Source organism: Andrographis paniculata, unplaced genomic scaffold (assembly GCF_009805555.1).
Source record: "Andrographis paniculata isolate CXL003 unplaced genomic scaffold, ASM980555v1 Contig54END, whole genome shotgun sequence".
Lineage (NCBI taxonomy): Eukaryota > Viridiplantae > Streptophyta > Magnoliopsida > Lamiales > Acanthaceae > Andrographis > Andrographis paniculata.
The window spans coordinates 1824845-1944856 of NW_026137589.1; the positions used below are offsets into that span (position 1 = coordinate 1824845).

A 120012-nucleotide genomic window follows, 5' to 3' on the forward strand; every position below is an offset into this window, starting at 1 on the left:
ATTTATAATTTTTTTTAAAAAAAAGTCACCAAAAATATTTTTTCATGAATGCTCACTCACTAAAACTCTCTTTTGTCAGGTTAATCATTTATTATTGTCCGATTCATTCATTTTTTTACATTTCTCAACTAAACTTTCTATTTTACCAAATAAGAGAATTAATTATCGTTCTCTGCTCAATTTTTTTCTCTCCAATTCTATTCTCATTTCTCTATAATTTCATTCTATGTACCAAACGCCCTTAAAAGTAATGATATTTGTGTAATATAGTGTAAGTTGGAAGAGTATTTATTATGTTAAGTAGATAGTACAATTACTAAATTATAAAATGATACCTTTGTTTTAGGACGGATAAAAATAAAAAAAATGACAACCTTTCAATGGCACATGATTATATAGTGTAAGTTTATACTCCGTCCATCCCACTTTATTATAAATTTTTTATTTTTATAATAAATTAAAAAATAATATTTATTTAGTATATAAAATAATTTTGATATTTTTGTCATGTGTATTGTATATACATTAATTGTACGTTAATTGTATATTTGCAATTTACATGAACGAAAAAGGTATTTTGATTTGGTATTTATGTATTTTTAAGTAGAAAAACTAAAAATGATAAAAAAATACGTTCAGTTAAAATTATGTATTATATAAATTATATTTTATAATAATATTAATCGGAAAGCGTGTTGAAGATTTTAATATTATGACTTTATTTGGTTAAAGTCGACATGGTTCTTAGTATATGATATCATATTTATTATATTTTTTCGTAAAAAATTAACATACCATTTAAATTATAATTTTTTATATTATCAATACAATTCATCACACTTCATTTTAAAATACTAAACAAACACACCCTTTGTAATTTTAATTTTATATACTTTGTATAAAAATCATTATTTAACATAATAATTTTTATTAAAAAAATAGTATTAAATATTGCTGGACATGAGTCCAAAAGCTTTGAACATTGGCCACAAATAAGAGGCTTCATGACCCGTGACCTGAGCCTCATCATATTCCGAGGAGGATCGGATCCTTTCGACTTGTGTTTTATTAAAATTATTTTGTTTCTTTTTTAGGTTTAAATTAATTTAGAAAAAAAAAAATTATCCAAATGTTAGAAGTGGAAAATTAAACACATAACCAAACATAAACAAGTGAAGACTTTCACCATCAAACCATCATTTGATTTTGATTATTATTATTTTATTAGTTACTCATTCCGTCCAATATAATTTGTATATATTTTTTATTTCTGTTTATCCCAGATAATTTATCATTTTTAAAAAAATATGATTATACACTTTAATCACATTTTAAATTTTATATTTATAATTTTTTTAATTTTAATTTATAATTATTTTTATTATACAATAATTATTTGTATTAATACACTTCTTAATTACTTAGTAATTATATTTTATATAAATTATCGTATCTACAGTAATGCACCTAAATTATCTAGGATGGGGGAATAATATACATATAAAATATTATAATTTCAAAAATTAATTTTAATTAATTGGGACAGGTCAGACACGGCCCAATAATTTTTGGATCTGTTGTTCGAGGCCCAAACATGTTTTTTGTGTCAAGTTTAGATCAAATTTTTGGGTCGTGCCTATTTTTATCAGCTCTAGTTAGGCCTTTACCAGAGGCAAGTGAATTTTCAACATTTTGCACAATCTCGTCAGGGCAATTAAGTCAGCAATCTATGTGGAATGCACTGACACTGCCATGAGAATATTCAAGTTCGTATGTGGCTAATCTTAAATGGATAAGGACCGTCCAGACGTGGGATAAGGCGGGGCAGGCCGTAGAGATGCAACCGCCAACCTTTATCAGCAGGCAGCTAGAGTGCACCGCTGACCCAAATCAACAAGAGACTAAGCCTCCAATAGACGTTGATGTCCTTGAATGTTGTATTAGGAGGACATTTTCAAGAAAAAGGGTTTAAAAAAGAAGTCTAGTACTATTTTGTGTGCAGAAAATTTAATGTTAGAGAAAAGAAAAATGCTTCTAGAAAATAGAAGCTTTGGCCAAAGGTTTGGTAGAGAAAGGGACGGATGCAACATCCAACAAATGGAATAAGGATGAAAAGTCTAACAAATCCTTCTGCTTGAAATACCCTGCAGGGGAAAAGGCTATGGAAGCTTCAAATAAAAAGGACTTTGCAAGGGTGGAGACTTTAGCGGCTAATGCAACTCCAGACGAAGGCAGAATCCCCTGGAGGCTTCAGGCAAAAGGGATTATGCGGGGGCAGAGCCTTGGCAGCTTCAGATGAAGAGGACCCTACAAGAGCAAAAATTTTGGTGGCTTCAAACGAAAATTATTCTATAGTGGCAGAGGCTTTGGTGTCTACTGTAGCTCCAGAAGATGAGGACCCCACATGAGCAAAGGCCTTGGCGGCTTCAAATGAAGAAGACTTTGCAAGGGCAAAGACTCTAGTGGCTTCAGACGAAGGGACTCTACAGGGGAAGAGGCTCTAACAGCTTCCAACGAAATGGGCTCTACTGAGCCAAAGGCACTGGCTGCATAATTAAAGAAGGGAAAAACTTATTTGAGTCCGACCTTGAGGTCGACCAAAGGGTTTACTCCCTTCATTAATACTATGTCGGCTAAAGGGCCTATGAGAGATAGGCTTGGCGAACAACCGTTGAAATCTTCAGTTCATGATCGTCTAGGACCGAAGGCGCCCATAAAAACAACCGTCTTTACAAAAATTATATTTGATAAAGGCTCAGGCTCGAATGCACAAGAAACATGACAAAGGACGGTCAAGAATGACCTAATGGCAGGTTCACCATCTCAAAACAAAACCGTCTTTATGACTTTCAATATTATATTGATTTATAGAAATATTACACCATTTACAAATAACTACAAAATCATTTACTTACCAAGCCACACAAGCATATACCCCAACCACCGGCCTACTCTTTAATGTTGAGGATAGGTGATAGAATTTCATTACGTATGTAGTAGCCACATCTAGTTACGAAAGCATTTTCAAAAATTGGGGGAGGAAATATCAGTTTTGTTTTTACGATTCAATTATATTATATTTTTTCCCGGTGTATCCGGGTAGAGAAAATAAATAGTAATAATAATATATAGGATAAGAGTTAAATTTTGGAGAAAAAATAAAACAACAAAACTCTATAAATTTTGATATTTTTTATTAAAAGATTTTTTTAAAAGCTACAAGGGAAAATTAACAAAATTACTTAATTTTTACTGTTTTTTGCATTAAATATATAAAAATTGAAGGTCAAATTAATAAAAACTACATAAAAGTGTGAATTTTTTGTACTGAAAATATATTTTGGGGCTCTACATAGTTTCATCCATGGTCACATTAACGTCATTGCATAAGAAAGAAACAACCTTTCCCGATCCAATACTTTCTACACTTTTGTTGCTCGCATTGGACTTATCTTTTCCATCGGGTGATGTTTGTCTGCCCAAGGTTTGATTTGCTCATTAGAACTTCATAGAACTATATTAAAACTTGTTTGCTCGAGGTTTTATTTGCTCATTAGAACTCCATAGAACTATATTAAAACTTAATCTCATTTAGAGCACGTAGACAGTTTGGTATTTTATCAAGCCCAACAAAAAAAAATGAAGAATAAAAAAATCTTCCCCAAACCAATTCCTCCATCTTATTCCAACAAACATGCATCGAGAAGGAGAAATGGTGCGTCAAACTAGTAAGATCATCTCCAATGCAGTATCACTAATTAAATATTGTGTTACTAATCAAACGCATCAATTGAAATGAGATGAAGAAAGTACATGACTACATTCTCTAGAAATACATAGCATCTTCTGCATGAACATGTGAATTTTTATTTTTTATTTTTTAATGATTTGTATACATATTTACATAAATCTGCCACTTTTCCACGTAGCCATGCAAGAAAGCTCACAAAATTCTACTTTCAAGTTGTAAATAGGGATGCCAATGGGTCCGTATGGACTCGAGACCTAACCTAAACATGATCCATTAATTTGGGGTCATAATGAATATGATCATGTATTATATACCATACTCAAGTTAACATTGGACACATAGTCTAAAAGTGGATACAATTTGGACTTGAACTCGAATTCAACGAGAATATATCAATAATATTTAAAAGATAATAATGCCTAATAGTATAATTATATTTAAAGTATTTTATTGAGTTTGATTATTTATTAATTAATTTTAATTTTATTTTAATAATTTTAAATTAAATACATAAAATTTGATGCACAAGAGATCCAAATAAAAGTTTAAACTAGAATTTTAAAACTAATAAATATTTTTTAAATTTGTCGAATACGTCAAATATACTTGAAATCGGATTTCAGGGTTGATTGAATCCAACACATAACCAATTCATTGTCATCTATAGTTGTAAGAATATTCACAAAGTATAAATAATTTTCACACATTCACATGGGATGAGGATGTGAACATGTATTTAGTAGTTTAGAGCATATGCAATGGCCTTTGAATGGACGGTCTTCCTCTTGATTAAAGACTTTTACTGACCAGTCATATAAGAAAAAAACAAATGCAATGATTTAATTTGAAACGTGAATATATGAAAACACGATGTGTCAAATTTAGTGCAGACGAAGACTTTCTTAAGCCGTGAGTTAGAAAAGCAACTATTGTATTTTATTTTATTTTATTTTTTTGTATCTTTTTATATTTGAAATACTTGAGTCAATAAAATAAATAGTAGAACTATGACCACATAAAGGAATTGAGGCTTCTTTTTAGGCGAAAACTATTGCAGATGCTTTAAACTATCTACAAAACAGATGAAATAAATTTTAGTGTATTTACTTGTACAATTTTCCATCTGATTTTACTATTTCAATTTTTTTTAAAAAAAAAATATATCAAATCAAATACTCAATTTTTATTTATTATATTACACTAAAATTAAATTTTATATTCAAAATATCACATCAATATATATTTATATCATATCAAACAACTATTTCACTTCAAAATGTTACTATTTTAAACCAAAACAAAAAACTAAAATCTTCCAAATAGATTGATTTGTAGAAGTGCAACGCAAAGTCAATTTACCGTGGTGCTTTAAATTAAAATGAATGGGCATAACAGAAAAAAATATAGTATAATTTTTCTTACAATCTATGTCCAACACAAATAAATTTATACAATTTACAAAACAGCTTGGATAGGGCGTTGAATTCTTACTTTTAGTACCCGTGATGATCCTTAAGTTTAATAATACTACTACCGTTTCACTTTCTTGTCCACCTTTATATTTTCGTTTATCCCACTTAGTTTGTCGCTTTCTTTTTTTGAGAAAGAATTATATACGTTAATCTCATTTTAAATATTTTAATTTATAATTTTTTTTTAAAATTTTAATTAGACTAATTAGTAATCTTGATTTTGATTTATAATTATTTTCATTATACGATAATTATTTTTATTAATATATTCTTAATTATATACTAATTATACTCCTTTTAAATTCCCGTGTCTACAGTAAAATGAACATGATATTCGGGACGGATGAAGTATTTAATCATGTTAATTATATTATTTATTATATAATTTAAAATAATTAAGTTTTAACCTATTAAACACAAGTGCTAAAATTATAATTTCAACACCTAATCCTCTTTTTTTACAAAAACAACTTGGATAAGGTGCGGAATTCTTAGTTTCAGCACCTATGTTGATCCTTAAGTTTAAATATTACTACTTTCGTCTCATTTATCATATCCATCTTTTAATTTTCGTCCGTTCCACTTATTTTTATTTTTATTTTTTTAGAAAAGAATGTGTTTGTTTTGTGAAAAGTAATTTGAAAAGATATTTTTTTATGTGAGATATAAAGAATTGTATAGAGAATATAAAAATAATGAATATTATTAAGATATTAGCATTTTTGGGAAAATCTGGGAGAAAAAAATAAAAAAGAACAAACCCATAAACTTTAATTCATTTTAAAAATTTTAATTTATAATTTTTTTAATTTTAATTAGACTAAATTTAAAATATAATTGTAAACAAAGTCGTTCTTTGGCTATGTTTCTTTTGATGAGATATGTTTAACTTGATGGGACGTGAAGATATTTGATTTGAGTCTGAATTAAATTTAAAATATGAGAAGAAATATATATATTTTTTTGGTGTGGTAATATTGATAACATTTTATATTTAAATAATTTTTATTTAAGAAAGTTAATTTTGTAATAAATTTCAAAATAGTGTTTTTTTGAGTTGATTGATAAATATAGTATTTTTTTATCATCTAAATGTATGATTAAATATTTGAGCATTAGTTTTAATAAAAATAGGCAATAATGATCATTTTTTGTTTTTTATAGATAATATATTTTATTTACTAAAAAATTGTAAAATAGATAAACAAAAAATAAAAGTAAATATAAATTTAAATAGGATGAGTAGTTATAGATAATAATAATAATAATAATAATAATAATAAGTGTGTTAAGATTTGATAATTTCAAAATTAGATACTTTCTATGTTTGATAACAAAAGTATTACTCCTCCGTTCTAAATTAATGGTCCTTTGGAATTTTATAATAAATAAAAAAAATTAATAGCAGGATAGATTCTTTAACTCATAACTCTATTTTTGTAGTATTATCACAAATTTCTCAAATTTTACAGAAGGTGATATACTAATAAGTCATTTCCAATCATACCCTCTATTTCAAATCCTACACTAATTCATTTTCAACCATAGTCCTCATTTTTACAGGATCAAATAATATTAAATCTATATTTTATTATATATTTATAATTTTTTAAATTTATAAATAACATTAAATATTTTATTATTTTTATATATTTAAATTTGAAAATATTTTAATATTATACTAATAAATTAAACTAAAATTTTTTATTATTTGATCCTAAAAATAATTAATATTTTTAAATTGAATAAATTAAAATCTTAATATTAAATAATATTTATGTAAAATATAAATAAAAATATATAATATTATGTGATTAAATATAATAAATACAATAAAAAATTAATACTAATTAAAAATATAAATATAAAAAGTAATTTATTATATAAATAATAAAATAAAAACAAAAATACAATTAAAAAATAATTCTTCATTAATTTTTAAATTAAAAAAAAATCACCTCTCATGCGAGAGGCACCCTTGACAGAAATTTTGCCTCGCCCTCTAAGTACGATCTCCAATTCATTACATTTTATTTTATATATATTTTATATTATTTTTTTATAAATAATATTGAATATTTTATTATTTTTATGTATTTAATTTTAAAAATATATTAAATATTATTAATAAATTATTATTATTATTATTTTATCTTAAAAAATAATAAATATTTTAAAATTAAATAAATTAAAATTTTAATATTATTAAATAATATTTATGCAAAATAAAAATAAAAATATTGTTGAACACGTCATGCCTACATATCATATATGTATACAAATATATTGTAACTATGTATATCAATTATGGATGCATTAATTTCTCCAAAATTATATGGCATGGGATCGCGATGTTAAAATGCATCTGGTATCAATGGGCTTGAAAAATACCATTGCCTGGGATAAAAACTCCCCGAGTCAAGATCGTGTAAAGGATCTTTTTGTGCCATCATATCGATGAGGCACTAAAAATGCAGTATGTCACGCTGGATTCCCCACTTGAATTGTAGGAGAGATTGAAAGAAAGATACGATCATTTGAGGCTGACATTGTTGCCAAGGGCACAAAGCAAATAGCAAAGCCTACGGCTTCAGGACTTTAAAACAGTCCAATAATATAATTCTGCAATGTTTAAAATAACATCATAGCTGCGCCAATGTGGCGAAAATATATCTGAATCTGATATGATGGAGAATACTTTCTCGACTTTTCATGCCTCTAACATGGTTTTGCAGTAGCAGTATCGCAAAAGAGGCTTCCAGAAATATTCTGAGCTGATCATCTGTCTTTTGCTGGCCGAACAAAATAACGAATTACTGTTGAAAAATCACGAATCTCGGCTGACAGGTGCAAATCCATTTCCACAGGCAAATGCAATACAACCGGCAAATCCGGTGCGTGGTCGTGGGCAAGTAAGAAATCAGCGAATTGATCGCGATCGAAATCGGAATTGTGGACGGGGCTGGGCAAACGCATACAATCACAATAATTATCAAAATAGGCCCCGATATGTGCCAAATCGACGTTATAATGACAGAAGGCCGTACAAACCTCAACAGAGGATCAACACCGGAAGAAACTGAAACAATGACGAGTAATGCACCCCGGTGTGGAATCAAAGGTCATTGGGCCCATGTTTGTCGCACAGCCAGTCACTTGGCTGAACTGTATCGGGCCTCAAAAGAAAGACAAAGAAGAATTGCCTCCGAAACAAATAACGCTGCCCATGATGACACATTTGACGATGTGATGAATGAAAATATCACGCATCTGGATGCCGATAATCTGTTTGACATAGCTGATGATGTTAAATGATAAAATATTGTTGCATCTCTTTTGTTATTTTGATCCTTTATGCCCCCTTTTTTGTATTACCCCTATAATATAAGTCTATTTTGATTATGTTACTAATACATATTTTTTATTATTTTTACCTTCTTGCAAAGATATGGATGCCAAATATTTTGGAGCCGATGACAACATCTGTCTTATCGACAATGCTACGACTCACAGCATTCTGAAAAACAAATGTTATTTTTCCTACCTGAATATGAAAAAGACCGTTATTGTTACAATCAGTGGTGCATCGAAAATGTTTGAAGGCTTAGGAAAAGCTATTGTATATCTCCCAAAATGGACAAAAATGGAAATTGAAAATGCCTTGTTCTCGAGCAAAGCTCGAAGGAATTTGTTGAACTTCAGTGATATTCGGAAAAATGGGTATCATATTGAAACATTAAATGAGGTAGAAAATGAGTATCTCCTGATTACTCAGATTGTGAATGGAAGAAAATTGTGAAAGAAAAATTGTCATCATTTTCTTTTGGCTTATATTACTAAAAAATCAGTGTCATTGAAACATATCACCTAGTAGACCAAATGGCTACTAGCGAATTTAAAACTTGGCACGATTGACTTGGGCATCCTGACAATGTAATGCTGAGGCGAATTGATAAAAATTCAAATGGTCACTCATTGAAAAAAAAAAATATTTTGAGTTCGAATGAATTTTCTTGTGCTGCCTGTTCCCAAGGGAAGTTAATAATCAGGTTATCTCCAACAAATGTTGGATTTGAATCCTCAGCTTTTCTGGAAAGAATTCAGGGTGATATTTGTGGACCAATAGATCCACCGTATGGACCCTTCAAGTACTTTATGGTACTAATTGACGCGTCAACGCGATGGTCACACGTATGTCTGTTATCTATTCGCAATCTAGCTTTCGCTAGACTACTTGCACAAATAATTAAATTGCGAGTACAATTTCCAAATCATCTGATAAAGAAAATACGTCTAGATAATGCTGGAGAGTATTCATCACATACATTTGATGATTATTGCATGTCAATTGGGATTACTGTGGAACATCATGTTCCCTATGTACATACGCAAAATGGTCTCGCTGAATCCCTTATCAAAATATTGCAATTAATTGCTAGATCATTGTTAATGAGGTCTAAACTTCCCGTATCATGTTGGGGACATGATATATTGAATGCAGCAGCCCTCGTGAAAATAAGGCCGACAAGTTATCACTTGTTATTCCCCTACTCAATTGGTTTCTGAAAAAATACCAAATATCTTACCTGCGAATATTTGGGTGTGTTGTTTATGTTCCAATTGCGCCACCTCAACGCAAGAAGGTTGGGTATATATGTCGGGTATGAATCACCCTCGATCGCAAAATATCTTGAACCAACAACGGGTGATTTATTCACTGCGAGGTTTCCAGACTGTCATTTTGACGAATCACATTTTCCGACATGAGGGGGAGACAGTAATCAACTGAAAAAAGAAATTTTTTGGAAAATACCACTTGAATTTGATCCTCGTACGAAACATAATGAACTTGAAGTTCAAAGAATTGTGCATTTACAGAAAATTGCAAATAAATTGCATTATGCTTTTAATGATGCTACCAGAGTTACGAAATCATATATTGCATCAGCAAATAGACCAGCTAAAATAAATATCCCAGAAAGGAAAATGTCGAGTGCTAATGAGCATACTGCCTGCGTAAAACGTGCAGACGTTGGGTTCCAAGGATAAGAATCCACGAAAGAGAAAAATTGTAAATACTGGTGATAATATAAACAATGATCAGATAACTGAAAAGGTCAGTACAACCCCTGAAGAGGTTGATACTAAAAATTCTGATGAAAGTGATGATGAAGTTATCGAAACTTCCGTTAACTATACCACCAGTGGAAAATATTGGAACAGAAAGAAAACAAATATTGATAATGCATTTGCATATTTTGTAGCACTCAATATAATGAAATATGACGAGGATGAACCAAAATCAGTGGATGAATATCGGCAAAGAGATGATTGGGCAAAATGGAAAAACGCAATTAAGTCTGAATTGGACTCATTGAAAGAACGGCAAGTATTCGGCCATTTAGTCCAAACACCTGAAAATGTGAAACCTGTTGGTTACAGATGGGTGTTTGTGAGAAAAAAAATGAAAATAATGATATCACAATATATAAAGCAAGACTTGTAGCCTAGGGTTTTTCCCAGAGACCGGGTATTGATTTTGAAAAAACATATTCGCCGGTCATGGATGGAATAACATTCAGGTATCTGGTGAGCTTGGCAGTACACAATAATCTTGATATGCGATCAATGGATGTGGTTACTGCCTATCTTTACCGCTCTTTAGACAATGACGTCTACATGAAAATCCCAGAAGAGATCAACATACCTGAATCATTCAAATCAAAGCCAAAAGAATCATATTCCATCGAATTGCAAAAATCTTTGTATGGGCTCAAGCAATCGGGCCAACTGTGGTACAATCGTCTCAGCGAAAGCTTAACCAAAGAATGTTATATAAATGACCCTATATGTCCATGTGTTTTTATAAAGAAAAATGTGTCTGAATTTGTAATCATCGTTGTATATCTCGATGATCTCAATTTGATTGGAACTCCTGATGAAATCCAAAAAGCTGTTGAATATCTGAAAAATGAGTTTGAGATCAAAGATTTGTCTTGGTCTGCAAATTGAGCATTTAGAAAGTGGAACATTTATCCACCAATCAAATTATACCAAAATGGTACTAAAAAAGTTTCTAATGGATAAATCACATTCGCTAAGTACCCCAATGATTTTCAGGGCATTCGATTCAATAAATGATCCATTTAGACCAAAAGAGGAAAATGAAGAAACACTTGACCCAGAAGTGCCATATATGAGTGCTATAGGCGCATTGACGTATCTTGCTAACAGCACCCGACCTGATATTTCATTTTCTGTAAACTTATTGGCAAGATTCAGCTCATCGCCTACTCGACGACATTGGAATGGGATTAAACACATTTTTCACTATCTCCAAGGAACAATTGACCTCGGGTTATTCTACTCGAAAGATTCTCGACATGAATTAATTGGTTTTGCCAATGCAGAATATTTATCTGATCCTCATAAAGCCAACTCTTAAACTGGCTATATATTCACTTGTGGCGAAACAGTGATATCTTGGAGATCAATGAAACAAACTTTAACTGTCACTTCTTTAAATCATGCTGAAATATTGGCAATACATAAAGCTAGTTAAGAATGTGTTTGGTTGAGGTCAATGACTCAACATATTCTGAAAAATTGTGAGTTAATACCTTACAATAAAATTCCCCCAACTACATTGTATGAAGATAATACGGCTTGTATAGCCCAATTGAAAGGGGGTTATATTAAAGGAGATAGAACGAAACATATTTCACAAAAAAAAAAAAAATTTACTCATGATCTACAACAAAATGGTGAAATCAATGTGCAACAAATTTGATCAGATAATAATTTGGCGGATATATTAACAAAGGCGTTACCGACTGCAACATTTGAAAAATTGGTAAAGAAAATTGGGATGTGTTGGTTAAGGGATTTCAAATAATGCTCAGATCAGGGGGAGCGAATTGATACAAGAATGTTGTACTCTTTTTCCTTCACTAGGACTTTTTGTCCCACAAGATTTTTTTTAGTAAGGTTTTAACGAGGCATATTCTTTGTATAAAAGCATCCAAAGGGAGTGTTAAACACGTCATGCCTACCTATCATATATATATATATATATATACAAATATATTGTAATTACGTGTATCAATTATGGATGCATTTATGTAGGCAAATCGTCGTAACTATGTGTACAAGTTTTAGATTGAAATTACTTCACGATGAAGAATCCTCTGCCTATAAATACTAGGTGAAAGAATGAATGAGCATATACATACATCAATTCACTCTACACACCTTGCCAACATTTAATCATTCAATATCATCATTACTTATTATATATAATATACATATATACAAACGCACACACAAACATACCTATATACACATACATATATTATTATTATTATTATTATTATTATTATTATATATGTAAGCTATACATATACATATACATATATATATCTATATTAACCTATTATATATAATATAATACAAACATATAAAATAATAGTTAACGGTAGAAATAATTAATATTTTTATTGGTTAATCCTATAATAATATTACAAATAAATATATAATATTATTTGATTAAATATATAAATACAATATGAAAAATAATATTAATTATAAAATTAAAATATAAATATAAAAAAAATAATTTAATTTATAAATAATAAAATAAAAATCGTCAAAAATAAAATAGAAAAATAAAAAAAAATTATAAAATAATTTTTAATTAATTTTTAAATTAAAAAAAATAAGAAAAAAGTCCTATTGTGCCAAAGAGATTTAGCCTCACCCTCTCGCAGCAGAGGATGAATTTTTCTTTTTTAATTTAGAAATTAATTATAAATTACTTTTAAATTGTATTTTTGTTTATCTATTTTTTTTAATTTATTTTATTATTTATACGATATATTATTTTTTATATTTATATTTTTATTTTATAATTAATATTAATTTTTTTATATTGTATTTAATCAAATAATATTATATATTTTTACTTATATATTATTAAATATTACTTAATAATATTAAAATTTTAATTTATTTAATTTTAAAAATATATTTTATTTTTATGATTAAATAGTAAAAATTAATTTAATTTATTAATATAACATCTGTCTAATATATATATATATATATTTAGACTTAAGAAAGTGTGTTGGCATAGATTGACTATTGATTTTTTTTAAAAAAAATATATATTATGAGTGACTCCCACGAATTAAAAATTAAAAATAAAATGATTTTCATCATTCTAATCGACGATCGAGACTGTATTTTATTTTATTTTATGAGGATGAGTTCCACAAATTAAAAATTAGAAATCAAATGACTTTCATCATTATTAATGTGTTATTTTTAATATTAGAAAGATATATGTATGTATATATATATATATGAGAAGATGATAAATCAAATTTTTGATAATAACATTTAAATTAGCCGATACAAATATATATTGTTTAATATAATATATGCAAGTAGATTATATATTATTTTTTACTTCTTTCATCGGGATTTTTATATTATATTATCCGAACATGAAGACTAAGAAATAAAGATAGTAAAATTGTGGGTGGATAATTTTTTATAATAAATGAATTATGCATAACTTAATGGATAAAAAATACGGCATAATTATCCCGAATGAAAAAATTATTTTATAATTTAATTATATTAAAATGATAATGACAAGTTAATAAAATTTAACTTTATTCAGACATCTTAAATTTCTTATCGACACAATTTTCAATTAAATCATAATTTAAAAAATTGCTTATAAAAATATGAATAGAGACTAATATTATTATATATATATCGTTTTTGTAATATTTATATTTAATCGATACAAATATATCCATTTTCAATATTAGAATACTAAAAATTGATCATGTAAAATAATTTAATTTCCAAAAATGGTTCTCATATTAAAAATAATTTAATTGTTGTATAACAACAATTAATTTTAACAATTCAATAAAATTTATATCTATAGCACCGACTCCCCTCTAGTTTATAATATTTTTCAAATTAAATATATAAAAATAATAAAATATTTAATATTATTTATAAATTTTAAAAATTATAAAATATATATAATAAAATATAGAGAGAATATTATTTAATCTGGAAAAAATAGAATGTATGATTGAAAATGAATTACTCTATCACGGACTGCAAAAATGGAGAAATTTGTGATAGTCGTAAAAAAAAAATAGAGTTATGTGCTGGAGATGGTTTTAGTGGAAGTGTGTAAAAGTTTTTGACATTTTTGTTTTTTAACTTTATGTATAAAGTAATTGTATGTATAATGGTATGTATATAATTTATATAAAAGATAAAAGTATTTTGATATTAGTGTATAATTACTTTTTAAAAAAAAATAGAAAATGAATATTTTGAAGTGGTTCAGACGAAAATGGTAAAAAAATATATTTTGAATCGAGACAAGGAATATTTATTTTTTACACGTAAACTTTTAAATATTAGTATTATATTCGTTTTTAGTAAAAATGCACAAATATCTGTGTGGTGTAAAAATAATGATATTTATGTAATAGTATATTATAAATTGTAATAATATTTATTATGTTAAGTGAGTAGTATAATTACTAAATTAGTAAACCATACCCTTGTTTTTGTAACGGACGAAAAATAGACTTTTATTATGGGATGTAGGGAGTAAAAGTAAATATTTTTTTAGCTAATTAAATATAATTTAAATATTACTATTCGCCCATCAAATTTATCTTTATTTTTGCGTTGAATTCACCGATTAAATTTATGTTATTACTAATGTAGGCATTAAAACATAAATGCCTAAATTAAATTAAATATCATATATTTTGGAAGAAAATAAAATTTCAATAAAATAAATATATGGTATTTAATTATGCACATATGTTAATTTTTGTACAATAAATATCAACCATTAATGCAAAAAAATCTGCTTAAAATTGAAGATATCGTACAAATATTACGTGCATAAATAGAGCCATAATAAATTTGGCAGCAAAATAAATTAATCTTATCAATAAGGGAATTATATAAATTAATATCTTCCGAAAAATACAATGATATAAAAATCTTGACGAGAAAGGAAGATGTACATCAAATCCATCAAGAATAGAAAACGGCATCCGATGGAAAATGAAAGATTATAAAATATTTCTATTGGCCAATCAGGATGCGCCACGTGGCATCATTCTAAAAGGAAGCTGAGGCCACCCCTCCTTTATAAATAGGAGCCATGGTCAGTTCATTTGAAACACCGAAGTTACATCGAAGATTCAAGCAAAGGGGTAAGTCTCTAGCCTCTCTCTGTATTGTTCTTCATGTTCTTCGTGTCCTTTGAAGCGTTCTTCGTCGAAAGTCACTGATTTGGACAAATGATCCAATATTGGTTGACGAATCGATGGAGTTAACGTTCTTCGTCGTATGCCCGAACCGGAGGAAGGATCAAAGCTCTCAAAGCCGTTGAGGAATTCGTCAAAGCCAAGGGAAGGTCTCCAAAAGTTCCTCTCAAAGCTTCAAAATGTTCATCGCATTCTTCAACAAAGCATCAACTAGGCCCTATTCGATCCAAAATTCAAAGGGACAAGTCACCAAAGTGTTATGGAGCACCAAATCAACATCTTCAAGGATCAAAGCTCCAAAAGCCATTAAAGAATCCATCAAAATCAAGGAAGAACATCCAAAGTTCATTCCAAAGCTTAAAGGTGTTTATCGTGTTCTTCACCAAAGCATCAACCAGACCATCTTTGATCCAAAAGTCAAAAGGACACGCTGTCAAAAGTGTTATGGAACACCAAATCCACTTCTTTAAGGATCAAAGCTCCAAAATCTATTGAGGAATTCGTCAAAGCCAAGGGAAGATCTTCAAAGTTCCTCTCAAAACTTCAAGATGTTTATCGCGTTCTTCACCAAAGCATCAACCAGGCCCTCTTCGATCCAAAAGTCAAAGGGACACACCGCCAAAAGTGTTATGGAGCACCAAATCCACCTCCTCAAAGATCAGAGTCATTGATCGTCTAAAGAAGACATCAAATCCAAAGTTGAGGATCAAATTGCCCGCACGGAGAGCAAAATCCTCCAAAAGCGAGCAAAGACAAAACAAGGATCAAAGCCTCGGATCGTCTAAATAAGACATCAAATCCAAAGTCGACGATCAAATCGCCCACACAGAGACCAAAGCCCTACAAAAGGCGGCAAAACCAAACTAAATATCAAAGCCTCATATCGTCTAAAAAAAATATCAAATCCAAACCCGATGATCAAATCGCCTACATTAAAGACCGAAGCTCTCCAAAAGGCGGAACCAAACAAAAGATCAAAGTTGCGGATCGTCTAAATAAGACATCAAATCCAAAATTGATGATCAAATCGCCCATGCGGAGACCAAAGCTCTCCAAAAGGTGGCAAAGCCAAATCAAAGATCAAAGCCCCAGATCGTCTAAAGAAGACATCAAATCCAAAGCCGATGATCAAATCGCCACACGGAGACCAAAGCCCTCCAAAAACAGCAATGCCAAATCAAAGATCAAAGCCTCGAATGGTCCAAAGAAAACACCAAATCCAAAGCTGATGATCAAATCGTCTACACAGAGACCAAAGCTCTCCAAAAGAAGGCAAAGCCAAATCAAAGATCAAAGCCTCGGATCGTCCAAAGAAGACACTAAATCCAAAGCTGATGATCAAATCGTCCAGACGGAGACCAAAGCTCTCCAAAAGGCGACAAAGCTAAATCAAAGATCAAAGCCTCGGATTGTCCAAAGAAAACACCAAATCCAAAGCTGATGATCAAATCGTCCACACGGAGACCAAAGTCCTCCAAAATGCGGCAACGCCAAATCAAATATCAAAACCTCATATCGTCCAAAAAGGACATCAAATCCAAAGCCGATGATCAAATCACCTGCACGGAGACCAAACTCTCAAATGTCTAGAAAAATCAAACTGAAGACCAAATCTCTTCGGATCAAATAATCCATCGAAAATCAAATTGGAAAACAAATCGACCCGGAAGGAGAATCAAAAGACCATACTAGAACCCACTTTAGATCCAAATTAAATATAATTTGTACAAATTTTATATTTATTAAAAATAATACAATTTTTTGTCCACAATTAATTTTGACAAAATCAACAAATAAATATTTAACTATTACCCTTATAGTTATTTATAACAAATACTATTATTTTTATTATATTCTCTATTTTTATTTACTTAAAATTTTTAACTAGATTTTTTAAATACTTTTATTTTTTTACTTTTACCATTTGTTTTAATAAAATATATATATTTTTAATATCGTTGTAGGACCCACATAAATTAATTTTAATGAACCGAGGGGGAGGGATAAATATTTAATTTTTTATTATTAAGGTAGAATACTTGCTACCAAAAGCTGCTTCTAAATCGGAGCCTACAAATTTTAAATCCATTGCTAAATATAAGTAAAAATGATTGGGCGCCGCATCACTCCACCCGTAGCAATGGCAACCACAACGAACATACCCTCACCCTCACCCTCGCTGCTGCTACTGCAAAGATTTCCCATTATCCGTTTAATCAGGCTCCCCAATTCACCAAATTCATCTCCCTCCACAAAATCCGTGGCCGTCAAATGCAGCAAAGACGGCGGCCCAGGGAGTGGCGACGGGGGCAGTTTGAGGGACGCTCTGTCGGGTATGTTGGGCGAGAGAGTGGAGGAGCTTCTCAACAGAGAAGAGAACCGTGGGCTGTTGGATGAGCTAGAGCAAGCCTCTCAGCGAGTCGAAACGGCCAAGCAAGAGCTCGCCGAGATTGAAAAGCAAGAAGCCGAGGCCAAGAGCATGAGGGATTATATCAGTCGCCTCGAATCAAGAGCTTCTGTGGTAATGTATCGATCTAATTCATTATCCTTGGAAATTATTTTCGATTTTGTGATTGGGGAAAATTATGTGGATTGTGATTTTCATAGCTGAGGAAGTAGTGTATGAATTAATTCTGATAGCGTTCTTTTACTACACTTCTGGTTATAAAAGTCTTCACGATTTTTTTTTACAGTTTGGTTTTTTAATGAATGAATTTGGATGATCCTGGATATGAAATACGTTAGACTTTGGATTCATTGTTTGGTATTAGGATTCATTTAAAATAACTTTTAGTGTAAAAGAGTGTTTGAACTGTTTACTGTCTTACCTAATGAAACAAATGCATTAGAGATGTCGTCTGCATCGTTTTAGTTAAAATAACCTCAACCGATCGAGCCTTACGTTACATCTAATGTGAGAGCATACCCTATGGGAATTGGATTTGTGGATAATGGTGTTTACTGAACAATTCTAGTTGTTGTCATATGATTGAAGAGTTGATTAAAGAGTCAGCTGGTTTCATTGTGTTTGGTTAGAAAATTTACGGTATTTCTTGTTATGGATGTCTTGTAATATTATTCCTTTTCTTACTAATTTGAGTCTTATCATTTTGAGGGAGTTAGAGACGCATCAGCTAGCATGTGTAGTTAGAAATGTGTTTTTTTTTTTTTTTTTTTGGAAAAATGTGAATGAATAACAGGTTATATTTGTTATGTTTTTGAATGGAAATATGTTCTGATGTAATGGGTGGGAAAAAATATGTCAATTTAGATTGCAGTGGGAATATAAATTTTAAAACACAAATACAGTTTTGTGGGATCTTTGTGTGTTCATCTGTGTTTGGATTTTATTTTGGTATTTTGGGTTTCGGAAATTTTGATGTGAAAATAAATATTGTATATGATATTTTGAATGTAAAGTAGGTTTTGAAGAGAAAATAGAAAAGAAGTAGATTGAATACATGATAGAAAGCAAAATAAAAAAAGTGTATGAAATTAAGATTAAAGAGGAAGTGGGGTCTTCGGCCGATGCTTATTGACGACGGGGAGGACTTAGGCTTGTCCACGGGTTTAGATTTTATTTACTTATTTTTTTATTAATATATTATATTTTGAGTTGGGCTTGCCCTTTAGTTATTGGGTGAGGACTTATTTTATCTTAATAAGGTCTAGGTAATAGTATTTAAAGAGTAATTAAGGCGGGAGACTATCATTTTGAAACTTTGGAAATAAAGTAGCCGTCAGGCTTTGGGAAAACGATTGATATCGTTTGATTTTTCTTATCTTTTATTTCGTTTCTATCAATTGGTCCGACTTGTCGGATCCCGATCCTGTCATGGCAACAACACGATCAACAACAGAGTGACCGGACAAACTTGAAGTTGACTAGGCTGAGATGAAGGAGAACATGAAGTCGAAAACATCCAACTAGCAGGGATCATGGTGACTCTTACTGAATTATCGAAAGTGATTTTAAAATCCTCTGGATCGCAACAATCGGCGACATGCCACTATGTGAAGAATAGCGCGATGGCAGAGGGTGGCACACCGCCGCCCTCGGCACCCGCGCCACTACAACCAACACTGCAGCCCCCGACTGCTGTGCCACTGCGGCCGGCGATTGACTTCCGATCGTAGACTGGCCTGTGCAACTCTCATCCTTTAATGGTTCAAATCCGATAGGTTGGTTGGCCCGCGCCAATTAACAGTCTAAAATTCAGAACACTAGTCTGGAGATGAAGGTGCTGGTCATGGAAGAAGTTGCATTCTATTAGTCAACCTGGTTATGTAGTCGCAAACTGGGGCTGACATGGGAAGAATTTTCGCAAATGCTGGTGGCGAGATTTGTTACGCGTTTTAAAGGGAGTCATTTTGAACGATTGACAGACATTAAATATGTGAGATCGGTGAACGACTACGTAACTTTATTTGTTCAATTAGCTAGCCAAGTTCCGGGTTTGACGGATGCGCACTATCTGGGGTAATTTATAAAAGGTCTAAAGGACTCGATTCGAAGTTCCCTCTGCTTTCTTCGGCCCAAAGACTTAGAGAAGGCCATGGAGTTATCTAGAGGCATTGAGGATAATCTTTAGGTGCAAGTTGACAGACACCCATATCAAAATTTGAGCAGCCCGACACTGCACGTAAGCTCTATGTCCGGACCAAGCAACATGATTAAGGTTTCAGGGGTCAACTACAACGGACCTATTAGCAAAGTTTCCGATTATCCTTCTGTGGCTTGATTTGAGGCAACTAGTTAGTTAACAATCCGGAATCGATTTACTCGTCTCTCATCCCAATAAATTGTTGAATTGCGAGCCAAAGGACCATGTTTTCGCTACAAAAAACCATACACCCCAAAATATGAATGTCTTTTCAAACAATTGCGAGTCATGATAGCTTCAAACAATTGCGAGTCATGATAGCTGAAGAAGATGAAGAGGTCTTAGATCTTCAACATTTTGATTATTATGTACCTACGGGGCAAGAAGATTGGATGGGAGAGCAAACAGATGCATCGATAGAAGAGGGGACCTTAGTTTTTATCTTGTAGAGGGCTTTCCGAGCCAACGAACTGTGTGGTTGCATGGAGTTGTGCAAGGAAGGAAGGTAACAATATTAATCGATTGTGGCGCTAGTCACAATCTTATATATTTCTTAGTATCCACTTTACGATTACCACCTGATCGTACAGATAAATTTGTAGTTCAGTTAGGAGATGGACGAAGATGGGAATCCGAAGGATTATGCCGGGATGTTACGGTCTCATTACAAGGTTGTGAGGTAAAAACCAATTGTTTTGTATTTCCTTTTGAGGGTGTTGATATTATTTTCAGTATAGCTTGGCTAGCCACGTTGGGCAATGCTCAAACAGATTGGGAAGCTCTTGTTCTTTGAGTGGAAGGGCGGTTAAATAGTGCTGACACGTGACCAAAATCTAACCCAAAAGACGTTAGATCAAGCCTGTAAGGGAAGAAAAAACAAGAGGAAGATCAAAATCATTCCAGTTCTCATACTTCAACCTTGGCTACAAGGTCGATTCGAAGAATGATGAAATTGATAGAAAGCAACATTGAAAAGTGTGTGAAGTTAAGATTAAAGAGGAAGTGGGGTCTCGGCCGATACTTGTGTATTGACGACGGGGATGGGTTTAGGCGTATTGTCTGCGGGTTTAGATTTTATTTACTTGTTTTTCTATTAATATATTATATTGTGAATTGGGCTTGACCTTTAGTTATTGAATGGACTTATTTTATTTTTAGTAAGTATGGTTTAGGTAATAGTATTTAAGGAGTAACGGGGGTTGGAGACTATCATTTTGAAATTATGGAAATAAATTAGCCGTCAGGCTTTGGGTAAACAGTTGGTACCGTTTGATTGTTCATGGGCAAACAATTGATATCTTTTGATTTTTCTTATCCTTTATTTTGTTTCTTTCAATACACCTTAGTTGTAAATAGTGCGCTAAAGCGGTGTTGTAGTTATAGAGCGGATACCGGCGCTTTGTGAATCCGTTTTTACGCAATAGCAGCTATAGCACCATTTAGAGTTGGTGCATTGTGGAGCGCTATAAGCTCTATGTTTGTTCTTACATGTAAGACTATATATTTGTATTATATTTTAGTGATAATCAATCTACAAACACTTAGTTATAAAAGAAATTGTATGTATTTGGTTTAGATCATATAATATAATATTTATACAAGAGCCCCCTATCTACGCTAAAGCGAACATCAATGAGGAAGAAACTTATAGCTACTTCAGACTATAGAAAGGGAAGAAACATTGTCTAAGATGATGAACATACAATGGAACAAGTAAATGAAGATGAAGAAATGACTATATATATATATATATGTGTGTGTGTGTGCAAGATTAGCAGGGAAAACGGTGAAAGCGAGAAGAAAATTATTTATCAAATTTTGAATCTAACTAACCTTGATTATCTATCTTAGTAGTAGAGATTTAATTATTTTTGCTCATATAACTATACTATAGGTTTGTTTGTTTAGTGTTTTGATTTGAAGAAGTTTTTTTAATGTGAAGTTTAGAAAATTGTGTCGTTAATATAAAAATTAATATTTTATGTTGAATATTGACTTTTGTGAAAAAATAAAATATATATATTGGTAATCGTGTCGGAGAAAAAAAAATTGGGAATCATATATATTTTGACATTTTATTTGGTTTGACTGATAATTATGCAGTTATTAATTTATAGGTTTTTGTTATGAATTCTTATTATCAATTTTTACATATAATAATTTTTATAAGTATACTTTAAGTTTTTAAATAGTGGTCATCCAGCTATTTGCTGTCTCACTATAGCATTTTAGAGATTGATCGCTATTTGACGCTATGCAAGATTGACAACTACGGAATACACATAAGCAAACTCATAAACATGTACAGCTCCAAATTTAATGAGGGATAGAAAAACTACTATTATTGCAACAATTTAAACTGCAGTACCAACATTGTGTAATGGACTAAAAATGAAAATCAAAATCGAAAAGTGCAATGCTGTTATGTTCATTATATCTTTGATTGGTTCTTCACTATCAAAGATTTAGTTTAAGATAGCATATGGACGTTTCAAACATATTGTATAGTGCCAACGGCATTCTGTATGGTGTGTGTTTCTAACATATGTCATAATAAAGAATCAATTTCTTCAATTAGGATGAATGTAAGCATAAATGGAGTACATAGGAGGGAAAATAAATCATACCTATCATACATATGAAATTCCCGGTGCAAATAGCATTTGAAATGCAAATGCCTTGGCTTTGTTTCAGGAGTTGTCTGTATTGATATGACAACCACATATGTCTATCTAAAAACATTTAAGATCAGTTATTTGAAAGGTATTCTTCATGTAGCATTGTATGATATGACAGTATATTTTAACAACTTTAACGGAAGTTTGTTGATTGTCAAGAATTTCAAGTTTCTACATTGAACTATTACGAAGTCTTGTTTATTATTTCTTGGTGCTGATCAAATTTAGCTATTAAAGATTGCAGAATGCCAGAAAGAAATACTTGAAGCAAGAGGTATGATAGAGGAAGCCGAGCAATCACTGACAAACAGAGGCACTGATGCCTCAGATGAGATTCAAAGTACAAAGATAAATCAAGATTTGGAGAGAGTGGAATCTCTGAAAGCTGCTTTTGTTTCTGCTGTCTTCGGCACCCTGGCAGAATGTCCTATTGCATTATCTCGCGCTGCTAGCGATTCCCAGATGATATCTACTCTGGCAATAACCTTCATCAGCTGCGTGATGTTTGGAGTAACTTTTCGCTATGCAATCAGGCGAGATTTGGATAATTTTCAGCTAAAATCCGGGACATCCGCAGCTTTTGGCTTTGTGAAAGGTGTTGATAAATACTGCTCACCGTACCTCTGTATCTCATTATGTCATTTGGATATCTTTAGTAAATTGAATTTCCTAAAAAAACAGTGTATCTTTATCTTCCTTTGAAAACACTTGACTAAATTGCTACATACCCTTACTTGCACTTGATAGGGAATGCAAATATAAACAACGGCGCATTTTAACTTTTAGGATTGAACATACATTAGCCTTGTTAGATGTGTGTTCTTAAATAAATATGCTACTAAATCCCTATGCTCTGAAAACCTTACGTGCTCAATGTTACAAATGTAGGATTGGGTATGCTTGGAGCTGGGCTTCCAGTGGAGATGGATGCAAACAGCATTTTCTCGATTGCTTTAGACGGTGCGGTTAGTATTTCAGAAAATCTTTTGGTATTTCTATTTGCAGGAATTGCTCTTGATTACTGCTTTAAGTTGAGGATCATAAGCCCATTTCCAATGGATCTATCGGTTACTAGTTCCAAGGACATAACTAGGGATATATCATAGATAACGTATGCATTTTGTTAATAGAAAATACGAGCTCTTCTAGTCAATATTCATTAATCGAAATCTTGAGTAGATTGAGAAGCTGCAACAGCTTTCATCTTATTAAACATCTCGTATTATGGTTATTTCACTTGAGAACTTTTTTTATGTGCATTATATATGTGAATATGTATGAAATACAAGTTTTGTAATTGTTCGTAGCATAATTATGACGTCCTAATTGCTGGATGATGAATGTGGATGGACTTCCGGTGACTTCTAACTCAATAATTTTTAGGGAGTGTTGCATTTTTGTAGTTGTGGCATTAGCTTAGTTTCACTGGATGTTAATGTTCATTTTGTTATCTTGAGGAGGATTCAGTGATATCTGTTTTAAATAATATCGGAACCCGCAGTCACTACTCTTTTTTAAGTGCGTAAGGATGTGTTTGTTTGGAAATTTGAATTTTGCGTTAAAATTTGAATAGTAAAAATTTTGAATTAAAATAGTTTAATAATATTATATAAATAGATATTGATGTGATATTTTGAATGTAATATTGATTTTTAGTATAATATAAAAAATAAAAATTAAGTATTTAATTTGATATTTTTGGGGAATTTTTTTTTTTTTTTTTTTTATGAATATGACACCCTAAGTAAACCTCTTGGTAGTTTGCAAATTATGCACACCAGAGACGATCCATGTGTGACATGTAAGACTTGGAAGTGTCGAGGGTTTGAACTGATGACTTTACGATTACAAGTTCACCTTACACCAATAGATTATCCCTTATGGGGGACGACTCAATGATATCTTTTTTGAATAGACCGTATTCAAATTATACATACACAAATAAAATGATGTTCGAATACAATATACTTAGCTGAATCCAATGTCAAAAGAATGCATGTGCTCTCACATTAGTGTTCGAATGTAATGCAAGCATTCCATACAAACTTTACACTCGAACATCACTTTAGAGCACAACTCGAGAGTTCAAATGCAATGCTTTTGTCATTTAACACGTCTTCCCTTAAATTTCACCCAATCGATCTGCCTCTCTACCCGAGGTTATGTAGGAAATGGTTTGAATGTTGATTAGGGACAACAATATTTGAAATATAGATTAATTTATTATTGAGCAATTATATTAATATTGGTATCATGAATAAGTATTCAATGTATTGCATAAGCCTAAATCTTCCACATTTCGATTATCAATTTATCACATATGGCCATTATTTACCACATTTCATGTCATCATAATTTGTATAGTTCACTATCCCAGTCTAACCCCCTTGGCAGAAAAGCTACATACACTTAAAACTTATACAACAAATAAAAAAACAATATTCCAACACCTGCAGTCCATCAAAGCTGTAGCTTTATCAGGGCAAAAACAGAATATCTATCATCACTAAATAATATATATTGCCATGCATAACAAAATCATATTTTAAAGATAAGAAGAAGGCCAAGAATCATACTAACAAAAATAACTCTCAAGCCAACATTCCAATTAAATAATTCAATCACAAAATCATCATGACACATCACAACTCATTCAGAATGCCAAATTATATATCCTCTAATTAGTAGCATCCTTATGTACCAACATCAAAAGCTTAAAATGGGTATCAGAAAATCACAGGCATGAGGCATTGAGTACCAACACACTAAATTAAATGGACATTCTATGAGAACACAAGACACATTTAAATAACTATGACCGAGTGGCAGTGTAAGTAAATACTATTTGTTTTTGCCTATGGATTCAGTGCAGAACAGAGTTATCTTGCAAACAACATTGGAAAATATTTGATCAAAGCATGCTAAGAGTTTAGTTAAATTAATTAAAATTTATACTTCTATCAATTGCACAACATTATTAGATATTACGCCACAACCTGAGAAAGATACAGTCGCTAAATGAACAAGCTTGGAAAAATGTATTAGGCAGAGGGCAACAACTTACAAATAGTGCAAGGATCTTAATTTTAGAGCTCTTATTCCCCTATATTTTCTTGCAACTTCAAGGCAGGCCTGTATTCGAATTCATCTCATGAATTATGATGCAATTATAAAATATAGAAAAACATTCAATCGAAATGATATATCATTGTAGGAATCCCAATAGAAAAAAAAAAGTTATCCTGGATCCATGTTTATTATATCGCAAAGCTTTATGTTTCTTGCCAAGTCAGGGCCAATCAGCATATCATCCGGTCTCTGAAATTCTAAAACAAACACAATTGCAAACATCAATTTAGTAACAAGAAAATCCCCGATTAGGTGTCCAATAGTAAAATTTATTACTCTACTTTCGCCTAAGGTGTAGTTAAGAATATTTCAAGCTCTGTTCTAATTGCAAGCCTTATAACATGTTCCAAATGAGTTGCTAATATTAAAGGGAGCACTTGCTATCCTTCAAGAATCACATATTCTGCATATATATATAGAATTACGATATATTTATTTAAATAATGGTAAAAATAATAAATATGGTAAAGATGAAGGCAGTAATTAATTAATTATTTAACTTTGAACTTACATTTTTGATAGCGTTAAGGTGCACAAACTTGACTAAATTCCAACACCGCAGATCCTCGTCTATGACCTGCAATTAATTTGATTTGATTGAATTACGACATTCATTCATTTATGCATAAAAAAAATACATGCTCAATTTTTCCATTTATAAACATAAATTGAGAATCTGAAATAAAATTGCTACAATTACTTATTAGATATACATGAGAAGTGAATTCCATTTTACTGTAGACTTCCCAATCCATATGATCCCATTCTCTTCCTTATAGCTTTGTGTTCTTCCCAAACAACATATCATACATTTATTTTTGTCCTATACTTCATGAAAATTAATTGAGATTGTTAAAATATACTATGGGTATGCTCTGTAAAATTTCGCCAGATTTCTACTATTCACTAAAATTTATCCCCCTAAAAATATCCAATCAAATACTTATTTTTTAATTTTTATATTATACTAAAAATCAATTTTACATTCAAAACATCGTATTAACACTTACTTATATCACATCATACAACTATTCCAATTCAAAATTTTTATTTATCAAATTCCAACTCAAAATCCAACCCCCCAAAAAACACACCCTATAATAATTTAATAAAAATCATCATAAGGTGGTTTAATAGCTCACTGGTAGCTTTTGGTAGCAAGCCGGGGATTGGACAAGAAAGTAGAAAATCATGATCCGTGTGTAATAAATCTTGTTTAATTTGGTAGTAGTAAGCCATTATTTCCGCCTGAATAAGATATTTATTCATCGTTCAATAAGGGATTTATTTCTTTTGTCAAAAATAAATAAACAAAAATGTGGTTCTCACAATTTGGAAAGACAAACTTGAAATCAAGAAACTCCTCAAATTGCGTTCAATGGCATCCCTTTTTAAGCTTGAAACTTCCCTTTTCAACATGCATCGGCCTTGCTTGAGGTACGGGAGAGCTTCAATCATTCCAACGGCGAGTAGTGTTTCTGGGTAGATACTCATACTTTGTGTCCGAAGGATCAGGCAAGAAATGAGTGAACTCAACAAGTAGGTCATGGTGTCCACGGAAAAGAACTTCAACCTACAAACGAGCATCACAAACTCATTAACTTTCAAATAATATTCCTTCTGATAAAAAAACATCCAGGAAGTGTGATCATAGCATACCTCCTGATGAACTTCCGTTATGGATTTACGACCGCTTCTGTACATATTCAAGAGTTTAAGGAATGATATGTAAACATGATCCTGACCTTGAAATGTAGCCTGCAATTAAAAATTTAAAGCTTTTTACTCAATTCTGGAGAAGTTTAAGATATGAATACAGGAATGTAGCAATGAAAGGCTTTGCTGACGTACCTTGATTTTGCTAACGAAATTGATAGCTTCGTCGAATTCTAGTGGCTCCTCCAGAGATTCATCCTCAGGGAGTGTGATTTCATATCCTTCTGGCAAAAAGGCATTGAACCCCAAAATTAGGCCCCAATTACCTTCGAATAGCTCCTTAACTTTGGCTATGACGCCGTCAATATCAATTCTGCAAATAACCACAACAAATATCTGAGTCTGCGAGTGAGTAGTTTGTAAATGAAAAGGCAAAAGTTAAGAACAAACTTCTTCTACCTTCGACCCTTGAAAGCTTTTATGACATCAAGAAATTCATCATACTTATCCTTCCTGTCACGAAAATTTTCCTTCACAGTCCTCAGATAAATTAAGGAATCTGCTGTTGTCACTTTCGGCGCAGCCACCGGCACGGACCTTCATTTCCCCCAAAATACAAATCCATATGACAAAATACAAAGATCGTCACAGCAATCAAGAGAATCAAAATTCCTTCACCAACATCTCAAATTTATCACATAATCAAAACCAAACATGTAATTGTTAGGAAAAAAAAAAATCAATAACCTTCTATTAATTAATCCCCAATGACCTTAAAACTCATAAACTAAGAAAGAAGATATGCAGATATTATTTAACCGTAGAAACCATAATCAGGAGTGCGAATCGTCTCAATTTGATGAGTTCATAAAGAATGCTATAACTGGACAGTAGGATCATCATCGCTTACAATATGAAAATATCTAAATCGAAAAAAAAAAAAAAAAAAAAAAAAAAACCAAATTAAAGACTTACGGTTCGACGGGGGAAGGCGGCGACACGGCCGGGAGTTTGCCTTCGGAACCGACGAACCCATCGTTTCCAGACTCCTTCATTTCCAAGATCACGCTTCAATGCAGTGCAATAGAGAGGAAGGCGGAGTTGGAGGCGGCGGAAGAGGAGGGAGTAGTGATTAGGGTTTCTTTAGAGTGAGTAGAAACGTTATATGGGGAAGATGAGGGGTATAATAGAAAACTCACCTCGCCATCTATATTAGTGTTTATCGGTTCGGGGTTCGGGTACGGTGATGAATAATAGTTTCGGCACCGAGCCGAATATATTCTAGCCATTAGATTAAATTTATGATAAACGGTTAAGATTGTTTGCATTGGTAAAATAGTCATTTTGACTAAATGTTAATAAAACATAAATTTCTTCATTTATATCTATAATTTAGAAATTATATATATTGTTATGAAATATATCAAATATAACTATAGTAATAATATATAATATATGTATATATATGTATGTATGTATGAGTGTTTGTATATAATTCAGAGAGAGAGAATGGAAAGAGCCGAGAGAGAGACAAAGTGGAAATAAAATTTTTATAAATTATATCTATTATTAGTACACAAGATTTAGGTCTATTTATAGACCATTTACAAAGACACTATTAGTCATCAAATTGGGTGATTCATCAATGCAATTAAACGACACCTATCATTATATATATATATATGATGTGTTTATACAAAATAATGACACCTATCTTAATAACTAATAAGTCATAACACTCCCCTTTAAGTGTCATTAACTGTAATGAATACGCCTCGTTAGAACCTTACTAGGAAAAAACCCAACACGACAAAAATCCTAGTCAAGGAAAAAGAGTACATCATTCATGCATTAAAAATACTTCAATTGATGTGGACATCACTTGAAATATTACTCCCCCTGATGTGGACATCATTTGAAATATTGCAACCGACTCATCCCGATGATCTTTACTAATTTCTCGAACGTTGCGGTCGGTAAAGCCTTGGTCAACAGATCTGCTAAATTTTGGTCTGATCGAATCTGCTGCACATTTATCTCACAATTTTTCTGGAGATCATGAGTAAAGAAAAATTTTGGTGAAATATATTTCGTTCTATCTCCCTTGATATATCATTCTTTCAGTTGCACTATACAAGCTGCATTATCTTCGTACAAAATAGTATGAGGATTATCATTTTTATATTTCAAACCACAATTCTGTAAAATGTGGTGAATAATTGATCTTAGCCAAACACACTCTCTACTGGCTTCATGAATTGCTATTATTTCTGCATGATTTGAAGATGTGGCGGTTAATGTTTGTTTAGTGGATCTCCAAGATACCACTGTACCGCCACAAGTAAACATATAGCTAGTTTGAGATTTAGCTTTATGCGGATCAGAAAGATACCCAGCATCTGCATATCCAATCAATTCATGTCGAGATCCTTTTGGATATAATAGACCAAGATCAATAGATCCTTATAGATAACGAAAAATATGTTTGATTCCTTTCCAATGTCGTTGTGTTGGCATTGCATTAAATCTGGCTAATAAATTTACAGCAAACGCTATATCTGGTCTAGTACTGTTAGCCAGATACATTAGTGCACCAATAGCACTTAAATATAGTACTTAAGGACCAAGTGCTTCCTCATTCTCTTCTTTTGGTCTAAAAGAATCTTTAATAGGATCGAGAGTTCTAACGACTATTGGAGTACTTAATGAATGTGCTTTATCCATTGCAAATCGTTTCAATACCTTCTGGGTACATGTAAATTGATGTATCAAAATCCCATTTTCCAAATGTTCAATTTGTAGACCAAGACAAAATTTTGTTTTCCCGAAATCTTTAATTTCAAACTCCCTTTTCAAATATTCAATAGCTTCTTGGATCTCTTCAGGGGTTCCAATTAAATTCAAGTCATCCACATAGACAGCTATTATTACAAAATTTCTCCCATTTTTCTTTATAAAAATACACGGACAAATGGAATCATTGGCATATCCCTCTTTCAATAATGATTCACTGAGACAACTATACCACATGCGACCAGATTGTTTGAGCCCATACAAAGACTTTTGTAATTTAATAGAATAACATTCTTTTGGCTTTGATTTATATGCATCAGGCATACTAAATCCTTCAGGGATTTTCATATAAATATCACTATCCAACGAGCCATATAAATATACAGTTACAACGTCCATCAGACGCATATCCAAATTGTCATGTACTGCCAAACTGACAAGATATCGAAATATTATTCCATCAATTACTGGAGAATATGTTTCATTAAAATCAATTCAGGTCTTTGTGAAAAACTTTGAGCAACAAGTCTTGCTTTATATCTGGCAATTTCATTATTCTCATTTCGCTTTCGAATAAATACCCATTTATAGCCAACAGGCTTAACACCTTCAGGTGTTTGAACAATGGGTCCAAAAACTTTTCGTTTTGCCAGTGAATTTAATTCAAACTGGATCGCATCTTTCCATTTTGACCAATCTATTCTTTTCCGACGTTCATCAACTGATCTAGGTTCTGGATCCTCGTCATTTTCCATTAGATTAAGTGCTACATTATATGCAAAAGCATTATCCATAATTGTATCACTTCGGTTCCAATGTTTTCCAGTAGTAACATAATTTATTGAATTTTCAATAATTCCATTCTCTTCAGAAGAAATTCTATTAGGATTAACATCCTCATTAAGTTTATCAAGATCAATTTCTCTAGAAATCTGATCCATGTTATTACATGTTTCTTGAGGGTTTTGATTAACATTCAAATCTTCAATAATTTCATTTGTTCCTCTTTTCTTTCGAGAATTTTTATCCTTGGAACCTACAGGTCTGCCACACTTTAGGCGTACATTTGATTCATTAGCACTTTGTATTTTGTCTCCAGGAATAACAATTTTAGCAGATACGTTTTCAGCAGCTATATAAGATCTAGTGACCTTGCTGGCGTCACAAAAAGCATCAGGCAACTGATTTGTTATTCGCTGCAAATGTAAAATTCTTTATACCTCTAATTCACTTTGACTTGTACGAGGATCAAGAAAACTGAATGGTATTTTCTAAGTAATTTCCTTTTTCAGTTGATCAGTTTCTCCCCCTAATATCGGGAAATGCGACTCGTCAAAATGACAATCAGCAAAACGAGCTGTAAACGAATCACCAATTAATGGTTCAAGATATTTAATGATAGATGGTGATTCGTACCCGACATATATCCCCAATCTCCGTTGGGGGCCCATTTTTGTACGTTGGGGTGGTGCAATTGGCACATAAACCGCGCACCCAAAAGTTCTCAAATGTGAAATATTAGACTTTTCATTGTACACTAATTGTATTGGGGAGTAGCTATGATAGCTGATCGGTCTTAATTTTATCAGTGTTGCTGCATGCATAATTGCATATCCCCAAGCAGATACGGGAAGTTTGGATTTCATTAGCATAGGTCTTGCAATTAATTGCAGTATTTTTATAAGTGATTCAGCTAGACCATTTTGAGTATGTACATGAGGTACATGATGTTCAATGTCAATTCCAATAGACATGCAATAATCATCAAAAGTCTTAGATGAAAATTCACCAGCATTATCAAGACGAATTTTCTTTATTGGGTGATCTAGAAACTGAGCTCGTAATCTAATTATTTGAGCAAGCAACCTCGCAAATGCCAAATTGCGGGTAGATAATAAACACACATGCGACCATCTAGTAGATACATCAATAAGTACCATAAAATATCGAAATGGTCCGCATGGTGGATCTACATGTCCACATATATCACCCTGAATTCGTTCTAAAAATGAAGGGGATTCAGTTCCCACTTTTGCCGGTGATGGTCTAGTTATTAACTTTCCTTTTGAGTAAGCAACACATATAAACTCATTTGTTTTTAATACCCTTTGATCTTTCAAGTTATCACCATTGGAATTTCCAATAATTCATCTCATTATAGTATTACCAGGATGCCCAAACCGGTCATGTTAAATCATAAAATCTATAGACTTCTTGTCTACCAGATATGTCTCAACCACATTAATCTTTGTGCAATATAATCCGGAAGACAATGAAGGCAATTTTTCTAATATATATTTATGTCCATCAATGAATTTTGTAATTAACAAAAATTCATTATTTGTCTCACTTGATGTCTTAATATGATATCCATTTATGCGAATATCATTAAAACTCAACAAATTTCTTTGAGATTTACTATAATATAGTGCATTTTGGATATCAAGTTTTATTCCTTCGGGGAGAAAAATTATCGCTCTTCCAGAGCCCTCAATTAACTTCGCACAACCACTTATGGTATTCACCTCAATTTTTTTTCAACTTTAGGTTGGTGAAATATTTCTTATATTTCAATATGGTGTGCGTTGATGCACTATCAATGAGACATAAACTGTCTTCCATATTATTCATTATAACGTGCTCAACATTCATATTTCTTCTTCTGGGAGAAATATAAAAATAAATATATCAAAAATATGGAGAAAATACATAGTTGTCATATCATTACAAAATGTAAGGAGCAAAAACTACATGTGTTACAAAAATATATACATATATCTATCTGCATTTTATATCGCATTTCCAGGATTTTCATAGTACCCACCTTCAGGGTGTACTAGAAAATCAGATACATCTAGCTGCGTATTATCATTACATTTATCACCCCCACTTCCACTGGCAACATTCTCTGAAAAATTAATTTCTGGGAGATTGACATTTTCCAGTGCTTTAACTTCTTCGGGTACTTTATCTTTCTGTTTCAGGAAATTTTGGTACAGCTCAACGAAATAAGAATTGGAACGACAATTTCTGAACCAATGTCCTGTCATTCCGCAGCGATAACATTTGTCCTCGCTTTTCTTTGAACTCTGACCAACATCATTCTGAAGCCGCTTCATAGGCCTATTTGATTCCTGCTCATCAAAATATCCCTGACGGTAATAATGTGAAACAAACCTGCCACGACCTCGTCCACGGTCGGCTCCACGTCCACGACTCATTCCACATCCACGACCAAATCCACGTCCACGACTAAATCCACGTCCACTGCGTTGTCTGCGACCTCGTCCGCGGTAGAATCTAGGCATATTATTTAAACACTGAGTCGCATTCACTTCAGGGAATGGACTCGCACCAGTTGGCCTCGATTCGTGATTTTTTAACAATAATTCGTTATTCTGTTCAGCAACAAGTAGACAAGTAATAAGATCACAATATTTATTAAAACCCCTTTCTCGATATTGTTGCTGTAAAACTATATTAGAGGCATGAAATGTGGTAAATGTTTTTTCCAACATATCCCTATCATAAATATTTTCTCCACAAAATCTTAACTGGAACGTGATTTTGAACATCATGAAATTATAATAGGCAACTGTTTTAAAATCTTGCAAACGCAAGTGTTGCCATGCATGTTTCACTTTTGGTAATATAACAGATTTCAAGTGTCCAAATCGATCTTTCAAATTTGTACATAATTCAAATGGATCTTTCACCATTAAATATTCCATTTTCAGGGCTTCGTCAATATGACGACGCAAGAAAATCATTGCCTTTGCACGTTCTTGATTTGTGCATTCATTTTCACTAATTATTGTTTTCGAAAGCCCTATGGATTCGAAGTGCATTTCGACATCCATTACCCACGGCATATAATTATTTCCGGTAATTGCCAGTGGGCGAAATTCAAAATTTGCTATATTAGACATTGTTAAAAGAAACTAAATAGTTACCAGAAATTCCGCAACCTTCCGAGTAATACAACAAAAACAACAACAAAAAAAATACGCTATCTTTATATGCACTTCCTCGGCAAAGCCTCGTGCTGATAACTTGTTATGAAATATATCAAATATAACTATAATAATAATATATAATATATATGTATATATATGTATGTATGAGTGTTTGTATATAATTTAGAGAAAGAGAATGGAAAGAGCCGAGAGAGAGACAACGTGGAAATAAAATTTTTATAAATCATACCCATTAGTACACAAGATTTAGGTCTATTTATAAACCATTTACAAAAACCATTAGTCATCAAATTGGGTGATTCATCAATGCAATTAAACGACACCTATCATTATATATATATGATGTGTTTATACAAAATAATGACACCTATCCTAATAACTAATAAGTCATAACATATATCGATTTATGCAATTATCACACTTACGTTTTTGTGGTTGATCGTAAACTAAAATATTTCACACCGAAAAAAATTATACTTATACTATTTGTTGATTTTCAATCATAGAAAAAATCGTTTAAACAAAATAAGTGTTAGGACTGGGCCCAACTCAACACTGATATGATAGTGTCTGTTTTAGGCTGTGCTCGTACGGATTTGTATTTGAACTTTCTCCAAGAAATAATAAAAAAATTCTTTCCGGATATCTCGATTCACCAAATTTGGCGGCTCCCCCAGGGTCCCTCATCTGAGATTACATAAGCTAAAAGACTACGACGGAAAGACAAGCCAGAATTTCTCGAACGAACCGCACTCCTTCGCACCCGATCAATGAAGACTCAAAGCGAACTCGTTTGGTGAAAAGTTTCCGAATACCATTGGATGTGTTATCTTTATCACAAAAGGCCTTATGGAATTGATGTGGGACTTATAAGGTGTTAGATTTTATTCAAATCTTTCAATGTAGGACTTGAGTTTGCACCATAACAATTATTCCCTCAAACCAAGGACCAACAAATAGGTCTTCGCTACCTACTTTGCACTGTTTATCACAAAGGGACTCACTACCTGACCAACCACAACTGTCAGGGTCGACCCAACGTCAGGAGACTTTCGAAACAAGGTATTTTCACATATCACGAGGGCTTCCTACAACCACAACCAATGTTCAATGCCACCCAGTCCACTCTACTAATGAACCAGGCTCTAATACCACTGTTGAGACTGGGTCAACTCAATGCTAGTATGATATTGTCCGCTTTGAGCTGAGCTCGCACGGATTTGTTTTTGGACTTCCTTCAAAAGGCCTCATACTAGTGAAGTTCATGCGTGACTAGGGATGGGAATAGGCCGGGCCGCCTGTCAGGGGCCTACGGTCTGACCTACATAAGGTCTAGCTTGGCATGATCTATTTACTAAAAATGCCAGGTCAAAAAAATTTTAAAGCCTTTTTAATTAACAGGTCAGCCTACTTAACATTATTATTTTTTTATAAAAATACGTTTTATAATTATATATTAAAAATAACTTTCTATCTAATAATAATATTTATTAAATAATTTTAACTATAAATTTATTATAAAAAATAGAATTTTTTAACTTTTGTATATATTATATAATTGTTTATACTTTATTTATTTTTTATTTCTAACTAAATTTAGAGATAAATAAATAAATAAAAATATTATGTAATTTTTTAAATAGGCTTGTAGGCCAGACCAGACTTCTAAAAAGGCCGGGCTCAGGCTCTTAAAAAAAAATTTCAGACTTACATGTAACACCCCCAGTTAGCTCATACTGGAAATGCTACCGCCACACTGCATCATGAGGCCGTCATCTCCTACTTCGGGCCCCACAATACAGTGTTAAGGCTAAAATTAACCATAAAAGCTCATTATTATATAACAAAATCTGATTTATAAATATTTACAAAACACACCCCTTAACAAAAGGTTTTTCCGGTTTAAAACTTTACATATAATACAATAGACGTAAGTTCACTCACTCAGTCCGTCTTTCTATATCCCGAGACGTCCCCTGTCTCGGATGTGCCATGCATACCTGAAACAAATATTTTCTTAAAAGCAGTCTAGAATTAAATCCATTTTAAGAACTACATGAAATGTGTCATTTTATACCTTTTTAAAATAAAGTTTAATTCTCGTTTATCATAATATACGTGTCATGCCATGCAAATAGTGAAATGATGCAATACAGATATCAAACTCAACAACAATGCACATCCACATATATATATACATCCGCCGAAGTGAACAGCCAGAATAACTCGGCTCCATAATAATAGGGTCACTGCATTTATCTAAGTGAGCAGCCGGAATACCCTCGGCTCCGCAATAACAAGCTCACTAGACCATCATCAATAAATAGCCGAAAAATCCTCGGGTCAAGGAAGGACCTGATAAACCTATAATAATATAACAGTCATCCAGTCACTCCCATATACCCACCATACAACTCCTACAATCAATACATGGATAGCCGAATGTTGTCGCCATTAACCACAAGACGCCCCATAGTCTGTGATAGCGAAGATAGGACCCCCAAACTAGCCCTATCCCGTATAATGTAGCAGAATCCGTGCAACCTGGAATCACCCAAGGGAAACCCGAAAACTCTACTCCTCCTCGCGCGCCCTAACGGGATCACGTTTAGAGTTTGGTATATGATCCTAAACTACCAGTAGACCTCACCAGTGGCCAACCCAATGAGTGGAACAACACCGAACATGAATGATTAGACCAAATACGTCTAAACTACAATGAGTCTAATCCTTGAATGACCGTGCGACTAAGTCACCCAGTTGTGCGACTACTATCGTCCACTATCGCCAAAGTGTTACGGTACATCGGGGTCGAATATCCTAACCCCAGATGATGCCCTCGCCTAACACTACCGCACACAACAACTAGACGATAGATCCATAAAATATATCCGATAAACCGTGCAATATGTGTGCAGTATGTCAAATAAGTGAATTTATTGAAAATGGCTGATGAGACAACTCACATATCCTCATTTTCATAAATTCACCCACTCGATCAAATACATATATCAAATATCATAAACCGTGAAGTCTCCCACATGCATACGCACACATATATATAAATATATACATGCACTGACAAAATGATTCACATAATATCACGTTAACATATTAATTAGAATCGCATGTAACATGCATACCTAATTTCTTAAAATTAGATTTAATTCCCTACTGATTACCTCTTATCGACACTCCCTAGCTTTTGCAATCTCACCCAAATCTCCTCCAACGTACACCTGTCCCATTATTTACTCAAATCAGATGAGCTATATGTTTATTCATACGGGCTACTTGCTTATTCAAAAGCTAATTTGTATAATTAACTTGTTGGGTTTCAAACTTTTATATTTATTAGACTACGATATTCTAGCTATAAAACTCTTATACCTCATAATATTTATATCGCCCAATTATTAAATAAAAATACTTAAATATATGAATAAACAGGCATGTGCAATACACTGCCGTTTTCAATTCGGCTCGGATCGATACGAAATTCTCAGAATATAATGCTAGGACTACGAATAGGCTATTAGCTAAAGAAATTCGTCGATTAAATAGCCAAATAGCCAGTTATGAATTTTTGAAGAATTTCTAATTTAATATCTTCAATATCTAAATTCATATTAAAATTCATAATTAAATTCTAAGTATAACAAAGAATACAATACCGAAGTCAGAATCGAAATCGGACGACTAAATCTTTTTCTTTCTTATTTTCTTATTTTCCTTCTTTCTTCCTCCTCTTTTCTTTCTCCTGCGGACGTCTGCTTTTGCTTTTCTTTTCTTCACAAATGGGTTTGCTTATTTTATATATATATATATATATTATTATATTATTATATATATATATATTATTTTTTATATTTATCTTAATCGATATTTATCTGTTTAACAGTCTTTTCAATCATAATCAATATATAAAATAGGAATAAAATTTATTCCAAAATATTAATTTCTTGATTCCAAAATATTATAAAAATATTTATTTGCTATAATAATATTATTTTATACACTCCAAAATCGGGGTATTACATTACAGGCTAGGCTTAGGCCAAATATTTTTAAAACAGGCCAGGCCTATTTAGCCAAAGCCTGGCATGACCTGACCTATTTCCGACCCTATGCGTGACTTATAGGATGTTAGATTTTCTTCAAATCTTCTAATATAGGACTTGGGTTTGCACTTCAACAATTCTTCCCTCAAACTAAAGACCAACAAATGAGCTCCCCTCCAATGATATTTCATTGATTTGCACACCTTGGGCCGCCTAGCCATATTGCAGATTCCAATCACGAGGTCAATGAGGTCGAAGGCTTCCTACCACCACAATCAACGTCCAATGTCACCCAAACCACTTTACCATCCAATGTTAGGACTGGGTCAACTCAACATTAGTATGATACACTACCAATAAACTTAATTTTTGTAGCAGTTATAATGTCGGTAACTATAGATCTATAATAAAAAGTAGTTTTAGTTATGAAATTTATCGTAACAAAAAAAATTAATTTGGTCAACGTTCTATATTTTATTTGTTTCGATAATTTATTAGTAACAATTACAATTATTACGGAATATCGTCTTGAAAATATATTTGTTACGTGTATTACTCTGTAACAAAAGATAAATAAATGTAATGACCCTAACAATTGATCCGTGACAAATGATATTATTAGTTAACAAATTTACCGTAACAAAAAAAATTTTGTTACAAAAAATTCACCATAACATTTATACTCCTATAAAGTTATATATAATTTTATACTAAAAATAATTATGAAGCAAATACTACGTTAACAAATAATAAAATTAAGGGTAAACTGTTTTTTTAGTCCCGTAACTAAACCCCTTTATCATTTTAGTCCCGTAAATGGAGTATGTCGCAAATTAGTCCCATAAGTGAAAAATTTTCGCTGTTTTAGTCCTCCGGCGCCGAAGATGCCCGCGTGGGACTAGTTTGCGATAGGCTCCATTTACGGGACTAAAATGATAAAGAGGTCAAATTACGGGACAAAAAACAGTTTACCCTTAAATTAATTATTATTAATTTTTAAATAAAGCAAAGTATATTTTAAAAAAATAAAATAAAATAATACATTTTCAATTCAGTTATGAATTAACCCTAAAAATATACATACCGCTGCTCACTCCCTTCTCTCTTCCCCTTCACCCCGTCCCTATCCCCAAATCCGACCGATGTTGTCATCCACCAGCCACATCCACAACGGTCGCCCACAAGTTCTTTCTATTTCTTCTTCTTCTTCTCCATCTCCCATTTAGCCATTCTCTCTTTTTTCTTTTTTCTTTTTTTCCTTCATCTTTCTCCTTCTTCTTCACCCATCTGCTTCCCTGCTTCGGTTATCCATTCTGCTTCTGCACTTCAATGATTATTAATGTGACCGATAAACTATGCGTAGAGTAATCATCGAAACATCGAAGTCTCTGTCCATCGCGCCTGCCGCCGATCTCAACCATTGTCAACCGCCCAGGTTTGCTCCCCCTCTCTTCTCCTTCCCACAATTGATTTCACCTCCTCCGTCCAAATCCCCGAAAGGTGCCGCACAAATCCCCCACCGGCTTCTATTGTTGATGATGGTTTCTTTCTTGTAGATATGTGCACATGAGGGTTCGGAGCTCGAAGCTATCAGGGAATCCTTGAAGACAACAAGAGAATGCCATAATTCTAAGTTAATTGGTAAGGAATTTTTTTGGCATTTTGAAAATTTTAAATATGATTTTATGAATTTCATGAATTAAGACATTTGTTGTTCGATCCAGATTTATTTTAGTTACAATTATATGGTTTATTCATTCGAGCATATATAATTGTATCCATCTTTAATTAAATTTTTTACAACTCTCCATTTTTAGTAACACAAAGTGAGTTTTAGCTTCTTAACTTATTGTATTTTCTAATGCATATATGATTTTCTTTTTGTTAGTAGTGCCATTAACAATTGCATAATTACCCAAAATAGTGCATCTAGTTACATGCACAATTACTCGCATACAAGTATTTATTTATTGAACCTATTTTGAGTCCGTTTTAATCAAATATCTAAATGAGTGGATGATAATGCTTATGTTTTGAGTCTATATAATAAACGTTTTAGATTGAAAAAGTATACAATGTGTTCAGTTGTTCATATTTATACAAAGTTAACAAGTTATTGATAGTGCAAAAATATTTTATATATATACATGGTTGATTGTTTGTGCTTTAAGTATAAAGGTTATTTGTTGATTAAATTTAGTGATAAAGTATCGGAGTAATAAGTGGTTTTTGGATTGTATGTATATATATATATATATGCATATGCTCTTGGTTGTGAGTTTTCTTTGTTAGAATCTGTATGTAGTAACAATACCTTATTGTGTAAAGATAATTTTTTAATTTTTGTGTCCATAAAGTAGAGGGAAAGTGATGCGAGCGCAACCGAAGGATTCGGAAACTCGCAAACCACAGGAAATAAAGAAATAGAAAGATGCGGAATTTGGTGGAAGAAAGAGAGATGAAGCGGATATAGATAAAAGGATACTTTGGTTTCTTGATTCACAAGATTGATCGGATAGGCACCACGTGAGAACTAAGCAACACGCAACACAAAATCTCTAAACCAACAAGGAATAAAGAAGGATAATCTGGATTCTCGATCCACATGGTTGGTCGGATTAGCACCACGTGAGAACTAGGCAGCACGCAACACAAGATCTCTAAACCAATCAAGGAATGGAGTTGACGCAACAAGCGGTCCAGCACCGATTGAGAGGCGACGAACTGTCTCGAATCACTCGAAAACAACCCGATTTTGAAAGATTACCGAGGATTGCATCGCACAATCTCGAATAATCAAGCTAGCAAGAATCACTCTTGAAAGCAAATAAATTTTATAAGAAAATATCATGGTTTAGTGTATTGTTCTTACAATGATGATTATGGGACCTTTTATAGAGGAACCATGTAAAATTAAAATAAGAAAGTACACTATTAAAGGAAATAAAATCACATATGAGATATTTATTATAATCAACCTTATTTAGTATTATTGACCCATAATTCATGGCAATCTCATGATTATTAGTAATCCCTTGATCTGTGGAATTCATCTATTTAGGGGATATTGATTCATGGGATCCCTTCAATTAGGCATAGCAATTTAGGGGAGGTCCAATGCCTTGTAAAATGCTCCTGGCCTTATGGTCCTTGGGACTTGTGGTGCAATTCCGTCATGATGGTCACATCATCTCCTCCCTCTTCAAAAGGTTGTTCCATCAACCGTTCATTTCAAAATATTCTCATGCCAATTTTTTTTTTTTTGTAACTTTTTTTTCTTCTTTGTTTTTTTTTTCTTTCGGATTTTTTTTTCTTTTTTTTTGGATTATTTTTTGCCTTTTTTTTGACTTTTTTTTTTCAAATATGAACCGTGATATCGATCAAGAGATTGTATCAACTAGCTCTGATACCAGATGATGCGAGCGCAACCGAAGGATTCGGAAACTCGCAAACCACAGGAAATAAATAAATAGAAAGATGCGGAATTTGGTGGAAGAAATAGAGATGAAGAGGATATAGATAGAAGGATACTTTGGTTTCTTGATTCACAAGATTGATCGGATAGGCACCACGTGAGAACTAAGCAACACGCAACACAAAATCTCTAAACCAACAAGGAATAAGGAAGGATAATCTGGATTCTCGATCCACATGGTTGATCGGATTAGCACCACGTGAGAACTAGGCAGCACGCAACACAAGATCTCTAAACCAATCAAGGAATGGAGTTGACGCAACAAGCGGTCCAGCACCGATTGAGAGGCGACGAACTGTCTCGAATCACTCGAAAACAACCCGATTTTGAAAGATTACCGAGGATTGCATCGCACAATCTCGAATAATCAAGCTAGCAAGAATCACTCTTGAAAGCAAATAAATTTTATAAGAAAATATCATGGTTTAGTGTATTGTTCTTACAATGATGATTATGGGACCTTTTATAGAGGAACCATGTAAAATTAAAACAAGAAAGTACACTATTAAAGGAAATAAAATCACATATGAGATATTTATTATAATCAACCTTATTTAGTATTATTGACCCATAATTCATGGCAATCTCATGATTATTAGTAATCCCTTGATCTGTGGAATTCATCTATTTAGGGGATATTGATTCATGGGATCCCTTCAATTAGGCATAGCAATTTAGGGGAGGTCCAATGCCTTGTAAAATGCTCCTCGCCTTATGGTCCTTGGGACTTGTGGTGCAATTCCGTCATGATGGTCACATCAGAAAGTTAAAGGGCTGAGTCTTGATTGTGAAAAGTGTCCTGGTGGGGTCGAATATATATGCAAAAACATCAAACAAATCCAATGATTTTTCACATTAAGGGGCTCTTGTCATTTGTCCGTTTGCTTTCTAATGAAATTATATGTTTCTAAGTTCCAACTTAGGAGGGTAAAGTTTGGTTAATTTTAAGAGTAGAAAGCAAATAGCAATATATTTAAGTTATGAAAAACTTCAGTGCAACTTCTTTATGTTAGTAAAAATATTTATTCTAACGTTCAACTTCCTTATGGTTATTGTTGATATATTATGCTTAGGTACACCACGTACTAATATATGTCAAAGCATATGATAAATCAAAGTTGATGGATGATATGGATGAGGATAATGAAACCTTAGTTTTCACAAGAAATAATGCTTCAGCTAAAAGAAGCCAATCTTGTATAAAATACAAAAACAAAGACCAAGATATCTGAATGATCTTCATCATTTAAATATGAAATTAAAGAAGAAGATGATGAGGATCATGTCCTTATGTCACCAAGAATGAAGAAATTTATGTTGTCGTCAGTTCAGAAACCATCATCTGTCTGAAATTAAACAAGAAGACGATGGGGATCATATCCCTATGTCACAAAGAATGAAGAAATTTACGTTGTCGTCAGTTTAGAAAACATCATAGGCAAAAAGCATGTCAAAATCTGTATATCCAATATCGAAGAAAATAAATAAGAAATCAAAGAAATTTATGAAAAATTTCAAGTATTGCTAGTCATCAAAGATTTTGCAAAGTTGTAATGAGGGGCAAAAGTAGACTACTTTCATTCACAATGCAGTGATTTCTCCCCCTTCATAGAAGCCTCGTGGGGTAAAGAGATTCTACAAAGTAAAGCCTATTGACTTAACACCAAAGCGGGGAAGAGGTGATCCTTATCACTCCATATTATATATCCTTTGTTTAGTTGTTTTTGGCTAATATTGATTTCTACAATTCTTAGAAACTTAAACACTTATTTTTATTATTGTGGCAGATGGTCATGGAATATATGCAGTTATGCTTTCTACTAAGTATATTTGCAGTTATGAATGATTGACAAAAAATACTGGGAAAGAATCATGTTATTCAGGACTTGGAACATTGCGATTTCACTCCGAGATATGAATGACATTAGAGAGAAAAGGGAAAAAAGTAGCAGATGCGTTCTGAAGTATATTATAAATGATTTTCGTAAAATTTGGATTCTATAAATTCTTCTTATACAGAAGTTTGTTTTGTATTGTACAATCCTTCACATCGTGAGAATTCTTGTACAATCATTATTATACAATGTCCTTGTTGTTATCGGATTTTTAGCTACCATGGCCTCTTGAACGGAAACGTCAAACATGTAAGCCCATCGTGCTTTCAACTTCGCCGGCTGTAAATTTTCAGCATTTAATTAATTTCTGCATCTTGCTGACTTGCAATTGCTGGAATTCGATTTAGTGTGGGTGATCCTAATTTAGCAGAAAAATTTGATCGATTTCTTTTGGAGTCGTATTTTGCTTCCGACCATTGAGAAGAATGGTGGTTGCAACCTAGTGAGTTGCATATGTGGGCAAGCATTTTGATAAAACACTCTTTGTTAGCACATTCTTCCTAGTGAGTTGCATATGTGGGCAAGCATTTTGATAAAACACTCTTTGTTAGCACATTCTTTCTCATATAGGAAACTTGGTGCATTGATTTTATAATGATGTTTTCACAAATTAATGTCTAGATGTATGATATGAGATTCAGCTTACATAATCCAATTATCGCCTTTTCATCTTTTGATTTGTTTTATAATCCACTCTAGCAATTGTTATATGCTTATTTAAGATATCGTCCGAACAACAATTTGACGGATTTTTTTTTTTTTTTATTTTTTTATTGTAATACGAATTTAGTTTGCCACTATATTCATGATTTATTTATATATATCAGGATATGTTGTTTACTTTTGTATGTTGATAATAAGTTTGCAATTCACATGTATTAATAAATTTGTTTACAAATGTTTTTTTTTTTTTTTTTCGTTGTAACTAGCACAAGTTTCTGTATTTATGTAGGTGATACTACCAATTTTTAAAGTCTTTGTCACGGATGTTATGGTTCCGAAAACTCCACTTATACTTCCAAAAAATGCTAGAACAAAGATCATTGCTGAGGTACTTGACAAATATAACATTGTGTGTACGTACAAGAATGTACATATTTTTTTAGTGGTTTTATTTTTTGGGGGGAACTACATGATTTCAATTGCAATAATAAATTCTTATCTATCTTGAAAACTCATTGCAGCTGGTCCGCCAACCTTGATTGCTTTCTTTGTGATTCTACGATCAACGAGCTTGGTCGTCTTTATTAGTCGTTCTTAGTTGGCATTAAAATAGTATTACTGTTTGGTACTAGATTGATTTGTTTATGTATTATATTTTTAATTTGGGGATCGTATATTACTTGACTATCAGGTTGGTATACGACACGGTTGTAGTTGAGTATGATTTAAAGTACTGTTGGCAATTATATTAGTACTTTTGTCATGTCTATGAACGTTGTTTGATTGACGTAATTTTGTAGGGTTCATTAAGGATTTCAAAATTTATTATAATAAAATTATGGTTTTAGTTATTTGTTGTGCAGCTGAGTGTATTAATTGTATTACTTTTTGTTGCAACAAAAACTTTATCTTAGGTAGAAATGACTTTTGTACCGATTTTTTTGTTACGGTAATTTTCATAACAAATGGTGATTTGACTTTTGTTCCATATTTTTTGTTACGAAAAAATGTCATAAAAAAAATTCTGACAAAATTTCATTTTTAGACTTCATCCAAAAAGATTTTATACTATTGGAGTTCATGTGAGACTTGTAAGGTGTTAGATTTTCTTTAAATATTCCAATGTGGGATTTGAGTTTGTACCCAACGCTTAATATCATATGATGTGAATAAAGACTACACTAAGAAAATCCTTAATCTCGGTAAATTGTTATTTATAAAGTAACTATAGTACGATTTGAAATGCATTATATGTTAAATCTTATATATAATATACATTTAATTTTTTCACTACAATTTTCAAACATTATTTTTTGTCAATACAACAAACAGCTTTGCAACCGTTAAAATCCAACCAAATTTTTTTTGTCAACATCATTTTTATTGGAATGTTTTTTATGATTTATTTTTTCAACTATTCTTGGGAAATATTGACTACAAAATTTTAATTTACAAAAAATGTAAGAATCTTAATTTGGTAGTTTTTTAAAATCATAATTTAATTTGATTCAATTATAAGTTAACAAGCATCAAGTTATATCCGAATTTTAGGAAATTGTTGGATTTTTTTTATTTATATATTAATATAATATGTTCTTAATTTAAGGAAATTGAATCATTTACCCTAAAATTGTGAAGTGGTATATGAGTTTTTTTTTTATTATTAAAACAAATTTAATTACTTTCTCCTAACTTTTTATTCAGTTTGAATAAAAAAATTATTCCTAGCTTTGCACGAGAAAAAAACAAAATCGATAATGTAATATCTTCTCACAAATCAAATATTCAAGAAAAAAAGATGATGGGCATCATATTTGTTGAAGCATTTCTGCAACTTATTTTTTTCGACGACATTTAAAAATTATTGATAAAGTAATTTAATTGATGAAAAATAATAATATGTTATTTTTGTTCATTTTTTAAAATTGTAATCCAAATTCCAATCTAATTTAATTATTTAATTAATAAAAAACTATTTATGTATGATTTTTTTTTAAAAAAAATATTGATTTTATTGCTCATAGCTATAAATTATTCTTAATTTAAAGAAATATAATCATTTATCCTAGATTTTGGAGCTTTAATCGATAATTCTAATTACAAAAGTATTTCTCAACAATTTTAATCCAAATAATTCAAAAAAAATTATTATTCCAATAAGAGCTAGAAAAACAAGAAAAAAAAATTCGATAAACTATATAGTGATTGTTGGATTGACAATATTTTGGTTTGTAATAGAAATCATATTATATATCTTCACGCATCATATTACACAACAATGAGCATCATCTTGGTTGAACAGATAATGATTGGACAAAAAACATCCTTTCTATGCCCGGACGGTGAGTACACATAATATTGTCTTTTTGTCCATCCTTTCTATGCCCGGACGGTGAGTACACATAATATTGTCAATAAGCACATAGTCGTGATTCTGCAGTACACGGATGCAAAAAAAGTTTAATGAAGGTCCTCACCAGGTGCAATACATCCATAATTGTTGCAACAGGGCGGGTTACAAAAAAAAGAAGTAAAATTGATCACTAAAAAACACATTACTCAAAAGATGTTGTTGCTTTGACATATGACTATAATGAAAAAGAGACATGAAATACGTACAATGTGTCCTGCAAAGTTGACGTTGAAATTCATTTCATACATGCATCGTCATTTTATTCAAAATTAAATTATAAATAGAAAACAAGACGTATCATAAAATGAATAATGACACGTTCATAAAATTATATTTCATTATCTTATCATTACTGAATTAGCATATTTATATGTAGCATATAGCTAACTAGTATAGCAATAGAAGTATTATATTTTCAAAAAAATAAAAGAAGTCCCAACCATCATCTTCACATAAAACAATTAGCATATCTATCGAAATTGCATAGCATATATTGCTAAATTGAACAACAACATATCTATCATATTTTCAAAAGTAAACTGTCACTACCAAATAGAATAACAACATACTATTTGGCTCTTCTTGGTCAAATATCTGCAAACCGAAGGATGAAGGGGGCTTGGGACTGTGCTCTCTTGCCGATTGAAATTTGACTCTTCTTGCTAACTTTATTTGGATCCTTAACTCCGATAAAGCTTTTCTTTGGGTGAAATGGATTCATCACAAATATTTATGCACTCAAAATATTTGGCAGGCCTCGGCTACCTCGCAGCATTCCTATTTCTTCAAAACAATCATAAAAATCAGGGATAAATTGTCGATGCTTATTGGGAGTTCTAATCAAGCCCAGGCTGCTCTTGAGTCATGGTTTCGCCATGGTAATGGTGGCACTGCTGCAGCCTATGACTGTTTCAGACCTCGGGGGAGCAGTTGGTCTTTCTTCAAGCCTATTTGGGACTTTCCTATCCTCCCGAAACATTCTTTTATTCTATGGCTTGCGGTGTCGGGGAAATTAAAGACAAAAGATCGCTTATCTTTCTTTGATATTGACCCCACATGTGTCTTATGCAGGAACTGCCCTGAAAACATTCAGCACCTTTTCTTCGAATGCTCTTTCTCATCCCAGGTGTGGAAGAGAATTTGCGAGTGGATCCGAGCCCCACCCTCTCTCTCATCGCTGGATTTGGCGGCTTCTTGGATCCGAAGCTCAAGTGATCGTGATCCTACTGTTCAGATTCTTCGGCCTAGGTTTTGCGGCTACAATTTATTATTTATGGAATGCTAGGAAAAAAAGGATCATGGAGCATTTTGCGTTTGAACCGGGGATTTCTGTCGACAAGATTAAGGCATGCTGTTTCAGAATTTTATACTCCATCGGACAGCAGACGACCAGGGATACAAGCTGATGCCTCCAGCTTTTAATTTAATCAGGCTTGCTGGGCAGTTTATTTATTTTCTTATCTCTTAGTGATGTGGTTGGACTTGAGACCCATTTTCTATCATCATTTTTCGACCATTGACCAATGCTTGTTGAGCTTCGAGTTTTTGAGAATTTTCCGGATATGCCCGGTGCTTTTGTAATTATTTTCTTATTTATTTATATATATAAAACTCTTGATCTTTCCAATCACAAAAAAAAAAAAAAAAAAAAAAAAAAAAAACATACTCATCATATACACATTCTTAGAAGATATAACTCAAAAGAATGAACTACAACATCAATACAAACATCCTTAATCATGTTAGCATTTTTTTTTTGTTCAACATAAATACCCATAACAAATATCATGCATGACAAAAATTACATGCAATTTAAGTCATATTAACTACGGGAATGTAACCCCTCATTTATAGTCATGGGATTGACAAATAGTAAAACCCTCTTACAAAGTATTTTAAAAAATAGTCATTTAGTCAAAAGAAACTTTCTGTTGTTGAACACAAGGACTTTCTTCGGCACGCAGGGAAATTGTATAGAGTTGGTTTTCCCGACTTTCAGCCTCGTCGACGCCACGGTCTCTTTCTCGAGTCATCCATGTCAACTTGAAACTCGAGCGGAAGCTTTGCCCAAATTATTTAAGAATCGATGGGGAGTGAGAACGAAATGGGAGAAAGCAAATGTCAACTTTTTGACTTTGACGGTTTGCGACGAACACCGGCAACTTGGCTCCAGCATGCGGGATCAAAAAACTTAATAGCGAAAACGAATTTGAAGTTGGATTTAAGATTCAATTTACTTATTTTATTTGATCTTTTTGTTTTGTCTTGTTTATTGTTTATATTATTTTAAATTTTTTGTAATGTGTGTATATTATTTAGATTTTACATTAATTATTAAAAATATAATATAAAACATTGTTAAAAAATATGGTAAGAAATATGATTTTAGTTATGTCCTATAAAAAAAAAAAAGAAAATTCATAAATTGAGGTTGAAAATTTTGGAATAAAACCTATTAATTTAGGAATTATTAATCTTAAATTACTTTTATAAATAATAATTACAAAATGTGACATTACAGAACTACCAATCGAAAACAGAGAGCAACGTAGAATCAAAACACAACAAACTCAACTAAAACATGCTCTTTTGATCCCATAAAAAACAACACAAGTATATATAATATGCATATATATATATATATTTAAAATACACATCTATATACATAGGCACAATCGAATAATCGGCAAATTCGTAGTTATATAAAAAAAATTATATTAATTACCTACATGCCCTTATAATTCAAAATTTAAATAAATAAGTAAATAAAAATTTATTTCACCAATCTCATTGACGCATGCGCGGGGGTTTTCGTATAAAATTTTCACTACAAACGGGTACTCTTTACACTTGAAATAGTACATTATTGGTAAAAATTTTCTATCTAAGTTGTTTATAAAAATTTTAAGGTTAGTGTATTTTAATACATTGTTGATATTTTTTACTGTATATACAAAGAATGACAATAAAAAGATCATCTTAATTCCAATAAAAGAATGAAAAAAATGTCTAATCCAAATTTATTACCTTCCGTGCCAAAAAAATCTTATTTTCAACGGAAATCAGGATATTTCCGTGAACTCTCTCGTTTCCGCTGAAAATAGGTAATTTTTTACCTAAGTTGAACTACTCTCGCGAAAACACTCGCGGAAACATGTTGTGTTTCTGCCAAAAACAGCAGGTATTGGCCAAGAAAACATCTGTTTTTGGCAGAAACATAGCATGTTTTCGTGTTTCCGCAAAAAATAGTAAATTTCAAAACCGTATATTTGTGAATTTTTTAGCTTATAACATCATATTTTTTCAGAGGTAATATCATAGTTTCTAGTGGACTCGGTGACAAATTTCTCAGTTATTCATGGTAATCTTTCTATGCACTACTAAATCAAATTGAAACACAAGTAAAGACCACAAACAATTTAGCTCTAATATTTAATCAACGAGAATAAAATATTTACAATATATACAATGCTGAAAACTAAACCACCAATGCACCCAACTTGGTCCTACTAACAGGACTTCGCCGCACTCAAAATATATTTCGCAATGATTACCCGATAATCATCAACTATTTCTTATTATTTTTCTTCAATTACTATCTTCTTTCTTCGTAGATTTCCTACAAACATAAGTCAATATGTATTCAACAAATTGAAGATTTTTAATATAAAAAATTAATTTATTCTATTTAACAAACACACAAAATTATTACCAATGCAAAAAATACAATTGAGATAAAACAAACAAACAAACAAACAAATTTTGATGACATTTTGAATATTTTTAACATAAATAATCAAACCAAATAATTACATGAATAAATAAAAACATATAGAATACAATTTTAAAAAATAATACTACAAAATCAAATTAAAATTAGAGAATAACATGAACATACTTTTGCAGGAAGTCATTGTGGGCAGGGGTGGGTGAACAGCGGGCGAGGTAGGCGAGTGGCGACGACGGCGAGGTGGCGACAACGGTGGTGGAGGTTTATGTCGAACAAACCCAGTTAGGATAAGAGAATTCAGGCAGGCTACACATTTTGAATAAGTTTGGTAATTTTGTGAATTAATATTTTGTACAAGGTTAAAAATGTAAATTTAGTGTTAAAAGAAATATAGTTATATGAGGGGGGAGTTTTAGGGAAATAAAATAAGATTGGAGAATTTTAAAGAAGTTTTTGATGATGTAGGTATTTACCTTCAATTAACCATCTAAATAAATAGGAAATTAAAAAATAAAAATAAATAAATGTAAAATGACAAGTCAAATCAAGTTTAAATGCTGTCGAAACCAAAACTAGGATTGAAATTAAAAAGTACAAACCAAAAATCTAGAAATTCAAACAGTAAAACCAAAACCTTGCTGCAGCAAACTATCCATATCATATCATATATTTATTTATTTATATTTACAGTTTACTACCTCTACAAAACTTCATTTCTACATATGTTACCAATTCTAAAATCCTAATCCAATTTGGATCCAGACTAGACTATAAAACATAATACAAATGTGGCATCACATAATGGATGGCAACAAGAACACCATAAAAAATGGGTCATATTTGTTGCATAAACACAACAAATTCAACTAAAACATGCTCTTTGATCATATCAAAACATTGATGCAAAGGACACAAATATGCCTATGTGTATTACATACATCCATATATACGTAACATGTTGCAGTGAAAGTAGGCACAGTCGAGTACTCGGCAAAACATTCATAGAATCTTCGATATTTGAGAGCAAGAGGTAAAAGATAAACAGATCATCATACCTCTTTAATCAAAGTCTCACCGATCCTTTCAGTTTTAGGCTTCATCTTGGCGTTGTTTCTTTTACTGTATGTATTCCATCGTAGAAATCTTCTCCAAATTGACAATAGCTTCCAAGGAAGATCAAACTTTGGATTGCTGCTCGTGTACCCAACACATGATGAAATAAAAGCAGACTTGAGTTTGTTCTTCAATTCTTTCCTTTCTGTAACTTCTGCATATCACAAAGCAAGCAAACTAAAGCAGATCTCCCGAGATAGAGAAGATAAATCATATCATCGATAACGCTGAAGCCAAATTGCAAACCGCCCATGTGCTGGAATTGAGGAGAACATGTTTGCTCCAAACAATGCGATAAGGCTTCGAATACGGTCTCTGGGTCATCCCCTATTATTTAATGGTGGCTCCAAACAATGCGATAAGGCTTCGGAAAATTACAGGCATTGAATGAATATCAACATATTAAATTAAATAGGAATTCTATGAGAACACAAGACACATATAGGTAACTATGACCGAGTGGCAGCATAAGTAAATACTATTTGTTTTTGCTTATGGATTCAGTGCAGAACAAAGTTACCTTGCAAACAACATTGGAAAAAAATTGATCAAAGCGTGATAAGAATTTAGTTATATTAATTAAAATTTATACTTCTATCAATTGAACAACATTATTAGATATTAGGCCACAACCTGAGAAAGATCTGGTCACTAAATGAACAAACTTGGAAAAATGTAATTGTGGAGAGGGCAACAACTTACCATTAGTGCAAAGATCTTAATTTCAGAGCTCTTATTCCCCTATATTTTCTTGAGTAACTTAGGGCAGCCTTCGTCTGCCTGTATTTGAATTCTCATGAACTATGATGCAATTATAAGATATCGAAAACATTCAATCGAAATGATATACCATTGTTGGAATCCCAATAAATAAATAATAAAAAACGGTTATCCTGGATCCATGTTTATTATATTGCAAAGCTTTATGTTTATTGCCAAGTCAGGGCCAATCAGCATATCACCGGTCTCTGAAATTCTAAAACAAACACAATTGCAAACATCAATTTAGTAACAAGAAACCCCCGATTGGGTGTCCAATAGTAAAATTTATTACTCTACTTTCGCCAAAGATGTAGTTAAGAATATTTCAATCTCTGTTCTAATGCAAGCCTAATAACATGTTCCAAATGAGTTGCCGGCATTAAAGGGAGCACTTGCTATCCTTCAAGAATCACATATTCTGCATAGATATATATATATAGAGAGAGAGAGAGAGAGAATTACGATATATTTATTTAAATAATGGTAAAAATAGTGAATATAGTAAAGATGAATGCAGTAATTAATTAATTCTTACATTTTTTATAGCGTTACGGTACACAAACTTGACTAAATTCCCACACCGCATAGCCTCATTTATGACCTGCAAATAATTTGATTTGATTGAATTATGACATTCATTCATTTATACATAAAATATACTTGCTCAATTTTTCCACATATAAATATAAATTAAGAATTTGAAATAAAATTGCTACAATTACTTCTTAGTTACATGAGAAGTGGATTCCATTTTCTTGTAGACTTCCTAAGCCATATGATCCCTTTGCTTCCTTATAGCTTCATGTTCTTCCCAAACAACATATCATACATTTATTGTTGTCCTATACTTCATGAAAATTAATTGAGATTGTTAAAATATACTATAGGTGTGTTTGTTTGGAAATTTTCACCGGATTTCTACTATTTACTAAAAGTTTTTCCCCTAAAAACATACATATTTTTTATTATTTATATTATACTAAAAATCAATTTTACATTCAAAACATCGCATTAACACTTATTTATCACATCATACCGCTATGCTAATTCAAAATTTTTGTTAATCAAATCCCAACATAAATCCAACCCCCAAACAAACACACCCTATAATAATATAATAATTATAATAAGGTAGTTTAATAGCTCACTCGTAGCTTTTCGTAGCAAGCCGGGGACTGGACAAGAATGTAGACAATCATGATTTTAAGCTTGAGACTTCCTTTTCAACATGCATCGTCCTTACTGAGGTCACGGGAGTGCTTCAATCATTCCCATGGCGAGTAGTGTTTCTGGGTAGATACTCAACATTCTTTGTGTCCAAAGGATCAGGCAAGAAATGCATGAACTCAACAAGTAGGTCATGGCGTCCACGGAAAAGAACTTCAACCTACAAACGAGCATCACAAATTCATAGCTTTTGCATAATATTCCTTCTGATAAAAAAAAACATCCAGGAAGTGTGATCATAGCATACCTCCTCATAAATCTCCGTTATGGATTTATTAGGTCTTCTGTACATATTCAAAATTTCAAGGAGTGATCTGTAAACATGATCATATACATGGCCTTGAAATCTAGCCTGCAATTAAAAATTGAAAGCTTTTCACTCAATTCTGGAGAAGTTTTAGATATGAATACAGGTATGTAGCAATGAAAGGCTTTGCTGATGTACCTTGATTTTTCTAACGAAATTGATAGCTTTGCGGAATTCTACTGGCTTCTTCTTCAGAGATTCATCCTCAGGGAGTGTGATTTCACATCCTTTCGGCAAGAAGGCATTGAATCCCATAATTAGGTCCCAATTACCTTCAAATAGCTCCTTTAATTTGGCTATGAGGCCGTCGATATGAATTCTGCAAATAACCACAAAAACTATTTGAGCCGACTGTGGATGAGGAGTTTGTAAATGAAAAGGCAAAAATTAAGAACAAACTTCGTCTTCTACCTTTGAGCCCTAAAACCTATCATGACATCAAGAAATTCACCATACTTATCCTTCTTGTCCTGAAAAGTTTCCTTCACAGTCTTGAGGTAAGTTAAGGCATTTGTTGTTGCCAGTTTCAGCTTGCTGCTTGCCGTCGAAATCTCGGCAGCCACCGGCACAGACCTTCGTTTCCCCCAAAATACAAATCCATAAGACAAAAAAACAAAGATCTTCACGGCAATCAAGAGAATCAAATTTCCTTCACCAACATCTCAAATTTATCACATCATCAAAGTCAAACCATGTAACTGTTAGAAAAAAAAAAAAAAAAAAAAAAAATCAATAGCCTTCGATTAATTAATCCCCAATGCCTTAAAACTCATAAACTAAGAAAGAAGATATGCAGAGATTATTTAACCGTAGAAACCATAATCAAGAGTGCGAATCGTCTCAATTTGATGAGTTCATAAAGAATGCTATAACTGGACAGTAGGATCATCATCGCTTACAATATGAAAATATCTAAATCGAAAAAAAGAACAAAAAATAAAAATAAAAAAATTAAAGACTTACGGTTCGACGGGGGGAGGCGGCGACACGGCGGGGAGTTTGTCTTCGGAACCGACGAACCCGTCGTTTCCAGACTCCTTCATTTCCAAGATCACGCTTCAATACAGTGCAATAGAGAGGAAGGCGGAGTTGGAGGCGGCGGAAGAGGAGGGAGGAGTGATTATAGTATCTTTGGTTCAAACGAGGGAGGGTATCAGGGCAGTGATTTTAGTGGAAGGGAGAGACGTCCAAAAGAAAATATTAAAATTGTAGCAGCACCATTGTTTAATACATAAAGAAAGAGAAATGAGCTTAGGGGAAATAATTATTTTTTTTTTTTTGCTTTTGTTAAACAGAAGAGGAAATAAAAAATATAATAATTTTACGTTTTTGTGTTGTATAAATAAAAAAAAATTAAAAATATTTAATAAAATTTTATTAATCATTAATAAAATATTAATTTTAACATAAAAATAATAGATGATATAACGTAATTTATTTTAAAATAAACATATATATAGATATATACTTATATTTATATAATTTAATTAGATTATACTCTCTTCTTTCTATGTAATATGAGTGTAAACACGAGAATTTAGGTAAAGTATAAATAGTAAGTAACGAAGAAATGTATTAGTAAAAATAATTATAAATTAAGATTAAGATAACTAAAGAGTTTAATTAAGATTAAAAAAATTAAATTTTAAATTTTAAAATATGATTAAAGTGTATAATTAATTTTTAGAAAAAAAGACAATTATATGGAACGGCCGAAAATAAAAAATAGGGACAAATTATGTGGGAGAGAGGGAGTATAATTTAAAACATTTGCAGCATATGAAATAAATATAATAGATCATTGTAGCAACATAGTGAACAATACCCAACATTGCATCTAGGGCACTTATATTGCGAAAACTGTTGCTCGCAACTCCATAAACACGAAAACCATTCATTAGGCATACTAATTGAATCAAGAACCAACTCCATAAGCATTTTAATCAAGTAGGCATCGGGTTAAACCGGAACATACACACAGAAAATCACGCGGGAGTTAGAATTTAAGTCCAACAATATGGAAGATGCCTCTGAAGTTTATATAGTGTCCTCCATCTAAAAAATAGTTCACCAGTATCTTTAGTCGTCTCTGAGATCAAATTGCCATGCAAACCTCAGCTTTCTAAAAACATAATCCTCTGTAAGATAGCAATAAGTAATAAGACATCTTCAAATCAAAAATAAAAAGAAGCAAAAACAATGGATTCATAAGAACGGCAATATGCAATAAGACATCTTCATATTGAAATTGAAATTAAGATGACACTATACATGTCAAATTCAGATATAAATCATTGTAAGTTGCCAAGATAAGAACAAGAACAAACACTTCGCTAAATGAACATAAAATGAATTAGCATAACAACAAACGGCTGGAAATTTCTCGTTAATTCAAATTGAAAAAAACATTTGAATTAATAACAATAAACAATGCACGAAAATGATTTATTTCTCTAACTCAAGCAAAGAAAAACGGAAATATTCTCATTTTTTTACTGTCAATTGCCCTGTACTAAACACATCCAAAATATGGTATTAGTGTTTGACTCAATTGGGCTCGAAGAAACTCATTCGAAGCTCAATTCAAACTCAATTATCTTATTTTTTTTTTAATTTATCAAAATAAATAAAAATCATAATTCATAAATAAAAACAAAACAAAAAATAATTCAACACAAACTTAATCTAAACAAATTAATTTCAAAATTATAATTCCAAAGGTGAATAATATTAGACAAACAAATTAATTTCATTGTTTGAATTTATATTTTATTAAAATAGATTTTTCAAAAAAAAAAAAAAACACCTACGAAAGTCTATAACAGAGACTTTGACAACCATAATGTCATTTTTTTAAAACAAAATATACAAATATTTGATGGATTCGATTCGTTCAACTCTTTGTGTTATATTTTACAGTTTAATAAAAAACAAACACATTAAATAATCATAGTTGAAAATGTGTATATTTTTAATAAAGAAATGAAATTTATATGAAAAGAATTCTCTCATAAAAAAAACTTACTGGTAAGCAGTGGCGCGCGATCGGTGTGAGGCTGCGGGGGAGAGCGGCGGCTCTCTTGTTTGTGTTAAAGAAAGTGAATAATTTAGGGCGCGCTGAGGACGGCAAGAAGCGGTGGCGTGCGGTCGGGGTGAGGTGAGGGGGAGAGCGGCAGCGTCGCGGTCGTGTCTTGTGTGTGTGGGAGAGAGAGTGAGTGATAACGGTTAAAATTTATGAACGGTAGGATTAAATAATAATTTGAAATATTATATATGATATTTTATTTATGATTATTTTAACCAGGCTCCCCAATTGACCAAATCCATCGCCTTCCACAAACCCGTGGCCGTCAAATGCAGCAAAGACGGCGGCCGAGGGAATGGCGACGGGGCAGTTTGAGGGACGCTCTGTCGTTTATGTTGGGCGAGAAAGTGGAGGAGCTTCTGAACAGCGAAGAGAACCGTGGGGTGTTGGATGAGCTGGACGGAGAGTCGAAATGGCTAAACAAGAGCTCGCCGAGATTGAAAAGCAAGAAGGCGAGGCCAAGAGCATGAGGGATTATATCTATTGTCTGGAATCAAAAGCTTCTGTGGTAATCTATCGATCTAATTCATTATCCTTGGAAATTATTTTCGATTTTGTGATTGGGGAAATTATGTGAATTGTGATTTTCATAGCTGAGGAAGTAGCCGTATGACTTAATTCTGATATCGGTCTTTTAGTAGACTGCTGGTTATGAAAGTCTTCACAACTCATTGAGCCACTTTGGTTTTAAATGAATGAATTCGGATGATCATCTTGGGTATGAAATGCTTAGGAATTAGATTCATTGTTTGGTATTAGGGATTCATTTGAAATAACTTTTAGTTTAAGAGTGTTTGAAATGTTTATTGCTTTCCCGAAAAATTCAACTATGTCAGATTTACACTTGAGCAAATTTAGAGTTTGATTTAACGCTCCGGTTTTGCTCTGGAAGTGTAATTCACCGAACGTTCAAATAATGTAGACATAGAAACAGGGAAGTTTGTGTATCCTGTTTGATCATATAAAGATCTACGTTTGGGAGTTCCAACTCAGACTCCAATCCACTAGAATTCGGTAAAAATTATACACCTCATTACATCCCAGTCACAATCTCCCAATGATCTCTATCAAGACAACAAACATACAAGTATCCCAACTTCATATGCCGTAGGTTTCTTCGCAAAGAACACTCACCAGACCTCAACTAGTGTTTCTTGAATCACCAGAGAACCTCCAAAATGGAAAGCAATTCAACTCCAATTCCAATCTTCAAGCCTCATTCACAATTTTGTTATGTCTGTGTGATATGTTCTTCAATCGGATCACGAATTCTGTTTCTGCATCTATAGTCTGTCTTGCTCGCAGAAGGCCTCTGGTTCTCTTTGTGTAGATGAGTTCTTGAAGAATTCTTTCTAATTCTATGAGCTACACAATTAGCTTCTAATCAACTTTCTCTCTGCACATGCATTTCGAATTATACAACTAAATTAACTCAGTTGTTGTATATACCATGATTCGATTATTAGATAAAATCTGTTGTGACTTTCAACAAAGTAATCGTCTGAGCAAGGACGGATGCGGGTCATCCGACCAAACTTCGGATAACATCATTGATAACTTGGTTTTGGGCATGTTAAGGATTTAGATGGATTAAAATTGGGTTGGAACTTTGCATATGGCAAAATGATCAGATATAGATTTTATGAAAATGATGTTGTTGTAGACCCTAAAATGTTGTATTATAATTAATTTTATACTCTTTATACTGGTGAGTTTTCAAGTCGAATATAGAAATTTTAAGTCATGAAATTTAAATCAAAAGGAATACTTACCGAGTCTGGCTGATCGGAAAAGCAGAAAATTGGCTCGTTGGCGAGCGAGCTGAAAACTGTAAAAGACAGAAATATAAAGAAAGCGGTAAAAATGAGTGGGCAGTGATTGTAAGCGGAGTGATGATTTGTGAGCAATGAGTGTAGTGGTAGCGTTGGTGAGCGGGGCAATATGGATGGCTGGTGAGTGTATATATATATATATATATAGGGTGGTTGGTGAGCGGCGACTGATGGTGATAATGAGAGGGCAAACGGTAATATATTAGCGGGGAAGATGTACAAAGATGTTTGTGTGTGATCTGTATGTTACTTAATGGCTAGATTCTCATGGATGGAATGAGCGGATAATGTAGTTGAATTATATACTACGAAATGATAGAAGAAATGTATGTGATCATTATTGTTCATTTAAATCAGATTCTTGACTCGCTGGTACTTGACCTTAAAGGATTTACAACAAGACTTCAATAACACCCAAATTAAGAACAAGAGCCTATGTTCAATTAATCATTCTAAAATATGTTTCATTAGTGACTTTAACCTTCTGATACTTTTTTTTAATCAAAATTGAATTCAGAACAGTAATTAAGTAGGTCGACAAGGCTCCCACATACTTAACTACCACGAACCACCTAAAATTTGTTAATGAATACGACGCCAAATTAGGCTTAGATAATCAATTATTCCGAAGAACTTCCACAGTTTGTCAAGATTCCAGAATTAAACAATCAAATATAAACTTGAATTTAGGGATGAAGATATAGATGGAGAAATCATGATATTTAATTAATAACTATGAGAAAAATAGTCGATCTACATTAGGAAACAATTTAGGAAAAAATAGTAACAAAGCTGTAAATCTACCTACAAAAAGCACTATCTGGGCGGTCAGGGGAGGAGAGAATCTCCACTCCCACTACCTTCACTAATTAAGAGAACTCCCTCACAGGATTGGAGCTCTCGGAATTTGAATATAGTAAAAGCAATAAGAACACTTGTATGTAGTATTTTTTTTAACAAATGAAATCTGGCCCTATTTATAGATTTTATGGATTGGCAGTTGGCAGTAGTTAATAGTTGTAAAACAACATTTGAAAGAGCAGTTGGAAGACTGTTGCAACCATTGGGCAGTTAGGCAGTTAATCGGTTGGAACTGCCATAACTCCCAGCTTGCTTGCTTGCCTTGGCTAGCATTGTAGGGATCTTCCTCGCTTGGCTGGCTTGGCTAGAGGGCATCAGCATAACTCAAGTGCTGCTATCGTTGCTAACCGGTATCTGAATTGCTAACCGTTGGGAGATCAACACTTAGATAAATTTTTGGGTAACTTGGATCTCGCTTGTTAGCGGCGGACTCGGCCGCAAGCGAAAAGAGCATCGCTTGCCATAATGGGCTCACCCTCCCTTGTCTTTCATAGTTGGTCATTTTCTGAGTTAGAACATCGCTTAAAAAGGCTAAAACATTAATAATCTTTACAATCGAGCTTTGAATTATATCAACCGAAATAGATCAATACTATAAATCAAATATGGTGATGGTTTTTACATAAAAATTTAGGAAATACACAGTTTTATCAAGTAGTAAATATGCTATTATTTGTAGTTATCAAACCTCCTCACATTAAACTTTTGTTCGTCCTCGAACAAACTCAATTACATGAATAGAGAGTTCACCCGTTCAAGGCAGTCAAATATTGAATAAGATCAGTGCCATAGTTGTGAGTAAAGTGAATCTCAAATATAAACAATTGACCTTAAGCAGTCAAACTTGTCAATCTAATTTAACATGCCTTAAGCTATCTAGTTATAATTAACTCTGCTTGCTTGGAGAAGATTCTTTTTATAAGGTGACTTTCAGCCGAAAGGCGTGGAATATATAAACTTTTTATTTTTTATTTTTGCATCACTTATTATATTTCGCGATGGATCCCAGATTTTCAAACATTGTGTCTGTCTGCTTGTGATCTTATTTTTTCATCGCAACCATAGGCCTTTTTAGTCCCTTTAAGAGTAAATCCTCCTCACTTCACTTGTATTGCTTCACAAACCATATTTAAGGACTTCTTACTTCAACGTCATCTCATATAAATTAAGTTGACAGACAAAAGTTCGTTTTCCGTATTGAGTATGGTATAATTGAAACGAATGGGGCACTAACCTTTTCAAGTCATATCAGCGGGTACCTTTAAATTCACATTATTAAATAAGTTAAAAGAAAAAATTACTAATTTCAGAGGTTGCAAGTGATCTAACTTTACTTTAAAAACATATTGGTAGTCTAACTCAACGATGTATTTAAAAATTTAAAGTAGCTACACATACTTGAAATTACAATATACAATATTGATAAATTCAACATGTTACCAAAAATCTGTCGTGTCATTGATCATAAAAAAATTCTGTACAAGTCCGCCATTCTTTCACAAAAATCAAAAAGTAACTGGGGAAAGGACTTCCGCTTGCAGTTCATTTCTAGTTATCTGAAAGTCCACATCCAAGCTTTCCAAAACCATCTTGGAGCCGCTGCAGCTTCTCATCATCAAGGTTGTCACGGTGCCCTTTTGCGGTGCGGCGCCTGTGGACCCCCACGGCGACATGGCGCCCGCCATGGCGAGTGCGGCGCACTATATATAAAATTAAATATACATATATATTATATATTGTAGATCTTAAAAAATCTTACATTATCAATCATTTATTAATCTTCAAAGTTCCATGTACTTTAAATCGTAACATGAAATATAATAATATAAAAAAAATATAAATCCAATCATCAAACAAAATAAAATACTATCCATAAATCTCAAAACCATCAAACTGTATCATCTCAAATCTCAATAATCAAAGATATCAAGTCCATAAATACCACTAGGAATATTATTTAAATGATTATCATTAATATCATTATCTAATGATACATCATCATCTAGTTCTTGCTCTATCAACGCTGAAGTTGAGGCTTTCTTGGGACGTCTAGAGATAATTGTATTGATGAACCCGATGTGTTGCCGATATTTCCACTTCTAGGAGTATTTCGGCTTTAAGATTGGCCGATGCACGCATGGCTTCATCAACATGACTCCATGTAAGATCCTCTCCCGAATGAACTAAATGATTGGTGTCGAAAACCCATTCACTATTCCATTCAAATTCACCCAACACCAAATGATTGAATTCTTTCTCTCCTCACGCCTTTTTTGGAATCTATTTGCAAGTTTCCGGTTGTATTGAACAAAAAGTAAATCGTTCAATCTCTTATGCTTCAATATATTTCTTTTTTTTCATGTGGATCTAAAAAAATAAATGATAATATATTAGTATATGACTTTGATAGTATTAATATTAATATATTTATATAAGTACTTAAAAATTCGATTGAGCTTCAATTGCGTTCACACCCGAAAGATGAATAACAAAGACTAATTATGCAGAATGCAAGTGATTGGAGCTCGAAATGAAAGACTCCAAAAGCATTCCACCAATCAACTAAAATGGTAAAAAAATTACAAAAATATTTAGTTCAAACTTTAAAGAAAGATGAAAAAAAAAATGAATCAATAAAATAGATTAGGTACTTTCGAGGGCGTTTTGCCTTTTGTTTCTTGATAGCCAACTATTTTCTGAAACTTTCCCGCATATTATTGTAATCATCGACTTGATCACCACTGTTGTCATGACGTCGCCATAGCATCTAGGCGTTTTTTGCGGAGCGCCATGACTCTTCGCCTCGCCATATCAAACAAAGCCGCTTGGGTCGGCCTTAGCGACAGCCTGGCGATGCCTCAACAACGCCACGGCGATGCCATGGCACCGGGTAGGCTAGCCAGGAGCCTGTAAGTCTCCAACCCAACCCAGGCTCCTAAACCGCATCGACCTCAATCAATAAACTTTGAACCCGATTGAACCTAACTTGTCATTCTCTCCCTCCCCGCTCTTCTCTGCCCTCTCTTGTTCTAGCCACGGTTGTCCGGTGCATATGACCGCTTCATCCCATGGCGTACAACCGTTCTCTTCTACTATTTCTTGTTATCTGCTTAAGGTTATTTTTATTTTTTCTAATACTATTATAGTATTAGTATTTAGTGTATTACATTATTTTTATTTTATAGTTATTTATTTTTAATTTTATATTAACTTTTATTTTTGTTTGTTAGTTCTTTTTTATTTTCTTAATATGTTAGTATAAAATTCATTATAAACATTAATTTTATATAAGATATAGTATATGATATATAAGTTTTATACATGTTCGCCGTGATCGTCATATTGTCGCCATGGCGGTCCACAGGCGCCGCACCACAAAAGGGCGTCGTGATAACCTTGTTGATCATATATCTTTGTTTGCAAATCAACATCCGTGATTATTTTTTCAAGAACATCATTAAATATAGCTTGTGCCTTACGAGCATTATCACTCACCTTAAGAAAAAATACATGGAAGGGTTAAGAAACACAGTCCCATACAACTCGACTTCCATTTGATTCTCCCATCGGCTATCGATAATATGCATAACTTCTTTCAACAAATTTGTTTTTTTTCTTAAAATCTTCTTTAATTTTCCTTTTAGCTTCATTCATCACTACAACAAACTCCGGCATCGCTGGCTTCTCATTCCCTGTCAATGATTCTCAAAACAATTAGAAGTGGATGCGATGCTTTTATACAATACTCCATACCAGTCCAAATGGGAGAAGACAATACCGTAATTGCTACTAATCTCCCAGCATTTGTATTTGACAATTTTGTAGTAGTCCAATCTTAACTCAAGAACAAGCTCCTCAAAGCATCCTTATGCTTATATAAGCTCTGCAAAGTAAAAAATGAAGTAGCAAACCGTGTAGACCCAAGTCTCACAAGGTCTCTGCCGTCTATGTTCCCCCTTATCACATTAAGAAGTCTTACATGTTTGTAAATATAGGTAGTAACTCGTTTTGCATTATCAATCTTTGCCTGAAATAGACAATTTCCCGATGTCTTCCAATATAAGATCAAGGCAATGGGCTGCATAAGTGGTCCAATATAAAGTAGGTATATGCTGCTCTAATTATTTACTTGTTGTCTTGAAATTAGCACAATTGTCGGTTACTGCCTTAACAATGTATTCTTTGCCAATTTCTTCAATATTTGTCTGAAGTAAATCCGCCAATAATGATGCACCTTGAGTTTGACTCGATGCATCAATCAACTCCTTAAAAAAATGTACCTTCAGGGCTATTGACAAAGAAATTAATCAAATGTCACCCTCTTTTATCCATCCATCCACCAGCCATAAGAGAATAACTATATTGCTTCCAAGCAATAACATGTTTTTCCTTCAATATTTGTGTCTTTTTCACTATCTTCTCCAAAAAAGAACCTGTAATTCATGATAACTTGGAACTTTTATACCAAGTTCTATCTGCCCCGCCGACTTAATCATTATCTCAAAACTTCGAGATTTTGCCACATTAAATGGTATGCCATTTTCATAAAAAAATCGGCAATGTGTTCATAAAATCTTTCCATCTCCTACTTGCTTCTCGTATACGCTTCCTAAGTTCTTTGTGTGCCACTACTGTCTTTGTTGTGCCTTTCCTTGATAACTTCTTCCAGGGTTTTCCTCAGCATCGAGGCAACTGACTTACTTTCTTTCCACTTTGTGACGACATTGGTGAAGAATTTAAAACAGATTGCGAACGCTTCCTCTTGCTCAATGTTCCCGAACTAGGATAAGAAACAGATTTGTGTGATACTCTTTTGCTTTGTTTCTTGCATGTTCATATCACAACCAATGTCGTCGCCAGCATTGTCATCATTTAACTCCACATGACTGGGTTGCTTTCTATTGATTTTTTCCTTAAGAACTCTCGCATCTCATTTTGGATTTCTTCGGTAGTTTTCAGACATTTTTTTCATCCCCGAATTGCCTAGCAAGTGTTTTATGAGGCATTCGAGATGAAAAACTTAGGTCCAGCCAAACAAATGCTTGGGATGAGTATAATCAGAAACAAGGATAACACTCTGACACTATCTCATAAGAAGTATATCGGGAAATTGTTAGAGAAGTTCAACATGAATAGTGAGAAGATTAAGCAGAAAAACCCGCATTTGGGAAGCCACTTCAACCTTACCAAAGATCAGTCTCCAAGAACATACAAAGAAAAGGTAGATATAACTAAAGTCCCTTATGCATCTGCAGTTGGTAGCCTCATGTATGCGAGAGTGTGCACGAGACCAGACATTGCTCATGCAGTCGGGGTTGTTAGTCGCTACATGTCAAATCCGGGGAGAGATCATTGGGAAGACGTCAAATGGATACTAAGGTATTTGAAGGGTACTTCCAAGATGAAGTTATGTTTCAAAGGCAAAAATATGATTCTCAGAGGGTATTCTAATGCTGATTTGGCTAGATGCAAAGAGACGCTTAAGAGCACTACAAGGTACATCTTCACAGTGGGAGGAACTGCAGAAGCTGAGTATATAGCAGTTGCTGAGGCTAGCAAAGAGGTAATTTGGCTAAAGAACTTTCTCTTAGAGTTTGGATAAAAGACAAGACATATTATTCACTATACTGTGACAATAAGAGTGCAGTTAAACTTGTCAAGAATCCGGTCTAACATGAAAAAATGAAGCTTATTAGGATGAGGTATCACTTTATCAGAGAATTGATAAGTGAAGGAACGATCAAGTTGAAAAACATCTCAGGCGGTATGAATCCAGCAAATATGTTTCACAAAGACTGTGACGCTGGACAAGCTGGTCTTTATGAGAAATGATGAGAAGACCGGGGCAATCAAGTGAAACTAAGGATTTTACGGCAGTATAGTGGAACGCAGATGTTTCGAAGCCTCTAAGTGGGAGATTGTTAAGTGTAGGCTTCTTTAGGGTAATTAAACCTAATGGGCTTAGAAGTTTGGGCCCAATTGTTATTAACCCTAAACCTAGTCTATAAATACTTAACTCTTGTACTTATAAAGTGTGCCGCCTCATATGGAAGTAATAAGAAAAGCTTTTTGGTTGCCCCCGTGGACGTAGGTCAATATTTCGTATCGGCCGAACCATGTAATCCTTTGTGTTCTACTTTCTTATTTGCGTGTGAGAGAGTTAATCATAACATGCTCCCGATTAGATACTGTCTAAACTTCTCGAAAGCGAAGATAATGATTAACAGTTCTTTCTCAGTGATAGAGATTCTTTTAAGTAGAGTTCAGCGTCCTACTGGCATAATATATGACATTCAACTTGGACTCTATCTTTTGACCCAGGACAACACCGATAGCATAATCACTTACATCCGTCTTCAACTCGAATGGCTCGTTCCACACTGGTGCTGAAATAATGGGATTAATGGTGAGCTTTTCCTTCAAAATTTGGAATGCCTCATCACATTGAACCGTCCATTCAAATCCCGCATCCTTGCATAGCAACGGGGTCAGCAGTTGAGTGATTTTACTAAACTTCTTGATAAACCTTCTGTAGAAACCAGCATGGCCAAGGAAACTTCGCACAGTTTTCTCATTCTTAGGCGCTGTCATCTTCTCGATTACACTAACTTTGGATATGTCCATTTCAATTCCGGCGAACAAGATCTTATGGCCAACAACGATTCTTGCATTCACCATTAAATGGCACTTCTCCCAATTCAGTAGGAGATCGGTCTTAATGTAGCGGGGCAGTATTTTGTCTAGCTTGTTCATGCATCTGGAAAAAGTCTTGCCATAAACTGAGAAATCATCCATAAACACTTCTATGCATGAGTCCAGAAGATAGCTAAAAAGTGGTTGGGGCATTGCAAAGTCCGAACGGCATCCTCTTGTAAGCAAAAGTACCATATGGATAAGTAAAAGTAGTCTTCTTACAAGTCCATATGCATCGCTGAAAAGTAGTTGTGGCGCTGCAGAGCCCGAATGGCATCCTCCAGTAAGCAAAAGTGCCATATGGACAAGCAAAATAAGTTTCCTTACAGTCCGTCGGCTTGATGGGAATTTGATGGTAGCCCGAGTAGCTGATAACTAAAAAAAATGTGTGTGTGTTTACACAATTCACAGGGAATTTATGTTCGAAAATCAGTGAGTGGAAGTTTATAGAAAACGATCAGATATAGTAATTTTTGTGGTTGTAGACCCTGAGTAGTTATCGCAATTATTTATACTATTTTTATTGGTGAGTTTCCAAGTCGAATACAAGGATTTTAAGTCATGAATTTCAACGGTGAAAATCTTGAAGAAGCGGCGAAAACAGCAGGAAGGGATCCGCTTACACCGGATTCAAAAGATAGGCTAAAGAAATCAGTAAGTAAAGCGGTAAAAGTGAAGTGAGCGAAAGCGAGCGAAGCGAGGGCGGAAGATTAAGTGCCAGCGGTGACCAGATGAACGGGACATGGATGAATGGCGGTTACCGAGTGAACGGGACATGAGTGAGCGGCATATTATATGTATATGTATTTATATATATATGGGCAACAGAGAGTAGAGGAGAGATGTTGTGTATGAATTGTGTGTTACTAAATGGATAGATTTCCCTGGAGGCAATGAGCGAGCGATGCAAGTGTGTTATCGGAAATATATGTATTTTACGAAAGCGGTGAGAAGGAAGTAATGTAATTATATAAACTGAATATAAAGAATTCATAACACTGCAATTTTGACCTTAAGAGATTTACAACAAGACTTCAATGACACCCAGATTCAAGACATTATAAGAAAGAAACCCTACTGTCACTAGAAATCTCTGCGACCTAATAGACCACCGCCTATGCCCCGTTAATTTTCCCAAATCTGCCTCATTAGTGGCTTTACCCATCTGTTACCTCTTTTTAATTAAAATTGAATTCAGAACAGCAGTTAAGCAGGTCGACAAAGCTCCCGCGTACTTAACTACATTGAACTACCTTGAGACCGCTTTTGGTGCATAACAAGGCTCAAATAATCAATTCTTCTCTAGCTCTAAACCAGTGAAATAAAACTCTCTAAATTCAAACTTTATACAAGTGTGTAAAAAATTGTGGAAGAAATGAGGGTGAAGAATCGAATGACATTTCATTATCTACTACGAAAGCAGTAAAAGAATAGAGCTACAAGGCTATAAACGAAAGCGGTAATCTAATCTAAGAAAGCTGTAAAGACTTGGCCAAATGAGGAGGGAAACCCCTACTCTCTTGGCCATTCTTGTGGAGAACTCCCTTACAGGGTTGGAGCTCTCGGAGACAGGAAGACGACTTGCTTGCGAAAAGTAACTGCTAAGAGTATTTAAAATCGAAGTATCGATTCTTTTTTAGATAAAGATATCTGGCCCTATTTATAGTAGGTGAAATGGGACGGTTGCAATCAGTTGCTGGGCGGTTCCAACTGCTGGGCAGTTAGGCGGTTATTGGTAATTATTCTGTTGAAGCAGTTGCTGGCAGTAACTCCCAGGGCGCTTGCTTTGATTGCATTGAACTGTAAGGGCTCAAATCTTCCTCGTTTGCCGAAGAGCTAGAGGGCATCAGCGCAGCTAGGCTAGCTTGTGCTTGTTAGAAATGAAATGGCTGTACCGCTGCAGTTGGAACACTTAGTTGGAATCTGGTGATATTCTGCAGCGGTGGGCGTCTGGGCTGTTGCTTGCAAGCGGGAGAGGTTGTCGCTTGCGGGCGGCGAAGGCTGCCGCTTGCCTCTCATGCCTTAGTATTTTTCAGGAAGTATTTTGGGCGTTTGCGGCGGGGGTGGCTGTCGCTTGTGGCGTCTGCCTTAGCTTTTCTGGCACCAGACTACCGCTTAAAAAGGCAAAAATTGTTAATAATCTCAACAACGAATTCTGGATCATGCCAAGCGATATAGATCAATAATATATGCCATTAATGAGTCATCGTGATGGTTCTTATACAGAAATTCAAGTAATACACAGTTTTGTCAAGCTAAGAATATGCTCCTATTTGGAGTTATCAAACCTCTTCACACTAAACCTTTGTTCGTCCTCGAACAAACTGCATTAAAAGATCAAGAGGTTATACTGTTCACAGAAGTGTTAACAACTAGTGCCATGATTATGAATAAAGTGAATCTCAAAATTGGAACAAAGAAGCCATAAGTATTCTGCTTGTCATTTGATTTAACAAGATTGGAGTTATCCAGGTATCGTCAACTTTGTTTGCTTAGCAGGGAATATTTTTTTGATTTAGGAAACCTTCAGCCGAAGCGTGCGGAGTTTTTTTTTTTTTTTGGATCGAGAGTTTCAAACAAACATTGTGTCTGCTCAAGATCTTATTTGATTCTCACACGCCTAGGCCTTTTCAGTTCCTTTGTAATGATAGGTCCTCCCTGCTTCGCTTGCATTGTATCTTAAACCATATTTAAGGACTTCTCTTTTCGAGCTATTTCTTATGAACAAGTCGAAAAAATAAACATAGGTTCGCTTGCCCTACTGAGTATGGGAAAGTTGAAACGAAGGGGGCACTAATCTTCACAAGTATTATTCGATGTTACTTAGTTTAACGCTAATGTTCAAGTTATTGTGAAGTTCGAAGGACAATTACTTGGTCTGATGTGCTTAAGTCATCTAACTCTACTCTAAAACATATCACAGAGTTAACTCAGCAGGATACAGGCATTTCACATAAGAACACATACTTCAGGCTATGTTAGGCATACAATAAAGAAAATTTGTCACTTGTTACCAAAAAGTGTTGTGTCGTTGATCAATGTTATGTACAGCCCTTGCCATTCTCAAAATGTGTACATGGGGGAGGACCTCTTTTCATTTCCTTTTCTCGCTCGGAGGTCCTCGCCCCTGAGGAAGGTTTCTGGATATCTGCCGCACTAGGCCTTCCATTCGTTGGAGACTCCTGGTTGTGTCAAGCTATTGTTCCATAAGAATGGCCTTTTGTTGGGTGAGAGCTGTGAGTGCTTTCATAATCTCCTGCAGCGTCGTACCCATGCTTGCAGCTTGAGTCTCCAGTGCTTCTACGCGTGCTTCTAGTGCGGCAGTTGCTTTCTTTCCAGTGGTCAGTTCATCACCCAGACTCCTAGCGTATGTGTCAATTATTGTCGAGTCATCATGTATTGGGTGAGAATGGTTGAGTGGAGTTCCTCAAGTCTTCTTTCAATGTTTTCCAGAGATGAGCGGGGGGCTGATGGTCCAGCCCCCGCCGCTGCTGGTGACTGTCGCTTGGACTCAGCCGAGCTGATCTCCACTAGCGCTTCCTCCCGAAGGGAATCAGGTGTTGGTTCAGGCGTGACGTCCCTGAGGAATACTAGCTGCCTCGTTGCCTCGTACTCTAGCTGCTCTGCATTCTCTCTCCATATATCTCCTAAATCGCAGCTGGAGTTGAGTCAGCGGTTTCCAGTATTTGAGCAGCTTGGCCAGCATCTTCATTTTCCTCTTCTTCTGTCGCTCGAGCTGCCGCAATCGTTCGATCTGTTGTACTTTGGCGAGCAGCTGAGCTTGCTTTTCCTGCAGCTTCCTATCCTGCTCATCCTCCTCCTCCTCTATTAGTGTTTTGTCTGATTTGACTTGAGGAAGGAGTCAGAGTCTTTACAGGTGTCCCATCATGGTAGGTGTTTTTGGGTTGCATGGGACACTTGTAGGATAGGAAGGTTTGAAATTACTGCCTCCACCTCCTTGGCTTCGTTGGCAGCTTCAGCGGTTGTGGCAGCGAGGACCTCGGCGGGGTATTCTTTGTATAACTCCACTGTGACATCGATCCCGCCGATGGTTCCTTCGGTAAGCACAGTCTCCCGCTCCTCCTCTGTTCCAGCAGCAGTAGGCTCTACCGCTCTCGGCTGGTTAACGGGTGCGGCTTCCTCGCCTGTTCTAACAGCAGTTGGCTCACCTGCCCCCTGCTGATCGAAGGGAACAGGTTCATCGCCAAGCGGACTCGACAATTTTTGTGACACCTCCACCGTCGCAGGCCTTACTGGCGAAGGTCTCTCGGGTTGAGCGGTGGGTTCTCTGATGACGATACCCTTCCGTAGTCTGGACAGGGATCGTGTCTTCGCTTGCCTCTACATCCACCGCTTTCCCCTTCCCTTTCTCCTGCCTCGTCGCCCGCCGAAGGGTTGTTGGATTTTTTCGCAGAGCTTCTTTGACCCTCGGCTTTTTGACAGGCGGCGGAGCAGGGTCTTCTTGTTTCTTTGACCTCTTTTCGCCAACGGCAGCTCGTGGCGCTTTTCCTTCCTTATCGTTCCTGACCGCTTCAGCCCCGAAAAAATCCTCCTCTATCTTCCGAGCGAAGCGGAGGGCTTCCTCTTCCTCATCGCTGGGAGCTTCATTGGAGACTTTCTTCTCAGAATCGGGCTCGGCCTGAGGTGTCACATCCTCTCTGATTATTTCCCCCCCCCCCCACAAACTTCATCTTCCTTTTTGGTGGAGGGAGCGCTGCCGCTTGTGCTTTCCTCTTTTTCTGCTTGGGGATAAGAGTAAACCCCTTGGACTCCAGCCAGTTTTTGTGGAAGGCCGCCGGAAGCAAGGGCTTCATTTGGAGCTCTGGGGCTGGAGTGGGCAAGTCGACGCCCGCGCGCCGGCATAGTTATGTGATCAGGGTCCTATGACCAAGTGATCTGTCTCCGCTTCTTCGATCCCAGATATCTATGCCTATGATTGCGCCCAAATCCACATCAGCATTCTCCTCCAGAATTGAGCGAAGGGCAAGGAGGTAGTCAGGACGGATGTCAGTGGTATGTGCGGTGATCATTATTCTGCTCAGCGACCACTTCCTTTTTTTCTTCGTCCACCGACCCGAACTTTAAGTTCCTCTTCTCGTATACAGGGGTGGTGGCGAAGGTCCTGTAAAGCGTCTGCAACTCAAGCGAGCTGCAGACCTCCGTTGCCTTCAACTTATCCCTCATCTCCTGGATGGGGTAGTGGTGTTCCCAACCAGGAGTCGGTTAATCTTCCTGGCTGAGCAGTCTACCCATCTTCCCCGAATGTAGACATGTTTTAGACTCTCAGCCTGGTTCAGATTAACGTAAAACTCCCTCACCAGCGATACATCCACTGGCTCACTGGGGTTTCTGATCAACCATAACAGGCCTCGCTCCTCCAGCCAGTCAGAGAGCGGGCCTGTGATCTTTTTGGGGTCAAATCCTCTCGGATCCCCATCGCCTTCATCCGCTCATAGGCCGCTGCTGCATCAATGTTGGAAAAATGAAGTTTGTCAAACTGCTTGGACCTCAACACATCTTTTACAGCATCGGCGGCATTCTTTTTGGAGGTTTCGCTTCTGAATGCCTTCATCCTCCTCAGCGGTGCCTCCTGGCGGGCAAGTTTGTCTTTCAGCTTTTTCAACTGGTACTCCTTCAGCTCCTCGTAGTCCAACCACCAGTCGCTCACCGGATACCTTGCTCTGTTTCTTCAGTGTATTTCGAATCTGAGGTAGTCCTCCGGGAACTTTGGAATGAATTTTCTGAAGGGGAGTGACTTCAGCTGCCTGAGCTTCTCCCAGTCCTCTGTAAGCTCCAACACTCTTCTCCTCCTGTAGTATGCCTCAGGCGATGCTGGCTCTACAAATTTTGCCCTGAGGTTGTTGTCACCACCTGTCGTTCGTCCGTGGATTTAATCCTTTGGACTCTCTTTTCTTTTCTCTCCTCAACCTTTTCAAACTCCTTCTTCAACGTTTCTCGCTTGACTAGATCTATTTTGTTAAGCCTGTCCTGAACCTAGGGTTTCCACAGTTATCGTTTAATATACAAAATTTATGAATCCTACCTTACTGCTTTAAAATGCTAACAACATTCATGTACAGACAATCATTTTCACAATTTTAGTGATTTTAACCCTAGATCCTCCCCCTCACAACGAAACGGAACACTATTGTGAGTGTTACGTTGTGAAAAAGGGAGAAAATCACATAATAGTACAAAACATACAAATTATTGCAAAATTGAACCATAGGAAGCAAGGACATCAGTTATTGTATCGAAATCTAATAGATAATAGACCTAGATTCACGGAAATCAAACATATAAACATTTTCGCAAAAATGAAGAATAGACAGTTATCGTGAAAATAATTTGGGATTCTGTGTTTCTGAACGTTAAATCAGGGAAAATCAACCGTAAAATCGAGTTTATGTAGTAAGGTTAACCTAGAGCTTACCTTAGATGAAGCTATTACTGGATGAAATGTCGAGATTTTGAAAAAAATTTAGCTTGGAGAGTGGCGGTTACTAAAGCGTCTGGAGGAAGTTACTGTAGGGCAAAAGTGGAAAATGACTGGTGACTGGGGTATTTATAGAATTTTCTATCGCTCGTCTGGAGGGCAAGCGGAGCGCTGCCTAGTCCACTGTAATTACTTATAAAGGTATAAGGGAGGGTTTTCAGGGCGGGTGAGCGAGTAAAGCAATACTTCTATTTATCTAAGAATGACACTCAAGCGGTGACGGAAGCGGTACTGGGTGAGCGATACTGCTCCCCCAGTGAATATCAGGGTAAGACAAGCGAAGCGATGGATGGCTTGGGTCAGGCTCAGGTTAGAAGTTAAAATGCTAACATTAAACTGCTCCTATAAAGCGATAATCCTGCTCTAATGAAAGCGATAACAAAACTGTAAACCTATACTATAAAAGCGGTAAGAATTATAAAATTTATCTATGAAAACGATAAAGAAAACTTGTAAATTTTAAATATAAAAGCAGTAAATTCTAACTACGAAAGCGATAAAAGAAAGCTGTAAAATTGGTGGATATAAGATTAGGCTTCTGGAACTTTTTCACGAAATTCTATCATAGAACGAGCTTCTGAACCTCCATCAGATTAATATCTGCACTGGCCTGCTGCAATACAGGCCCTTCGATATACGGTTTCAGTCTTGCTCCATTTACCAGGAAGAAGTTTATTTCTCCTGGGGTTTCCAAATTATTGATCCTTATGGCTCCACTTGGCAGCACTTGCCTGACGATATACGGCCCAGTCCACCGTGACTTCAATTTCCCTGGGAATAAGTGGAGCCTAGTGTCGAATAGAAGAACCTTGGATCCCACAGTGAATTCCTTATTCCTCAACTTCTTGAAATTCCCTTGTAAAGTTTAGCACTTTCATATGCAAGATAACGGAACTCAGTCAGATCGAGCAATCTTTTGGCGCGCTTCTCCTATGCTGGGAGAAGATCAAAGTTGAGATACTTGATGGCCCAATACGCGCGATGCTCGAGTTCCAGAGGTAGGTGGCAAGCTTTTCCATATACAAGCCGATAAGGGGACATTCCAATTGGAGTTTTGAAGGCTGTTCTATATGCCCACAGCGCATCATCCAATTTCTCTGCCCAATTCTTGAGACTTTTATTTACTGTGGTCTGGAGGATGTGTTTGATTTCTTTATTTGAAACTTCCACCTGACCGCTCGCTTGTGGATGATAGGGGGTAGTTAGATGCTGGCGGACACTATATTGTTGAAGGCAAGATTGCAGCGCCTTATTTACAAAATGGGTGCCTTCATCGCTTATTATCATTCTGGGGACCCCAAACCTTGGGAAAATGGTATATTTTAGAAAGCGGATCACAGATCGAGCATCATTAGTGATGAGCGCTTGCACTTCAACCCACTTGCTCACGTAATTCACCGCCACCAGAATGTATAATTTCCCATTCGAAGGCGGAAAGGGACCCATAAAGTCTATCCCCCATACATCAAATATGTCCACAAACAAGACTCCAGTTTGGGGCATCTCATCTCTCTTCGAGATAGATCCCAATCTTTGACACTTGTCACAAGATTTGGCAAAGGCATCAGCATCTTTCTGTAGGGTAGGCCTAAAGAAGCCTGACTGCAAAACTTTGGCCACTGTGCGCAGGCCAGCGAAATGCCCTCCTACATGGGACCCATGACATTCATTCAAGATCAGTGGGATCTCAGATTCCGCTACACAGCGACGGATTATCCCATCTGCGCCGATGTTGAACAAAAACGGTTCATCCCAAAAATAGTCCTTTGCCAAACTGAGCAATCTCTTCTTTTTCCTTTGTATAGTATGTGCTTGGAACTGTCCTGTAGTTAGAAAATTGGCCAGATCCGCAAACCATAGCTCATTCGCTTGCATCAGGAATAGCTTCTCATTTGGGAATTGTTTGTTGATTCCTGGAGATATGTCCTCTTCTTGCCTTAACTTACTGAGGTGATCTGCCACATGATTCTCTTTCCCCTTCTTATCCCTGATCTCTATGTCAAATTCTTGGAGCAACAGAACCCATCTGATCAAGCAGGCCTTTGTCTCATTCTTCTCCATCAAATACTTAATAGTTGCATGGTCAGTGTGAACAATGGTCTTCCTTCCGATAAGATATTGTCTAAATTTCTCGAAAGCGAAGACAATAGCTAGCAGCTCCTTCTCGGTTGTAGTGTAATTCTTTTGAGCGGAATCCAGTGATTTACTTGCATAATAGATGACATTCAACTTGGTTTCTACCCTTTATCCTAGTACAGCGCCGACGGCATAGTCGCTTGCATCCGTCATCAACTCGAATGGCTCACTCCACACTGGTGCTGAAATTATAGGAGCGGAGGTCAACTTCTCCTTCAATACTCGGAAAGCCTCCTCACACTCGCTTGACCAGTGAAATTGAGAATCCTTGCACAACAGTGATGTAAGTGGTTGCGTGATTTGACTGAAGCCCTTGATGAAACAACGGTAGAACCCCGCGTGTCCAAGGAAACTTCGCACTCCTTTCTCATTCAAGGGCGCTGGCATCTTTTCGATTACACTAACTTTTGATCTATCTACCTCAATACCGGCAGATGAGATCTTATGGCCTAAGACAATTCCTTCATTTACCATGAGATGACACTTTTCCCAGTTCAGCACGAGATCAATCTCAATGCAGCGGAGAAGTACTTTTTCCTGATTGTTTAGGCATCTGGAAAATGTCTTGCCATATACCGAGAAGTCATCCATGAATACTTCTATACAAAAGTCCAAGAGATCGCTGAAGATATGGTACATACATCGCTGGAAGGTAGCCGGAGCGTTGCAAAGCCCGAACGGCATCCTTCTGTAAGCGAAGGTCCTATATGGACAAGTAAATGTAGTCTTCTCACAGTCCTCCGGTTTTATGGGAATTTGATGATAGCCTGAGTAGCCATCGAGGAAACAATAGTATTCGTGACCTGCGAGCTTCTCAAGGCATTGATCAAGGAAGGGAAACGGGAAATGATCCTTCTTCGTGGCGGAATTCAATCTTCTGTAGTCGATGCAGACCCTCCATCCAGTGACAGGTCTTGTCATGAAGACCTTCCCCTCGTCGCTTGTTTGTTCGACAAAGCCTCCTTTCTTGGGAACCACTTGGATTGGGCTGACCCACTGGCTGCCACTGATAGGGTATATGACTCCTGCATCGAACAGCTTGATCACCTCATTCTTTACTACCTCTTGCATATTTTCATTTAGTCGCCGCTGAGGCTGTCTGCATGGCTTAGCGTCAGCGTCCAGCCTTATATGGTGCATGCACACCGCTGGGCTGATTCCTTTAATATATGTGATCTTCCATGCGAACGCCGCTTTTCTTCTTTTGAGAAGTGAGACGAGCTGAGCCTCTTGGTCCGGCAACAGTGAGACGGAGATTATCAGCGAGTAACACTCTTCCGGGCCAAGGAATATGTATTTGAGGTGTTCAAGTAATTTCTTCAGCTCATCCTTTGTGTTGGTGTCGCTGGCTGGTTCCCTCGTCGCTCGTTCAATGGATTCAGTGAGCGCTGGCGTGTCATCGCTTGCCTCTGCTGAATCCTCTGCAGCTTCCAGCTCCAGCGACCCGTTATCTGAAATTCCTTCCAGACTTTCAAGTGTAATAAAGCTCTCAAAAGTTGTTATTTCATTTAACTCATTGATAAAATCACAATTTACTTCCTGAGGTTGACGCAATGCTAAGTTCATGGAAAATGTGACTTTATCTCCACCGAACCTTAATGAGATTTCGCCTTCGGCGACATTTATCGTAGCTTGAGCGGTGGCAAGGAAATGTCTCCCTAAAATTATTGGAATTTCGCGATCCTTGGTCATTTCCATTATAATGAAATCTGCAGGGAAAATAAATTTGTATACTTGCATGAGTACATCACGAATGATTCCTTTAGGTAATCTTATTGATTTATCGGCAAGCTGAATTACAGTTCTGCATGCTTCTAATTCATAAAGCGAGAAGGGCATAAGATTGATATTTGCACCTAGATCACATAATGCCCTAATCGGCTCTAAATTTCCTATAGTACAAATAATAATGAAACTCCCAGGATCACTTAGTTTCTTTGGGAGGTCCTCCTTAAATACGGCGCTGCACACACTCTCCAGCTGCACCACTGCCGCTTCGTCAGGGAATGCCCGCTTTCGGTTGATTATATCTTTGATAAACTTAGCGTAATGTGGCATATGTGACAAAGCATTAGCAAACGGTATAGTAATTTGAAGACTACGAAAAGTGTGCACAAACTTCTCAAATTCCTTGGAGTTGTCCTTCTTCCAAAGTCGTGTGGGAAAGGGGGCTCGAGCCAAAGGCTGAGCGGGACCCTTTTCCTTCGGTTCAGGCACCCGAGCGGCTGGTATCGCTCGAGGTTGGGATGGGCCTTCCTCCTCGGTTGGAATCTGTATAAGTTTATCCTGCACAGTCACGTTAGCAACAATAGGGTAGGAGAATGATTAATACCTCTGTCTGGCAGCGGTGGTGATTGTGTCCGCTTCCCTCCCCTTGTTTTGATGGCCTTTGCTTGGTTCGGGATAGTCTCGACTGTCCTAGGCAACGTTCCTTTCTGCTTTAGCTTCATAGCTTCAACTATCTGCCCAACTTGTATTTTCAGCATTTTGATCGAGGCAGAAGTATTTCTTTGGAACTCCTAATTTGCTCGTTGTGTTCCTCCAGAGCTCCTCCAGACTCAGCGGTGCTTGGGCCGCTGTGGGAGGTTGAGCAAATGCAGGTGCCTGCTGCGGAAAGTGAGGGGCTTGAAAGTATTGCTGTTGATATGGATAATATCCCCCTTGATGATATTGTTGCGCAGCGAACTGTTGTGGCCTCTGAAATTGTTGCTGAGGATGCGGTCCAGCGGGGCCTTGAGCCTGTCCCTTTTGAAACTGCTGGAATTGAGGGGCATTTCTGCCAGCCATATAGTAGACCTCCGCTGGGTTCTGAGCCTCTTCAGTCGAGCACTCAGCAACCTGCGGACTTTGTTGGTCTTCAAAAGCTCTTGCCTCACATTCCACGGCCTCGTGCAACGCCTGTTTTCCTTTATTACGCAAGTCTTGCTTCATGAGCTTAGACAGCTTGCTTCGTGAGGAACGGAAGCAGGAACCTAGTATAGACCCCTCGATGGCTCGGGCCTGTTGGACTCTGGCCAACTTGACTAATTGGCCACCATCTTCTCTATTAAAGCCCTTGCTTCTAAGGCACAGCGCCCCATCAGCTAGCTTCCTACCGCTGCATCCAAAGACATCCTTAGTTCAGGAGTGATTCCTGAGTAGAAAATTTGCAGCTCCATGAAGTCCGGAATTTCATGATGAGGGCGGTTGCGGAGCAATTGTTTGAATTGGCTCCAGGCTTTGGGAAGCGTTTCATCACTCGCCATCTTGAAAGTGAGTATTTCATTCCTTTGGCGAATGGTCTTCGATACAGGATGGTATTTACTCACGAAGGCCTGAGATGCTTCCTTAAAAGAACCAGGAATGGGATAAAGGTTATCAAACCATTTCCTGACTTCTCCAGATAAAGAGAATGGAAACAGTATTAGTTTAGCGTCCTCCGTGATGCCGTGAGATTTAGAGGTGGCAGCGATCCTGTTAAAGTTCTGTAGATGTTCATAAGGGCTTTCGTTGAGCAGCCCATGGAATTGGCTCTGGCTCGCCAGGCTGACGAGCGCTGGTTTCACCTCATAATGGCGAGAGCCTCTGGGTGCAGAACTTGTAATTAATGTATGATTCATAAGGGACTGGTAGTGAACGTCCATAGGGACTTCAGCAAGCGGGCGATCAGCAGCCCTGTGTCCCTCAGCCCTCTGGTAAGGCTCAGCAGTAGGTGGTGGGGGAGTGATGGTAGCGGGTATCACAGCGGTGTTGGCAGCTTGAGCCGCTTAGGAAGCGATAAACGCCCGCTGCGCAGCTTGAGCTTTCTCCACCTGAGCGAGGTGCGCTTGCAGCCCCGCCATTCCCTGTTGAATGCTACTTAGGGCTCTCATTAGTCGCTCCTCAGTCGGCGTGAGCGCATGGGGAACGACAGTGGGGACCACAGTAGGGATGTGGAGCGGCAACTCCTACGAAGATGCAGATGTAGTAGAGTCGGAAGATGTCCCAGCGGCAGTTTGGAAAGCTGGGACGACAGTAGAAGGAAGCGGTGGCATTTTCTTGGTTTGCCATAAGTTGTTCTCGCATTTGCTCTCTGAACAGACGTCTCTGTGATCGAGCGGAAGGAGTAGGACTTGTGGGACGCTAAAAACGCTTCGAACCCCTACATAATGATAGCCACATCAAAGAAAAAGTTAGCTAAATTAGTAAAAATGCAAAAATTACTATTACAAAGAATTTAAAAGTAATTTATGGCGCTTCAAAAGATCCTCAACCAAAATACTTTTCATGAGTTTAAAATCCCCGGCAACGGCGCCAAATTATGATAACTAAAAAAAATGTGTGTGTGTTTACACAATTCACAGGGAATTCATATTCGAAAATCAATGAGTGGAAGTTTATAGAAAACGATCAGATATAGTAATTTTTGTGGTTGTAGACCCTGAGTAGTTATCACAATTATTTATACTCTTTTTACTGGTGAGTTTCCAGGTCGAACACAAGGATTTTAAGTCATGAATTTCAACGGTGAAAATCTTGAAGAAGCGACGAAAACAGCAGGAAGGGATCCAAAAGATAGGCTAAAGAAAACAGTAAATAAAGTGGTAAAAATAAAGTGAGCGGAAGCGAGCGAAGCGAGGGCGGAAGATGAAGTGCCAGCGGTGACCAGATGAACGGGACATAAGCAGAAGCGGGGACGAGATGAACAGGACGTGGATGAATGGCGGTTACCGAGTGAACGGGACATGAGCGAGCGGCACATTATATGTATATGTATTTATATATATATGGGCGACAGAGAGTGGAGGAGAGATGTTGGGTCTGAACTGTGCGTTACTAAATGGATAGATTTCCCTGTAGGCAATGAGCGAGCGATGCAAGTGTGTTATCGGAAATATATGTATTTTACGAAAGCGGTGAGAAGGAAGTAATGTAATTATATAAACTGAATATAAAGAATTCATAACACTGGAATTTTTGACCTTAAGGGATTTACAACAAGACTTCAATGACACCCAGATTCAAGACATTATAAGAAAGAATATTAGGGTTTCCATAAGGTTTTTCAGTTCTTCATATATAATATATAAGCAGAAGAATTCTTTTACCTTATCAAATAACTCTTCTTGGGGGATTCCATCCACAAACGATTCAATATTGCAAAAAATTTCAGAGATTTTCCCGCACTAGAAATCTCTGCGACCTAATAGACCACCGCCTATGCCCCGTTAATTTTCCCAAAATTTGCCTCATTAGTGGCTTTACCCTTCTGTTACCTCTTTTTAATCAAAATTGAATTCAGAACAGCAGTTAAACAGGTCGACAAGGCTCCCGCGTACTTAACTACATTGAACTACCTTGAGACCGCTTTTGGCGCATAACAAGGCTCAAATAATCAATTCTTCTCTAGCTCTAAACCAGTGAAATAAAACTCTCTAAATTCAAACTTTATTTAAGTGTGTAAAAAATTGTGGAAGAAATGGGGGTGAAGAATCGAATGATATTTCATTATCTACTACGAAAGCAGTAAAAGACTAGAGCTACAAGGCTGTAAACGAAAGTAGTGTAAAGACTTGGCCAAGGGAGGAGGGAAACCCCTACTCCCTTGGCATTCCTGTGGAGAACTCCCTTACAGGGTTAGAGCTCTCGGAGCAGTAAGACGACTTGCTTGCGAAAAGTAACTGCTAAGAGTATTTAAAATCGAAGTATCGATTCTTTTTTACATAAAGATATCTTACCCTATTTATAGTAGGTGAAACGGGACGGTTGCAATCAGTTGCTGAGCGGTTCCAACCGCTGGGCAGTTAGGCGGTTACTGGTAATTATTCTGTTGAAGCAGTTGCTGGCCATAACTCCCAGGGCACTTGCTTTGATTGCACTGAATTGTAAGGGCTCAAATCTTCCTCGTTTGCCGAAGAGCTGGAGGGCATCAGTGCAGCTAGGCTCGCTGGAAATGAAATGGTTGTACCGCTGCAGTTGGAACACTTAGTTGGAATCTGGTGATATTCTGCAGCGGTGGGCGTCTTGACTGTCGCTTGTAAGCGGGAGAGATTGTCGCTTGCTTGCGGGCGGTGAAGGCTGCCGCTTGCCTCTCATGCCTTAGTATTTTTCAGGAAGTATTCTGGGCGCTTGCGAGCGGGGGTGGCTGTCGCTTATGGCGTCTGCCTTAGCTTTTCTGGCACCAGACTACCGGTTAAAAAGGCAAAAATTGTTAATAATCTCAACAACGAATTCTGGATCATGCCAAGCGATATAGATCAATAATATATGCCATTAATGAATCATCGTGATGGTTCTTATACAGAAATTCGAGTAATACACAGTTTTGTAGAGTTAAGAATATGCTCCTATTTGGAGTTATCAGTAGCCATCCAAAAAACAATAATATTCATGGCCAGCTAACTTCTCAAGGCATTGATAAAGGAATGGGAGCGGGAAATGGTTTTTCTTTGTGGCGGTATTCAGCTTTGTGTAATCAATGCAAACCCTCGATCCAGTGACTGGCCTTGTCATGTAGACCTTCCCTTGTTCGTCTATCTGCTCGATGAAACCTTCTTTCTTAGGCACCTGGAAATCCACTTGCTATCGCTAATGGAATAGATAATACCTGCATAAAAAAGCTTGATTACCTTTTTCTTTACTAACTTTTGTATATTCTCGTTCAAGCGTCGCAGAGGCTGTCTAAATGGCTCGGCAATCAGAATAATGTGGTACATACATATCGTTGGGCTGATGCCTTTGATATCTGAAATTATCCATGGAAAAGCCGTCATTCTTCTTTTGAAGAGGGCCATAAGCTGTGCTTACTAGTCCAGAATTAGTGAGGCAGGTAAGTCTCCCCCGACCTCAGAAATAAATACTTTAGATGCTCCGACAGTTTTTTTAAGTCCTCTATAGGTGTAGACTCAGTCTCTGGCTCTCACTTGGCTTGTTCGATGGGCTCAATGTGGCTTGGAATTTCACCACTTGGCTCGTCTGAGTCCTCCAAAAGCTCCAGCTTGAGCGAGTCTTCATCTGAAATTTCTTGTATAAATTTCAGCGTTAATAAGTTCTCAAGAGTATTTTAATTCAAAGACATAATCATTATTCTCATCCTGTCGCTGGCTTAAAGCTTTCTTCATAGAGAACGTGACCTTGTCTCCACCAATGCTCAAGGTGATTTCGCCTTGGGCGACGTTGATATTAGCTCAATAATTATTGAAATTTCGCGATCCTCGCTCATTTCTATTATTATGAAATTTGCAGGGAAGGTAAATTTATTCACTTGCACCAGTACATCATGAATAATCCCTGTCGAAGTCTTATTGATTTTTCTACAACTTGAATTACAATACGACATGGCTAAACCTCATACAATCCTAATTTATTGAAAAATGAAAAAGGATGAGATTAATACTAACTCTTAATCACACAATGCCCTAATCGGTTTCGAATTTCCTATAGTACAAACAATAATAAAAATCCCAAGATCGGTTAGTTTATTCAAGACGTCCTCTGTGAACATAGCGCTGCACACACCCTTCAGCTGAACAGCTACATCCATTTCAGGAATGGTATATCTTTGATAAACTTAGCATAATGTAGCATATGTAGTAAAACATTAGCAAAAGGAATAGTGACTTTTAAGATTACAGAAAACATGCACAAACTTTTCAAACTCCTTGGAATTGTCCTTCTTTATGAAGCTCATGGAGAAGAGAGCTTTGGATATCACTTGGCTTGGCTTCTTCCTTAGTTGAGTTGGAGGTTAAACGACATCTGTTGCTCGTGGCTTAGATGGATTTACTTTCTCAGGCGGGGATTGAACATAGTCATCCTGTACAGGTAAATTATTTAAAGAAACAGGAGAAGGGAAACGGTCGGTACCTCTGTTTGGGAGCGGTGGTGATGTGGTGCGCTTCCCTGTCCTTGTCTCCACAACCTTGGCTTGATTCTGGATAATCTCAACAGTCCCAGACAATGTTCCCTTCTACTTCAGCTTGAGTGTCTCAGCAATTTGCCCAATCTACGTTTCAAACATCTTGATCGAGGCAGATGTGTTTCTCTAGTTCTCCTGATTTGCCCACTCAGAATTCCTTAAGATCTTCTCCAGACTCAGCGGTTGGCTGGCCGCTATTAGAGGCTGGGCAAACACAGGTGTCTGCTGCGGAAAGTAGGGGCCCTGAAAATATTGTTGCAGCTGATATTGATCGAGGTAGATGTGTTTCTCTCGTTCTCTTCTAGACTCAGCGGTTGGTTGGCCGCTGTTGGAGGCTGGGCAAAAACAGGTGCCTGTTGCGTAAAGTAGGGGGCCTGAAAATATTGTTGTGGCTGATAATATTCCCCTGGTGGTATTGTTGCCTAGAGAATTGTTGTGGCTGGTGGAATTGTGTTGAGAGTGAGGCCAACAGGCCTTTGGTGTTGAGCCAGCTGGAACTGCTACTGTTGAGGTTGACTGTTATTGGCCATATAGAAGACCTCATTTGGGGTCTGAGTTTGTTAAGCTGCATACTCAGCGGCCTGCGGTTGCTCAAACTAGTCTACATAAGCGCATTCCTTGCTTGCCTCGACTTCATTTATTATCTGTTTACCTTTATTGTTACCAGCTATCTCCTGCTTGACGAGCTTAGACAACTCCTTCATTTGGATAGAGAGGCACTCCATATTGGCATAATTAGAAACAGAAGCGGGGACCCTGTAGAAACCCTTGAATGGCGCTAGTCAATTGCTCTATGGCCAGCTAGTCTGGTTGGCGGCCATCCTTTCAATCAGCACCTTGCCTTGGCGCACAGACTCATCAGCGAGCTACCCACTATTGCATCCAGAGAAATTCTCGACTCTGGAGTAATCCAATATAGAAAAGCTGGAGCTCCATGAAATCAGGAATCTCATAGTGAGGGCAGTTACGGAACAACTGCTAGTAATGGGTCCAGGCCTTGGGCATGGTCTCGTCAGCTGCTATCTTAAAGTTTATAATCTCAGCCCGCTCACTGATGATTTTAGAAATAGGATGGTATTTGCTCACGAAAAATTGAGCAGCTTTCTTGAAAGATGGAGGAGGTGGACTGAGGGAGTCAAACCACTTCCTGGCTTCACCTGCTAGAGAAAAAGGAAACAATATTAGCTTGGCATCGTCCTCCGAGATACCATGTGACTTGGACTTAGCAGCGATCCTGTTGAAGTTTTTGTAGATGCTCGTACGGGCTTTTCTTTGAGTAGCCCATGAAACTGGTTATGGTTGGCTAACCCTATCAACGCCGTTTTCAGTTCATAGTTTTTAGATCCTCTGGGTGCCGTACTCATGATAAGGTCACATTGAGCAAGACCTCAGCAGCTGGGCAATCAACAACCCTGGACCCTGTGAATTGCCTTCGATGGGGCTCAGTAGTAGGTGGAAGATGAGTGTTGGTGGCGGGACGAGCAGCGGAGGCGTGAGCGGCTCGGGCCAGCTGGGCAGCAAGAAGTTGCGCTTGAGCAGCTTGGGCCTGCTCAACCTGTTGGATGTGCGCCGGCATACCAGCCATTCCTTGCTGGAGACTGGCCAACACTTCGACCATATGGGCCTCAGTGGGGGTCAGAATATGAGGGACAATAGTTGGCTCGGCAGCAATGGGAGCGACATGCGGGGCACCCTGAGAAGATGCCGAAGTAGCAGATGTAAGGGCAGTGTTGTTTCCGTTGGAAGCCATGATTTTTTTCTCTGGTTAAAATTGATTATCTTACCCCTTGTAACTTTTTCACCAATTGGATCACCAATAGTTCAGTAGGATGATTTTTACCTATTATGGGTCGTCTGTTATCACTAGATTCTGGTTCAGCTGGTAAGTCACTCTCCGGTTAAATTACTTGAGTTTCTGAACTTTTTCATTCTGAATATATTCCATGTTCTGAATATGATCTACATCATCATCATCGTATTCTTGCTTCTTTTCTGCTTTCAGTTCATCACCAAACTTTACATTAGGAGATTCCATCACCTTTCTTGTATTCAAATTGAAGATTTGATATGCTCGGCTATTGGTGGAATATCCCAAAAATATGGCTTCATCAGACTTTGAGTCGAACTTACTTAATTGTTGTCTATCTCTCAAGACATAGCACTTGCATCCAAATGTATGAAAATAGTGAATACTAGGCTTTCTTTCTTTATAGTGTAGATTGAGTATGAGGCCTCAAATATATTCGATTAATTGTGTAACAAGCTGTATGTATAGCCTCAACCAGAGATTCTTTGAAACGCCATTAGCATGCATCATAGACCTCACCATTTCTTGAAAAATCCTATTATTTCTTTCAACAATGTCATTTTGATAAGGAGTTTTGGGAGATGAGAACTCATGAATGATTCCATTTCGCTTGCAATAATCATCAAAATCTTTATTGTCAATTTTTTTACCATGATCACTTATAATCCTCATCACCTTTGATTCCTTCTCATCCGAAATACTTTGGCACAGTGTCTCAAAACTCCAATGCTTTCAGCTTCTGTTGGTTCTATCAGATCCATGTGGACTAATTCCATACATCGGTTACGCACCCGCTGTTCAGATGACTTGTGTTCAACGCGAGTTTGCTTCCTTTTGCAACAGTCCGCACAAACGGCTTTTTCTGATCACGACAATTTTGGTAGACCTCTCACTGCTTCCAGCTTGTTAACTTTCACCATATTATCCATGTTTACATGTCCCGATCGAGAATGCAATAGAATTAGCCCATCCTTTTTGGCAATAAGAACCAAGTATAAAGCTTTTCAAGAACATAGCAATTATTCTTTGACCTCTTTCCAATCATCACTTGTTGTTTTCCATCTAAAAACTTTACACATTTCTTTTGTAAAGTTTACCTTCGTGCCTTCATCACATAATTGACTAATGCTAATCAATTTGTGCTTAAATTTTCAACATAGAATACCTTTTGCACTTTTGGTAAACCATCAATATGTAGATTTTACTCCATCAGCGAATACTCCTCCACAATCGGCTTCATTGTAATCAGATATAAACTTCTTTTGGTATGTCATATGGTTTGAGCAACCACTATCAAAATACCAAGTTTTATCTTTTTTCATCTTCAAACTTGATAGAACTATAAGGCAAGTAGGATGAATTTTGGCTTCTATTCCATTCTGATTTTTATCCTTTGATTCATACTTTCAGATGGCCAAGTGATTTTTCAACCTATGAGCATATCACGAACCACCTGACCACATTGTTCTGCATTGTGTCCAAATCGACTGCCCAATTAGTGCATACTGCGGATACTCTGGATGACTGTCTGTTCACCTGACGATTTTTTTGCCTCCAGATCTGCTTAACAGATTTTGATTTAGTTCTGGATTTTATTGGTTCATGCAGCATGCTTCCTTTAACAAGCACAGTCTGAGAGCTTAGTGTTCCACAGTTATATCCTATTCCACTATAATCAACATATGATTTTCCAATGGATGAAACTTCATAATGTTTTTATTTACCTTTGAAGAGCACCTTGTTCTCTTCTCTAAGATTTTAGTTTGTTGATTCAAGTTCCTAGACTTTCTTTCTCAAATCAGAGATCTCATCTGAAGTCTTCTGACTCTGACATGTGATGCACAACTCGTCATTTAGCTTGATCAACTTTGTATTGTTTTTGGTTAACACATCAATCTTTGTTTCCAAGCTTGGCAACCGATTCTTGCCAACCTGTGTTACGACGCTCTAGTAGAATTTCTCGGCCTCCTGATAGGTATGGTGATTATCATTCATCACTCAGTGCTTATATGCTATTTCTGTTCATCCTCTTACTCACATGCAAGTAAGCATGGGTGTTGGCAAAGGTTATGAATGACGAACTTCAGGCTTTTCAAGAGAATCACACTTGGAATATTGTTCCATGTCCACTCACTATCAAGTCGATCGGATGTAAATGCGCATACTCAGTGAAATTACATTCCAATGGGACTTTGGAACGGTATAAAGCTCGGTTGGTTGCTCTTGGTAACCGGCAAGAATATGGGGCGACTATGAGGAGACATATGCTCCTGTAGCTAAAATGACTAATGGGCGAACAATTCTTGCAATTGCAGCTTCTCATGGTTGGACGCTTCACCAAGTAGATGTTAAAAATGTCTTCCTTTATGGTGATCTCAAGGAGGATATCTTCATGAAACCTCCGCCGGGCTTGCTCTCCTCTTCTTCTAAAGAATTTTGTAAGTTGAATCGTTCTTTGTATAGCTTAAGCAAGCCCCCCGTGCATGGCTTGAGAAGTTTCGTTCTACATTACTGCAATTTCAGTTTGAGCAAAGCCAATATGACTCATCTTTGTTTCTTCATAAGACAACTACGAGGATTGTCTTCTTTTGGTATATGTTGGTGATATGTGATCACCGGAACAGATTCTGTATTAATTTCTAAACTTCAGAAGCACCTTCACGACTCATTTCACATGAAAGATCTTGGCGCTCTTACACATTTATTGGGGCTGGAAGTTCACTCTACTTCATCGGGTATTTTCTTAAACCAACATAAGTATATTCATGATTTAATTGCTTTAGCAAGACTGCAAGGTTCTTCTGCGGTTAATACTCCCCTAAAGATGAATGTCAAGTATTATAAGACGAGGGGAAACTTCTTCATGATCCGTCTTTGTATCGACAACTTTGGGGAGCTTTAACCACTTAACTATTACCGAACCAGGCATCTCATTTGCTGTCCAACAAGTGAGTCAATTCATGAACTCCCCTCGACATCTGCACTTGGCTGCAGTTCGTCGCATTCTAAGGTATCTCTATGGCACTTCTTATCGTGGATTATTCTTCCCCAGTGGGTCTTCTATACGTCTTTTTGCCTATTGTGATCGCTCAATCTCAAGTTGGTGTATGTTTCTTGGGGATGCCTTGATCTCTTTGAGTTTTCAAATCTTCTACTGAATCTGAATATCGTGCAATGTCTGTTGTTTTCTCTGAAATCACATGGCTTAGAGGATTGTTGACTGAGCTTGGCTTTCCTTAATCTGCTCCCACACCTCTTCATGCAGATAATACAAGTGTCATTCAAATTGCAAGGTCACACCGTATCAGGTTCGGCGGCAGCAGCTTCATGATGAATGATTCAGATTTCACTCGATTATGGCATTTGCGTTGGGCCATATGAGTAAAAAATGAATAAAGATGTTAAGCTCTCGAGGTCTTCTTGGTGATAAAGGAATCACAAATTTAGAATTTTGTGAACACTGCGTTTTCGGAAAGCAAAAGAAGGTCGGTTTCTCCATTGCCTCTCATCGTACACATGGCGTGCTCGATTATATTCACTCCGACTTGTGGGGACCGTCGAAGGTTCCATCATTTTCCGAAAAAGATACCTTATGACATTGATTGATGATTTTTCCTGAAAAATTTGGGTGTATTTCTTTGAGGTGGAATGATGAAGTGTTCGACACTTTCAAGAAGTGGAAAGCTTTTGTAGAGAATCTTATGGGTAAGAAAATAAAATTTCTTAGAATCGACCGTGACTTAGAATTTTGTAGTGGTGAATTCAATGAATTTTGCGCAACGCATGGTATTATAAGGCATAAGACCTTGCCGAGAAAGCCCCAACAAAATGGCGTCGCAAAATGAGTCGATCGGACTTTATGGGAGAGAGCTCGGTGTATGCTTTCGAATGCGGATCAGCGTGATTTGTGGGCTGAAGCTGTTTCAACGTCATGCTATTTGATAAATCGATCTTCACACTTCGCTATTGACTTGAAAATCCCAAAAGAAATATGGTCAGGTAACTCGGTCGACTACTTTTCTTTGCATATTTTTGGATGTCCCGTGTACATGCATATTGACGATGGAAAATTAGCTCCGAGACCTTTGAAGTGTATATTCCTTGGATATTTAACTGAGTCATAAGGATATCGTTTATGGAACTCGGATGGTAAATCACGCAATGTAGTTTTGAATCGAAATGTTACTTTTGACTAAAAATCTATGTTGTCTTCTGGAAATGGTTCAGCTGCAGACTCGACGTCCTCGTCAAATGATCAACAGTAATTTAGAGAGAAGGTGGAGTTGCCAATGACGTTCCATCCCACGGCTGATGTTCCTAGCTCTTCCAACCCATAAATTGATGAATCTAGTTCGAGTACCACATTGAATGCTCCGATGAGACATGATACATACTCAATTGCTAGAGATCGTCCTAGGAGACAAATTCATCCTCCTTCTAAATTTTTAGAGGACTCTGTGGTGGCATATGCTCTGTCGGTGGCACAAAAATTCGGTGATATCAGGGAACCGAAAAATTACGATGAAACAACTTCTTATGCCGAATATTCTAAGTGGTTTATGGCAATGAAAGAGGAAATTCAAAGTCTCTACAAGAATGACACTTGGAATCTTGTTGAACTTCCGAAGGGTAGACATCCACTATGTTGTAAGTGGATATTCAAGAAAAAAGAAGGCATTTCGTGGGTTGAAGAGCCTCGTTGCAGAGCACGGCTAGTTGTCAAGGATTCAATCAGTGTGAAGGTATAGACTTCACCGAAATTTTCTCTCCCGTTGTTCGATATACTTCTATTCGTGTTTTGCTCGGTATTGTTGCTATGTTTGATTTGGAAGTGGAGCAACTTGATGTAAAGAAGGCCTTTTCTTCATGGTGACCTTGAAGAAGAAATCTATATGAAGCAGCCCGAGGGCTTTGTCATTTCCGAAAAGGAAAATTTGGTGTGCAAATTAAAGAAATCGTTTTATGGATTGAAGAAAGCCCCGCGGCAGTGGTACAAAAAGTTTGATTCATTTATGATTGGGCAAGGTTATTCTCGCAGAAAGTATGACGACTGTATTTATTTTCAGAAGTTCTCTGACGGTTCTTTTTTATACTTGTTGCTTTATGTCAATGACATGTTGATTGCCTCACGTAACATATCTTATATTGTTTAGTTGAAATCGCAGCTTAGTAATGAGTTTGATATGAAAGAGCTGGGCACTACGAGAAAAATTCTTGGGATGGAAATAATTAGAGATCGAAAAAGCGGAAAGTTATTTCTGTCCCAAAGGAAGTATATGGAGAAGGTACTCCATCGATTTAATATGCGATCTTGCAAAGCTGTATCTACTCATTTGGCTGCGCATTTCAGATTGTGCGAAAACTTGAGTCCTTGCTCGGAAGATGAAGTTGAGGACATGGCGAAAATTCCGTACTTAAATGCGGTTGGTAGCCTAATGTATGCAATGGTTTGCACTAAGCCGGATTTAGCACATGCCGTGAGTGTTGTAAGCCATTAGCACAATCCGGGAAAGGCTCATTGGAATACTGTTAAGTGGATTTTGCGATACTTGAAAGGTACATCGCATCTTGGCTTGATTTTTTATAGAAATAAGTGTACTTCATTGGATGTGACCGGTTATGTTGATTCGGATTATGGTAGAGACCTTGATCGCAGACGTTCTCTTTAGAGATATATTTTCACTTTATGTGGTTCTATTTCGTGGAAATCTTCACTTCGGTCGGTTACCACTTTATCGACCACCGAGACGGAATATATAGCAGCTACCGAAGGAGTTAAAGAGGTGATTTAGCTAAGAGGTCTTGTTATAGAGCTTGGTTACGAGCAAAAGGTTCTTATTGTATTTTTTGATAGCCAAAGTTCAGTACATTTGACGAAAAATATTCGGTATCATGAAAGGACCAAGCATATTTCTGTGAAGCACCATTTTATTCGAGATACAGTCTTAAAATGTGAAGTTGTTGTGGACAAAATTCATACGTCCGAGAACCCGGCTGATATGTTAAATAAGCCACTTGCCATTGTCAAGTTCCAATATTGTTTGGACTTGGTTAATCTTAGCAGTTATTGAATGTCCCGTCGGGGACTTGGCGATGAGAATGTTTATTTTTTCAAATCGAATTTGCGGCAAGGTGGAGTTTGTTGGGATTGTGCCTCAAATTCTTTTCAAGACAAGATTTCCAGAAGTTTCCGGCGGCCTTAGTCATGGGCATGACTAAGGGAACTTTCCTGTTTTGGATTTGATTTAAAAATATCTTGTCAAATCAGAAGATTTCAAAGGCTTTAATCACGGGCTTGATCAAGATGGCAAAGTTGACTTGGCACCAAATCAGGAGAGTCATGAGCGTGATCAATGAATGATTTCCTAAGATTCCATATCTACATCCTTCCATATATTGGTGATTGCTATCGATTTCATTTACCTTCCATGTTAGAAGGTCAAAACTTTCCCTTTTACGTAGATATTGATAGGGGGACGTTTTTAGGGGTTGAAAGAAGTTAATTATTCGATTCGTAACATTGTAAACATTTGATTCATCTAGTAGATTCTTTATCGTCCATGATTTTTTCCCGTTTTGGGTTTTCCACGTCAATCTTGTGTTCTTTTTGTATTTTGCAATATTTTGTTTGTCCTTTAATTGTGTTTCGATCTACTTCCGCAATTTCATCGCACCTTTAGGCGCATAAATCCCTAACATATAAGTATATTTTAAGTTTTTAAATAGTAACCATCCCGCTATTTGCTATCTCACGATAGCATTTTAGAGGTTGATCGCTATTTGACGTTACGCAAGATTGACAACTATGGAATAATGGAATACACATAAGCAAACTCATAAACACGTACAGCTCCAAATTTAATAAGGTTCAGAAAATTACTATTATTGTAACAGTTCATTTTTAGTCCATTATACAATGTTGGTACTGCAGTATGAAACTCAACATCGAAAAGTGCAATGCTGTTGTGTTTAATATATCTTCGGTTGGTTCTTCTGAATCAAAGATTTAGTTAAGATGCATATGGATGTTTCAAACATTTTGTATGGTGCCAGCAGGATTCTGTATGGTGTGTGTTTCTAAACATATGTCATAATAAAGAATCAGTTTCTTCAATTGGTAATGAATGTAAGCATAAATGGAGTACATAAGAGGGATAAACCGTACCTATCATACGTACGAAACTCCCAGATGCAAAAAGCATTTGAAATACAAATGCCTTGGCTTTGTTTCGGAAAGTTATGAAGTTGTCTGTATTGATATAATATGACAGCCATATTTCAAAAGGCAACTTTTTAATGATGGCCGAATATGTTTATCTAAAAGCATTTAAGATCAGTTATTTGAAAGGTATTCTTCATGTATCCTCGTACGATATGACATTATATTTTAACGACTTTACAGAAGCTTGTTGATTGTTTTTGTCTTACTGTAGTTTGTGAATAAAAATTTCAAGTTTCTACATTGTAATTAGATTAGGCGATTCTAATCTCAATTGAACTATTACGAGGTCTTGTTTATTATTTCTTGGTGCTGATCAAATTTAGCTATTAAAGATTGCAGAATGCCAGAAAGAAATACTCGAAGCAAGAGGTATGATAGAGGAAGCCAAGCGATCACTGATGAACCGAGTCACCGATGCCTCAGAAGAGATTCAAAGTACAAAGATAAATCAAGATTCGGAGAGAGTGAAATCTCTGAAAGCTTCTTTTGTTTCTGCTGTCTTTGGCACCCTGGCAGAATTTCCCATTGCCTTATCTCGTGCTGCTAGGATTCCCAGAATATCTACTTTGGGCATCACCTTCATCAGCTGTGTGATGTTTGGCGTAACTTTTTGCTATGCAATCAGGCAGGATTTGGATAATTTTCAGCTAAAATCTGGGCCATCCACAGCTTTTGGCTTTGTGAAAGGTGTTGATAAATACTGCTCACCGTGCCTCCGTATCTCATTATTTCGTTTGGATGTCTTTAGTAACTTCAATTTCCTAAAACACAGTGTATCTTTATCTTCCTTTGAAAACTCTTGACTAAATTGCTACATACCAATATTAACAATGGCACATTTTAACTTTTAGGATTAACATACATTACCTTTGTTCAATTTAGGTTCTTAATTAAATATGCTACTAAATCCCTGTGCTCTGAAAACCTTACGTGTTCTATGTTACAAATGCAGGATTGGGTATGCTTGGAGCTGGATTTCCAGTGGAGATGGATGCAAACAGCATTTTGTCGAGCGCTTTAGATGGTGCGTTTAGTATTTCTGAAAATCTTTTGATATTTCTATTTGCTGGAGTTGCTCTTGATTATTGCTTTAAGTTGAGGATCATAATAATTATTTTCAGGAAAAAATACGAGCTCTTCTACTAAATATTCAGTAATCGAAAACTTGGGTAGCTTGAGAAGCTGCAACAGCTTTCACCTTATTAAGCATCACATATTATGGCTATTTCACTTGAGACCTTTTTTATATGCATTATATATGTCCATATGTATGAAAATACAAGTTTTGTAATTGTTCGTAGCATAATTATGACATCCTAATTGCCCGATGATGAGCATGAACACATGTGGATGAACCTTCAGTGACATCTAACTCGATAATTTTGAGGGAGTGTTGCATTTGTAGTTGTGGCATTAGCTTAGTTTCACCGGATGTCAATTTTCATTTTGTTATCTTGAGTAGGACTAAGTGATTTCCTTTTTCTTTAATAACATCGAAACCCACAAAGTATACTTTTCGAATACAAATTCTTTTTAGTAACATCGGAATCTGCAGCTGTTACTTTTCAAGTGAGCACTTGGTAAACTTCTCGTCGAATGTAATAGCTTGAAAATTACGCTAGCAACAAATGTCACATTAGACTAATTATGTATGACCGGTAAGACTTAAAAGCTTTAGGGAGTCTGAACTCAGGATCTAATGATCACAAATTCACCTAAACTGGTGGATCAATGCTCTTGTCATTTAATGTCTTCCTTTAAATTTCACTAAATTGATCTGCCTCTCTATCAGTGTCATTTGAACAAAAATTCATTTCGATATTATCAGGGCAATGATTTGTTTACTTTTTTTTTTATTAGAAACTGGATTTGTCTTGTCTTGTGTATACATATTTGTATATTTAAGAATATTAGGATTGGCTGAATTTGAATTTGGATGTTGCTGAGAGTGTATATAATATGATCGTAGTATTGAAATAGGCATAGTCGTAATTTGTCAGCATTGGGACAATTCAATATAATTATCAATTTATCATATACATATATATATATATATATATATAGATACCATCAACTTGCCATTTGTTAATAATAATAATAATGTTTTTCCATTGATTTGGTTGTTACAACAATTTTTTTTTTTTGGATGACGTGGGAACCAGCCGCTACCCGAAAGTGTGCACAAACCCCCGCCGAATCTAATACCTGCAAATCAGGAAAGAATTTTTAATTTAAGAGATGTATTAATTGAGTTTGTCATATATATATATATATATAATATAAATGTAGTAGTTTGTAGGCGTGCTTTAAATTGGTTCAGTGACACCACTACTACTACTAATATTACACTCAATCAATGCATCAAAAGCGTGACGATTATTGTCATCACTTGAAAATGAATGCGCAACGAATTAAGAATTATTATTATTTTATTTTTTTTATGTTATTTTATTTAATATTTATGTGATGTGTTGTGAAATAATATATATATATATATATATTAGTGAACAAAAGGTTTAAATAGTAAAAAATTCAATAAAAATTCTAAAAAACACAGATGTGTGTTTTTAAAAGTTACTTTTAATTTGAAAATATAAGATGTCTAGTTTGACTTTTAAATTCAAATCACCTTTATTCAATTTAATTTTCAATAATAATATATTATATTTTCAAAAACAAATGTAGCATATGATACTGACATGCTTAGTTGTATTTTGGATTATTTCTAGAGTTTTTGTTTTTTAAAAAAATAATTAAAAATAATTATTTTTTTTTTTAATTTAACATGAATTATTAGGAAGACCGACCATGAGATCCATTCCGAAAAACAATAATTGTATAAAAATATGTTAAAATGTTTGTATTATTTCTTTTTTTAAAAAAAGTAAAATGTTTTGATTTTTTTTTAGTGGAAATCCGCAGCCGCTACCCAAAAAATGTGCACTAGATAAACCAGAACCTCCGCTGGACTTAATCGGGGAGGGATGAATAATATTTAAAAATTTTTTATATCAAATATATATTTTTCTCTCACAAAATATTATATCAAAATACTCTCTTATCAATAGTTTTTTCCAAAACTCTCAAAAGTTCTACCTAAACGAGCTTAGAAATATTTAAAAAATAAAAATATCTAAACAAAAAAGATAAACATTGTCACAATATGTTTTCTATAAATTTATTTCAGTCACACATTCTTAATTTTATGAGTCAAATATCAACATGCACATGAAGACAAGAAAAGGTGAGCTTTTACTCTCTCTCTCTCTCTCTCTCTCTAGAGATATATATATATATATTCTGATAGAGAGAGAATTCGTTATTCTTCCACAGCTTGCATTGCATGTGGGACGAAAGAAAGAAGGAAAGGGATTGAAGGGTTGAAATTAAGCATTTCAGTTTGTGAGTTAGGAAAGGCAAAGGCAAAAGAACAAATAAATAAATAAATAAATGAATTGTAGGGTTTAGTGTGTGGGGTTAGCATTGTCGACCAAAGTCATTCCGTTTTCTGATTTGATGGATCACAAAGCGATATTTCTTTTTGAACGGAAAAGCGATAATTCTTACGTTCAGCTAGAAAGTATATATATTTTTTTATTTTGGGACGTTTAATTACAAAGTAAATATTTCAAAGTAAATATTTCATTAAATATCTCATTTTTTTCACAAATACCCCTACTTTACATCACATCGTTACTTTTACACCAAAAAGCAAGGGAAAAAATGTCATTACACTACTTTTATCTACTCGTTATAATTAAAATATTATTATTTCTTAAACACCGCGTCAAAAATAATTTATACTTTATGTGTGGATGGAGGGACTATTTATCAATATATAGGGTAGGGTGAGGGTGGGAATATTCAATTTTATGAGGTCCTAAACTTGCTAGGGTTATTTTGGGAATTTCAAGAAAATTCGAGAGCGTGTGCGTGTTTGTGCCGTTCGCGTCCTTTGTACCCTACTTGTTATTCGTGTGAGACAGATGTAATGTAATTATGGATATTTTTGGTAGGGGTTGAAATATATATTAAATATGGGCTTGTTTGTTTTGTTTTTGGAATGAATGATTTTGATTTTGATTTTATGTAAAATATTGGAAATTTTGTAAATATTATAAAAATAATAAGTGTGTAATATATTATTTTTTTAAAAAATATGTTGGATATTTTTTTTGTTGAAAGAACACACCTTTGTAAAAAAATACTACCTCCGTCCGACTCTAAAGGTCTCATTTAGTATTTGCGTGTTGATATTTGAATATTAATTATTGTATCAAAATGTAGTACAAATTAAGAAAAAATTCCAAAAATATTTCTAATTAGTGTCTTATAATACTAATAAAATGACAATTGTACTAAAAATTATACAAATATAAAAATAATTTGAACGATAAATACAATGATGCTAAAAGTAAAAATGAACTTTAAAGACGGACGGGAAAATATATATTTTTATAAAATTTGTAAATATTCAATGATAAAAGAAATTGAAAAAAAAAATTAATAGAAAAGAAGTAAAGATAGTTTGATACTTATTAATAGATCAAGACATATATTTGTTCTCTCAACATCATTTTTCAATTACCATTCTAAAAAATAATAATAAAAAGTATAAAATATTTTATACAATAATAAAAAAAATAAAGTCATTACAGATAGTCAAATATTACCTAAAATAATATATATTATATTTTGACACAATGTCCAATGCTACACATAAAATGTATTTCATCCAAAAACGTTGTATGAACGAAGCCATTGTATATCTAATTATTATTTATATGTCTATATTTAAAAAATGCAATAATTAAATAATTACGTCACAAGGCATAATAATAATAATAATAAAAAAAAAAAACATACTATCGGAATTTTCTTGGCAAAATAGTCCAAAAATCTGTATGGATACGAGATAATTGATTGAACCGGGTGATTGTCTCAAAACTTTTCCACAATTGTTTGATCTGAAAATTTGAAGAGTCGGATAATTTCGAGATAAATTATTTTGTTGGATTGACCGAGAGAAGGATGTGACAATAATTTGTCGTGAAAATACTAGCAAACTCTTTTCAGACTATATTTTATCTCGAACAATCGTGAGAATATCTAAAAGATTATATTATATTTGTTTCGAACAACCGTGACAATATTTGATACTATATGTTGTCTCACGGTAATACATAGAAAAAGTAAAGCAATATAATTATATTAAGTTTGTAATAATTTGAATTAAAAATCATCACTCTCTGCCCGATGTCCGATTGAGAGTCATTTGTTGTCTCATCATTATTTTTTCTTACCTCATTTATAAGTTGAAATAAATATGAAATGATCATTTTTGTCTAAAATTAAGTGGAGGATTTTTCAAATAAGTCGAGGACCCATAGACTATTGAGGAGTAATAGTGACTTCATTGAAATAAATGTGGTGACTATGACTATGCATAACCTATCGAAAGATACAAATGTTAATTGTACAAATGTTACTAACAAGATTCTATAAATATGCTATATACAAAACTATCAAATAATTTATTTAATATAAAATTGATCTCCTCTAGTACTTTTTTAGTCTAAGTCAACTTATTTTGTGTTGATCGAATCTCATTTAAATGGTCTATACAAAGTGGTGGGTGGTTGATAATTTAATACACTTGTATAGTAAAAATAACTACTTTATTAATGTTTTCGAGATAATTTATACTCTTAATTATTTTTATGATTTATTTTGAGACAATTATATTCAATATTTTTGTTGCTCGTTTTAAGACAAGTTATATTTTTGTATTATTTTAGAGTTTATTTTGAGACAATTCATATTATTTGTTCACCTAACTTTTTTTATATTGATCTGATTTTCAATAAATATTACAAAAAATAAAATATATATAGGTTTTTTTTTTTTTTGAATTGATTTGAAATAGGGTGTTATTAGATTTTTTTATTGAAATGGTATTTTCATGTGATATTTTGTGAGATTAAATCGTATATTTTTATTGAAATTATGGATTTCAGTTTGAAAAAAAAAATGAAAAAAAAAAAAACAAATCCTATTGTAAATGATTTCACAACGATTCATACTCTCGAATCATTTTTGTGACTAATTTTGAGATAATTCCTACCATAGCATGGATTATTTTCATGACTTATTCAAGACAGTTTATATTATCGGAATATTTTGTGTTATTATTGTCGAGACAATTCCTACTCTCGATAGTATTTAGAGACAATATGCAACAACACATCATCGAAAAAAAGCTTACTAGATAATAATCAAAACAAATTATTATAATGATGTTTCAAACTATGATCAAAATATTGTGTCTCAAAAAAAGAAAAATTAATGCAAAATTATCTTGAAGTTTTTTCTTACATAATTATTTTGTATCAAATAGATATTTATGTGATAGTGACACCCTATATTGTCGTACTTGTAGAATTTAAGTTTTCTTCCGTGGTATATTGATGGGTTGCTATAATATCTTAACCCTAAGCTTAACTATATTTTAAATTTTATTTTGCACTATTTATAAATAGTTCATTTTCTAAAAAATGTCACATGTATTAAAATCATTTTATTTAAAATATTATACAAAAAATGTACTCTTTATTCAAAAAGTCAAATGTAATATCACTACAAGAACTTATCAATTTTGTAACGAGATTTTTTCGTTTCTAAATTCATTTTTTCTGTTACTAATGATATTAGAGACGGAATTAGAGATGGAATTACGTTAGTTACGTGAACTTTAAGAACGGAATTCCGTTACAAATATACTATTTTTTTTTGTAGTGTATGTACTTATATTGCATCACATGTACTTTCTTTTTGTCTTAACTCAAATTATTTTTTTTTATTATTTTTGTCAGTTCTACTCTAAAGTATTTATTTTCTATTTTAACAAAAATAATTATTTTACGAACTAATAAAAATACTATTATTTGTTAATATACTACAAAATCCGAAAGAGATACATTGAAAACAGACGGAATGGTGAGTATATATATATATATATCTTAGGTGTCACTAATCCTTAAAGTAACCTAAAATTTCAAAACATATTCATACACTCGTATAAATATGTTAGAATTGGAGTGGATGCTTTCAATTTTGACTTCCCAAAACTTATATAATTAAATTATTGCATTAAATATATATAATTATATATTAATCATGATTTGACTTTTCTACAAATATATTATTATTACATGCGAATTTGAAATTCCATAGGTTAATCAATGTATGTAATACAATTTTTTTGCTTTTGAGAATTAATAATATATGTTTGGCTTACACGTCATTTATTTATTTATGTTTTTGACCTTTTTTTCTTAAATAACAGACTATATAAGTTGGTTGACTATTTGTTTTACACATGATATGGTTTTATTTTTTATTTTTAATTTATACTATTAAATAAGATGATTATTTAACATGTATTATTTAATACTTTTTACAAAATAATAACAATAAAGGTCTTGGGATGTGTTTGTTTGGCATCTCAAGTTTATTTTGAATGCATGTCGGAGAGATTTTGAAAATTAAACAGGTTTGAAGATTAAATACTTAAGAACTGATAATGGCTTAGAGTTCTGTAATAACTGGTTTGACTTATTTTGTGTTGAACAAGGCATAATTAGACATAAAACAGTCTCATACATTCCCCAACAAAATGGGGTAGCCGAGAGGAGAAATAGAACCCTTTTAGAAAGGATTAGAAGCCTCTTGGCATCTTCTGGACTATCTAAAAAATTTTGGGGGAAGCCTTACTAACAACTGCTTATTTGATTAACAGGTGTCCTTCCATTCCTTTGGGTGGAGGTTATCCGAAAGCTAAATGGTCAGGTAAATAATTAGATTTATCTAATCTTAAAGTGTTTCGGTGTAGTGCTTTTGTTCATGTTAAAGGAGATAAATTAGAATCTAGGGCTGAGAAGTGTGTGTTCTTAGGTTATCCCGAGGGAGTCAAAGGTTATAAATTGTGGTTAAGAGGTAGACCTGGTTTTAAAACCATTGTCAGCAGAGATGTGACTTTCAATAAATTTGAAATACCCTGTTTAAATCAAGAAAAACTTGTTTTTTTAGATAAAAATACCTATACTCCAAATGAGGTGGAGCAAGGATATAGTTTAAATCCAAATGTTGAAACTACTGAAATTGATCAAATTTTTCAGAATGTTGAAAATGAAACTGAAACTGATTTTTCAAAACTTTCTTCTAGCCCCGAACAACCTGTTTTTCAACCTGAAAATATTCTTGAAAGTGTTGAAAATGAATCCCCAAATTTAGAAGGTTATAGATTGACTAGGGATAGAACTAGAAGAGAAACTAGACCTACTCTTAGGCTAAAAGAATATGATCTTTCTTGTTATGCTTTCAATGTGTTTGAAAAATTAGATGGCAGTGAACATAAGTCTCTTGTAGAGGCAATTAAATTTGAAAATAAAAAAGAATGGGTTGAAGCCATGAATGATGAAATAGAATCTTTGCATGTAAATAATACTTTGACTTTAGTACCAAAACCTATTAATTGTTCTCTTATATATTGTAAATGGGTTTATAAAGTAAAACAAGAAGCACAAGGGGTTAGGTTTAAAGCAAAGTTAGTTGCAAATGATTTTACTAAAAAAAAGGAGATTGATTATAATGAAATTTTTTCACAAGTGGTTAAGTTTACTATTATTCACATTATGTTGTCTCTTTATGCTTATTTTAATTGGGAATTAAAACAACTAGATGTAAAAACAATTTTTTTACATGAAGATTTGAAAGAGAAAATTTATATGAAGCAACCGGAATGTTATGTTGATAAAAATAGGGCTGATCATGTGTGCTTACTTAATAAATCATTGTATGGTTTAAAACAATATCCCCGTCAATGGAATATTAAGTTTGATGAATGTATGATATCACTAAACTTCACTATGAGCAAATATGATCATTGTCTTTACTATAAAATAGCTGATAAACATCATGTGTTCTTGTTGATATATGTAGATGATATGTTGTTAATTAGCCCAAGTTTACAGATCATAAATCATATAATAGGTTGTTTAAGTAAAAAATTTGATATGAAAGATTTAGGTGATGCAAAAATAATTCTTGGAATGAATATCATAAAAAATAGGAAAGACAACTTACTGTTCTTAAACCAAACAACATACATAAATAAAATTTTGCATAAATTTTTTATGTTTGATGCAAAATCTGTTAGTGTTCCTTTGGCTTCTCACTTTGTTTTGAGAAAACAACAATGTCCCAAATCTGAAAGTGATGTTGAGCACATGAAGAATGTGCCATATGCTAATGCCATTGACTCGGTAATGTATCTTATGGTAAGTACACGGCTCGACATTGCCTACGCAGTAAATTGTTTGAGTAAGTACATGTCTAACCCTGGCTTAGAACATTGGTATGCTTTAAAATGACTATTTAGATATCTTGTTGGTACACTTGATGTTGGACTGCTTTATACAAAATCTGATTGTGGTTTAAATTTAAAGGGATATGTCGATTCCAATTATGCTAATGATAAAGATAGTAGAAAATCAACCACTTCTTTTATGTTTACTTTTTGTGGGTCTTGTGTTAGTTGGAAGTCTCAATTACAGCATGTTGTAGCCCTTTCTACTACTGAATATGAGTATATTGCGATTACCGAGGCTTTAAAGGAAGCTATTTGGGTAAAGGGGCTATTGTCTGAAATAGGTTATTTGAATAATGATGTTATAGTTTTTTCTGATAGCCAATTTGGAATCCAACTTTGTAAAAATCCGTTATTTCATGATAGAACTAAGTATATTGATGTTCGGTTTCATTTTATTAGAGATATAGTGTCTAAGAATTTGGTGAAGTTGGAAAAGATTCCATCTCAATTTAATCTGTCGGATATAGGAACTAAAGTGTTATATGTTTCAAAGTTTTTATCTTGTTTAAAAACTTTAAATTGTGGGATATATGGTTGAGATGATATTACTTCTAGCTTATATAATGTAAAATATAAACTGATTTTGTGTTTTGTTTTTTTTTCAAGTTTTATAAAGCAATGATAATCCTTTATAGCCCTTCCGTGACTTTGGCCAAGAAACAGGGGGAGAATGTGTTGGGTTTTTTTTTGTACCCATACCCTGAAACCCAAACCCAAACATATGTAACCCGATACGCAACCTATTTATCCAAAATAGATCTAGTCCGTCCATTTAATTAGGGTTAATCTGGGTCATTGATTTGTTTGATATATATATATGTGTGTTGTGAGTTAAGAAGATTATTATCATTCATTCACGCGACACAGCAACCCTAATCTCTCTTCTCCTTCATTGCGATTTCTCACGAGCTCACCTGTGAGTCGATTCCTTGAGGATTTCCGGCGTGCCTCTGTCGACCGGTGCTTTCCTAGTCCGACGAGCTTTCTTCAAAGTAGTGTAAGTTGTCTACGGTAAGATTTAGTCGCGAATAAGCATTCGCATGTTCTTTCTTTTGCCCCGTCGGTGAATATTTTGGGTTTGTGGTGAGTGTGAGTTGTTGGCTACCCAGTTTGGGTTTGGTTCCTTGTTTCTTGGCTTGGTCACCGTTTTTTGTTGGGTTTGTGAAGGGCTTGAGGTTTATTTGTAATAAACTGATTTTATTTGAAGTATATGATATGCATAGAATCGTGTTGTTTGTTGTCCATTCGGGTTAGAATTGTTAATTTCTTACATATATATGTAAGAAATTATTACATGAATGGATTTTTTGAGGTGAAGTAATCCATTCGTCCGTAAGAAGTAAGAAGTAAGAAGAATATTATTTATTTTTTTGCACATAAATTTTTAAATATTAGTATTATATTGGTTTGAAGTATAAAATAAAAAAATAAAAAAACTCTTATTAGTATGGTAAAATATAAAAATAATGATATTTGTGTAATATATTGTAAATTGTAAGAATATTTATTATATTAGGTAAGTAATACAATTACTAAAGTAAAAAGCAAAACTCTTATTTTGGAATGGACATAAATAAAAATTAGTACTCCCTGTTTCTCATATACCATTCAACATTTGATTTTTGGCACAAAAATTTAAGTGTAGTATTAATAATATAATATGGGAATTAAGTGATGTGATGAGAAATAAAATTTTATATATTTTTTTAATATTTGAATAATGTGATGTGATAAAATATAGCGTATAATTAATTATTTCATATTTAAGAATTGTTGCATGGTATGTGAGACAACACAAAAAAATAGTATTTGCATAATATATTATATAGAGAGAATATCTTATACTCCCTCTGTCTACTTACAATGTTTACATTTACTTTTAGCGTGATGTTTAAGAAATAATAATATTTTTAATTATAATGAGTAGTTAAAAGTAGTGTAATGACATTTTTGCCTTTACTTTTTTTTATGTAAAAGTAACGATGTGATGTAAAGTAAGGGTATTTGTGAAAAAAAGTAAAGTATTTAATGAAACGTAAACTTTGTAATTGGACGTCCCAAAATAGAAATATGTAAACATTGTAAGTGGACAGAGGGAATATAAGATAGTCCCTTGATCCCATAACAAACGATATCATTTCCATTTCAGTGTGTCCCATAACAAATGATATTTTTTATATTTGGTAAATTTTACTAATTTAATACATATTTGACAAATATAAATCAACTTAATTAACTATATAATATATAATATTATAAACCATATATAACTCACTCAAAACCCTTTTATTTCTATCTTGCTCTTAAAAAAAATTAATCTACCTTTAAAACTTCATTTTTTTTATAAAATTAGTTTATGTTAATTATAAATAAATAAACTTATTTATTTTTATTTACTTGTATTATATAAAATTTTATTTTTTACAAAATAATATCCATATTGCATATATTTATTATTGAGATATAATTTTTAAAATACTTAAATACATATTCTAATTTTTTTAATCATATATATTAAATTTATTTTAAAACTACCAATATTATTAATTACATAAAAAATAAAAAAATAATATCATAATACTATTATTAAGTAATTAAATATTATTGTCTTAAACACCGTGTTACTAATAAAATGTGTCAATTGAGCGGTACGGAGAGAGTACTATTTATATATTTTTTTGTTCACTAAAATTTTTTAATTAAATATAGTTAATTAATAATTTAATTTTGTAATGAATTTATAATTTATTCAATAAATTACACATATAATAAAAATATATATATATAAATGAAAATTTTAAAAATAATAGTATTTGTAGTAGTAATAATAATACTAATAATAATAGAAATCATAATAATAAATATTTGTTATAATTTCTAAATTAAATGATTGAATCAATATTAATAAATATGTATATTAGAATTTTTGTAAATAAGTTTTTTGATGTGGACAAAAGTTAGATGAATTTTCTCGATGAGGTGATATAGAGAGAATATAACTTGTAGAAAAATTTATTTTAAATTTCTTTCATGGGAATGATATTTAATTATTTTACGATGTCTAAGGTTACTATTTTATTTTTTTTCCCCTTAATACTATGAAATCAAAAAATTTATTTTTTAGTTTTTTATAGTTCTAGGCTTGTGAATCCTTTTTTTTAAAAAAAAATTATTTATTATTATTTCTTTCTTTTTAATTTCGTGGGTTCCTTCTCAGCCAATTCTATTTTATTATTTAATATTTATAATAATTTTAGGTAAAAATATATATACAATATATATGTTATTTTGTAGATAATAAAATTTTTTATAATACAAATAAATAAAAATTTAAATATATATATATGTTGGGTATAATATAAATTCATAATCAAATCATACAATATAAATTTTATGAATTAAATTTAATACACATTTATAATATTTTATTTATTATTCATCAAATCAATGCACATCAAAACTCCCCAAACCCCAACCAAACTTAAACACAAAAGAAACATCAAAATTTAAATTCATCACAAAATTTAAATAAAAATCAAACCCAAACTCAAATTTTTCCAAAAGCCCCCGAAGAAACAGAAACGCATTTAAAGAGATCTTCAAGGGTTGTACTTCTTTGCACTTGAGTTTAAGTATTTTAATTTGTGTTTTGGCTTAAAAAAATTAGAAAAAATAAATAATTTCTTTCGTCTAAAAAACAAATGATTTTTTTATTTTTATTTTAGTTTGTCTTATCTTATCTTATCTGACATATATAGTAAAATTTATTAATTCAAAATATATTTAATAAATATAAATAAATATAATTAACTATGTAAGGTCTATTTTAAATTTTTTATTTTTATATTTTTCTTCAATAAACAAATATATTCGTCCCCATTTAAAACTCTCTATATATATATATATATTTTATAACATTAACTTATGTTAATCATAGAAAGATATTTCTGTTTTTTTATCAATTTATATTATATAAAATTTTATTTTTTATAAAATGATATATATTTGCATGTATTTTATTGAGATATAATTTTTAAAAATATATACTACCTTCGTCCTGGAAGAAGAGTGACGTTTATTTTTTATACGTAGATTTTTTAATATTAGTATTATATTGGTTTATAATAAAAAAGACAAAAAATGCCCCTATTAGATTGTGTGATATAAAAATGGTGGCATTTGTGTAACTGTAGACAAAAAAATTGTGTTATATTTTTATAAACACAAAATTTGTACAAATTATATTTGTATTTAAATTTAATGCGGGTCCTATTCTCTATTCGGATCCTTTGATTCTCTCTCCGGGTCGATCCATTTTTCCAATTTGGATTTGGGTGGCTTCTTTGATCCGAAGGGATTTTGGTCTTCGGTTTGACTTCGCCGGCTTTTGAAGGACTTTGGTATCCATGTTGGCGATTTTGATCGTCGGTTTTGGATTGATGCCTCCTTTGGATGATCCGACGGAATTTGATCTTTGAGGGAGAGATTTGGTGCTCCATAACGCTTTTGGCGGCGTGTCCCTTTGACTTTTGGATCGAAGAGGGCCTGGTTTGCGCCTTTTATGAAGAACGCTACGAACATCTTCAAGCTTTGGGAGCGACTTTGGAGGCTTTTCCTTGGCTTTGATGGATTCCTCGATAGCTTTGAGAGATTTGATCCTTCCTCCGGCTCGGACATACGACGAAGAACGTTAACTTCATCGATTCGTCAACCAATATTGGATCATTTGTCCAAATCGGTGACTTTTCGACGAAGAACGCTTCGAAGGACACGAAGAACAATGAAGAACATTGCAAAGAGTCTAGAGAGACTTACCCTTGCGCGAGTCTTCAAATGAACTTCGGTGTCTAAATGAATTGGCCAAGGCTCCTATTTATAGGGGAGGGTGGCCTTGGCTTCCTTTTCGGATGGTGCCACGTGGATGGAAAGATTTTATAATCTTTCCTTTTCCCTCGGATGCCGTTTTCCATTTTTGACGGATTTGATTATGCACCTTCCTTTCTCGTCAAAATCTTTATATCATTGCCTTTTTTGGAAGATATTAATTTATATACTTCCTTTATTGACAAGATCTTTATATCATTGCCTTGTTTGGAAGATATTAATTTATATACTTCCTTTATTGACAAGATTAATTTATTTTGCTGCCAAATTTATTATGGCTCTATTTATGCACGTAATATTTGTACGATATCTTCCATTTTAAGCAGATTTTGCACTAATGGTTGATATTTATTGTACAAAAATTAACATATGTGCATAATTAAATACCATATATTTATTTTATTGGAATTTTATTTTCTTCCAAAATACATGATATTTAATTGATTTTAGACATATATTTTTAGTGTCTACAAAATGCCCCCTCGAGACTTGTTTAAGCCGACACAAAATATTTAAGGCGTGAACGAGTCTCGAAACATAGAAAAAGAATTTTTTTTTTTCTTTTTCTTTTTTTTTTTAAATGGCCCTTTTTTTTTGCCATTCTTTTTTTGTTTTGCATTTTTTTTTTTGTAAATGGCGTTTTTGCCATTTTTTTATGCAAGTTTTTTTTTTTTTTTTTTGCAAAATTCTTTTTTTTTCTCTTTTTTTTTTTAATAATAATGGCGTTTTTGCCATTTTTTTTTTTTTTTTGCAAAATTGACATTTTTTTTTGCTTTTTTTAATGGCGTTTTGCCTCTTTTCTTTTCCTTTTTTTTTTTTTTTTTTTTTTTCGCAAAATTGACATTTTTTTTTTTTGCAAAATTCTCTTTTTTTTTTTCTCTTTTTTTTTTTTTTTTTTTTTTTTTTTTTTTTTTTTTTTTTAATAAATGGCATCTTTGCCATTTTTTTTTAAATGGCGTATTTGCCAAAATATATATATATATATATACACATATCATATATATATATATATTCTTTCCTTTATTCTTTGTTTTTATTTTTATCTTCCTTCCTTTTTTTATACATGTCTTTCCATATCTCAATTTTTAGACACTATATAAACCCCTCACCATGAGAGAACCTTATCATTCTCAACTTCTCACAGTTTTGATTTCTCTCATTCTAGGGTAGGCTTATTCCTCTTGTGTTGTTGTTTTTTTTTTTTTTTTTTTTTTTCATCTTTTGATCTTTGCTTATATATATATATTTTTTTGTAGGCGAGATGGCTTACTTCAAGGATGTCTCCTCCCCCTCTGGAAACGCCGAGTTGGTGATTTGCGAGTTTGAAGGTCAACCGCTGGACAAGGCGACTCGTCTATTGGTGCATCCACCACTCATAGGACGCGGAGCTGCTCGCCCTCGCTTGGAGGTCCCAAATTTCCCAAAGGCGTGGTCTCGGAATGTCGCTGGCGGAAAGCATACCTTGCAATCCTCACTTCATCAACACGTGTCAAACGATGTTCTTCCACTTCCAACCTTGGGGCGGCGGATCATGGATGGGGCGTGCGTTTGGAATGGTCTTCCTTCTTTTGATGGCAACTTTTCGTACGTGGCCGGCTATTGGGAATGGGCGGAGGATGTGCTGGATCGATGCGAGATTCCACTAAAGAGAGGATGCATTTACGATGCGGTCTATGCTTCCTTGTTCTCCTACGACTATTCTCCGGAGATCGTCAAGGCCGTTTGCGAGGCGTGGTGTCCCAAAACCAACACCCTTTTGACTGCCGCCGGTGAAGTGTCGATCTCTCTCCGTGACTTGGCGTCCTTGGCGGGCCTCCCCATACTCGGCTCATTTTACGAAGAGGTGGTACCAAGCGCAAAGGAGCTATATGGCAGTAAAGAGGATAGGAAGCTGGTTCCCCGTTCGTGCCGATACCTGTTGCATGCCTATCACCTTCTTCGGAGTCGTGACAAAGGTCGACGTGGCGTCCGCACAACCGACTGGATTTCTTTTTGGTGCGAAAAGACCGTCAAATACGAGCGTCCTCAAATTCGTCGTGGCAAGGAGTCTACTCGTTCTTCTCGGCCTGATGCGACTTACAATCCTACCGGAGAGATTGGTGCCCACGAGCCATGGTCGAAGGCGCAGGAGTCATCTTTTGCCAAACTCAAAGTTGGACGGGAGCACCTTGAGGAGACTTTTCTCGCAGCGTTCCTTTCTTGTTGGCTTTGCATCTTTGTGCTTCCGCTCGACGATGTTGGTTTGATACGTCCTTCGACTTTCAAGATGGCAAGTGTCCTAGCGTCGGGATTTCCAGTAAGCTTGGCCATTCCAGTCTTAACCAGTATTTATAGGGGGCTAAACCAGATCGCGGATTCATCATGTCCTGGGCAAGTTCGGTCGACAATTCCTCTCCACTTTTTGACCGGATGGATCGCTGAGTATTTTCAGACCCACTACGGCGTATGGAAGGGAATCCGTGGTCCGGGGATGGTGAAGCACTCCGGGGCTGTTAGTGCTCGTGCGTATAGAGCAGATGTTGCATGCCGAAAGATTTTACGCGGTGACTACTTTCGTTGGGCTTGCACCATGATCACGAAAGATTTCGACGTACGGTTTGTTGATGACGGGAAGCGCGAAGACTACGAGCAAGAATACTTCATCTCCATTCGCTCTTGTTTTCTGACTTTGCGGGATGGATTTCGATGCTTCGTGGAGCCGTATAGTCCCCACCGTTTTTGCCGTCAATTTGGTTTTTTCCAAGAGATTCCCGGAGTTCTTTTGAAAGACGTCCGTTGCTGCGCTTTTGAGGAAGGCTATCAACATTGGCACCAAAGTACTTACTTGAAATCTTCAGCCGAAGTTATTCTTCCACGCATTCCTGCGATTCCGAGGGGATTTTCTTCCGACGTATACAAGAAGTGGTGGACTCAAGTTTGCGGGTCTTTCTTGGATAAGTATATCCCGCCGGTACAAAAGACCACCGATCAGACCAAGCCATCGGATAAAGCTCGAAAAATGCCGCTACTTATCTCGGGTGTTCCTGAGAGGAACAATGGAAATTCAAGTACTCACAATGTCGGTTCTTCAAAGCGGACGGTACCCTCGGTCTCTGAACGAAGCAGTAGTGAGCATGATGTTCATTGGAAGCGAGCTCGTCGAGATCCTCATATCATCAACCCGTCAAGTCCTCGTTCGAGCCGACACCATTCTTCGAGCAATTTCGCGAGAGAGGTAACTTCTATTTCTCTTTTTTCTCTTTTTTTTTTTGACATGATCCGTTTTTTTTTTTTTTTTTTTTTTTTTATCCCCTTTTTCAGTTGGAGCAAAGAATCCCGAGTATGGATGAAAAGATGGCGAGCCGAGATTCTATTGTTGAGGTGATTGGAGAAAGCAGAGGTGTTTGCAATAAGCAAGTAAAGGATGCTCCAACCAAGCCAATAGTTGTTCATTCCGTTGTGCCCGCGGTTTCAGAATTCTGTGGCGCGAATTTTGTGAAAGAGATCCAACGCGAATATATAGGAAAAGTATGGTCGGATCTTCGGGGTAAGCTTTTGAGGACACCAGCTCGTTTGCTTTCCTCGATTAAGGACGAGGTTGATGTAGTGCTCCAATCAATGAAAAGCTTTCAGTATTCTGACATTTCTCATATTGAGGACCGAGTCAAGGCCCTTTTTGATGACGCTGCATCTTTTGATGAGGCATGTTCTGACTCGATCGACGCCGTATCCTTAGCGGCTCGTAACCAACTCGTAGATTTCCGAGATCAAAGATCGACTGTCGCACCTTGAGACGAGGCATGTTGAGGAGTGCGAAGCTATTAAGGAGTTAGAGGGGTATGTGGAGAATATTGACGTGAAGCTTCGCTCTTTACAAGAGCAAAAAAGAGAGAATGTTTCCCTTATTAAGCGACGTCAAGGAGTTAATGAGAATATCACCATTCAAATTGCTGAAGTCAAGGATGAACTCGCCGCTGTAGAGAATGTCCCCGCGCAAGACGAAGAATACTTAAAAAGCTTAGAAGAGTTGTTGGATATTAGCAAAGAAGAGTTGTATAATCTTAATGTTTAAGATCAATTTGTACTCTTCATTTTTATTGCCAATCAATAAATTTAAATTCTCTCTTCTTTTTTTTTTTTTTTTTATATATATATTTTTTTTTGAGCATTTTTTTTTTCCAAATCCTTTCACTTATTTATTTATTTCTTTATTTATTTGACTGAACTTGAAGGTATATCTCAAGCTGCCTACGTACCCGGTAAAGGGATCAAGTCATAACGTAGTTCAAAGCAACTTGAATTTGCTTTTATTGTTATTTTGCAGTTTATCCTCATGCTAAGGAGTCTTGATTTGATTTGAAGGTCTCACGCATAATATCTTTTGAGGAACCTCCCGTTGATTGGCCCTATCCGGAGTCCGTCTTGAGATGTCAACTTGTATGCACCATTCGTGTAAACCTGAGTGACGACGTAGGGTCCATCCCACTTGGATAAAAATTTATTTCCCGAACGAAAGTTGATCACAATGGGCCTTCTCACAGCAAGAACCAAGTCCCCGATTTGAAAGGATCGTGATTTGACTTTTTTATTGTAAGCTCGAGACAATCGTGCTTGATAACACTCCAGTCTTTGTTGAGCTTGTAGTCTTTTCTCGTCGAGAGCCTCTAGCTCTTCGAGTCTTAATCTGACATTTTCTTCAGTCGTCAATTCTTCCTGGAGAGCGATCCTTAGTGAAGGAATTTGTCTTTCCAATGGGAGGACAGCTTCGACCCCATATACAAGTGAGTATGGTGTCGCTTGTGTTGGGGTGCGGAATGTAGTACGATAGGCCCACAAAGCTTCACCGATGCGGTCATGCCAATCTCTTTTTGATTTGGAGACAACCTTTTTCAGCAAGTTACAAAGTGTTTTATTGAATGCCTCTGCGAGTCCATTTGCCGGTGCATAATACATCGAGGACTTCTTTTGTTGAAAGCCAAACTTTTCACAAAGCTTGTCGATGTGAGTATTGGCAAAAGATCTTCCATTATCAGTGATGATACACCGAGGAACCCCATAACGGTAAATGATGTTGACTCGTATGAAGTCAGCTACCGTCTCCTTTTTGACTTCTTTCAAAGGAACTGCTTCTGCCCATTTGGAGAAGTAGTCTGTTGCGGCCAAGATATAGAGATGCCCAGCGGACGACTTTGTGAGTGGTCCTACAACGTCCATGCCCCAGGTATCGAATGGCCACGAAGCAATAGTTGGGTGCAATGGTTCCGGTGGTTGATTGATAAAGTTAGCATGAAATTGACACGGTTGGCAGCTCCGTGCGAATTCTATACAGTCTTTAACCATGGTTGGCCAATAATACCCCATCCTCTTTATTCGGAAGTGTAACTTTGGGCCAGCTTGATGAGCTCCACAGATTCCGGCATGAGTTTCTTCCATAGCTTGTTTGGCTTGATGATTGCCGAGGCATCGAAGGAACATGTTCTCGAACGACCGACGATAGAGTATGCCGTTGAAGTAGGCGTAGCGTGCAGCTCTTCTTCGGATATCTGCTCGTCTGCGCGGGTCACTCGGGAGCTTGTCATATTTTAAGAAATCTAATATTGGTTGCCGCCAATCTTCTTCTTCTTCTTCAATTTCAAACACCTCGATGAGGTGATTTACTTCTTTTTCAACACATTCTTCTTCTTCATACTTGCAGGAATCCACCCAAACTTTGCGTATCGGAATATACACCTGTTGATCCGGGATGGATAGAGTCGATGCCAATTTAGCCAGGGCGTCAGCTTGCCCATTCTCTTTCCTTGGGACATATTCAATAGAGACATCCCCGAGCAACTCAATGAGTGCCTTAGCATACTTTAAGTAAGGCATTAGTTCTGGTTTCTTCACTTCAAACTCTCCAGTGATTTGATTTACAACCAGCTTGGAATCCCCGTATACTTGAAGTTGGCGTTGCTTGATATCTACCGCCATTTTTAGGCCGAGGATGAGTGCTTGATACTCAGCCACATTATTTGAACACTTTTCTTTTAAGGCAAAAGAGTATGGAAGGACTTCTCCTTGTGATGTGACAAATATTACTCCGGCTCCAGCTCCATTTTTGTGTGATGAGCCGTCAAAATACATTTTCCATGGTGGGGTGATTTCGAGAAAAAGCGCGTCTTCATCAGGGAAGTCGTCAGACAACTCCCATTCAGCGGGGATGGGATGATCAGCAAGGAAGTCAGCCAATATTTGTCCTTTTACAGCTTTCTGTGGTACATATATGATTTCGAATTGTTGCAGCTGCAGGTACCACCTCGCAAGTCGATCAGAAAGGACAGGCTTTGACATGACATATTTCAAGGGATTTGCTTTGGACACCAACCGGATAGTGTGCGCTTGGAAGTAATGCTTCAACTTTTTTATGGCGAAGATGAGCGCCAAGCATGTCTTTTCCACCGGTGAATAGTTTAGTTCATTTGGTGTCATCATTCTGCTGAGGTAGTAAAGGGCATTTTCTTTCCCTTTATTGGCTTCCTGTGCTAACAAAGCTCCAACTGAACGCTCTTGTGCAGCGATGTAAAGCGTCAACGGATGTCCAGGAATTGGGGCTGTCAGCACTGGTGGCTTTGTCAAGTAGTCTTTGATACTTTGGAATGCCTTCTTGCATGCTTCATCCCAATGGAAAGGCACTCCCTTCTTCATGATTCGGCTGAAAGGTTGACATCGTCCAGCGAGGTTAGAGATAAATCTTCTTATATATGCTAATTTTCCTTGTAAGCTTTTTAGCTCGTGGATGTTACGAGGCTCAGGCATTTTTGTGATGGCATCTATCTTTGCCTGTTCAATCTCAATTCCACGACTATGGACAATGAATCCGAGGAATTTTCCGGAGGTGACTCCAAAAGCGCATTTGAGAGGATTCATTTTTAATTGGTAGCGCCTCAACCTTTCAAAAACCTTTCTTAAGTCTTGCAGGTGATCTTCTTTTCTCTTGGATTTGACAACCAAGTCGTCAACATAGCACTCTACATTTTTGTGTAGCATGTCATCAAAGATCTTTTGCATTGCTCTTTGGTAGGTTGCCCCAGCATTTTTCAATCCGAAAGGCATAACTTTGTAACAGTAGATACCTTTCGGTGTACGAAAGGCGGTTAACTCTTCGTCTTTAGGTGCCATACGAATTTGGTTATATCCAGATGATCCATCCATAAAAGAAAGCGCTTCATGTCCTGTCGTTGCATCAATCATCAATTCAGTTATGGGTAAAGGAAAATCATCTTTTGGGCATGCTTCGTTTAAATCTCGGAAATCCACACAAACTCGGATTTGTCCATTCTTTTTCTTTACAGGCACGATGTTGGAAATCCATTGGGGGTATTTGACTTCCCGGATGAACCCCACTTCAATGAGTTTGTTGACTTCATTTTCTATTTGAGGGATGAGTTCAGGACGGAATCTTCGTTGTGCTTGCTTCACAGAGCGAGCTCCTTTCTTCACACCTAGATGGTGGACCGCAACTTTCGGGTCTAAGCCGGGCATTTCTTTATATGACCAAGCGAAGACATCTTGGAATTCGTTGAGAAGTCAGATGTAGGCATTCATATCATCCTCACCCAGCTCTTTGTTGACATAGACAGGTCTTGGGTGATCTTCATTTCCCAAGTTGACTTCTTCTAACTCGTCCACTGCAGCTTTGATACCTTCTTCGAGCGCGGCGGGTACATTTCCTGCATCTTCTTCAATCATTGTTTCTTCTCCCCCTTCAGTGATGTAGCAGGATGATGCAACACTTTCTTCATTATCTTCTTTGGGTTTGGTGAAGACAACGGTTTGCCATTTAGCCTTTAAAACTTTACCGCAATGTATCGTCATTTTTGTTTGACGCGTCATGCGGGATGGAAAGCGGCTCTTGATTTCTTCATCCATCTCCACATATTTTGTTGATGTGGAATTCGTCTTGTTTTTCTCTTTATTGATCTTTGGTCCTAACCTTGTGAAGACAGAAGGTTTTAGCCTCTCGAAAACCGATACTCTTGCATTCTTCCCCTTTTGAGGTGAATTGGAAGACAAAGTCTCGCTTTCGGTGATATGATGATTTGCAGCCCTTTTGATAGCGATGCGTACGGGAGCTTGTGGCATGTACCCAAGACCAGCCCTCGAACCTTGGGTTGTCTGTGGTGGTAACTTTCCCAGCAGTGATTCCTCATTTGGATTATATCCAGCTTTTGTGAGAAGTTTGTAGGCTTTTGGGCCAAAGCTTTTGTCCTTTTGCAATCGCATAGCCTCTATTTTTTCCTCTTTTCCATTCCTTGTCTGTGATGGGGGGATTGGGTTGAGTGGGGTCTTCGGAAGAGTCAAATCTTTTAGAGGCTCAATTAATGAGTCTGCAGAACCTGAGGCAGGTGTTTTTTCTTTATCTCTTAACTTTGCCCCCAAGTTTGGTTGTGGTGCTTTGACATCTTCATGTACCTTGGATTTTTTTGCTTCTGTAGAGAAATATTTGGCGTCCGCAAAGTGTGACTCGGCTTCTGCATATGGCTTTGTGTCTCCAAGAACTTTCTTTGTCACTCCATTTTGAGCGTATTTGAAGCATTGGTGCCACGTTGATGGAACTACACCATTCTCATGTATCCATGGTCTTCCCAAAAGAACGTTGAAAGATGTCTTTGCGTCTATCACGTAGAACAAAGGGTTAGTTTCCATTTCATCGATTAAGAGTCTCAATCTTATGGTGCCAAGTGCTCTTTGCCCCTCTTGATTGTATCCATGTATTGTCATACGACTCTCGAATAACTGATCTACTGGTATTCCCAATTTTTGCAATGTGTATAGAGGAAGGACATTGACTGCAGCTCCTCCGTCTAAGAATATCCGGTTAATCCTTTGTTCATGGATATAACCCACGACCAGTAATGGACGATTATGGGGTTTGGATCCTAACACCAAATCTTCATCAGTGAAAGTTATCGTGGCACATTCTTCACTCGATTTGTCTCTGATCGCCTTGCCACCTTTCTCGGTAGTGAGACAATATGATTCTTTGTCTTTTATGTCAACTTCGAGAGACCCGAACATGATTGAAGTGACATTAACAGCAGCAGAATCGTCTTCAAGGGTGATCTTTCCTTCATGAGCCAACTCCATGACTTTGTCTTTAAAGATGAAACAGTTATGGATGGGATGTCCTACGACACGATGGTATTTGCAATATCTTGGGTCATCAACCTTTCCAGCTTCCTCCGGTCTTTTTGAATTCGGAAGTTCAATGAGGTTTTCTCTGAGTAGATCGTCAAAGATTCCCGAGACGTCAGAATCCAGGAAAGGATAAGTTTTGGATTGCAACTCTTTAAGGGTTGGCCTTGGCGGTCTTTCTGTCTGAGTTGATTGTCTTTTCCTTGCAACTTCCTTTTCTTTACTTTGGATCTTCATAGGTGCTTTGGCCGTCGCTTTTATGGCCAAGGCTTCTTTTCCAAAAGACTTGATAGGGGCGTTGTTCCCCTTCTTTGCGGCATCATATCTTTCGTATCTTTTTGCTTTTGAAGATTCTTGAACTGGTGGTCCGTGCATCCCGCTTGAAGCCATACTTAACTCCATGTCATGAGCGCGGGTAGCAAGTTCTTCGAAAGTGTGGGGTCGGATCCCTTGCAGGATGTATTTCAACCCCCAGTGCATTCCTTGGACGCACATCTCTATACCGGAGGCCTCAGACAACCGGTCTTTGCAGTTCAAGCTCAAACTCCTCCAACGGTTGATGTAGTCGATTGCTGGTTCATCTTTCCATTGACGAGTATTGGTGAGTTCTGTCATACTGACGGTCCTTTTTGTGCTGTAGAACCGGTTCAAGAACTCGTACTCCAACTGCTCCCAACTGTCGATGGAACCAGCCTCCAGGTCGATATACCAGTCGAAGGCGTTGCCTTTTAATGACCGTACGAACTGCTTTACCAAGAGATCGCCGTATGTCCCAGCGTTGTTGCATGTTTCCATGAAGTGTGCCACATGCTGTTTTGGGTTGCCTTTGCCATCAAATTGTTGGAACTTTGGTGGTTGATATCCCAACGGCATCTTGAGGGCGTCGATCCTTGAAGTGTAAGGCTTGGCATACATATTTGTTGGCCTTGAACTTCCTTCAAACTCCCTTTTGAGAGCTCCTTTGATATACTCGTCAAGTTGGGATAGATGGATGAAAGAGTCAGATGATGCTTGAAACGGCATTAGTCCCGCCATTTTTTCTTTACCGTGGCGTTGATCCATGGATGTTTCTGCTTCATTTTGGGCCTCCGAAGCATTCTGGTTGGTTGGTTCCGGCTTGTCCAATTTTGCAAGTAGTTTTGCGATGACATTGTCTTGTTGCTGCATGTGTTGAGACATCCCTTCAACAACTTTGGCCAGTGCAACAAGTTGGTCTTCTAAGTTTGAGGCGTTCGTGGTCATCACTGGGGCATAACTCGATGCAGTCGAACGAGTTGCAACTTCTTGAGGGGTGCCCGGTGCGGAGGTACTCTTGAAGCTTTCGTCCTCCTCATAGAGTGAGTTTTGCTCTGTGATTTTCGGATGGGCATCCTCGGAAAATGACAGTACTCTTTTAGCCATACTTCGTGTCATCACTCCAGCATTCATTGAAGCACTTGAGGTTCTTGATGTAGCAGCAGCGACTCCTTTGGCGGTGGCGGCTAGAGCAGTAGCTTTCGACACGGCATTGGAAGTCTTGATTTTGTAGGAAGCCATTGATCTTTTGAGAATTCGACGGAAAGAGAGATGAAAGGTAGAGTCGTCCCACTGGGCGTGCCAAAAATCTGTAGACAAAAAAATTGTGTTATATTTTTATAAACACAAAATTTGTACAAATTATATTTGTATTTAAATTTAATGCGGGTCCTATTCTCTATTCGGATCCTTTGATTCTCTCTCCGGGTCGATCCATTTTTCCAATTTGGATTTGGGTGGCTTCTTTGATCCGAAGGGATTTTGGTCTTCGGTTTGACTTCGCCGGCTTTTGAAGGACTTTGGTATCCATGTTGGCGATTTTGATCGTCGGTTTTGGATTGATGCCTCCTTTGGATGATCCGACGGAATTTGATCTTTGAGGGAGAGATTTGGTGCTCCATAACGCTTTTGGCGGCGTGTCCCTTTGACTTTTGGATCGAAGAGGGCCTGGTTTGCGCCTTTTATGAAGAACGCTACGAACATCTTCAAGCTTTGGGAGCGACTTTGGAGGCTTTTCCTTGGCTTTGATGGATTCCTCGATAGCTTTGAGAGATTTGATCCTTCCTCCGGCTCGGACATACGACGAAGAACGTTAACTTCATCGATTCGTCAACCAATATTGGATCATTTGTCCAAATCGGTGACTTTTCGACGAAGAACGCTTCGAAGGACACGAAGAACAATGAAGAACATTGCAAAGAGTCTAGAGAGACTTACCCTTGCGCGAGTCTTCAAATGAACTTCGGTGTCTAAATGAATTGGCCAAGGCTCCTATTTATAGGGGAGGGTGGCCTTGGCTTCCTTTTCGGATGGTGCCACGTGGATGGAAAGATTTTATAATCTTTCCTTTTCCCTCGGATGCCGTTTTCCATTTTTGACGGATTTGATTATGCACCTTCCTTTCTCGTCAAAATCTTTATATCATTGCCTTTTTTGGAAGATATTAATTTATATACTTCCTTTATTGACAAGATCTTTATATCATTGCCTTGTTTGGAAGATATTAATTTATATACTTCCTTTATTGACAAGATTAATTTATTTTGCTGCCAAATTTATTATGGCTCTATTTATGCACGTAATATTTGTACGATATCTTCCATTTTAAGCAGATTTTGCACTAATGGTTGATATTTATTGTACAAAAATTAACATATGTGCATAATTAAATACCATATATTTATTTTATTGGAATTTTATTTTCTTCCAAAATACATGATATTTAATTGATTTTAGACATATATTTTTAGTGTCTACAGTAACATATTGGAAATTGTAAGGGTATAAATGATTTTAGGTAAGTAGTACAATTAGTAAATAAGGAAATGATATCCTCGTTTTTTAGACGGACAAAAATGAAAAATGATATTCTTCTTTATGAGACGGAGTGAGTATATCATTTTATCTATTAAGAAATTTAATAAATATTTTAAAACTATCAACAAAACTATTCACATAAAAAAGAGTAGTAATAAAATAAATACTTCTTTCGTTCCGGGATAGATGATCATTTTCCTTTTTTGTCCTCCCATAAAAGATAATCTCTTTATATTTTTAGTAAATTTATTCTTAAGCATATTTAATAAATATAAACCTAAATTTTCAATCTCTTATGCGTAGGTCCACTCTAAACTCCTTTATTTTTATTTTTCTCTTCAATAAATAAATATTTTTATTTATATTTAAAATTCCTTATTTTTTATAACATTAATTTTAAGTTAATTATAAATAAAAAAAATATTTTTTTATTTATTTGTATTATATAAAATTTTATTTTCTACAAATGATATTCATATTGTATATATTTTATTTTAGTAATGTAGATTGATAAACTATTAATAATATATTATGATATTATTTCATTATTTTTTATGAGTATTGTTGTTGGTATTTTAATTCACTATAATTTATAATTCACTATAATTTATTCCATTGAATTTTTATTATCTTAAATATCATGTCCAAATTAAAAGGATAATTTGTTATGAATCATAAAAAACAATAAAAATTCTTATTAAAAAATTGTGAATTGTACATTAAAAAAAAATATAAAAACTAAATGCAAAGATTAAAATAATACTAATAAAAAAAAAACTTATTTCTGTATTTTCTATTGCAATAAAAATGATCAATTATGATTATAATTTGTCTTAAGTGGTGTCGAAGATGTCTGTTAGGAATCAAGCTTATTATTTTTTAATTCTATTCCTATAACACCAAAAAATTGTTATTTAAATTTTATTTATTTAAAAAGAAATTATATCTGATGCACGTTTACGTCATAGTTAGGGACGGACCCCAAGTCTTGGGGACAACTGCCCCAAACCCATTTTTTTAAGTAAAAATTATTATTATTATTATTATTATTTTATCTAATTATGTAATTTTATTATTTTTAATTTAAATTTTTAATTATATTTTATTTTAAATTTATAATATTATATAATAATTTTAATTAGAAATATTATATGAAAAATATAATTTTTTATTCTAAATATTACTGCTGTTTTACTATGGGTGTGTTTGTTTGGGGGATTGGATTTTGGATTGAGATTTGAATAATAAAAATTTTGAATTTGAATAATTGTACGATGTGGTATAAATAATAATTGATATGATGTTTTGAATGTAAAATTAATTTTTACTATAATATAAAAAATAAAAAATAAATATTTGATTTGATATTTTTAGAGAAAAATTTTTATGGGAACAGTAGAAATACCACAAAATCCATCAAACGAACACACCCTAATTCTATTCTTTTTTTCTTTCCATTTATTTATTTATTTATTTTCTCATAATTTTGTTATATTTTCAAAACAAACAAAAAAATAAAATAAAATGGTTCGAATTAATGATAATGAACTGACGAGTAAGTTTTTATAATTTTTTTCACATATAAATAAATTAAACTATCGGTTCAAAATTAACGATTCAAAATATATTAAAACTAAAATCGAATAATAAAATATATATATATATATAATAATTTTGTCT

The 120012-nt window shown here is 35.0% G+C and overlaps 4 protein-coding genes and 2 long non-coding RNA genes across 9 annotated transcripts; 3 read left to right on the forward strand and 3 right to left on the reverse strand.

Moving 5' to 3' along the window:
- The first annotated feature begins 17620 nt into the window (after positions 1–17620).
- On the forward strand, positions 17621–93454 carry LOC127255404 (uncharacterized). Of its 2 annotated transcripts, XM_051280917.1 has the most exons (4): positions 17621–18063; positions 92366–92720; positions 92986–93057; positions 93155–93454. In XM_051280917.1, the coding sequence occupies exons 1-4, from the start codon at positions 17650–17652 to the stop codon at positions 93322–93324; spliced, it is 1011 nt and encodes a 336-aa protein (XP_051136874.1). In that variant the 5' UTR covers positions 17621–17649; the 3' UTR covers positions 93325–93454. The 2 variants fall into 2 exon arrangements, with proteins under 2 accessions (XP_051136874.1, XP_051136875.1); XM_051280918.1 differs by lacking the exons at positions 92366–92720; positions 92986–93057; positions 93155–93454 and adding exons at positions 23062–23419; positions 23713–24098 and having other exon boundaries at positions 17631–18063.
- LOC127255407 (paired amphipathic helix protein Sin3-like 4) lies at positions 25822–28780 on the reverse strand. 3 transcript variants are annotated; one of them, XR_007839622.1, is made up of 7 exons: positions 28585–28779; positions 28069–28206; positions 27805–27982; positions 27613–27711; positions 27283–27526; positions 26465–26530; positions 25822–26142 (listed from the first exon to the last, which is right to left on the reverse strand). XR_007839622.1 is itself a non-coding variant. In XM_051280920.1 (5 exons), the coding sequence occupies exons 1-5, from the start codon at positions 28662–28664 to the stop codon at positions 27404–27406; spliced, it is 618 nt and encodes a 205-aa protein (XP_051136877.1). In that variant the 5' UTR covers positions 28665–28780; the 3' UTR covers positions 27066–27403. The 3 variants fall into 3 exon arrangements, 1 of the variants encoding a protein (XP_051136877.1); XR_007839621.1 differs by having other exon boundaries at positions 25822–26150; XM_051280920.1 differs by lacking the exons at positions 25822–26142; positions 26465–26530 and having other exon boundaries at positions 27066–27526; positions 28585–28780.
- LOC127255408 (uncharacterized) lies at positions 39107–45197 on the forward strand. The gene is made up of 4 exons (XR_007839623.1): positions 39107–39875; positions 39997–40081; positions 44763–44861; positions 44995–45197. It is a non-coding gene; the product is annotated as an uncharacterized LOC127255408 (long non-coding RNA).
- On the reverse strand, positions 49993–55217 carry LOC127255405 (paired amphipathic helix protein Sin3-like 4). Its single transcript, XM_051280919.1, has 9 exons — positions 54989–55217; positions 54437–54598; positions 54164–54344; positions 53966–54070; positions 53640–53878; positions 53027–53092; positions 51672–52909; positions 50785–50922; positions 49993–50505 (listed from the first exon to the last, which is right to left on the reverse strand). The coding sequence occupies exons 1-5, from the start codon at positions 55066–55068 to the stop codon at positions 53753–53755; spliced, it is 654 nt and encodes a 217-aa protein (XP_051136876.1). The 5' UTR covers positions 55069–55217; the 3' UTR covers positions 49993–50505; positions 50785–50922; positions 51672–52909; positions 53027–53092; positions 53640–53752.
- LOC127255409 (uncharacterized) lies at positions 57222–79592 on the forward strand. Its single transcript, XR_007839624.1, has 3 exons — positions 57222–57236; positions 57330–57618; positions 79578–79592. It is a non-coding gene; the product is annotated as an uncharacterized LOC127255409 (long non-coding RNA).
- Positions 93455–110691: 17237 nt separating the features above from the next.
- On the reverse strand, positions 110692–113847 carry LOC127255864 (uncharacterized). Its single transcript, XM_051281616.1, has 2 exons — positions 111965–113847; positions 110692–111877 (listed from the first exon to the last, which is right to left on the reverse strand). Exons 1-2 carry the CDS (start codon positions 113845–113847, stop codon positions 110692–110694), a joined length of 3069 nt encoding a protein of 1022 aa, XP_051137573.1.
- Positions 113848–120012: the final 6165 nt, after the last annotated feature.

Coding starts and splice junctions, on each gene's coding strand:
- LOC127255404 (XM_051280917.1), top strand. CDS start 17,650: ATGATTGGGCGCCGCATCACTCCACCCGTAGCAATGGCAACCACAACG. Junction 18,064..92,365: donor TCGAATCAAGAGCTTCTGTG/GTAATGTATCGA, acceptor TAGCTATTAAAG/ATTGCAGAATGCCAGAAAGA. Junction 93,058..93,154: donor TTTGTCGAGCGCTTTAGATG/GTGCGTTTAGTA, acceptor AATTATTTTCAG/GAAAAAATACGAGCTCTTCT.
- LOC127255407 (XM_051280920.1), bottom strand. CDS start 28,664: ATGAAGGAGTCTGGAAACGATGGGTTCGTCGGTTCCGAAGGCAAACTC. Junction 28,207..28,584: donor CCGCCTTCCCCCGTCGAACC/GTAAGTCTTTAA, acceptor GGGGAAATGAAG/GTCCGTGCCGGTGGCTGCGC. Junction 27,527..27,612: donor TAACGGAAGTTCATCAGGAG/GTATGCTATGAT, acceptor GCTCGTTTGTAG/GTTGAAGTTCTTTTCCGTGG.
- LOC127255405 (XM_051280919.1), bottom strand. CDS start 55,068: ATGAAGGAGTCTGGAAACGACGGGTTCGTCGGTTCCGAAGACAAACTC. Junction 54,599..54,988: donor CCGCCTCCCCCCGTCGAACC/GTAAGTCTTTAA, acceptor GGGGAAACGAAG/GTCTGTGCCGGTGGCTGCCG. Junction 53,879..53,965: donor TAACGGAGATTTATGAGGAG/GTATGCTATGAT, acceptor GCTCGTTTGTAG/GTTGAAGTTCTTTTCCGTGG.
- LOC127255864 (XM_051281616.1), bottom strand. CDS start 113,847: ATGCCCGGCTTAGACCCGAAAGTTGCGGTCCACCATCTAGGTGTGAAG. Junction 111,878..111,964: donor GTAAATCACCTCATCGAGGT/GTTTGAAATTGA, acceptor TGACCCGCGCAG/ACGAGCAGATATCCGAAGAA.